Genomic DNA, 125000 nt, shown 5'->3' with positions numbered 1-125000 from the left:
CTAAAAGCTCTCGCTACAATTCAGTTATGAAATTTTTTTAAAAGAGATAGAGGAGTCTAATTAAAATAATTCTTTTTGATAAATAATTATTAGCTGAGCTGTTACTTGAAACTATTAACTAATTTGACCCGCTGAAATTATTTGTTTAAAAAAAACTATTCAAGTCGGTTATTATAAAGATAATTAGTAAAAATTATGTATTGATTTTTGGCTATTTATGAAAAATAAATAAGTCAAAAATCAAAAAGTTAATATAAATAACTTTTTGATTTGATTTAAAGCCAATTTTTCAACTCATTTCAAAGTCATTCATAAATTTTTTTTTAACGGTTTGAAAAAAAAAATAAAAATCAATTAAAAAGTTAACAAAGGAAAAGTGGCAACAACTTCAACCCTCCCAACTTATTTCTCTAATTTTGTTTTATCCATATCTTATTTTTGGTGCTTTTTTCTTAAAAAATATGCTATGCTTTCTGATTATACATTGCATATTTTGGTGTGTTCTACCCCTACATACCTTAAATTATATTCGCGTGGAATAATTTATGTTGCTACAAAAACCCTACGCCTTTCTCATTATTCCCAAAGATAGAGGTAAGGAATTAGTATCCCAAAACCCCGTCAATTCCCAATATCATTCTTTGCTTTGTTTGCTTTTTGCCTCATTCTTGTTGTAATTTTGTAAGGTTATTAATAAGTTACTCAATGTCTAATAGATAGATTATGTTGAATTAGAAGAATAAAATAATTGGACAAAATTGAAGGATACCTAATTTCATGTCGCACGAGATAATCTTGAAAACAAATGTGATTAGATCTTCTTGATTAACACGTATTTTTTAAAATGACGACCCTTAATGTTATCACTCTTGATTCTCTCTGATAATGGGATGACAGGAGAAAAGGGAATATGTACAACCTAGGGACCATAACTGCTATATATATAATAACTTGTGACTGGTATTCGGCCCATCATAGAACCCAGTCATAAAACGAGTCTCTACACATTTAAGATCCACAACCTATTGATACATTTAAGCCCAAACCCTTTAAATTTAGTTAGATCACTTTAATTAGGGCATAAAGACAGTTTTAATTAATTATAACGACATATAAATATTTACATATAAGCCCAACGTTGGACTTTGGTCCAACAATTTGTTTTATTAAAATTGTTATGTATTTGATCGATTGTTACTTTATTATAAATATCGAATAACATTTTTATCAGAATTATTATATTTTTTTCAAAAAAAATTTATATTGTTACTCTTTTATTTTTGTCGGTCTCTTGACTTTATAACTAAAATAGGATCCAATTGTTTCTATAATTCTTGTCCAATCTTTTATAGTCTATCACTTTTAAATGTATCGATAAAATTTAATAAATTTTTATTAGTTTCTAAATAGTTATGTCAATGGTTGATATGGGAATGGTACATATTCTTGAAGGAAGAAAATTGAATTTGGGATGATTAGGCATATAGGGAGAGGCTTCTAGGCTAGTATGGGAGAATGTATACTACTTGTATCCCACTACTTTTCATCCTTATCAAATGTCCTTCATTTTTGTCGTTTTAGGTTACTTGCCCATTTGTTTGTTTCTTTACATTTCTTGCATCTTATTGGGAATAACATGGTTATAGTCTTGTAAATGGAGTAAGTGGGGTGGAAACATAGAAAAGTGGTGAACTAATGTACCTTTTATTCTAGATGAGTTAATATATAAGAATTTAACACTCAATTTTGGGTTTTAGTAATGGGTTTTGGATTTGGATGATGTAATTACTTAAATGAATAGTGCTTCTTTATTGTAGTAGGGTTAGATATAAATTCTTCGTATAAATAAGATAGTGTAAAATTATAAGGGTGATGAGATCATCAAAGTCATAAAAACTAAGATGAATAAGTTAAAAGTTCAAGCAAGAAAGAATCCAACAACATGCAAAAGTGAGGAAGTGTTGTGCTCGAACGAGCGTATACAATGCTCAAGCGAGCAAGCATGTGTTTAGGTGAACAATACTAATTTATTGTGCTTGCGAGAGGAGAATGCATGAGCTCAGAAAAAAATATTGAGAAAGTTAAACGCTCAACCGAGCAATTATATGTGATGCGTATTTTATATGCTATCATGCGTGATGATTTTGTGATTTTGGGAAACCTTTTTTTCAAAAAATTTTGGGGTTATAAGAATACCCTTTATATGTAGGTAAATGTGTTGAAAATCAATATAGCTCCATTATAATTATATTAATTCTTTTGAGCTTCAAAAAGGGTAAAAATAATGCCCACAAATGCTTATGTGTGTTTATTTGTCATTGTTATTTGTGTTGTTTTTAATCTACGTGAGTATAATAACAAATTAATTGAGATTTAAAGAATAATAAAATGAGGTAAAATTAAAACCAACTTAAATCCAAAAGAGGGCAGAGGCAAAATTACAAGATAATGAAATCAATCGTGAGGAAATGACAGTTATAAATGAGTACAAACAGATTAGAAAAAAAAGAAGTCTTAGTAAATAACATTGATTTATGAAGTTAATAAATAATATTGATTTATAAAGTTAATAAATCACTCTTATCTAATAAGATGATAGGGGAGAGTTTTATAATTCAATTTATCTTTTTTAATTTTATTTATTTTATTATTATTTTTTTTGTTTTTTTGTGGTGATTTATAAATCATCGTTATTAATAACGAATAATTATTAGAAAAATGAGTAAAAATAGAGTAGAAAAATAGCGTGAGACGTAGGCGTGAATTAGAGAGTGAGCGAAAATGGAGTGGGGCTAGGATTTTATTAACAAATGCTAACCCATTTAATTTTGTTTTTTAAGGTCTGTTGGAATCATGAAGTCGAGTCAAAATCGCAATTTCAACGATTTTATGCAATTTTATGGATTCTATGTGTATTTGTAATTACGATTTTACGATCCATTGTGATTTTAATATTCGCAAATTCTTGCAAGATGGTCTCGTTGAGAGATTATTTTTAATTGGACCGGTCTATTATATATATTTTTTTAAATATTATAAGTAGATATCATGAATGATGTAAGTAGACATTTAAGATATTAGGCATTAAGGACACGATAAGTAAGCATTAAGGATAATGTAAATAAACATTAAAAATACGATAAGTAGACATTAATCTTTAACAGATTAGACGTTAAATACGTCTTTTTAGAAGGTCTCTCAAGAAACTAGCTATTTAATATTAGATAGAAGTATGAATTGTTTATTGCCGCTCCAACCTAGACCCCACCACTAAGCAGTGATGTTATAATTTACGGATATTTCATGATATACCACTGAGTTTCTTCGAAATTCACCATATACCACACAAAATGTTTTAATTCACCATATACCATTGAGTTTTCGTCCGTTAGCACAAAATACCATTAATGGCAACTGCCGTTAGTGTGCCGTTTGTGGTAAATTATTAATTCACCATATACCATTAATTTTATTTTTTTTGCGTCAAATACCATTTTTTGCGTCAAATCTGACGATAGTTGCCATTAATGGTAAATGACGCAAAAAATGGTATTTGACGCAAAAAAATAAAATTAATGGTATATGGTGAATTAATAATTTACCACAAACGGCACACTAACGGCAGTTGCCATTAATGGTATTTTGTGCTAACGGACGAAAACTCAATGGTATATGGTGAATTAAAACATTTTTTGTGGTATATGGTGAATTTCGAAGAAACTCAGTGGTATATCATGAAATATCCGTATAATTTATTATGGTATGTATATGAAATAACAAAGAACATTTCAACTGTCAAATTACCCTAAGCCCATAATCTTTTAAATTTAATTGGGTATTATTGTGGATCAAACAAGAGAACTAATATCAAAACACGAGTCTAATTAATACTTTTTCCGTTTTGAAATACTCGCTACAAACGATTTTTGACACTATATATTATACAAGCTTATTTTATACATTACGGCTAATATGTAAGAAAAAATATAGTCAAGTGCAATCTTATTTGAATCATCTAATCACATACTTTTATAATACTAAGTTTTATAACTTTTAGATGTGAATAATTTGATATATGAATGATCAAAATAACACATTAGATTACGTAAAAAGTCAAATATAGCAAGTATATTGAAACGGAGAAAATAGAATAGCATAAACCTCTCATTAGTTGAAAAAATGAAATAGATAAGATAATATATTAAAAAAGCACAAAATAAAACAAAAAAACCAACTTATTTCGAAAAATAAGCATCTAATTTCCAAACCTAAGGTTTGGTGCTATTCGCAGTTACTAACTGCGAACATGTGCTTAATTTTTTAAAAACGCAAACAAGCTGTTCGTAGTTAGTAACTGCGAACAAGCCTGTTAACTTGCTTGACCCTGTTCGCAGTTAGTAACTGCGAACACTATCAGCAGCTGCAGCCCAAATTTAAAACCCTAAATTATTAAAACTCGACATTCCCCTTTCAAAAACCACTCTTGGAATACCTCTGTATTTGTAATCGTTGATAATAAATTTATGTTGAATTTTAGGCATCATTCTCCCTAATTATTGAGTCGTTTTTGTTTGATGTATTTGCAATAGAGACATCATCATAAGTTTTTACAAATGTATGTTCCAGGTAGGATGAATCATCGCCAAAAGTTCGAGCGTTCGTAAGTAAAAGCTTGGAGATTATGATAAACTAAATAAACATATATATATATATATATATATATATATATATATATATATATATATATATATATATATATATATATATATATATATATACACACACACACACACACACACACACACATATATATATATATATATATACACATATATATGTATATGTATATATATATATATATATATATATATATATATATATATATATATATATATATATATATATATATATATATATATATATATATATGTATATGTATATGTATATGTATATATATATATATATATATATATATATATATATATATATATATATATATATATATATATATATATATATATAGATATATATATATATATATATATATATGTATATATGTATATACATATATTGGGTTGCAGCAGGTTTAATTGATCCTGGTAGAATCCTAGACCGGTCCCTGTGTGTTTGCGCGTTCGGCGCACACAATTCCACCGTGATCCATATGCAACATCTGGTGGAGGTTGTTGCGGAGGAGCAGCTTCACCACGACCAACACTTCTGTAAGGTTGGCCGATCAGAATATGCTCCCAGTCTTAACTTCGAAAACACCTCTTCTATAGTCAAATGCGATTATCTCATGAAAGTTTGCCTTCTCGATGTTTCTATTGATAATTTTGGTGGCATGCGATGTGTACATGTGTCCTCCAAGTAACCATGCACTAGCACGTTTGCGTCTTTGAACGAAATAATCGTTTACCCGATAGAAGGTGAATTCAACTAGTGTTGTCAAAGGTAAGAAACGTACACCCTTCATCACATAGTTGAAAACTTCAGCGAAGTTCGTGTTAGTAATGCCATACCTTTGGCCTCCATCATGACACAACAACCACTTAGACATCTCACTCACGTCATCAATCCAGAAAACTGTCTCTTGTTTTGCAGTCCCAATTGCCTTCAAGCCACTCATTAACTTAGCTTGTTGTCTTTGCTCAGCAGTTCTACCGAACAACTTCTTCAGCTGAACATTACCCATAGCACGATTAAGGACATGTTCTCTTCGTCTGATCTGATTGGATCTGATCTGAATTTACTAAGGTCTGATCTGATCTGATCTGATCTGGTCTGATTCAGTCTGATCTGATTTGAATCTTTCTGATCTGATCTGATCTGGTCTGATCTGATCTGGTCTGTTCTGATCTGGTCTGATCTGGTCTGGTCTGATCTGATCTGGTCTGTTCTGATCTGGTCTGATCTGGTCTGGTCTGATCTGAAACTTTCTGATCTGATCTGAATAGTTATAATGATTATTATTATTATTATTATTATTATTATTATTATTATTATTATTATTATTATTATTATCATAATAATAATATAATAATAATAATAATAATAATAATAATAATAATAATAATAATATAATAATAATAATAATAATAATAATAATAATAATAATAATAATAATAATAATAATAATAATAATAATAATAATAATAACAATAATAATAATAATAATAACAATAATAATAATAATAATGGTATGGTTTGATCTGATCTGCTCTGGTCTGATCTGCTCTGGTCTGATCTGGTCTGATCTGGTCTGATCTGGTCTGAAACTTTCTGATCTGATCTGAATAGTTCTGATCTGATCTGATCTGATCTGGTCTGATCTGATCTGATCTGGTCTGATCTGATCTGATCTGATCTCAATAAGAATAAGTAATAAGTCAAAAAAATAAGTTGAAGAGAACACCTTCTAAAGTTGTTAAGCAAGTGACGTAAGAAAAACCTATGATGGGCATAAGGTGGTTGCCACTCCGGCTCTTCCATGGTTGCTAAAATACCCGCGTGTCTATCAAAAATAACGCATAAACCCATCCTTTGTGTGACATACTAGAAATACAAGCCATGAACCACGACTATGCACCTATACACTTCTTCTCAACCAAGGCAAAAGCTAATGGAAAGATTCCTTTATCACCATCTTGGGCAATAGCAGTCAATAAGGTATGACAATACTTACCATACAAGTGTGTGTCGTCAATGGCGATAATAGGTTTACAATGATTGAAGCCCTCAATGCAAGAAAAGCCCAAAAGACACGTTGGAAGGTTCTAATATTAGGTCGCACATATACATCTGCGTCATTGTTTTCCTTAAAAAACCACTCAACTACTAAGCCCGGGTTAGAATGTTGCAAAGCTTTTAAAAAGTGTGGAAGGAGAGAGTAAGAACCTTCCCAAGTTCCATATATGAACAACAACGCTTGTTGCTTAGCACAACACGGTCGCTTATAGTTCACTTCTATACCAAAACGATTTTTAACCATCTGCCTAACGACAGATACCTTAATTCATGGATCTTTGGCAACACAGTCTCTAATCACATTGTTAATGACAGAAGATGTCAAGTGAATGTGTCCATCAGAGACAATGTCACTACCCAAAACACAAGACCCATGCTTGCCATTGTACGTAACAATACGCCATGAAGATGAATATGAATCGAGCGTAGCCGTAAGTCTCCACGAACAGCCCCACTTACACTTCAAGGTATGGACGATTTGGTTTGAAGTCTCCGTTCTATACTCCACATTTCTACGAATATGATACACTCTTATAGCTTCCAACAAAGTTTCCTTACTATCGAACATCATACCATTCTCCAACTCCTCTTCTTCGGTGTAAGTGGTATCATAAGCCCAAGTCTTCCAGGAGTTGTCCTCCTCATACTCATCTAGGGGTGGACATAGGGCATAGGGTGTAGGAGCAACAACTGTAGGAATGTTGCCTAAGGTCATATCATTTGCTAGGGCATCCTCATCGACATCCACATCATCCTCAAAAGGATCATCAACGAGCTCATTACTCTCATTACCATCATCCCAAGGTCTCATCTCATCACTTGCTCCAAACTTAACCACTACATCACTTGAAACTTAATTCGGAGGGGGTTAGGAAGGAGTACAAGATGGGGAAAGAATAAAAGGATTTTGAGTTTCTTGAGTTGATATGGGCATAGGCGTAGGATAGGGATTAGAAGCACCTACATTCCCTAAGGGTACTTCTTCTACGTATAACTCCAAAGAGGGTATTTGGGTAGACTTTGAATGCTCCCACATAGCATCTATAGCCTCATCATCCTCAACCGGAAAGGCTAGCAATTCTCCACTCATGTCATATTTAAAGCTTATATTTATGGTACTTCTAGTGGGGTCCAATCCAATCTTAGAACATATAAAATGTTTAAAGTGATTCAAATCCATGTTCCAGTTGGATGTAAACAACGTACGTCTACCCCAACATAATGAACTTTGCCACTACTTTCTCGAATAGATTCATTCCAAAAACATACTATAGTGACACGAAATGATGTCATTTTTACATGAATACAAGCAAAATCAACATCACCATCAACTTCATGCCAATACAATTACATTATATTCATTTGATTATAATCTTTTTGATATATAAAGTAATAAAGTACATAATGTAACTAAGTTCATACATATATAATGTACATAAAATTCAACTAATATATCAAATAATAACAACATCAAAATTTCTAAAAATATATAATGTACATAAAATTCAAATAATAAATCAATTAATAAGCTCATAAATAATATTTCTAATAACAACATTAAAATTTCTAATAATATATAATGTGCATAATATTCAACTAATTCAATATGCTCATCAACAACAATACTTCAAAAAACAACAAAATAAAGCTATTAAAACAATTAAACATTATCTTGATCAATTGTGGATGAATAAAAAGAGTGTAGATTTTAGAACTAGTGACCTACATTTGAGTAAATAAAACAAACTTCATTAAAACCCTAAAAAACGATAAATATAGTAAAAAAAACGCATAAAAGTGTACCTTTGCGCAAATTAGAGTATCCTAGACTAAATTTGAAGTATCAAATTGAGAGAGAAATGTAAGAATTGATGGATTGAAGGTAGTCCAAGAGTGATTTTTAAAAGGGAATGTCGAGTTCCCCAAGTTAGGGTTTTAAATTTGGGGGAATGTCGAGTGCACAAAACCTCAGGTTTAGAATTTAGACGCTTACTTTTGAAAATAAGTTAATTTTTGTCTTATTTATAATTTAGCTTATCCATTTCAAATTTTCTCCTTAGTTGCCATGACTTGAGCACCATGGAAAATGGATAACTCAAGTTGAGCATTATTTCATTTGCTAGTTTGGAGTAGACTCCAGTCTACAGAACAAATCTAATGTTCTCCGTATGCTAAATATAGCACAAATCATACGCCTAGATCTTGCTCGACAAGCATAATCTGATGTTGAGTTCATACGAAATCAGGTAGAGGGGATGAAACAATAAAAAATTCTTAAATAGATATCAGTTTCGTTAACTAAACAATATGCTTATTTGGTTTTTCTATGCATGAAATAAAAAGGGACTTAAAAATCGTTAAACAAAGTTCGAAAAATATACATTGAATTTATAAGAGACAATTTACTCAACTCGAAGGGCTTGGCAGAGTGTATAGAGACAAAACAAAGAGGCCCATTACCCTGTTACAGTTAGGAGAAGGAAATATAGCAGTATTGTGTCTCGCGCCTGTAGCACCAAACATCTGCGGTAAACACACGAGAAACACGAGTACTCCTATATTTCCTCCACTTAAATGCAACAGACGAATGGGCCAAACAATCAGTACATCATTATCAACATAACGATGAAATGTGTCACATATAGATGGGCTTTAGAAGACTATGAATCATCAAGGAGGCAGCCGAATTCTCAGCCTCCTTGATTCTTGATTTCTCATCCCCCAACATCCAGAGCTTCACATCTACTGTTTCAATCTCGACAGAGCATATGAACTTCTTGTCATGAGCTAGCCCCACTTCTTTTTCAACCCTGCAAGTAGATGCTAATAGTTATACAACACAAAAAGAATAAAACCAATTAGCTCAAAAACTAATCAAGATTCTAATTTTCAAGTACCCAAATGTGGAGAATTACAAAACTGAAATATGGTGTTTGTTAAAACACAATTTTTCTCGAGCACACAAAGCAAAGAAAACAAGAGTTGAAAAGGGACACAATAAATATGTGATTGAATAAAATTGTTTGGGAAATTGTAGTAATTTTGGAGGTTCCAATTTTGAATGCCTTGATTTTATCCACCATCGCTTAACCCCTCCATTACAACTCCAAAGATTCAAACTTACGCTTCCATACACCCACAACCTCACCTCAAAAATCAATAACTTTAAGCTTTGATACAAATTATAATAAAATTGAAGGGTAAGTTAAGGCTTCAAGCGACAAACATCAATCAACTACAAGTCTACAACAACAAAAGCAAGTCTACATTAGTAATTTAGTTACCATTCCTCAACCAAGAAAACTTCTCATTAGTGTGTATTAATATATTATATCAACAAGTTTAGACCATAAACACTTGTTTACCAAGTATTACCTCTCTAATCCCCACAAATTGGGGTACTCAACTAGCTTTAAAAGCTCTCATATAAGCTAACCTCAAGCCATCTTGGAGGCAACACACATTCTTTTATCACACTTAAGCCTGTTATAGGCCCCACCAAAGATAAGGGTTTTCAAGAAAACCCACTTCAACTTTGTCAAAACACATGAACTCAGACAAGCATTTAATTTGCTTGTCCGAGCAGTGCCTTTAGAACAAGCACCTCAAACCATATCTGCTTGTTCGAGCACATGTTTTTCTTGTTCAATCCCATATGTCGTTCGTTCGAGCCCATATGTTGCTTGTTTGATTCTAGGTTTCTCGTTTGACAACTAAGCTTTCACGTTCAACCTCTTCTACTACCATGAAATAATTAGGCTTAATTCTTATAATTGAACTTGTTCAAATATTATATAAAAGCATATTTAGGACTGCCTTTCTTTTATAAATTAATACAAGACCACAGTGCAAAAACAAGGCCACATCACGGTATCGTAAAGGTTTATGAGTTTGATGCGACCAAAATATTTGCCATATTGACTGCGAAATCAACCGCATTGTCCGCAATATCCGTTTTGCGAGTATTTTTTCTATGTAAAAAACATAAGAAATCTCACTCACGAAAAGAACGTTTTGGCTTTATAGGACAGAATGACATAGGACGATTTTACAAGGGTCTTCAATTCCTTAAATGAGCTACCACAAGCTCTAATTTTTGGCTTACATGTCTTAGTTAAAAAAAAAAGGAAAAAAAGGTTTAATATCTTTTTCGGTCTACATGCCGAAAAATAGGCGAATAAGTACTTGCTTCGATCAGATTTTCGAAACAGTTATCCCATAGGAATAATTGCGACGTCTGTTTTTTGAAAAAAAATCATTATGATGGGTAAAAACGACGTTAAAGTGCTAAAACACAAGGGCACAATTGTTAATTAGGAAAGTCAAAGGTGATTAGAATTGGTCAACAAAAGTCAAAGGTGATTAGTAATGGTCAACGGTCATTTAAGCTAGTCAAAGGTCATGTGGGTTGGTTAACGGTCACTTGGCTTGAATAGTAGTCACTTTGATACTTTCGAGGCTGTAATTCGCAAAAAAAAAAAAGAAAATCAATATTGTAATTCGCAAAAGCCCTAAACTTGAAGATTGTAATCGCAATTGATTTAAAAAAAAATTAAAAATCTAGCACTACAAACTCCAAAGTCCAATCAAAGAGATCAAGACATACCTGTACGTTGGCTTAGGCCATTTCTTTTTGCAACATAGCTCATGTAACTTTTGCTTAGCAGCTTCTATCTCATTCTTGTCATCAACTCTATATATAATATCCTTGTGGTTGATAGCAGATTTGTTAAGCTTCTCTAGTGCCTCCTTAGAGGCGTTAAGCTTGGCTATATCTTTCTGATCAGACATTCCAGTTGCGATGAGCTTTCCATCCATATAAATACTACAAATGTTCTTGTCAACCTTCCTGCATTGCCTAAATTCAACTTTTTTTCCTTGCTTTTGGCATAACTCATAAAGCATTGTCACAGGTTGCAGCGGCAAAGTCTCAAGAGTAACAATTGGCTCCAGAAAACTTCTAATAATCTGAAATATACAGCAAGAATAAAATAAAAATATAGAAATACAGCCATCAGCATCAATCAAATAAAATTCAATGGAAGATTAAAATGTTGTCAACGAACCTGCCAAAGAAACTTTAAATTAAAATCACAGTCAACATAAATAGCTGCTACAACAGATTCTACAATGTCGGCCAAAACCTTTGGAGCTTTTACTGCGCCACCATAAACAGCAGCAATTTCGTCTTCTGCTTGCACAGTAAGTGCAAATTCTCTAACCTTCAAATACACGAGTGAAACCTAAATATCATGATATTATTTATATTTGTTGACGTTGTTGAATGAGTTCCTACAGCACATTGTGTTTTCAACTGTGGTCAATCATCACATTCTAGCGTAACCAAGAAGTCTACAACCTATTTCCTAATATTTAATCACTAATTCTTAAATGAGATGGTATCATGGTGAGAGCATTTTTATTGTCTGACCTAATGTACATTTATCGTCTAAAATTAATCACTTACAGCATCAAAGTGATCACTAATTATTTTAAAATGATCACTTATAACCTTAAATTGATTACTTACAGTCTTAAAATGAACAATTAGATAAATAAGTTAATTAATATGGGGTGAGACGGTCTCATCAAAAGCGAGCTGTTATTTAATTTGTTTCAACAGAAGATTACACAGGGAAAAACAATGCCAAAGGTGGTGTGATCTATGTTAGCTAATTCAGAAACAAATATATCTCCAGCAGTCCAGCACTATTTGATAAAAACTATACTTGTTTTTGACCCATGATTATGTGAGATTTAATTTTATTAAAAGCATTGGATTATCAATTATGTCCAACAGTTACTAGCTAATACTTATCTTTTACGATAGACTTTGACATCAGATATCAATGCATCATTTGTTCTTATCATTATATGTAATTTTAACAGCTTTTATCAAGAAATCTATATTAGCAAACTAAGGAGGTTTCTCATCAAACTTTCTATCCATCCACCCAAATAGTTAAAACTACCGGTGTCTAAACATCTTAACAGGTACTTTCTCTGGCCTAAATGTTTATTCCATGCTCCACCTCAAATGCTCTTACAAATTCAAGTCAAATGCAGCAAACATATGCGCCAGACAAAGACAAAAGCTCTCAAAAATTTGACAGTAAGAAACCTAATAGGGACACACTAAGCATAATGTTTGTTTAATAATTGTGTGTGCAAACCTTCAAATTTCACTTAATATTTGATAATCCTCTAAGCTCAAACTTCACACAGTGGACAGAGTCATGTCAAAAAAGAGGTCCAGTACTTCATATAGTATTTGGAATTTTAAACAAATACCCCCTCTTTCCCATTGCTACACTGTAATTTTAAGGACAGAACTTATGAGGAGCATCATAGCAATCTCAGTGGGAAGGTTTTACACCTAGAATTATAGCTCAATCTCTTTTTTCAGCCACTATAACAAGAATTTCTTAATAACCTTTTCACTAAAAAATATATCAATATTTTATACAACTAACATACCGCAATTTCTGAATAAAATAGAAAAGCTGTCAGTTTGAAGTTTTACAAGAGAAACATAAAAGTATTTGAAATAAACTAATAAGCAAATATCCATGTCAGATTTCTAGAAATTTAGTAGATGTTATAAGTTCACCCTAAATAAGCTAGCTTCCTCAAAAATCTAGCTTAGTTATGTACTTATGTATATTATAATTTATACATCACACAAAGAATGATTTAAACCTAAATGCCAATTTAGCATTCATATTGGAATTGGTTTGATACACTAGTCATAACGGAAGGCAATATTCTTTTTGCAACTTCAACGATCCTTAGCCTTTAAACTACATGCAATCATGGCCGTTCCTAAGATTTGATGGACCCTCGGCAAAACGAAAGAATGCACCTAAATTCAGTTAGAGTCGTATAAATGACAAATTGTTAAAAGATGGACGGAGAAAAAATGGAAATTAAATTGGTCGGCACATTTTTTATTACGGAAACTTCATAGAAGCTTGGTGAGCTATGTTCAATACCAGGACGACAATGACACACACATATATAGCACATGTAAGACAATTTTTACAAAAATAATCCTAATATCTTATTTATATACTCAAATGAAGTACCTCATGTATAAATATTGCACATTTGCACTCAACAAAATAATTTGCTATAAAAGTAATATATAGGACGAAGAATTGTTTATTTTTTATTTGTAATTCTACTAAATGCTTATAATTTATATATGTTTTTAACATGCATATTAGCATACTCATATCCCTTTTTAAAAAAAATTTAATGTCATGTGTCAATGTCTACATTTATTTTTTTACCCAAATCTATGCAAATTAAAAAAAAAAAAATTTACTTCTATATTATATTCATTCTATCCCTATGAGTACAACAAGCTTTTCCATTTTAGCTCGTCTTGTATGAGAACGCCTCACCCTGAGATGGGTCATATAATTAGCACATTTTTATAAATGATCACTTTAAAATTGTAAGTGATCACTTTAACACACAAAATGTAAATGGGCCAGTCTAATAAGAATAATCTCACCATGAGACCAACGCATTTAAGAATTTGTATTTATATTTTGGTTCATCTAAATTTTGAACCATTTTTATTTTAGATGTTGCCCACATTCTTTAAATTTCATCCATAAGCTCATTCTCTCATGTCAATTACATACTAGTAGTATAAAAACATTCTTTTTATCTCACTTAATTTGAACCAAATTTTAATATAGGATTGTCCCATTTAATTTGTACAATTTCCTCTTTTAATAAAATTATCTACATTCTTTGATCTCACCCACAAAATCATTTCACTCTTTTAATCTATCTACTCATTTGTTGACCCCTCAAAAATACCAATTGGAAATACAATTATTATTTAAATCTCTATGAGAAAGTACAAATCAAATGAAATGAAGGGATAAAAATTTTCATTATTTCACTCTTCATCCTATACGTCTCATGCTTTAGCTGGTAATCCTTTCATTAGTAAGAATTATAACAAAGCCCATATGTCTCATACAAGAGGAGTTGTTTTATATTAGATAAGAATTAAGATTACTAAAAATGGGCCTCTCATGATTCAGCCAATTTTGAATTTCAAAAAAAAAAAAAAATCCTCTCTTTCTTCTCATTCAGGATGTTTCGTCTTAGTGATCTAGTTTCCCGTTTCCATTGTCGTGACCGATTCTCTATCCAATAAAATAGGAATATTTTTTTTCTATATCTATATAAGGGCTTTTAATAAAAAATCAGCAATTTTATTGATAGTGACCTACGTGCTACCAATCCACAAATTCCAATTTTCTCCTTCCTTTTTTTGAGTCTCTTGCAGAGAATTACTCAACGAAACAACGAATTAAGATCCTCCATTCCAAAACGAAATTCTAAATTTATACTTTTGCAATTTCTTGTACTAATCGATTAACTATATTAAAATGGAAAATTTCCTTATAAAAAAAGTGGAAATTTAAGATATTAATGAATATAAAAGTGGGATTTTTAATAATAGTATAAAGGTAGGATTTTTTTATTTTCCTAAATATATTTTTTAAAAGTAAAAGGTGGGTAATCAAAAAAAACAGAGGAAATAAATTCCAAACTAATACTAAAAAGAAAGACAAAAATTTATTTTAAAAAAACAAAAAACTACAAACTGGAAAAGATAAAAAGCGCACCAAATTTACAGAATATAAAAATAATTAGGATTTTGCAATGAAATCAATTATATTATATACTACATATATCAAAACAAATCGTTCACATTAACAGAAAATAATACCTTAGCATCAAGAGCAAGAGCATTATGACGAACATAACGATAAAGACCATGACGAACAGCAACACGAGCGAGTTTTTCTGTACTGATATTCGCGGCACGAAGAAGAGACAGAATACCTTGATCAACATCCGGATACCCCAAAAACACGAAGTTCGCAAAAGCAAGTCCTAAAACGGCGTCGCCTACGAATTCAAGTCGTTGATACGACACTGAATCAATGCACGATGGATGTGTCAATGCATCTTCTAGAAGCTTCTTGTTGTTAAATGTGTACCCTAGTATATCTTCCACTGCTGAAACGCAGGTATCCGTGTCGTTTGGAGATGGAACATAGTTTTGCGAGATTGTTAGAGCGCCGTTGTCGGTTGAGATCGACATTGAAGTAATGGATTTTTGGAGAATAATTTTCTTCTTCGATTTTTCGAATATGTTGATGAAGATTGGAGAGCAAATGTGATATTGGATTTGGACGAGAGAAAAAGAACTACTTCTATTAGGGTTTGGTGATAAAGAATTTGGGGTTTTGTACGGGTATTATTATTCATTGTGACCGTTAATGAAATTATGATTTTGCCCCTAGATTTAAAATTTGCTTAAAAATTAGAATCGATTTATTATGACTAACGAAAGAGACTATAAATCGAATCGGATACGTACTTAAATCGATCTGAATGGATGTTTTTCTTTTAAAGAATAGGAGGAGCCCCACAGAACGTGTGAGTGGACCACGGAGGAGTCGCACAAAACGTGCGACTGGACCACGGTTCAATCGCACGTTTTGTGCAACTCCTCCAGGGTCCAGTCGCACGTTTTGTGCGACTCCTCTGTGGTCCGGTCACACGTTTTGTGCGATTCCTCCGTAGTTCATTCGCACGTTTTGTTGCGACTTCTACTTTTTTTTGATTATTTACATTATTATTATTATGTAAATTATATAAATAGTTTTTTATTTATTTAGTAATTTATATTGTTATTATTTAATATACGTTGTGGTAAATTATTTATATTATTATTATTTTGTAATTTATTATTATTATTATTATTATTATTATTATTATTATTATTATTATTATTATTATTTTTACTGTTATTATTATTATTATTATTATTAATATTATTATTATTATTATTATTATTATTATTATTATTATTATTATTATTATTATTATTATTATTAGTATTGTTATTATTATTATCATAATTAATTTAAATAATTTATTATTTATATTATTATTAATTCTTATTATTAATTTAAATAATTTATAAATATATTATTATTATTATTATTATTATTATTATTATTATTATTATTATTATTTTCTTATTATTTAATATTAATTTGTTTTATTTTGTATAGTTATTATTTTAATATTAATTATTGAAGTAAATTATATGTTTTATTTAATATTAATTTGTATTATTATTATTTTAATATTAATTATTAAAGTAAATTATAATTTTTATTTATTATTGAATATTTTTAGGGAAATTATCAATGGTGCCCTTGTACTATTGAAAAATTACAATGGTACCCAACTGCATTTCAGTGGTACCCCCTAATTATATGCTAATTACAACCGTGACACTATTAATCAATTTTCCGTTAAGTTGCCGTTAAATCTCGAATGACTTAACCATGGTTAGGTTCTTCTTCTTCCTCCCTTTTTCCTGCTCTCCTTCCATGGCAGCTTAGTATGGAATCTAAGAGACGGATACTCCATTCTTCAAACCTTTAAGATGAGCTTCCAGTATTAAACCCCCAATTATCTCACCCAAAAACTTCATAGTTCAAGAAAAAATTAAGAAAAAGCTTCCAAATTACAAGACAAGACAACTCCAGCATAAATTGAAAAATTCAATAATCTAACTGGGTATATTATAACATCAAGACAATTTGACAAAAGGACAATACCAGCATTCTTAACTTTAACAGCAACAATTTGAACTCTGAAATCAACACAATCAATTCTTCATTACAAAAATGTACGAATTGAGAGTAAAATCAAACAAAATGCAACATTGATTCCTAAAACAAACCTTGATGAAACTAATTTCGAACGAGTAAAGAGAGATGAAGAAGAAGAAGAGAGAGAACATGAGGCTCTTAAGTGGTAATTGGAGACCGCCATCGTTGATTAACAAGAAAAAATGTGGAACTCGAATCAAAAATGTGAAAAAATACAGATTAAAAGAGAGACAAAGAATTTACCCAAAAATGGCATGAACTAAATTAGGTTTCATGTTTTACAATTTCACATTTTTTTTGAGGAATTAGCAACCCCAATTTACACAACCCCAACCTTAATTGTGATAAATATTTTCTTTTTTATACACAAATGGAGTCTGCGATCAGGTTGAATTTGTAATTGAGGCATTGTTCTGTTTGTTTTTTTTTTTAATTTTTTTTTGGAAATATTATTATTGTGGTTTTACTGTTTAGTGTTGTTGTTTGAGTGGAATTAGTCCCGAATTTATTGCTGATTATTGGGTGTGTTTCTATATGCAGCAGCATGAAGCTAATTTCCAGAAATTTAATGCCGAGAAAGAGCTTGTACTGGAATTAGGATTACACTGAATTAGAAGGAATTGTGGGGTTTTGTAAGTGTATTTCTAATGCAAAGATTCAAAGACTAATTCCATACTAACCATGGAAGAAGAGCTGCCATGGAAGAAGAGCAGTCATGAAAGAGAAAAGGGAAGAAGAAGAAGAAGAAACTAACCATGGTTAGGTTTTAACGACAACTTAACGGAAAATTGATTAATAGTGTCACGGTTGTAATTAGCATATACTTGGGGGTACCACTGAAATGCAGTGGGGTACCATTGTAATTTTTCAATAGTACAAGGGTACCATTGATAATAACCCATATTTTTATTATTAATGTTTGTATGTATAAATTTTTAATAACCTAATGTATGGTTTATTTCATATTTTAAATTTACAGGACTTTGAAAACTTAGGAGATAATGTAGATTACTCTGATAGATTTGTTACGGATAGGAAATTTGATTCCGTAGATAAATTACATAGTTGGGCCGATGAGATAGTAATAACAATTGATTTTCAATTTACACGTGCTTCTTATAAACATAAAGAAGGACGTTCTAGAGTTAGTTTGTATTTAAGATGTTACCGCTATGGTAATATTATGGGTGATTTGCATAACCTAGATAATGTTTCCGACTTGGTTCTAAAAGTAGAACATGTTGGTGTAAATTTATGATTGTAGCAAGTAGTCGCAAAACCAGGAGAAAGACCTTGGATGGTGAGGGTGTGTCATGGGGAAAAAGTTAGACATAACCACCGATTTTTAGTGTACAGAGATGGTCATGTAAGGACAAATAGGTTGAATGTAGATATTCGGCAGCACATACGACAGCTTAGTGCAACCGGCAGGCAACCTGCCTTTATCATGACTTCAATTAGAAAAAATTTTCCTAATTTTTTTACTAGTATGAACCAAATATTCAATGTTAGACAGTCAATTAGAAGAAAAGAGATGGAGGGTAGGACTCCCCTTCAACACTGTTTTTATATGGCCACAGAGCATAATTACGTGGTTTGGATAGACTTGGATAGTGAAGGGGAATTAAGCAGATTTTTAGTTGCAAATCCTACCTCAATCCAAATGATACGTACGTGGATAGATATAACGTACAAAACAAACAAAAAAAAGTGGCCACTGTGTGAAGTAATCGGAATGACGCCAACCAATCACAACTTCTTGGTGTGTTCTGTTTGATGTGAGATGAGGCGGTTGTGTCATATTCATGGGTGTTACAGGGATTGAGAGATATTTTTGGCACAGCTCAGACTCTTAGCGTCATTGTCACCAACGAAGTAGTACGACACGCAAACGCCGATGACAAAGAGTACTTTCAACCGTTAGTCGATGAAGTCTTAAAAGCTGATCCGGTTGTTGTACGACGCTTGTCTCAGGTACTTAAACATGAATCACACACCCTGATGGAGCCGATATACCTGAGTCTTACGCAAGTCCACCTAGAAAGGGAAGACCAACCACTAGCAAAACCCTTAGAAGAAATAAAAGCGCATTTGAATATAGTAGATCATCTTCTCGTGGTCTAGGGTCTAGATCTTCATCCCGCGGGAGATCCAGTGGTAGATCTAGTGGACGAGAAACACAATCCTCAGTTGGAATTAATTTTAGTTTTGACTTATCCGGTACATGACTTTCCTTGTCGTTATTTAAATTAGTTTGTTACTGCTTAATCTTACTAACCTTATTTTCAATAATTGCAGATGATCTAGTAGGTCGTGATTTTTCACTGTTTTCTTAGCCCAATCACATCCCGCACATTCTCCCTCCTTACTTGTTTTATTGGATTGATGTTATAGATGATGGTAACTGTGGTTTTAGAGCTATTGCCGTCACAGAGTTGGGAGGCGAGGAGGCATGGCCTCTTTTAAGACGTGCAATGCACATGGAAATGCAAATGAACAGAGAGTAATACCTACGTGTGTATCTATCGGAGCAGGCGTTAGACAATGCTATATTCAAAATTGGTTCACACAGCAATGGACCTGCTCCTTATATTCACTAGATGGAAGCGTCGATGGCATTGTACTCTGTAGCAACATTTCGTTGCTTATTATGGTTCTGCTGACGGTTATCCGATGTACAACTGTTTGGTTCTTCCGTTAAGGAAAGCAGCGGGTGTGCATGGTGTAAATAAAGTTATATATATATGTTGGGTGAATATAAATTATTTTGTTCAACTATTAATGAACGAGAATTCATCTCCACTGCCGCCAGTCCAGCAATCATGGAGAGAAGCAGTTGACAATTCTTCCAGACATATAGAAATACATTTTAGTAGCAGGATTTTGCTTTGGAATAGACTATACGGGCCACGACCACCACAACGTAATAACACCGCTGAAGATGCTGTAAATTTAGATAGTCCATAGTGTAATTATTGTATACATCATTATTTAGTTTAACTACACATGTAGATGGGATTCAATTTGTAGATAGTCCATAGTGATACTATTGTGTACATCATTATTTAGTTTAACTACACATGTAGATGGGATTCAATACGTGGATGGAATTCATTATGTATAGAATTGATGTAAATTAATAAAAGCATTGATGTAAATTAATTTAACTATAATGTAAAAAGCATTGATATAAATAAATATGAGCATTGATGTAAATTAGTTTTCAATTACAAAGACCAACAGTCTATGAAGGGTCATGCTCCTTAAAAGCTTGCCATTCGGCAAATAAATCTTTAATATCACAAACGTATACATCTAAAGCATGTATTTCCCGGGGGGTCATTTCCGCAAATCGAGGCAGTCTCACCAATGGAGCGACTCGACTCAGCCATTCATTTAGAAACTGTATAAAAAAAAGAAGAAAAAGGGTGTGAATAAGATATTAAACAACATCTAAATAACACAAATACATAATAGAAAACAAATAAATTAAAAAACTAACGTATTCCGCTCTGCTTTCAGCTGGACCAAAACCGGCACTCGCTCCTTCACTGGGGAGGTCGTATGGGTGGGAGGACACTCTGAATCAGTCAACGTAACTAGGTTCAGCCTCTGATGGAACAAATACCCGACGAAGTGTCTGATCACCAAGGCGTCCACAATAGGGGAACCTACTTCATGCCTCCGTGTAAATAGGCGGAGAAGCAAAGGTCACAAAATAGGTACAGTGTGCCGGTCATACAGCTTGGGTTGGTCTGATAGGAGGGGGGAATAGCCTGCATAAAGCCGACTTGTCGCATTGTCCTCTCCGGCAAATACACCTCGACGATATTAAAGCAAGTGATACCCCCGATGTAGGTGGTGCATGGTTGCTCATTTAGCAATGCCCTTGGAGAATTCATGTACGGAGTCCATTCCACCTGCATACAAGCAAAATTAACATATACAAATAATCTACAAATTAAAATAACATGAATAACAAAGTGTGATGTGAATGTGATGTACAATACCTGAGTTTCCGTCATAGAGTCCAATATACTCCTGCAGCCCCTCAGCCTGTTGATGTCACGACCTGGCTTGGGCGTGGACCACATCTCCGCCCTAGTCTTATTAGGCATATCTGCTTGACGAGGATGAGGGCGAAAGGACGGAAAGTACTCGTAAATCTATGTCTGAAGCAATGTCAGGCAACCAACAATGGTCTTGCAACAAACCCTAGACGCCATTCCCAGTTGCCAATACATGTAGGCCAGCGTCACCGCACCCCAAGCGATCTCATCCTGATCAATGTTGACGGTTAGTATCGGGTGAGGTCGCATACCGGTTCAGGTCTTATCCGCCAGCAGTGTAGAGCCGACAATAGCCATGTAATAGGCTGTCGACTGGGTCTCCATAGCCTGGGACAGGTGGCACAACTGCATAACTTTAGCAACGTTGATGCCACCGCTGGCGAATATACCTTTCTGTCGTAGCTCTGACATGGGCTCCCCAAACAGACCAACAATAGCGCCCTTCCATTCCCCCTCAGTAGGTTCAGCCGACAGTGAACCTTCAATACCTATGCCCAATATGCGTTGCACGTCATGCAACATAATCGTCATCTCTCCCCATGGCATGTGGAAGGTGTTCGTATCCGGCTACCACCTCTCCACGAAGGCCGATATCAAAGCACAGTTAATGTGTTGGTGCATAATGTAGGGTAGCCAGCCGAGGGGAGTGGCAGGTAGAACATCATAAAGCGCATCAGACATATCCTGCAGTCAGATGATCGTCTCCAACGGCTTCTTTCTACTACGGCACTCCAGAACCGGAGGCGTACTCTCAGAGCCGTCAAAAATAACTTTAGCTATGTGACCGCCATAGTTGGGTATCAGGCGCTTATCTGTGGGCCCCCCGGGCTGGGGCGATGTGACCAACCAGTCCGTTCCAGCAGACTGTGAGCGCCTGCTCCCCCGTGACGGCTCATCATCAACGTGACTACGTCTGGCATGCTCAGAACTACGGGCGGCATGTGTGAATTTACCGTCGACTCTGCGGACAACAGTCCAATCCACTGGGCGACCAACAGCGCCTTGCTAGTCAACATCATCATCATCATCATCACTAGAAATCCCTCAACTACTCTGGACGCTAGCCTTGTCATCAAACTGAGAGCGCACATGGTGCAGCGTACTTGACCGTTCGGCCTCACTGTGTCTGGCAGCCTCTTACTGCCTAGCTCTCCTAGCAGAACCCGTTATCCCCCTCTCATGAGGGTCTCCTCTGAGTAGGGTACGCCTAGAACTATTCTCGCTCAACAAGTGTCTAAAAAAACCCTTTCCTTTCTCTTGACTAACAGCCATTTACTACTATTTTGATAATTTAATTAACTATTAATAATAAATAAAAATAATCAAATGTTACGTTAAATTAACCACATGAACAAAAGACAATAATTAATTAACATATTAAACTACTCATTATCAACAAATATAATTTAACAACAACAATGTTTAACTAATCATTATCAACAAATATAATTTAACAAAATTTTAATTATAATTATTATTGTAATAATTTTTCTAAATTAACAATAATCATAATAATAACAATAATAATAAAAATAACAATAATAATAATCATAACAATAATATCAAAAACAATAATAATAATCATAACACTCATAACAAAAACAATATTTAAAAATAAAATTAAAGAAAAATTTACTACCAATAACAATAATAACTACAACATCACCAACAAAAATAATAAAAATAATATTTAAAGGAAAAATAAAAAGTTAATAATAATAATAATAATAATAATAATAATAATAATAATAATAATAATAAACGCAATAATAATAATAATAATAATAATAATAATAATAATAATAATAATAATAATAATAATATTTAAAAAAATAAATTAAAAAGAATATTTAAAAGAAAAATAAAATTTGATAATAATAATAATAATAATAATAATAATAATAATAATAATAATAATAATAATAATAATAATAATAATAATAATAATAATAAAAATAATAATAATAATAATAATATCAATATTTAAAGAAAAATTAAAAACAATAACAATAATAATAATAACATCAACAATAATAATAAAAATAATAATAATAAAAAAAAAAATAATAATAATAATAATAATAATAAGTTTATTAATTTTTTTTAAAAAAAAGGAAAAAAAATTTGGGTGAGTCGCACGAAACCCGTGACTCGGCCGCGGGTTTCGTGCGACTGACCCGCAGCCGAGTCGCGTGCGACTCACTTTTTTTTAAAAAAAAAATAATACGATTCGAATAAAAATTACCTCGATTATTTGTTCGCGGATTGAATTCCTTAGGTTTTGCTCCAAAAATTTTATGTTGTAATTTTGTGTTTTAAGTGTGATAAAGGTGTTATTTAGTGAGGTTAGAGTATATGTAAGAAATTTTAAGTCTAGGGGCAAAATCGTAATTTCATTAGGGGGTGGCGATAAAATGAAAAGGGCGAACATGTTTATATGATTACACCATGGGCCGAGGAACCAAATCTTACGTAACAATGACAGAATTAATCGAAGTAAAAATAGCCGTTTAGTTTTTATAATATTAATTTTTTTTAAAATAAAAGGTCTCTAAATTAACAGCTACTAGTATAGTACCCATGTTATGCACGGTATCTGTTACTTTATATTTCTATAAAGTTTTTTATAATTATATATTTCTTGTTAGCAATTTAAATTTGTTGAGTTTTAGCCCCTTCTACCAATCAATTATTAGCATCGACAATTAAGATATAACTAGTCTCTTGAAAGACCGTTTCTTTGACAGACATATCTCAAGCCCAACTTATTAAAGATTAATGTTTACTTACCATATTTTTAATGACTACTTACATTATTCTTAATGCTTACTTACCTATCCTTAATGACTACTTTCAATATTGTGAATGTCTACTTACATCATTCTTAATGCCTACTTACAATATTTTAAAAAATATGTAATGGGCCGGGCCAATTAGAGAAAGTCTCTCAAAAAGACCGTCTCTCACAAGAATTTGTGATAAAGATTAAATATACTTCACCCGCATGGTTTAGCACACTTTTTATTGATTTCTATAAAACTACCTATTTTTGTCAAAGAATTACTAACTATTTAGATTCAGTGTATACGCAGATGTACTTGTAGGTAAAAAACAAATTCTGAACCAAAATTTACCCTTTTGAAAGATAGGTAAGTTTAATTGAAACTTCATACTTCCACTGTAAGCATTTTTAACTAAGCTGAATGATTTCAAAAGCAATCAAACGAAAAATAAAATTCAACACCTATTTATCAAACCCATATAAAGACCCCTATTATACGTTCCCCAAATTTAAAGTCAAAAATAAAAAATTCGAATTTCATTTAATCATAAAAGTCTAAAATTCACGACATCTCTTATCAATTTGAAAACCCAAAAAATCTTAATTTCACAAACTGTAAATTGTAAACCATATTTTTAAAAATTCGAAACTAAAACCCCAAATATATTAATTTTTAGACCTAAATTGACTCAAAAAAATTATAATGACACATATACCTTGAAGAAGTTTAAATTTATTTGTATTCTACATGGTAAATCTCTAATTTGTCTTCAAAAACACCCAAAATATATCAAAGAAATAATCATTGTAAGGTTTTTTCAAAAAATAAAGAGAAAGATACATTAATGGAAAATAGAAATAAAAATAAAGAGGGATGCACATATGAGAGAAAGCTTATAGTATTTGATATAGTAATTATCATTTTTGAAAGATACTATCATCCTACCAATTCATGAAAAAGCCAAGTATGTAAATAGCTTTAATCAAAAGCTTTAAAATTAGCCTATTTTATCCTTATGGGATATGCAAATATGCGTTCTCAAATTTATTTTGCGACATACATGTGGCATCTCTTTATTATTTTTCATTTTTTATTCTCAATACGACACATGCATAGTGGTTGTTGTATTAGGTAATTATATTACTATGATTCTCGTAAAAGATCATCAAACACCTTGGAATAAAGAGTTTATATTCTTGTAGATAACCTGTGCATTGCACAAATATTTAAATATATATTAACATCTAAATAAAACATTATCTTTAGTTTTTTATTTAAATTTTTACAATAAAAATTCAAGAGTAGTTCATTATTGATTAACCTGTAATCATTTTTTAAAAATACACCTAAAATTATAAAGATATATAATGTTGTAATTATACCATTTTCGAAAACTTTACTAAAACAACTAGTTATAGGGACTTAATTGTCACAAATGATCTTTAATATGGTAATAATTATTTTTGTTTAATTTTATATAATTCTAATTGTAAAATCAATGCCACATAAGCAGAACACCTATAATATTTTGCCATTTGGCAAGAGTGCTATTAAACATAACATTTTTCATTTAGCAACTCTTTTATTTAATTGTATGATTTTATATAATTTCAGTTGTAAAGTTAATGCTACATAAGTAGAACACCTATAATACTTTGCCATTTGGCAAGAGTGATATTAAACATGACATTTGTCAATTAGCAACTCTTTTATTTAATTGTATGATGATTAGCAACTGTTGGGATAGATCATCTCTCAATAAAACGACCTAAATACAAGGATTTTATATTCCTACAATGGAGTATTTGTTTGTTGGCTGTTGATTTGTTTGACCAATTGAAAATGTTGGTTGTTTTTATTAGCTTTTAAACTAACTGAAAATGTCAACTATTTATGGAAATGTTTGGTAGATTTAAGTATTGGCTTAGTTCGATGTTAATAACAATGAACAAAGTTAGGACAATTTTAAAAGTCAATAAAAGTCTTGGGGTTGGAGGGGGGATTGCTATTCGATATTAGTAACAGTGAACAGAAGTTTCATAGACTTTTGCTACCGTTGTGACCGCTCCAACCTCCAACTAGTCATTACTTGTACTCTATTACTAACAGTGAACAAGTATTCTATAAAAATTTATCTAAATGCTTACTTACGATACATCCAAAGTCTCATTCTCCTCTTTAGTATTCTATCAAAATATATATTGATTGCAAGTTTATTAAGGTATATAACTATAATTTCTTTATTTATATGAATTAATCATATTTTTTATTTAATTTAATTATTTAATATAACTCTAACTCTATATACCCATAATATGTAGTAGTATTAGTTGGATTATTTAATTCTATATTATCATCTGTCGCATCACACCTTAATTATTGGGTGTTGCTCAACACTATATATATTACCATCTGTCGCATCACACCTTAATTGTTGGGTGTTGCTCAACACAATTTGTAATCGCACTATTTATTATTATTATCAAAGTTGTCGCTCACTAAAACACAAGACTCTTGCTTCTCTTTGTATGTTTTCTAGCTCTTAGTTTTCTAGCTCTACCATGCATATGAATATGAATTTTTCCTAGCTTTAAGTTTTCAGTTTCATCTCCTTTATCACTTGACCTCTAAGAGTCATCCTCTATGTGTTCAATTAGTGGAGGAACTTGGTCATAGGGTTTAGGAGCAACAATTATAGTATTACCTACAATAATGTCATTGGCAGAAACATCCATATTCACAGGCACATCATCCTCGGAAGTAGCTTTTCTAACATCAATACTATCATTACCTGACTCCCGATTAGCTTCATCATTTGTTGCTCCTATGTTAAGTTCTACGTCACATACAAGTTCCATCTTAAGTGGTTCAATTGGAATATGATGATGATGGAATAAAGGGATTTTGACTTTTTTGGGTTAAATGGCATAGGCGTAGAAGAAGGAATATAGGAAGTTACATTCATATTTTGTTGTGTTTCTAAAGTGTACAAAGGTTCTCTTTTCACATACAACTCTAAAGAAGGAATAAACGTAGACTTGAATGTTCCGACATAGCCTCTAATGCCTCATCATCATCAATGAGATATTCTAAGATTTTTCCATCTGTCGTTCTATATTTAAAACTCAAGTTTACTATTCTAGTTGTAGAGTCAATACCAATTCGTAAGCATATATGAAGTTTCAATTCATTCAATTTCATGATCAAATTGCATACAAATAGTTTACATTTACTAGTTACCGCCAACATACTCAACATCTTTATTACTTGTTTAAAATACTATATTTCAAAAACATAACGTAGTCATACCAAAAGATAGAATTTTCTACAAATAAACACATCACATCTAAGTCATTGTTAAATGTATGACATAAGCAAAATATAATAGGTACAACTACATATATTATCACCATTAAGTTCAAATTAAAAAAAGTAATTAATGGCTAAAAATAAATTATATTATTCAAATTTGTTATCAACAACTAATATTCAACATTTAAAATAAGCGAAGCACAAAAATCTGTAGATAAGTATCTTTTATCAAACAAGGATGAACAAGTGAGCTTTAGTTTGAAATTTCGTGGCCAACATTAAAAGGAACAAATACATTACAAATAAACACTAAAATGAACATAAAAACACAAAAATGAATGTAAATTTTACCTTTGATCAACTCAAGGTTGTTCCAAAATATTTTAGTATAACTAAATTGTAGGGAATTAATTTATTGGAGTTTTTTTTTGAAGAAAAAAATCTTTTTTGATGTGAATTAGTGTTATCAAATACAATGAAATTAGAAGAACTTTAGTTACAACAAAACACATAAGTGTTCGTCAAACAATGTAACTCCTTAATCATTATTAGTTACAGTAAACAAGAAGTTAAAATTTTATTTGATTAACACTCCATTATTCACTATTACCAATAATAGGACACTTCAAAAAAAATTGAGTTACCTTTATTCCCTCATGATAACAATGAACTATGTCAGAATGCATGATCACTTATTTTGAGAATAACTTTTTCTATACAGTTATTTTGGAAATTTTTAATAAAAAAAGGTTTTTTTTTTATTTTTTTTTTTTATTTATTTTTTTTTTATAATAAATTTTTAACTAGGCTGATATTCCATATAAGAAATCCAACTTACATGAAAAAGGCTCAAGGAAACCGAATAGAAAAGATGAAAGCTTTAATTGGTTATCAACTAGATCATTTTTTGCACCATCTATCTAAATGGCAATTATCAACCAAATCTAGGAACCCATATCAACTTTTAGCTAAATCAACAAGGTAAAATGTAGTTCATAAATACACTACTACAATTTTTTTTAACCATGATATAAGATGAAGTTTATTATTAAGCTATGATCTCTTCTATGGGTTTGGACTCTAACTTAGCTTTCTCTAGCTCCTCTTGCTTCTGCTTTTGCTCCTTAGCGAGTTTCTTAAGGCGTGCAAGTTCGAGGTCCTTGCTCATCTTCCTCCTATACATCTCCGTGAAGGCGATGGGCTCTTCTAGGATCGGATTCTCTCCTTCTCGTATTGCTAATGGATATACTATTGCCTCTGGTGCCGGATTCTGAAATGTTGCTATTGACAATCTGCTGTAGTTTGAGTTCACCACAGCCTGGTGATCTGCATTCTTGAATCGCCCGTTGCTCAAAAACTTCCATCCCCAATGTTGGAAACAAAGTAAATAACATAGTTATTATAGGGTGAAATATGTCAAAACAAACTAACTCAACCAAAAAGTTAAAGCTAATAGTTGAAATCACCTCTCTCGCAACAACACATGAGTTACTCGTACCTGACACTAACTGATTCACTTGAAATTAGGGGCGAATGAGATGAACTTGTGACCTTTTATCATATTGGCTTCTAATACCACTGTCTCATGATTCACTAATCTTACGTATTGCGAATTAGAAAAAGGAATCATGGTCAGTTTTGGGTTATTTTAGGGTCATTTTAAGGGATTGCGAATTCAAAAAGCAAACTAACTGGCAAATTATGTTACACTGTCTAATACTATCTCAAAAGACCAACTCAGCTAAAAGGTTAAGCATATCAATTAGAAAACAAGAATCTCTTTGTTATCACTAATACGGGTAAAGTTGCATAAATCCAATCTCAAACGGCACCTAAGTTGGACGTACTTGTAAGCTTAGTAGGTTCAACCTATTTTCTAGCAAGTATGGCTATTTTGTTTAGTATCCTAAGACAAAAAAAACAGATTGGATGGACTTACATGGCCATGATCCCCAAGGTTAACAACAAAGGCACCAGGGATAGGCTGGACTGTGATCCAAGTCTTACCACCATCGCGAGTCGCTTGCAACCCACCAACCTGATCTTGGAGGAGCAGGGTGATGGTACCAGGGTCAGTGTGACGTTTAAGGCCAAGGGTGAGGTCGGGTTGTGGGCATTTAGGGTAGTAATTCACCACCATTTTCTGGTCCATATCAACACAGGCTTTGGTGAGTGCCTCAGTATCAAGACCCATTGCCTCAGACAAAACCCCAAGGAGCTTGCAAGCCAAGGCCATTAACTTGTCACTGTACTGTTCTGCTACCTTAATCCATCCTTCTGGCTTATCAGGCCATCTTGAATAATCCCTGTTCTTAATTGGGTATGAAAAGTAAGTTACTATCTCCCTCCAGTCTTGTACAGCTTCTCCCTGTAATATATACAACCAATATATGTTACGTTAATTAGGTGTCTCATTTATGAGATCACAAAGATCATCCCAACTCTCAAGTCTCAAGTCACCCAAGATCTATAATCATATCGTCAACGGCAAATTTGGTTATTGGTATTGAAACTGTGGTAATAAAAATTAGAATAAATTTTCATAATATGCATATAATAAAAAAGTTTTTTTTCACAATGCTCCATTAATTTTGTGAAGAAAATAAACTTATTGAAGGAGAACATGCATATGACCATACAACTTGTCAAAAGATATTCCTATCACAATCACACTAACTTTTCATTACTATTTTCACTATTTAATACTAACGGACCGTAAAAGTAAAATTTCTTTCAAATTTCTAATTCATCCCATACAACCAATCAGAGACAAGTTTCAAACTTTGTAACAGTTTCAAATCCAGAATATAGTTCCTTATAGGTGTGTACAAGGATAAAAAATATTCAACCACTAACTCAATTATCTTCATATCTATCTATAATCTATAATCTTCTATATAACTACTAATGAAGAAACAGGACTAACACGTGTCAGACTTTAAAAGAAAAATTTTCCGCTCATTTTTATGCTGATGTGGCAGCTGAATTTGTAGTGAAAATCATCTCCTAATATAGTACAATTAAGTGTGCAGAAGAAGATTTGGTAATCAATATTATTTCTGTATTATTTACCTTAGTAAAATAGAATAACTTTTTGATATAGCAAAAATAAAATGTGACTAAATTTGTAAACCGGTTTTATTTTCTAATATTATTTCGAAAATAAAAGCGAATAATATCTTGAAATAACAAAATTATTTACAAGCTGTAGAATAATTATATTTTCATAATTACTCTAACATGCAAATTCTGTAATTGCTACTTATCTACTTCATATTCTTATTTTCTTTAAAAAGTAGTTTTATTATAAATAGTAATTTCACCTATAAATAAATATATTTTTAAAAAAATTATACTAACATTAATATTTTTTCAAGATCTTAAAATGAGACCAAATTTGTAATATTTTTAACTTTTTTAAACACAGTTCAAAACATCATTCAATTATTTAAAAAAAAAAACAAAATTTAGCTTTATTATAAAACAAATTTATTTGAATTTATTAAAAAATAAAATAAAATTTATTATAGTAATTAAAAAAATAAATATAAGATCTCACTTCTATAATCTATAGAAACTACTAATGAAGAAACAAAATTGATATATAACCTTCTTTTGAATTTTTAATGTAAATGATCATTAAAACAAATATTATACAAGTATAAAAATAACTCAAAAACTTTTTTTCACTCGTCTCTGTGCGTAGCACGGGTATGTATCTAGTCTTATTATAACACAATCACCACAAAAATGAACAATTTGACAAAAGTAATACTCCCTTACTTTCAAGGTCGATATAATTTTTTAACACTATTCATTCATCAAATTAATATTATTTTTATCAATATAAAAATATATTTTATATTAAGAAATAAATTAGCAAATCAAATAGAATACAAAACGCAAAGGAGACGATACACTGTCAAAAAAAATACCTGAAGATGGCTAGAAACAATAAAACCACCTTTCTTCCCACCAGACATATCAAACCTAAGCTTCTCCTCAGGCGAAAGAGCAAAGAATTCTCTAGCCAAACGCGTCATATCATCAATAAGATTATCATCAACCCCATGATCAATCACTTGAAAAATCCCCCATTGTTCACAAGCATCCACTATTTTCCTACAAATTTCACTTCTTTTTTCTCCATTTTCATCGATTCCTTCAATAGAAATGATTGGTATTTCACTACTAAACTCATTATAAGCAACCTTTGGCCTTTCATCTTCATCACGAACAAAGGTTGGATTCAGAGTAGTTTCCCCTTCTAATGCTGTAAGTGTTGTGGGCTTTTCGGCCATTTTTGTGGGTTTTTGATGGAGATTTGAAATGGGTTTTTGGGTTTGTTTGAATTTTGATGGGTAGTTAAATATAAGGAAGATTGCCGAGAAAAGGGCAGCTAACAACTAAGTATGGATTCCCACGTTGATGGTAATACCACACAGTCCTTTTCTCGTGTTGTACCGCCAACTACTAGTTCTACTTTCTTATAATTTGCTATACTTAGAATTTTACAATTTTTTGTTCTTTTTTTTAAATATATTTTTTATATTTTTCTTTGTTTTGAGATCATGTATCAGCTCGTTGCTTCGAGATCATCTAATAGTTTGTTGGTTTGAGACCATTTATATTGAGCGGTTTTGTTGTGAACTTCGTTTCAATTGAATAGCCCATCTTATACAAATTTGTGTTTTTTTCGTATATACTTTTTGAGTTTTGAAAATATAAGCTTATTGTTTTGAGACCATCTATTATGATTTTATAATTAAATATATTTCGATCAAATAGTCAAACTAATACAAATTTTAGGATATAAACTTTTTGTTTTGAGACTATCTCAATGAGAGACGACAACAGTCTTTCACAAGTAGTTGTTTCATTAAAAACCAATATGTTAATTAATTTATTTATATCTTAAAATTATACATACTCTAAGGTGTAAGTCCATACAAGATTAACCCAAACTTTATTAAAGTGAAAGGATATTTGAGGAAAAACGAAGTAATTTTATAAGGTTGCCTAGTTGGTTGTTTTTGCTCCTTTCTTTAAACCTACCTACCTACCTACCTACTTCATGATATTTAAGTCAACTTCTAATCTGTTTGATTTTAGATCCTAAATTTAATATATATATATATATATATATATATATATATATATATATATATATATATATATATATATATATATATATATATATATATATATATATATATATATATATATATATATATAAACAAACATATAAATAGACCTTTTTAAAATTTTTGATATTATATATAAAATTAAAAAAATAAAACTAATAATTTTGTTAATTCATAAATTAATTGGTCTTCACAAACATTAGAAATAATCAAGATACTTTTATTAAGTATTTTGGGACAAACTGCAATCACGTGTCGACGATGATAAAGCTAATGAAAAAAAAATTATAACTGAAATAAATATATATTATAAGATATAAAAACAAATAAAAATTGTAAACAATATTTTTGAACTAATATTCCAGTAAATTATGTTATTAAACTAAGTAATTATTATAGCAGAGTCATCTCTCTTGCCTCATCTTTTTTTATTCTATTATTATTCAATTACTATGTTATTTGAAAAATATATAGCTCCTATATAAAATTTTCAATTTCTATGTTATTTGAAAAATATACAATCAATTACTCACAATAACCATTATCATACCCTAGAAAAATCTAAATTCTCTTTAACTAACCAGTCATTTAAAAATATTTTGCTCAAAAAAATCCTTAAGAAGTTCAATTTTAATATTCAAATCAATTATACCATTTGTTTTCTAAGTTTGGTAAATTTTAATAAATGTGTAACTCATGTTAATTTTAATTTTAACCTTATTTATATCATTCGAAGCAAGAAATATTTCTAGTTGATGAGTTTTATAAAATTATTCAAATTATTTAGTTTATAAAAACAATAAACTTACGGTATATAATAAACTAGTATAAAACCCCATGCATTGCACGAAGTTTATAGTGTGTGTCATAATTATTAAAAACAATAAACTGTCTATATGAAAATTATTAAAAACTACCTAATTTATAGCACCTTTTACAAAAGCCTACCTAATCTAATTTTTTTTTTTTGCAAAAAACTACCTTAAATGACATAAACGTTTGCAAAAGACTACCACATGACGGAAACCATTAGTTGACCGTCAAATGAGGCATTGACTTTGCATGTGAAAGACATGTGACATAGAATAAACTCAATAAAGTAACAATTTCATTTGTTCTAACCTACAAAAAATTAAATTGACAAAAGGAGGGCATTATTTTTCTAAACTAAAAATAAAATCATCCATGAACAAACCCAAAATTAAAATCAACCTATCATTAATTGCTTTAGGATTATTCACAATTGAAGACCGGCCATAACAAACTATATATACTCCATTAATTACGGCGTCGTCTTAGCTTTGAAGGAGGAGCAATGGGACCCGCAGTGGTTCGAAAATCCCGAATTCCTTCTATGATGAACTTAGCTTTGAAGGAGGAGCAAATATCACATCGTTGTCTATGATAAACTTTATCATCACAACTAATAATACTTCTTCCATTAGCAGAAGAAGAAGAAGCAGCATCATGGCTAAATCTCCTTAAACCTCCATAATTCAAATCATAATAAATATTTTTTGAATTTAAACTCAAAGAATTTTCCCAATCTCTCTCTTCCACTTCCAACATTTCCGTATAATCAGAATCCCTTCTATGAAGCACCACATTAGAACAATTTCACCAGTAGAATTATTTCTTATTGAAGAGAAAATGAATTTATTGGTTGGGATTGCGATTTGATGATGATTTTGATCATTGTGTTTCAGATAGATTGTAATTTGATAAGATAATTCATAAAAATTAGGGTTGATTGCAATTGAGATTGTACCCCAATCTGTTTCTGTTAAGCCATTCAAGAATTTCACTCAGAAAAGAGTAGACAAATACATTTGCCAATCAAACAAGAAAATATCTTAATTTAATTTGGGGAATAATTAGGGTTTTTAGGGGTTGAAAGGGAAAGAGGAAGAATTAGGGTTCTTGTGATTTCAAGGGGAAAGAGGAAATAATTGGGAAAAATTGTGTTTTCAGACAGAAGAAATCAATGCCTTAAGTAAATCACGTGAGACACGTGCTGGTCAACTAACGGTTTTCGTCATCTGGTAGTCTTTTGCAAACGTTTGTATCATTTAAGGTAGTTCTTTGAAAAAAAAATTAGATTAGGTAGTTTTTTGCAGAAGTTTCTATAGATTAGGTAGTTTTTAATAATTTTTCATATATATAATACATATAATAATACAAATAATAATAATAATAATAATAATAATAATAATAATAATAATAATAATAATAATAATAATAATAATAATAATAATAATAATAATAAAAAACTAAAATGAAGTAATAATTGTTAAGATATGGTGATATAAAATTATTTATTTGCACAATAAAATTAAGGAAAAATTAAAAGAAACTACCTAATCTATAACTCTATTTGCAAAAAAACTACCTAATGTGTTATATTTCTCTACAAATGACTACCGCTTAACGGAAAATGTTAATTAACCGCTAAGTTTGAGGGTTTGACCAATTTGAGAAATTAAGTTGTCTATGTGGCAGTATCTCATTGGTCCTCGTTTTTTAAATAATTAAAATTAAAACACATAATTTAACTAAATAAAAAAAAGATATTTAACGTCATTTTTACCCAACATAATTTAACAAAACGGATATCGTTATTCCCTTATGGGATAACTCTTTCGAAAATTCGGTTAAAACAAGTACTTATTCGCCAATTTAATTTTTCGAAGCAGCATATTACCCATAAGGGTGTTCCGACCGAATTTTCAAAAGAGTTATCCCATAAGGTTAATTGCAACGTCTGTTTTTTGAAAAAAAAAATCGTTATGATATGTAAGATTGACGTCAAATATCTTTTTCGGTTTACGTATAGGAAAATAAGCGAATAAGTACTTGTTTCGACCGGATTTTCGAAAGAGTTACCCCATAAGGATATTACGACATCCGTTTTTAAAAAAAATCGTTATGATAGGTAAAAATGACGTCAAATATCTTTTATTTTTATTTTGTTAATTTATGTGTTTTAATTTAAATTATTTAAAAATATGAGGACTAATGAGATACTACCACATAAACAACTTAACCTATCAAATTGGTCAAACCCTCAAACTTAACGGTCAACTAACGTTGTCCGTTAGGTGGTAGTCATTTGCAGAGAAATATATGAGATTAGATAGATTAGGTAGTTTCTTATAATTTTTTCTAAAATTAAATATTTTATATATGACCTTAAACATGAGTAATGAAATTGTATAATAAACTTAAATTATTAGTTTATTTTGATTTGAAATGGTAAATTACTCAATTTAATTTCTAAAAATGACAGATTGCTTATTTTTATTTAACACGTAACCCAAAATCAACAAAAAAAATTTTAATTTAGGGGGCCTTCGTGTGGATGACATGTGAAATTCTCCAATTTTTTTTATTAAATTGTATGATAGGATTTAAACTAATTAATTATTGCATATACCCATAGTTGCTTATATTTACTAATTTACTTTTAAAGACTGTGTATATTTATATAATGACATGATTTAGTATATAATGTGATTAAGTATACATTACTTTCCAATTGAAAACATCCTACTTTGTATCTTCTTATTAGAATTAATTAATTAATTACTAACATACTATTTTTAAAGCAACAAATTTGTAAATCAATAATTTATACAAACACATATTAAACTAATCTACATATGAAAATAAAATTTAAAGTAAATGTTTTTTTAAAATAAAATAATTTTCTACATAATCAATATCTTGTATTGCACAATATGAATAAATAGAATATTTCATGACTAAATAATTACCATATAACATTATAATCCTCTATAATGTATTTTAATAACATTATAAAATCCTACTATAATATTGTAATTTTTAAAATAAATTTCTAGATTCGAAATTAATACAATCAAACTTACTTTTTATTATTATACAGTAAAATTAATAGAATGTATGATACTAAAACTTAAAAAATTATTATGTATTATTTTATAGTTTTTGTATTAGTATCATGGAGTATTAAGAAATGGAATTATCCAAAACCTTAACGGCTAGTTTTTATTAGAGGTGATCTCATACAACGGTCAAATTCTCCACTTTAAAACCTCTCCTTCTATGCTTTCTATCATACTCCTTTGTTTATCCAATCTTTTCCGCTCCTTCTCTCCGATTTTCGTTTTTTTGTTGAAATCAATTAGTAATCTCAATATTCATAAACCCTAACCCTCAAATTTCTTGATTTCTTTCTCATCAATGGAGACTCCTATGGCTGCTTTAACCAACAGCAACACCAAATCAACAAGTAAATCGAGTTTAATTCTTCTTTTATACTGAATTTCTTGTTTGGATTTACCATTCCTTGCTAATTAATTGAATTTGATTATTTTTCAGGAAAAATGGAAGATTCTGATTTGTCCTTATCTAAATCAAGACAAAGAACAGCAAAACAAGATCGATCAGTATTAGTCGACATAACAAATGATTCTCCAATTGTTGGACTTGCGAGTGGAAATTTGATTGAAACCCCAATTTCATATGTTTCAAAACAGAAGATTCATTTTTGCAAGAAAACTCCTGGTTCAGGCGAAGATTTGCTTCGAGGACAAGTCAAGAACTTACTGCAAAAGGTTGAAGAAGAAGCTGAGATTTCTAAGTTCTGTATTCAAAACTGTGGCCGGGGTCGCCATGGATTTAAAGCTATCTTTAATTCTCCGGCAAGTCTTGTTGCTCCAACTCCGGTTAATACACCACAAATTCTGAATTTCTCCTCTGTTGATGAGTTTGAATCATTAAGTCCTGTTTCTGAAACTCCGATTGAAGATCAACTAATTTTTCCCCAGGTTTGTTCTTTACTTCTTGTTCTTGATGTTTGATTTAAGCTTCTATGGTTATTGTTAAATCTCTTGTAAAGTTTGCCTCTATTACCCATACTCAACTACGTGTGATCGTCCGATTTGGCTACTTTCTAAAAAAATACAATATTTTTTTAGTCGTTGAGGGTACTTAAGATACGAACAAGTTTGTTATTGATTTGGTTATTGGCATCTATAAAGAAAGCAAGACCACATTGCACCACATCTCGGGACTGCTTTGTAAAGATTTTTCAAAATAAATGAATCGGTTGTTAAAAACCGTTTTTGGTCATATTAAGAGATATCTTGTGCTTTCGATTGATAGTTAGGAGCTTTGATAAGCACATTAATTCCGATTTGTTATTGTGATTACGACTGTTACTGCATTTTTAGGCTATGATGGTATTTTTTATGGATTTATTTATAATTGGTTTTGTGTTAATTATATATTGATTGTTTCATGTGAAATTGTTTTCTTACAATGGTATATGTAATTATCTTAAAATTCTATGGTTCCTTGTGGATTTGGATACTTATATTAGGTGATGAGTGGAGTAATTGATGAGAAGAAACAATCAGAATCTGAAGATATAATATCAAGGTCATTATTTCTAGATTTCTCTGAAAAATCAGACTCCTCATCAGATTCATCAGCTGTGGTGACTACCCAAGAAACCCAAGAAAAGACAGTGCCTTTGGATGATGATGATTCTTCAATATGGTCTATTCAAGTGAATGCAAGCATCCGAGACGACGACGAGGGTGAAGATGAAGTGAATCAAGATGATGAAGATGGTGAGTTTTATGACGATGATGAAGAAGAAATGGAGGATCATAGTTTGTGTATTGATGAATTGTGTGAAGAAATAAGCAATTTAACCATGGATTTTGAGAAGAAAGGAACAAAATTGATGGGGAAACATATAAGATTTGTGTATCATAGTGATGATGAATTTGTTGAGGATTATGAAGAAGTTTTGCATTTAAAGGGATTGCCAACTCCAACAGGAAAACATGTTCGTTTTCAAGATGAAGATGAAGATGAAGATCAAAGAAATTGAATGGTTTGGACTAAGCAAGTTTGAGTTTTTTTATTGTACTTTTGGTTGTATCAAATTTGAGGTTTCTCAAGAAGATTTGTTGTTGATTGATTTAATCAATCAATCCATATTAGATTTTGTTGGAAACATTTTGATTTGAATGCTAGTTTTCGAGTTGGTCTCTTTCCGATGGACAATTTGATGTCATTCATTATTATGATACATAGCCAAATTATTGTTCTCGTCATTATACTTTCAACCGATAGTTTGGAGTCATATGATACATAGCATATGATTAGGAGTCATATAAATCTAAACTCTAACTTAGACCAAGTTTAGGAGTCATATGCATGTCACCTTATTAAATCACATATTCTTATGAGAAGACCGTCTCTTTCACTCTTTGATAGATCTTTTCTAATTGAACCGACTCATTATATATTTTTTAAAAAACTATAAGTCAGCATTAAGAATGAGAAGACATTTAAGATATTAAAAGTAGGCATTAAGAATACGGTAAGTAAGCAATATTCTTATGAGAAGACGGTCTCTTTCACTCTTTGACAGATCTTTTCTAATTGAACCGACTCATTAAATATTTTTTAAAAAACTATAAGTCAGCATTAAGAATGAGAAGACATTTAAGATATTAAAATTAGACATTAAGAATACGATAAGTAAACAATAAAAAATAATGTAAGTATGCATTAAAAATATGGTAAGTAGGTATTAATCTTTAATGGATATTGGGCTAGAAATACGTCTCTCAAATAGATAATCTATCAAGACACTAGCTAATTATTAATTTGGACATAATAGGTTTTCATGTTGGTCTCCTAGCGTTGGATAATTTAATGTCATTCATTATATGATACATAGCCAAACTACTATTTTTGTCCTTAAACTTTCAACTGATAGTTTTGATGTTGATCTTTTTGCATAGGATAATTTAATGTCATTATGTAATCATATAAATCTAAAATTGAACTTAAGTCAAGTTTAAGAGTCGTATGCTTGTCACCTTATTATCAATCGCTCCATAATTGGTTTTGACGTAAACATTTTGATTTGAATCCCATGGTTCTCAAGTTCGCCATAGCCAAACTACTACTTCCTTCCATTTCATCATACTCTCAACGGATAGTTTTCAAATTGGTCTTTTTGCATAGGATAATTTAATATTATTATATATTATAATAATACAAATCTAAACTTTAACTTAGGTCGAATTTAAGAGTTATTTGTGATCCATATTGTGATTGGTTTTGTTGGAAGTTGTTTGATTTGGATGCTTAGCTACCGATCATAAAGTTGTTCTTATTTAGCTTGGGATAATTTAATATCTTAAAACATTAAATTAAGTCAAATTTAAGAGTCCAATGCATATTACGTTAATATTGTAAAAATAAAACGAATAAATATAATATATATTGTACATGTGAGAGAACTATATTAAGCTACCTTAATGATCAAGGTGAATATATGAGACTAAAGTCTTATTTTTATCTTTCAACAATAGCAATTTTATAATGAAGAAAATATATTATTAAACAAACCAAACATCTTGATTAGTTTTCTTATACATTAGCCACAATATCACATTTTATTTTTTTTTAATTTTCAATTTTTTATTTTGCAGATTCCAATTCAAATTTAAAACTCACATAACATCAATTTTAGATTATAAAAAGGTAGACATTTATTATATGTCAAATAAATATTTAGCATACGTTAACTAGAATTTTAGGATACTTCAAGTATGGGAGAGACAATCTTATCCTTATAAATGTAATTATAGTATATGTAGGAGCCGAACCTACATATTCTACGCAATTTTATAGTGATCTACCAATTGAGCTAAGACTTGAGATGCCAATTAACTAAGTTCTATAGAAAAAACATGATTAATAATTTGCAAATGCAGTAATAAAATATATATTGGGACCTTAACCCCTATTTCAAGGTATACTAAACTCTTCCTTAAGGTTCACTAAACACCAACTTGGTATAATTTAAACCCCAATTTGACAGTGTAAAATTCTACTGAACACATTAAAAAATTATAATCCCTAATTCATATATACATGATCACTACTTGAGGTATCACAAACTTGAACTTAAGGTACTTTAAATCCCTAGGCCCTAATTGACACTTCCTAAACTCTACTTGAGTTACATTAAATCCTACTTGATGTCTCATAAATAATAAACAAGTTGAGGTATTCTAAATACCTATTTGATATATCCTAAATGCCTACTAATGTATAATAGATGCATACTTGACATACTTTTAGTCCTTACTTGACGTATCCTAAATAACTACTTGAAATATCCTAAAACACTACCGAATAAGTGTGCGGTTACACATTAGTTACCAATTTGTATAATTCATTTCTTTTTTCTTTTCTAAAATTTGGAGCGGCTCAATGAGAGACATTGAGACTAGCTCTCACTGAAAATGGAATTGAAATTAGAATGGAAAATAGTTGGAGGATATGTCAACTTGGTTTGAAGGGATATAAGATATTGTTAAAAAGTGAAGGTCAAAGATGGTTACTCTTTTTGATTGTAAATATTAAATTTTGCGACTATAATTTATATTTTAATAAGCTATAAATAATTCTAATCATAATGTAAATAATTGCTAATAGACCAATGGAGTAACAAGGATCAAGGAAAATGCACATATATGATTGACCAGGGATTTATTGCCCTTATCAACTTCAACTAAAAGACTGCATATATACATTGTGTAAATAATCACAAGTTCAGGGAGTCTGAAATCTAGCAAAGTTAGATTCCAGCAAAAAATGTCGTGAAAAATTAGATTAAAACCAAGGATGCCAAGTTGGGTCCATCATGCACAAATTTCGCGGGCTCAATGCAGCTTCAACGAGCTCTGCCACGCCCCTTTGAACAGATTGAGGGGGTTCCATCGCGTTCTCATCCTACAATGCATCAGAACAATACAATGTTTACTCCAAGAACGGAAGAACACCAAAAGGAATCGACAATATAACAAATTCTGAGGAAACCAAGTGGCTGGTACCACTACTCGTATGCTATAAGAAGACATCTATACAAGTACAAAGATGCGAGCATGAGAGAAGAATAGAGAATCTGAAAATCCATACAAAAAGGAGAATACCCTATTCTATAATTTTCCCAAATAAGCTGACATGAGAAGAATATATGTGCTTATTCTAAATAAGCCAATCAGATAACAAAATAATTTTTCCCAGTCATGAAAAGAATAAAAGAGGGAAAATATTTACCAGATGATTTAAAAATTTATAAGCACAAGAATTTCGGAAAAACCCACACGGAGAAAACATAAATAATGAAATAATGGAACATGCCTACATAAAACATCAGTTTCCGAAGAAATGTGACACGTATAAAACGATATCAATTTTAATGTTTATTCACTAAGATCGATCTTATTGGCATTGATCAAAAACTCAAGCACAACACCAATATAACTATATCATTCTAACATTAGCTCGTTGAAAAAGGAATAGAAGACAAACTGTCTTTTTACCTCGTCAGATAAACTCTGGGGAGCTATTCCATTGATCCGGCCAATCGCATGCTCAACGTTACTTGTCACCTTGTGCTTGAAATCTGCAGGGCTTAGACCACCTCCAGGAACGGGCGCCATAGGCATTCCAAGTGGTCTTCTCCAAGACCATGACAACAGCTCGTCACGGAAAAACATAGCTAGGTGATGCCATAGATGCTTGTTTTGCTGCATATTTTGTATAATTCAGAGTAAAGAAATTAATGCTAATTTTTCAATTCATTTAAAATCAATGTGAAGGTGTATACTTTGAATTGCATACTTTTCTCTAGTTTTTATCTTGCAATAGCAGATATAAATCATATAAACTGTCGTGGCTTTTCTATTTTTCAACTAAATGGACAACACAACTCTCCACCGTAATTGTTTTTATTCTTTTTGGAAAAAAAAGTTATATATAATAACCAAAAAAGCAAATAAAGTCTAAGGGGAATCCCCGGGAGTGACAAAAGACCCAAAACTCCTCAAAGCCAAGAATAATTCACCTAGGCTCAATAACAAACGGTACAAAAATCATTATCTATCCCCTGTAATTAACTTGTATGTTAAGAAGTTTGGTGGGCCCTCATTTTCAATTGAGAGTTGTAATATACTTATATCTAGAAATGAAAACTGAGAATTCTCACCTTAGGAGTTGTAACAGCTTGTGCTGCAGCACACATAGCAGAGATAATGAGCCCTTCTACTCCAAAGTGGGAAAAGAAAGCCTGCATATTTCTGGTGAGACGGAACGGAACAGGCTCACCAAATTCAACCATTCCATTAGCATCATATGCTGGGTGGAAATCAGTCTGAAATATTTTGCCGGTGTTCTTCGCAAAGAGAATTTTGTTCGGGGACCTTCCTCCAATCTGCAGCATGTATGAAATAAAACACGAAAGAGCCAACTGGGTGGCAAATTGCTTCTTAAAAGCCCACATGTGGTTGCCGTTAAGCAGTGTCTTGTAAATGAACTGTGAAAGTATGTTGTCTGGCACATGGTTCCTAGTTACTTCATTATAAGCTTGGAGACGGAGATCAACAAGAGCCTCTGGTGAAATTTGACCAGCCATAGCTGGGTTAAGCTGCTCCTTGAAAAGGGAAATCGGAAGATCAGCCTCACGATTATTTCTAGCGCAATGGTTCTCATAAACCTCGAGCAATGTACTATACATCAAATCATCTTCTACCATGCGAACCTGATCCACAGCAAGTAATAGTGAACTTGGTGTAAATGATGAAAAGATCAAATTTCAGGAACCATTCATTCACAAGTCAATGCCAAAGTTTGTCCCAATAAGCAAGAGTATTCAAGGGGCAGAGCATTAGCAACTTGCAAGTAAGTGCTATCTCGTGGTTCCAGCATGCATTAATACTTCTACAAAAAGAAAAGTAACAAATCAGTAATGACGAACACCTGAGACCAAACAGGAATTATTATTGGGGTATGAATGCATATATGCCGCCTCCTAGACTCCTTGTGCTTATCGAACATGCGATTCATCACACGGAATAGTTGAAGCATACGTTCATCACTCCTAGCATTCGGTGTTAGTGATGTTTGGACAATAAAATGATGATGTGAACCATCTGAGCCGATTAGTGTCAAGCGACGGTAACTACTACCATGTCTTCGCACAATTGGAATGTCAGGACCAGCCCGATCCAACTTTACTGTATGATCAGGTGCAATCTCCTAAGGAATGAAACAAGTCTCAGCAGAAAAATTAAGGAAAAAACTAGAAATACCAAAAGGTTCAAAAAAAATTATCATTTGAATCACTTTGAGCAGGCTTGCACTCAATACAAAAAAGATGTTAATCAACCTAATCTTTCTCTCTGATGGAAATTTCTTTATACCTGATCAGTAAAGTACTGTCCTGGGACCTCAACATCAACAACATGAAACTCGCGTAAAACCCTGCTTTCCTCTTCCAGTTTCAGCACAGCTGGAAATCTGTCCTCAACATTACTTTGTAGGACATTTTTCCAATGTTTCAATCGCTCAGTGAGTTCAGAAAGTGTTCCCGGGAAGGTAGAAGCATTGTCTGGATCAAGATCACGTTCAAAGTCTTGCTTATACTCGCGCACGAAATCAACATGCTTGTTCACAGCATCAGCTGAAAAGCATGCCCTACAGACACCGGAAAGCTCCTTCCTAAGTGACTGGGGAACCTCAGCAGTAGTAGCAGTTGGATATTTGTAACACCGATGAAGCAATGCATTAACTACTGCTAGAAGTCTCTCCCCTGGCAAAGTGACAAACCTTGACCCAATCTCTGTGAGCAATATCTGTAATACATACCAAATATCAAAGAAAAAACAATTTCACATACCAAATGTCCTCACAACAGGGAAGAACATGTGAACTAAAATTAAACCACAAACAGCAAAACAGTTGCTACATACAATATATATATAAGATGACGTGTATGTATTCTAAAATCAGCCTACAAAGATGTCAGGTTAATGATTTAAAGACTGCAGATTTCCCATGAAAAAATAAACATAAAAACATCAAATAATTCACCTCAAGTTCACTGGCAAGATTAGTATGCTTGCTCCTAAGAGCCTCCATAATATCCTTTGCAGCATCAAAAGCACTGGCAGCAGAAGCCATAAAACTCAAAGCACCACTACGCCTTAATGCATTCTGACCATTACTAATGTTTGAGGAACTTTGCTGGTGTGGCTCACTATTGGATGATGCACAACCATCTCCAGCAACAGACCTTTCTGAATCTTGACCACTTATCATTCCACCATCATGGGAGGTGATAGAACTACCTGGTTGAGACACCTGATGAACCTGATTTTCTGGAGCACCATGACTCTGCATTCTAGCAGCCCCATCATTCACGCCAAGTGAAACAGCACCAGAAGCGGAAGGATTCTGCTGCATTCTTTGCTGCGCCATAGCTAATCTCCCGATTTCTGATTTATTAGCCGCATCACGACGTTCGAGTAAATATGTGCGCAACCAATAGTATAAAGCCTGAAATTATGGCAAAATAGTTACACAACTATGCAGGACTCATAACAATATCTTCCTTTCCCTTCCAAAATTTCTCTTCTACTTTGTGTCTCGAGCTGCCAAGGGAGCCGGGGATTTTACATCTGAATGGAACATAGAAACTAACCTGTGGATATACTGTAGCAATTTTCAAAAGGACAAGCTTGCAATGCGGGGCTTCTGTTCGTTGTAAGGAAAGGAGCAATTGAGGAATCCAGGAGAGCCACACCCAATGGGGTATTTGATCCAAATATTTGTCAAATGCTTTTCCAGCAGGTTCATTAGGGGTATCAAAGCTGAGAAGGTAAAGAACACGAGCAAGATAGCTTCTTGAATTGGGTATACCCAATTTAATACCTTGAAGAAAACAACTTACAGCATACTCCAACCAAATTTCATCCTGTGTTTCCTTGTAAGCCTGAAAAATGGGTATATATTTGCAGTGAGCTCAGATATAACGGACCAACATCATAACGTTATAAGCCAGATCTAAGATACCTACCATGTCACAATAAGTTCCCCAGCTAATCCACCCTTTTGGCAGGTTTTTGAAAACACTGATGGCATTGGAATACTCTCGATTTGCAGCTTCACAATCATTTAACTTCAGTAAGAAGTCTCCTCTTAGGCGAAAAATTTCTGCTTTATGCTTAACAGGAAAGTATTCAAGATTGGTGCTATTGATCAAACTTAAACCGCTGGTCAGTTCTCCCTTCATTTCAAAATAGGCTTTTGCTTGTTCTCTAATTTTAACAAAGGCCTCCTGCAAAATAGATAAAAGTAGTAAAATCCCTGCATCTCACCATCACTTCTAGACCCATGAAAAGAACTAGATGTAGGAGTGACAAATGATTTTGGCAGGCTAGCAACAATATACATAACAAACACCAAAGATAAAGTCAACATCAATAATAGTCTAAATGCATGCAAAGACAAAAAAAAAAGAAAAATCACATACCTGCACCTCCATTGTAGAGTGACCATACATTTTTTCTAGTATGGTTACACACACATCATAAAGACCTTGTTTGCGAGCAATATGACCAAGCCTATTGACATTCCATGCTTTGTCACGGTAGCCAAGGTGATGAAGTTGAGGATTAGTCGAGCCAAAATCCTTAAAAGCATCGATGACGCCATTGTATATTTCATTTCTCCATTGCAGCAAATCATACCAAACTGTCATGTTATCCCATTCATTTGGTGTCCTCAATCTCCAGGTCTCCAGAATATCCTTTAGATCTGAATAAATTCCTCCATGCCCAGCTGTGTTCCCAGCATGCTTGTTTCCATTTGCAATATCGACAAGAATTCTTGCTGATTCCTGAACTTCGACTAGCTGCTGAAATTGCTGCAGAAGAGGTATCCTAGCATGCACAGACATTTCAGGCAATTGCCACCACTGTTCTAGAGCAAGATCCACACCTTTCCCAACAATGTTTTCTGCATCTCCAACACCATTAACATTTCTATCATGAAGTGCAAAGTAGGCCTGAATTATTCTGAGCTTTGGAGTTTCTTCTACTTGGGCTTTGGGTATTACATGATCCTTCATATAACCCCAATCAGGGACTTTCCAAAGGCTATCAAGTAAAATGTCATAATTTTCAACGGACTTGCCAAAATCTGACAGGGCATCCCATTGACTTAGTTGGCCAGCACAATAAAGCCATTGCTCCTCCCAAAGACACATCTCAGCCTTGGGAACAGTGTTATTATAAGTGCCTTGAGTTGCCTTCACCATAGCCTGATAGAACAGACTTTGAGCACGCTGCCAGTAGCCATGTTGCACAAGTGAGAGACCAGCTCTAGTTTCTGCTGTAACTGACCGCTTCTTCCACAGCCCACACCTCATGTCCTCTTCATTGAGCAAACGATAAAGCTCAGCAAGACACTCAGAGCACTTAGTATCGTTCGGAAACAACATGACATGACTCTCTAGCAAGGCCAATGCAATATGCCAAGCATTATAAGTCTTTCCAATATACTTAATGAGTTCACTAGGCATCCGAGGCTGTGGATGGCTTAGCTGAAGACCTTCCAAAAGAGCTTGCACCACATTTGGTCGATGTGCCTGTTGTTTCTTGTGACAGTCTTTTGATAAGAGACTAATCATAGGCTTTGCCAATGCAACCTGTTCATCTTTGTTTAAGCTCACCCAGACAATAGGAAATACCAATACCCACAAGTGATACGCAACATTTGCATCTGTGTGAGCAAGCTCTTTCAATGGCATAAGAAGATCAGCCACCTGCAAGAGAAGATATAATTATATTAATTTCTGCTTCAACTTCTTGAAGCTTCTGTCTACAGATTAATGACTCATTTCAAACTGAATTTCTTAAACAGAGTTGCATGCAAATCTAGTAAAAGGAACATAGAAAACTAATATCCAGCCCTGATGAGCAGTCATATAACAGGAAGCTAATAGACAGAGAGAAAAAATCATGACAGAGGGTTGTGGACACAGCTTGAGGACTTCATTGGTGCCAGAGACATGGATTAAGGCTTCACAGATGCCCAGGCAATATGTTGGCCCTTGACATTCTCCTGCTGCTGAGGTAAGTAGCAAATTTCATTTCCCTTCTGCATAGTAAAGTAGCAGTGTAATACAAATCCTATAAAAGTGTAAGTACAGAATCTCCTATTGATCAGCACAGATCTCAAGTTTCACCTATAAGCGTGCATATAAGCTAAGGGATATCAAGTATCACAACAAAGTATACCTCCGCAAAACATAATGGAGAAGGGGAAGAGGAAAGCAACCTGTAGTCTGCCCATCTTATTCAGAAAATGACCATGCTTGTGAACAAGCCCTTCAAATGTCAACGGAACAGCTTCTGGAACTTCAGAAACATCAGCAACCTGGTGCTGCATTGCAGATCCATCAGGAATAGTACTCGATGCAACAAGAGGCTGCAATCTCGCAGTGTTAGGAGCAAGTGTAATTGACTGTTCTTCTACTAACAAGGCAAGAAGAAGATCGAGTCCTTGTTTGAGCCAAAAAACATCACTAAGAGCATCCCAATCCTGAAATTGAATGATGTATTGCAGCCTAGCAAATAACGTTTTTCCAAGAGATTCATGATAAAGCATAAAGTACTTCTTCCTCGTTTCAGGGTCCTTCGCCCTCAAACCAAGCATGAACTGCCTTTCCACTTTCTGAAATACATCTTGCCTCATGGAATGAGGATATCTGCTCAAAGATGATATATTTTTTTGATAAGGAGCACATAGATGCTATTGTCAACAGATGAAATGAAGTAACCTGCTGAAAGACAATTTTTTTAGCATACCTATTTGAATCGGCACAGATCCCATAAAGAAGTTCCAAGTACTTCTTGTCCCACTCTTCAAGTTGCAATGGGGAGAAAGCTTGTTTGTCAACCTGTGAAAGTTTCTGAAGGAAAGATACAATTTCTTTGGCATTAAGAAAAGTAGTTGCTGTGCCAGCAGCAGTGGGTTTACAGTAGTCATTCTCAATCCACCCTTTTATAACATCCAAGATACAAAGTAGCACACTAGCATCAGCAACCTTTTCTGAGAGCAAAGCATGAAGAATTTGGGTGATAGATCTCTTGTACTCAGGCACAAGCATGACACTTTCACCAATAAGTTTCAGGACCGATTTTATATTTGAGATGACAGCTCCAACATCAGCACCATGACGAGAAGAGGTAACTGAATCAAGATCCAGTCTCTGACCCTGAATTAAATATAAATGGAACATGAACGCTTGAGTAGTTACAAACAAAAAGTACACAATACCAAACAATACAAGGTAATTCTAGGGCAGAGGAGGGCATAGAGAAGAACAAATACCTGTCTTGCTTGAGTACCAACCGCTGATCCCAAATCACGTGCCAGACGTTGAAGAATTCTGACCAATAAAGAGGGATCAATTAGGTCCTTCTGTACCTCCATAAGAGTCTTGGTAACAAAAAGCACGAAGCTGATAGAGTTAGCAGCAATATCATTTCCAGAAGTCTGAGGAGCAGTGACAGTTGCAATTTGCTTCTCAATCAAATCTTGGACTTTCTGGCATAAAATCTTCACATCAGATGGAGTACTAGTAGAATCCAATGGAAAAGTGAGAAAAACGATCTTCAACAAGGAACACAATGACCTTCCAGCATCTAACATTTTGTACTTGAAACATGGTTCAAGAATCTGCAGCAATTGAAAAAATATGAATAACAAAACTGATAATAATTCCAAATAACCAAAAATAAAAGGATTTACTTTTGGAAATCACACCTTTGGATGGTTCTCTTTTAAAAATCCCACTTTTTGATTATTTTTGAAAAATCCGAACTTCACTCTCAATTTTCTTTTAAAGATCTTCCATGTAACCCTTACCTTTTGTACCTGGTTTCCTTTTTAAAAAAATAGTTATGAGGTGGATCCAATGTGTTTGTGATGAAAGGGAAAAAAGCTCCATTGGAGTCGTATGCAATTTTATTTAATTTTCTTTTAATGGTGCAGTGAATAAATCATGGATGGTGGAACTTGGTTAGTTTGGGTAATTTACCAGTTTCATTAATTTTTTTTTGGACATGTTGTCATAAGCTACCTAGCAACTAGTTGGTGTCAGAACTGTTGAGAATGGGGTTTCATGAGAGGGGTCGCGGGGGGAGGGGAGGTGTGAAGGTGGAAGGAGAGAAATGTGGTGGTGGGAAGGTTAGAAAGAGAAGGTGTGAACTGTTGGCTTTTTATATTCCTTTTCTTTCTCTTTTTTCCTTTTTCTTTAATTTTAATTACCTTTTTCAGTTTTTTTGAATGAAAAAACCCAAAAGTAACCCAAAGAACAAGTTACAGGTCATTTAGATCTTTAGAAGAAGACTAAGGGTAAAGGTCAGATTTTTCAAAAATAATCACAGGGTGTGATTATTAAAAGAGAACCACCCAAAGGAGGGATTTTTTAGAGTACATTTTCCATAATAAAAAGGATGTGACATATCATACCTGAGAAATCTGGCTTATGTTATTTTTGATAAACAAATGTGCTTGTTTTTCCAAAACTTTGTTCATGATATCTAAGCCCTGAGCAAGAGTAGTGGATGGATCTTTTGATTGAGATGGCTGAATACTGCTGAGCATCTTCTCAAGGTAATTGAATTTCACATTAGCATGTGGCCATACTTCCAAGGCTTGAGAGAGAATATCTAAAGCTTGTTTGTACATCACACTCGCTTCTCTGTCTTTAGGCTCTATCACCAGGGCTACCTGGTCCATTATGAAAAACCCAGCAAGACTATAAAATGAAAACTGAAGACAAAATTTACGATAAATAAACTGCAACCATACAATTACTAATGACAACAAAACCGGCAAAACTGAAAAAGTGATAGCTCCCCGAAAAACTCAAAATTACTTTTCTTGAGCATGTACTTTCCTAATAATATTATACCAGGCAGGAACCAACTTGGTCTTAACCCCTCATCCTGTAAAAATTTGATTCTTTTTAAAAAAGACTTCATCTTAACCCTACATCATGTGGGATGGTAGCATAACAAAAAACTAGGTCTTGTCCATGTAATGTGAATCCAATAAATAATTCTAACTTCAAATTACAAATAATACATAGGCCTAATTGACTATCATAAAAAAATAACAAAGAACCGATCAAAACATATTTCTGAAGGAGCATTGAAACCATTGAGGCAAATGTGACACTAAGTGCAGTCGATATAAAAGATCCCAAAAAGGAAAATCCATTGCCAAAAACTGTAATATATGAAGGGCAAGATCAAATGTTCATATATTCTGATAATTCATTTTCAATAGTTGGACAAATTAGATCCATCCATCTTTTCCTTGGCAAGTTTTGGCTTGAATAGAAACTCTAACTACACAACAACAACAGCAGCAGCAGCAACAACAACAACAACAACATTAATAATCACAAGGAGGAGGAGGAGGAGGAGGAGGAGGATGATGATGATGATGATGATGATGATGATGATGATGATGATGATAATAATAATAATAATAATAATAATAATAATAATAATAATGATAATGATAATGATAATGATAATGATAATGATAATGATAATGATAATGATGATGATGATGATGATGATGATGATGATGATAATGATAATAATAATAATAATAATAATAATAATAATAATAATAATAATAATAATAATAATAATAATAATATATTATAGCCAATGTTTGTTTAAAGATACAACATGGCATGTATGGATAAGAGGGAGTAGTGCAGAGACAGCAGCAGGTAATTTATTATGCAAGTCTATATTTATTACGTTTCATAACCCCAATGCCATTAAGTGACTCCCACCTAAGCTCACACCAAGATGGTGTTTCTTGCATGTGGGAGGGGGTGGGTGGGTACATAACCTTACCCTTTTCGAAAAGAAAGATGTTGAGTGACAAAAATAATCACATGAAATAATATGCAAAGTCATCTTAAATAGATATACCAAAAACGAAACAAAAAAAGATCAGTTATCAGACGTGATACCCTTATAAGAAAATTAATTATCATTTCTTCCATTGCAGCATTTGGCTTGAATTCCTCATCTGCTTGAGATGCAGAACCTGGGGTCCCAATGTTAGGTATGGAGGCAGCACCTGGCGGAGAAGTTCCAAGGAAGGATTGGATCCCAGGTTCAATTTTCACACGCTTACTTGGATCCTCAGTACCTGTTGTTTCCTCTGTAGCACGTTTGGAGTCTGCAACAGCAGTACCTGAACTTAATAGATCAGAATTCTGAGTTGATGTATCAGTCCCAGTAGCAGATTTCATTTCTCTTTGCCTCTGCCTCTCCCAACCAACAACCAACCCAGCAAGTTCTATAGCTAGACGACGATTTTCAGGAGTTGTGGTATATGGCAACCCTAATCGGCTAAGAGAATTCACCATATGAGGTACAAACTGTGCTCGGCAGGCATAGAAAAGATCTGAATGCCGCACAATGAGCTGAAAGATGTGAATCAAATTAGGAATTGAATGGCCTTCTTCAACAAGAATTTTCTTAGTATAACGTATCCAAATAGGCATGCGATTATCTCCGGGAGCTAATCTTCTTGGTAATGCTGGCATCAATATATCAAGGGCTTGCTTCACCAACATTTTATGCTCTGGTTGACAAGTTCTCAAAAGAGCAACAAATACCTGATTTCAAGCATATGAAAATAAGATCAATTACCAAAGCATAGGAATATAGCACAAAAAAACTTTAGGGCCTGATAAGAATACTGATTCATGATGAAAGAATACTACAATTACCAATGGAGACAAAAATCTAAATCAAACTTGAGCATGTACTTTCACAACAATTACAATTTACAAGACGCAAAATTATGATTCATGATGAAAGAATACTACAGCAGCATCAAAAAAAAAATTGATGTCCAAACCCACAAAAAGATTTACCCATTAAAAGTACCTGAAGTATGATTTTCTCTGGGGCCTGATAAGCTTCTAAGAAATGGCAAACATTGACAAATGCCCACTGCTTACTCGCACTATCTTCACGTTTAAGATGATTCCAACCAAATTTAATGAGCTCTTTTCTATGGTGAACAAGGTCACTCTGAAGATACTTTAGAAGTAGTGTTGCGAGCTGTAAAAGTTCTATCCTCAATGGTTCATCATACTCGGCAGAGACCTTCACCAAAATTAAGAACAAGAATTTAGTCTAGAAAAATCAAATTCTTTTTAACATGATATCACAAACATAATAATGGAATAATATAAGAAAGATAACATAATAAAATTGTCACCTCTTCAGGAGGATCAAGAAGTTTATCAACAATTGTTTTAATGATACTCGGGTCAACAACCTCCCAACTTTGGTTATTCTGAAAGGCATGAGCTAACATAGGAAGAATCAGCATTTGCATAATCACCACCAAATGATCATGACTCAGTTGCTTTGACTGGAATATGTCCAAGAAGTGCATCATAAGTGTCTTTTTCAAACTCGGTGCATAACCCTCTGCTACCTGGACAAGATACAATGAGTTCGTATAAGAAGAAAAAACAGTGGACTTTAGTTTGTTTAGCTAAAGCAGGACATACTGACCAGCATGTTAGAGAATTGTATTGATTACAAGAATAGGTGGTGGTGGTTGGGGAGGGATTCCGCAAAGACATAAGACCGGATCTCAGAACATACGTACCTCAACAATATAAAATTCCTTCAGGAACGTATAATCAATGCGAGTGTGGTATAGAAATATGGAAAGTATGTCAAAAAGCACATTGACTTCAGTCTTATCATGGCGCAAGTAATTCAGGAAGCATTTCACAAGCCATTTGCTTTCTTTGACCTGAAAGATGAGTTCAACAGTTCTAATTAGGAAAAGGAAAATGATATTCATATTGCCCTAAGTACGAATAATGAGAGCCAAATGAATAAATATTGAGCACTGATAAATCAAAGGACGTGTGATGTTGTCTACTGTCATACATTCCAAACTTAATATGATTTTGGTAATATATACTGGGCTGCCCTAAGCAAAACAATTAGAGCCCTTCGTACTTCATGTCATAAATTTAATAAAAACACCTATTCTAGATATATGACTCATCAAATCATTTGCAAAAGTTGCAGATGATGATTGCAATCAAGATTCAGTCAAAAACAATCTCTTTTTACTACAAGCATAAATATGCATACATTCGACCCCCCAAGCCCCGCCTAAATGGGAGAAACTTGGCATTGGGGTAATAGCATGTTGTGTATTTCAGAAAAATTAAAGGTGCCATAATAATTTAATAATTTTCCATTGCTTATCTGCATTTTAATTTGTTTCTTTCTTTCAACTGGTAAATTATTTTAAACAAACCATGCATTATGATTCATGGCATTGCAAAAATATTGAAAGGCAAGACACGTAGCATGTAGCAAAGAGATATTAAGATCATTTGCATCACCAATAATAGAGAGCAAGCTAGACATTAGAGAGAAGATATAAAGAAATAGAGAACAAAACCAAAATCCAAAAATAAAATGAGCGAAGTATAACACCCATCCAATTAGTGATTGAGTGTTACTCACGTACTTCTCAAAACCTCAGTTCCAAACACAATGATGATAGTGAACTTATATCTATCATCAAACATGGTTATTCGAAATCAAAAAAACTTAAGATTTTTTTGCATGTTGAAAGGAATGAAATTGATTTGCTAAAGAACAATGATAATAAATTATAAATATGAAAGCATGACACCTGAATGTATTTCACCTAGTTTTTGGGAAATCAGTGTAAGATGTGGCTTATAAAGACTTGGTGTGGTGTAATGATGTGCTTGTAGCTTGAGTATTAATATGAATGAAGGGCTCAAAGGGTACTGACTTGTTAATAAACAAGCTGCCAGGAACAGAGAACGACCTGCTGAATATTGCTGCATGACAAAATCTGACCAGGAGTTGCATCTGCTACCCACTTGACAACGACCTTGTTTTGTATCTCACGTGACTGTTGAAGTTTTACTTCTCATAGATTTGTATATAAATACTCATGTACATCCATTCACAAATAATTAAGACCCTTGTAATCATCAAGTGAGGGGACTAATCAGTGAGAGAGGGCTACAAAATTAAGGTTTATTAAGAGGAACTTTGGGGTTTGCAAATTTCTCTTAGAAATCAATTGTGACTCCAATGTGATATATTAGTAAAGGGGTACGTTGGCAATTTGATATTAGTTAGTGAGTTAGTTTAGGGAACGCAAAACTAGTATAAATAAGAAAATGTAGTAGCGAAATATGGGATAATTTATGGTATTGACATTTAGTGGGTTTAATGCTAATGTTTTAGGAGCGCAAGCCTCTCGAATGCTTGTGGTGCCATCAATCTATTTTAATCTGGAATTACAAATGAATATTCATTTACATTCTCATGTCAATCACGCAATACTCACATTTCTTGACCAAAAGAATCGAAACAATAACCTCCTCATCCCCAATTGTCCCCAACAATTTCGTTGTTTTTGGGTTAGTAATTCCCAATACTGTATTTAGGATATATTAACCAACTCCCCTACTTCTCCTTCCGTCTCGTAATCCTCCTCCTTCCCTTCTTGCTACCGTTCTTCTTCATCTTCTTTCGCTATTAAAACACTCAATTCCCTCCTACTATATGGTTTCTAGATCACTTACAATCGCATTGGAAACACAACCCTTTTTCTCGTATTTCACAAACTTCCCTCGGGGTTAAACGTCTAAACCGCACCCACTTTATTTCCATCCTTGCCGGTCTTCTGGTTCTCACAAAAGCGGGAATTGAAAGTGGGTATGGTAGTTTGGTTCCATTTCTGATTTGATGAAGATTGGGTTTTAAGTGTAATTCAAATTAGGGTTAGGGTTTGTTCTAGTTATTCTGGATAATGTCTTGATGGAATTGGGCCCATATTTCCTTCTTAGCCGCGAGGTCACCCCAAATTTGTTATCCACCTTCTCAACCCAGTTCATTGTTTGTTCCAATGTAGTGGACCCCAAGACCCTCAATTCTTTTTTGATATCATCTTTTAGCCCCCTCAAGAATGCTCCAATTAAGAGGGCTTATTAAACCTTCTCAAGATGGGTAACACCACCCATAAATTCCCTCGGGTACTCCACCATCCCTATTTGCTCGACGGACAACCATTGTTCATAGAGGTCGCCCTCATCTAGTGGCCGGAAATTTCTAAGGATCAATCCCTTCAAGTCCCTCCATGTTGTCAAGGGGGTCCGCTGATTTTCCCATTGATACCACAGTGGAGCCTCTCCCTTACGACACCGCCTTTATCCTTTCATCTTCATCCAGCCGGTAAAAACTGAAGTACTTCTCAGCCCTTCATCAGCCACCCATCTGAATCGTCACCATTGAAAGTTGGTAAATCCAACATTCAAAACCTCCAATTATTACCATTTCCCCCTTTTTCTTGATTATGGAAATTGTATGACTCATTCTCTCCTTCCCTAGCCCCATTTTCACCATGCTTCTGTTTGGTTTCTTTATGACTGTCATTACCGTGCGTTATTTGTATCCCTAATCTAGAAGTTTCATTTGCCCTTCTACCAACTAGGCAAGGGTTTTATCATTATTATCTTGCTTTCTTGACATTCTTTCTTCCAAAGCCGCCACTTATTTAGAAAATAGCTCTTTCATTTTCTCAAGATCTTTTTCAATATGCTCTAGTCGCTGCTGATTTGCTGGGATTACCCCAATGGATCAGTTTGCTCTATACATCAATAATATTGTCTTCCAATAATTTAAGTGGGGTTTTATTGTGTTCTTTCTTGGGATTTTCCCCACCTCCCAACTTGTTGTATTCTTTCTCTTTGTTCTTACATTGATTTACTTTTATGTGACTTTGTTGTTCTCCACTCCCAATATTTGAGTTTTGCTCTAAGAATCAACAATAATTAAGAAAACTTAATTTTTCCTTGAATATTGAAAGACAATATATCAAAAATTAAAACCCATAATTGGTTTCTTAATTGAGGGCACTAAATGTTTGCAGCATGTTTGAATGTTTGACATAACAGTAGACAGATGGCTTTGGTCGGTGCCCCTCCTACCCGCACCCGAGGTCATCCTGGTAATACATTTTGTGCTTATTAAGGCTATGCATATCATAGCCTTTGAGAAAAAGAAATTAACAGCAAATCAGTAAGGCCAAAAACAATATTAACAATTCTTCAGAAGTGAAAAACCCTCAAGTAAATAAGACAAAGTCAAGAAAATCACATGTCAAAATAATACAAAACTCCAGAGGAGAGAAAATTATATGAATCATCATTCGACTTCGAAACTAGCAAGTCCGCCATTGCAAATTGCTAATTGCCACAAATACACCAGAGATTCAGTTGCTCAGATAAGCAACAAATGCAAGCATCCTGATTCAGAATCAGGCTCTAGAAAATTCAGCAGGCTATGATAGGCTTTTAGAATGTTGAAAGAACAAGTAAATCATACAAAATCAACAAAAAAAACAAAAAAAAAAAACAAAAACAAAAAAACAAAAACAAAAACAAAAACAAAAACAAAACGTTCAGCAAGGCATAATAAGTAGTAATTGTAGCCTCACCCAAACTAAATTGCATAAATAAATAAGATCAAGAAAGCAGTGTTGGTAAAAAACGCTAATTGGAGACAACCAAAGCCTATCCTTCTTTCATCCTCCCATAGTTAAAATTATAACAAGGAAATTAAAATGACTTCATTTAACAATTTTAAATAGCATTTCAAAATTCCAGATAAGTTCACATGGCAGACTTACTTGCACTAGGTTCAACTCCTGTTCCTTATTCAATCGAGCAATTCTGACAGGCGACTTCCAAATGAGTCCTAGGACATCAAACAGACTACGATTGCTCTGAAGCCAAGAAGGCATTAATTTGACCAGAGTTTTAACCAACTGAAGGCCTTCAAAATAAGAATCTGACAGAACCCCACAGCTAGTAGAAGGTGCAGTAGAGCCTTCAGAGAGAGGAGTGGCGAGGACTTCATCACCCAACTGAGCAGTAGGAGTAGTTGTGGATCCTGAAACCGCTGATATTTCTGATTTTGGCACAAATTCAACAAAGGCACTAGCAATGATTTTTTGAGGGGACTTTGCAAGTTCCTCTCTCAGGGGCTGTCCAGCATCAGATTTTATTATATACATGAACCTACATGAAAATACCAGAAATGATTCATTATTCACGATAAACAGCTAAAACGACATCAGTACTCAGTAAGCAAAGGTAGCATCTAACACTTACCGTCTAAAATATTTTGGCTGACTTAACCGAGATAGAAAGTACTCCACAGCGGCTGTTGGGTAACGATTCAAAAATTTTGTAAGCGGAAGACGATAAGGACTATTAATCTCACTGTAGAATTGTCCTGGTGGAAGAGCTTCTTCCAATTCAATAGTTAAAGATACAAGTTCATCGAGGAACTTTCCTGCAGCACTGGGAAGAAGGTGAAACAACTCGATAATCGCTGCGACAAACAAAGAAGGTAATATATGACCACATAGAAACACAAGAAAATCATGTGAAATTTAAAATTCAACAAACTTCCTTTCACCTGCTGCAATTTTTGGTTCTTCACCAGCCTTCCACGCTTTCTGACTCTGTGCAAGTTTTTCAGGCTCTAGCCACTTCTTTAGGTGCTCTAATAATTTACCACCTAGTGTTACATTGAACCAGGTGGAAAGAAGTTCAAGCAAGCGAGCAAGACCTTGCAGCAGAGGCATACTGAGGTTTTTGGTATATGCCAAGTTAACTAAAATTGGTCTGAGGCTAGTCTGCAAAAGTTCTTTAGGCATCCTCTGCTGCTGGATAACCTAAATAATGGATTTCATTAAGAAAAGTGAACAAAAACTGAAATGAGGAGCCAAAAATAAAATCAATATTAATAATGGCTCTAAAGGAGCTCCTCCTTTTGAGACACTTTTGTTAAGTCATTCCGCTAATCCTTTTTTTATACACCACCTAAATGCTGTAATTAAATCCATGCTTTATATAATGCAAACATTAATCGCCATAGGAACATACCAAACTCACAGGAGATGACTGTTTGCATTTTGCAAATACTCTGTACATAACGATTAAATGACACATATTGATTGTAATAGTTATCATGCAAATCAAAGTCATCTAAAACGATCTACATAGGCAAATTACACATGCTTCTTGTACTTCCTACTTGCACTTTTAAATCATATCATTTCTCCCAAAAAAAGTAGTATATTCTTTCATATTCATAGAAAGAGCTAAAATAACAAAAATGCCAAAGCCTTGATCACAAACAGATGGGATTGGTACTGGAAAGATTTCAACCCCGATGATTGCCCATTAAATTTCTTTTCCTCCATTCATTTCTATCAACTATATACTCTTGCAAGTCCAAGTTCATCATATCTCTTACGCTCGTCATTACGGTCATCTTTGGTCTCCCACTTCTTTTAAACTCCCAAAGTTACAACGTTCCACCACTCCTTATTGACGCATCTAAAGCCAGTTGTTGCACATGTCCAAACTAACATACTCAGTTTTCTGTCATTTTATCCTCAATGATTGACACTCCAAATTCTATACTAATACTAGTTTAATATTGTCTTTCTAGGTATGCATGTGCATCCACCTTAGTATACATATCTCACCTAGTCCCATATTAGTACTATAATTCAGCCTAAATGCCAGAGATTATTGTAACTCAGAAAATGTTGGTATTTGGGTACTTTAAAGAAAATAAGACATCATGATGATGTAATAGTAATACCATCGTTCGATCTCTCCCTTTAAGCAATGCACACTTATGAGGCATCTTGATTACCTTCATTGTTTGAATAATTGGTCTAGATACTCAAAAAAATCATTCAGCAAAAGTTCTTGATCACCTAATATTGACCCCCAAGTACCAAAACAAGATCCATATACTCAATTTTTCTTCAACTGATTTAAACCTCATGAATCCAACCCTTCTACATGACAACAAATATTGACTCTCCCCAACTCTAGGTTTAGGCCATCAATAGCATGTGCAAAGAACATGCATATATGTACTTCTCCTAAATAGGCTAACCAATTTCATCAAAGGTCGCCACAATTGGAAAAGGATCAAAGGAGAACCTCTATACTTCAAAAAAATAAGGATATTTAATTTCCTATTATAGCTTGTAAGGGTTCAAAATGTATCCATGCTTGCTATATTAATGATATAATTTTTTTCCTATTATACCCTCAATATTGTGGACATAAAATCCTAGTTACCACAAACCATAAACATCCCACTGAATCCCATTTCGAAAACTTTTGCCCCAAAATAAAGGTCACGAACTTACACATTATCTTTATTTAAAAAAGATGATTGTCTTTGCATGTCACACATGACACCACAATTTATCATTCATATGTAGATTGAAATACGAAAGAAAAAGGAATAACCTGTCTTAGGCCTTCCTTTGCAACAGCAACAATTTCTGAATTACGACATGTCAAAGACTTGAAGAACATAGATATGATCTTTGAACGCAGCTCAGCATGATTTGCTGTCTTGAAATCTGCCCAGGCCATTGCAGTGCAAAGTAGCTCAATGCAAGCTGTACGAAGCTTATTCAAGGATGTCGCAACTTTGGGATTCATAAATTTTACAACCCACACAGAGTCATCAGACTCTGCAATATGCAAAGCTTCTTGTAGAAAACTAACCAGTTCTTGGGTTAACTTCAGGAGAGGCGGCCTCAAAGCCAAACAGAAATTCAATGCAGTAACTGTTCCCACCTGTATGCAGTAAAGATTTGTAACATAAAACCATTCCAATAATTTAAAAAATAAAATAAAATAACATAGTAAAATACAGCTATACCTGTTGATCAACAGTTTTTACACGAAGTGGACGCACAATAAGGGGCTGAAGTAGAGGCTGATACAAAGGCTCAAGCAACTCAGATACCTCACTGCCTGTCCGACTAGCAAGCAAGGATAAACAAGACTGCACAGTCTTCCTCACGTTTACTGAAGCATTTGCATTGAACAGCTCTGATGCAAGATACTCAACAACACCATGAAAACTCTGCCTCCGAGATTCACCGTTTGCTTCATCAACATTGTTAACCACTCTAAGAACTTGCATTAACACCTGACTTGTTTCTTCCTGCTCCTTATTAGCATAAATAGGAAGCCTTTTCAATACATATATCAACCCTCTGACAATATTAACTTGAAACTGGCAGAGAGTCTCAACAGTGACCTTTCCAACCAGGGCACCAAGTCCAGCGACACCTCCCATTTGAGCTTGCCACATAACTCCATAGCACAGGTGTAATAGACGAGGCAAAAGTTGCTCAAAAATAGGGACGCGCACACTAGGAGGCGGAGAATAAACAGGATTCATCGACGGGCTAGAAACAATCATTGGTGTTGCAGGACCTCCCCTTGACAGTAACACATCATTGTGCTTCAAACTAGCTAGGAATAAAAGAGTCTCAGCAAATATGTTCAATGCAGTAAGAGCAGCCTTGGCTTGAAGCCTGTTTTCATCTGCTAACACATCCACCAAAGCATCTAAAAATATTAACGGATCCAGCTCTCTCAAATTTGTACCAGTACTACTTCTTGATCTAGAAACCATATTAGTATTTGATGATATCACAGGACCCCCACTGGTGGATGTCATAGAAGCATTAGAGGAGGAATCATCAACATGAAACATGAGGGCAAAGTGACGACAGACATTGACCACAAAATCATCCTTTGGATCAAGAAGATCTGGTTCGGCAGAGGATGAGATGACAGTCATCAAAAGACTCTTGAAAACAAACTTTTCGGCCATAAGCTGAGTCTTTGTTTTAACACCAAACTCCGCCTGACATAACAATTAACTTATTACAGCCTTCAGGAACCAATAATGAAAATATAACGCAAATGGTCTACAAGTAATAAAAAAAGACAGCACACAGCAAGACTCCCTCTCCCCCCTCTCCCAGAAAGAAAGACTACCCTCCTGGTGTCAACATACAACATAACCTACATAGATGTTCATATTGTCAATGAAAAAAAGATGTATATATTGAGCATTACTCAACAAGGAGCAAGGAAGTTTAGAATTGTAGGTTTCCAGCACTTCTAATTATCTTTCCATCCAGTACAAGAATAAAGCAGCAGATAAAAAACTATTTTTGGCAAAAATGAATGTTAATACCGGAGATTAATTAATTCATGTAAAATTACAAAACACTAAGCATTACTCATAGTACTCATGGCAACACAGAGAACAGAGTATGTGGAAACAACTTGAAAGAAAGACTCCAAAAACACAAGTGGAGAGGGAGATTAATACATGTAAAAAACGGGAAAATAAGCTAAACATAATCTATTAACTAACAATGAGCGAGATAAACAACTTTTGGGCAAGTTCACAAGCAGTGAGCGAGATTAATTAATTCATGTAAAATTACAATGAGCATTACTCATAGTACCCATGGCAACACAGAGAACAGAGTATGTGGAAACAACTTGAAAGAAAGACTCCAAAAACACAAGAGGAGAGGGAGATTAATACATGTAAAAACGGAAAAATAAGCTAAACATAATCTATTAACTAAAAATGAGTGAGATAAACAACTTTTGGGCAAGTTCACAAGCAGTGAGCACTGAAACAAAAACTAACCTTGACATCTGAAGTCTCACACCTTCGCCAAGACACATCACCAGATGATGATAGCAATTTAGACAGCTTGTCCAGTGTGAATCCCAAATCTGCAATGTTTCCTGGCAAGTTCAGCTGAGCTGCAAGGCACACTTGAAGAAACTTCAAAGCCTGTTTTCTATAGAACAATTCTACATGTCCGTTTTTCTGCATAACAGTTGTTATAGCAAGGTTTATACAACGATCTAAAGGCACCAAGAATGGGGTCCCAGGCTCAAACGTAAGAATCACACGAATCCCATGCTCGGGATTTTCCTTGCATTCCAGAGCCAATGGCTCTTTCAGAAAGCGCCTATTGCGTCCACCTAACTTCCCAAGAAGTTGTAAACATTTCCCACCCCAAGGATGAGGAGCAGGTCTCAAATGAGACCACAACGCCAAGATTACTTCAGACATGACATTTGCCATACTTGGTTCAAGAAAGTCGGGGTTTAAACTATCGATCCAAAACTCCAAAGTTCTCAAACCCAAACTAACGAGTTCATCATTAGCTTTCAAGCACAAAACCAGTGGCTTCATAAGGCGAGGAAGGAAAGGCAACAATGAACTTAAACGCGCAGGCAAAGTTAAGCATAACTCCAAAAGAAGTTCCCTCATTTCCTCTCCAGCTGGTCCCTCGAGCATGGCTAGTAACATATTCAGACAAGGTTGCAACAGAGACATCAAATCCCGCAAAATGTTTTCAAATTTTCCACCAGCAAGTGCACGAAACATTGTTCGAAGCAGCTGTAGATAGCCAATAGGCTTCTCAACTTCAGTGGTATTTTTCATGCACACCTCAATAATAACAGGCACGTGAGGCAGGAGTATACGTTCTGAATCAGAAGAGAATTTTGCAACAGCTGCAAACAATAGATGAAAGAGGTGCAACACTAACTTTGCAGCAGGGGAATCTGGTTGTTTCAGAACATCAAGTTTACTAGTAACAAGAAAATTGATCAAGACATCTGAAAATGGACGAAAAACCTTGGCTGCTTGGAGCAGAGTAGAACATATGAGAACTAGCTGGTTGTTAGAAGTCATGCATTCAAAAAGCTCCGGCAGGCAAAGTGAGAACATATCCATAAGATCTCGAGGCTCCAGAATAGCAAGAGTGTGGGAGAAGTGCCCAAGCATCTCCTTCTCATCATCAGTATCCTTAAAAATGACTAAACAATGCACACCACTTTTTAAAACACCGCACGCTTTCCAGACCTATAATAGAAAAGTCTGGAATTATTAGAAGTTAATCTCACTCAGCAATCAACACATCAACTAATAACTACATGTTAATACCTCATCTTCCCTCAATCCTTTGAAAGCAGGCAAACCATTAGGCAACATCTGTTGATGTGCCCCATGGGCAGCAGATACCTTGAAATCAGAAAGAAAATAACAGGCATTAGAAACAGGTGGAGACATTATACAGCTTCACACCATTTTCAGTAAGTCAGCCAACCTGTGCATGAGGAGTATGAACATGAGTTATAGTCCAAAATATAGTCTTCATGCCTGCACGCAAGAGCGATTCTTAATTAGACTAGTGGAACATAAATCGACCTTTCAATGACAACAACAAAAAACAAGATTACCCATTATTAAGGTCTTGACCAAATGTCGGCAATCATTGACTTCCTTGGAATGTTCAGTTGGTACCTGCAAATTTAGAACAGCCTGCAACCAAATTGAATGTTAGATCTTGATCAAAAGAAGTGAACGAATTATCGACATTTTAGCCAAAACTTAATCAAAGCTTAAAAACTAATCAAAAGAATGATAAATAAGAAAAAAAAAATTGAACAAAATTTTGACAAGATAACAACATGAGGGGGCTGAGAATGTATTGTTATCTGCAAAAAAGGTCTATTTTGACAGTAAAATCCTTGTCAAGGCAACGAGCTATGTTACTCAGACTCTTTACTATACCTCACACTCACATATCGGTGTTCGATCCTCGACACTCATACATGGGTTAGACACTCGAACACTTTATTTTGAACTAAAATCATGAATAGTTTTCACAAGATTGCCAAGCGGATACTTGAGCACAAACCCACATCTAACACATAAACCTCCCGCTGAGTAAAATAGGAGGCAAGTTCTCTGATTTCACTTTTTCCAATACAAATCAGATTTTCAAACATGGAGTAGTTTCCCTTGCAAAATCCCAGTGAATCACGAGAAATAGATATTAAAGTGTGTCTGCTTGAGCAAACAAATAATAAGAGCGATGCAGCTCATAATATTTTCTGCACATAGATTCTCATCTTACCCCAAAACAGAAGTCCCCCATTTCAGTTTTAACCTCCCACAGAACCATACTTTTTAAGCCAGGCAGATAGTAAACCAATTCCTACGAAACCTAAATGATCCAAAACACAGTATAGAATCATACATTATTCAAATAATATATCGCAGTAGGCATTAAATCACAAGTTCTTGAAAACCAATAAGGCATTCGTTTCGGGATCAAAAAAAAAAACAAAAAATTACTCAGAAACAACCTGAACTGGAAGCTCCAGTTTTGATCTCAGTGAAGCTCGATCTTTTCCTTCCTCACCCTCCTCAAGCAGCTGGCCCATCACCAAAAAAACATCCCATTTAAGAAGCCACAATAAGATGATTAATCACTTAATATAGAGGTGTTTGGCAAACGGCTGATAGTTGGTGGCTGATTTGACCAACTGCTTAATTCATGACTATTAGTTATTTCAACCAGCAATTTACCAAATACTAGCATTAGATAGTTTGACCACCCAACTCTGTATTTGTGCCAATTAAGCTATAATTTTTCAATAAACTTTTCCCCAAAGACCCTCATAACAAATTGACAAGAGCTAGGATACATAAACTCAAGAGAAGCTTGATCAATATTCCATTAGGTGACGAAACTAGTATGCAAAATGTATAGTATGAGCTTGAGAAGGTGCCAAAGTTATTGGATCCCATAATCAAGTATTGCCAACATAACAAAAAATTTTATTGTATTTTGTAACTGAAAAAGCAATTGGGCCATGGAATAAGTTCAAAGTCTAATGTTTTCAGTTTTCACTATGGCCCAACCTTACACATCAAATCTTCAAAAAAAAAGTAATAAAATCAACACTCTGCAACCTCAAATCCATCCTCTTTAGTGATTTCAGATAATTATAGGACAGCTCGGATATATAACCAAGTACTATAAAACTCATAAAAGTATTAAACCGGCTGGAAGTATTGAGGTATGCCTTCTTTCATACTTAGTGTTCTACTATAAGCTTTTCACAAAATCAGGCACTTCGTTATAATCAGAAAAAAACACCACAGAGAAGGTAAAAAGAAAGAAAGTACTCAATGTTAAATGGACTATCTAATTTCCAGGGTAATGACTACAAAAAAGTCCAAGAGAAATTTTAGCATGGAAAAGTTGTAAACACAATTAAAGAGTACAAGAGGAACATTATTTTACCATAGCACAATGTTCCTTAGATACTATGTCCAACAAGGGAGCATAATGTTTCGTAATGTCATGCTCACTATGGCCCATGATTTTGCACCACCAATTGAGTATTTTAATTTTGATTATATAAAAAAGGTAAAGCTTGACTAGGTAGGAGAAAAAAGAGTTTGAGAGAAATGTAGTCCAAGTTTTTCCTGAATATGTTTCATTGGAAATCATTAAAATGTAAAGTGGTACAAAATGAGGGGCGCGAAGGAGTATAAATTAATCTACAGTCAATCAAACCAACTCTTATGGTTCAACTTCCTACATCCGCAACGTAAAAATAAGAGAGCTTTTAAAAAGTGGTGCATGTATTAAAATATAGAGGAAATAAGAGAGAAGATGCATATAAATTCTAGCTCTTGAATGCAATAAGTAACAATTTTACGTATCAATTCCATAGATATTGTACTATGCATAAAAACTACAATTATGAACATTAAATATTATTAACCTGGGGAATGGTGTGCTTGAAGGTACTAAACTTCCCAACAAAAGAATCCAAGATCCGAACCTGAAATGACAACATAAAATTTCCAAAGGATGGTATCACCTTATACAATACGAGACATAAACTCAAAAATCACAAAATTAGTAAAAGAATTACAAAAAGAAAAATAGAAATTTAAAAACCAGGACTAAAGTGTGAATAGCTAGTTAAAATTTCAATCATGGGAGGAAGCAAAAAGGAAAAGGAAAAAAAAGGTTTAAGATATCCATTGAAGTGTTATCATCAGATTCATGAAAAGAAAAAAAGAAAAAGTTCCACAAGTTTTAATACAAACCAGTAAAATTCGTGCTTCATCCATTGATGTTTGGTCAACCCCCTTCTCATAAATTGGTTCAACCTACAAAACAAAATACGCACAAGAAAATGAATATGACGCTAGCTTGTGGTGGAATAAAATGAAACAAGACTAACGCCTACTCAAATTCCCCTCACAAAAGGTATCATACCCACCAGATTCAGCATAAGACGAGCACAAGTGGTGTGGATACTCAATGTTAGCGAAGCATCATGCATGTTGCTTGAGAACAAGTAAATGATGCGTAATAGCTGCATTCAAAAACAATATAAATATGTCGGTAAACAAGATTTCTTAAAGATATATCATGCTAGAATTCAAGTTTGAGTATGAGACATCTGAATTTATAACCATTTCATTAAAGATAGAGGAAACAAGAGAAACAAAAATCAAAGCTGAAAAAGGTAACATAACGCAGTCACTGCAAAAACCTGAAGCATGACTGCATATTTAAGAGGGACTATGAAAAAAATACAATTGTGCATTATCTTTTAAGCCTCAACGGTGCAGAAACTCCATCTATGCTCAATAATAAATAGAGGCGGAGAATGAATAAGTATATGATAATCATTAGAATCAAATTTCTTGGTTGTGGCAAGTATTAGATATGGCAGAAAAAAATACTTCAATAATCTTTGTTGCTAACTGAAAACTTTTGCCAAAACCGTTACGATGCTAAGAATGATACAAACAACAATGAACAAAACAACGTTTGACAATGTAAACTAAACAAAAGAGACACAAGGATTTAAGGAGATTCACCCAATGATGGCTACGTCCTCCGTGGTGTGTAGTTTCTGTTTATATTATATCAAAAGAGTATAAACAACACTTCTAAATGAAGAATTACAATTGAGTAAGAGATAAAAACAAAAGGCTATGTGTTTGGCTTAGAGGTTGTGTTTTTTGTGTTTGATGTGTAAGTATGAGAGCCCTATATATATTACTAGATACTAGAATATCAATAGCTCACTTGAATACATAGTTAATATTGAGTAATGAATAATATGAAATAACTACAAGAACTTGAAAGGTCGAAAACTAGCATTCCATGCATGTCAGAACATCCGCTCGACCGAAACAGGGAGCTCGCTCGGTCGAGCGGTTCGGTCGAGTGAGAATCAGCAGCATTCTGGAGCATTCTGTCTGGCCACTCGACCTACCAAAATGACTCGCTCGGTCGAGCGACCTTTCTGATCCTTTTGTCAGAATTCGATCGAGCCACCATAAATCAAGTCCCTTCTTCTTCTTCATTAATCTTCATTAACACCCATAATTCATCATGAATACTCTCCACATAATTACATCCATTTGCATTCCATAAACCAAGAGTCACACACATGATTACACACATTAACTTGTGCACTCAAGTCACACATACCATTCATAACACTAACAACTTCACACATTGACTTGTTCTGGTTCATGTAGCAAACCAATATGTTGGAAATGACGCTTTGACATTGTTGTTGTTCTATTTGGTGGTTAAACGTGTGAGGATAACCTTACAGCAAATAACTGTAAGCAAACATTAGCAAATACAGGCTAACGAATTTACAAAAACAACAACAATGTCAGAGTCATAATCTCAATCTTTTGGGGCATGACTTTTCTAATGCATTTAACTCTTTCTAAAACACAATAACATTGCTTCTTCATTTATAAACCATTGAAATACTCTTGAATACTATTATAGGGCATGACTCATAAATTAGTCTTTTATTCTTATAGGGACAAATGATTGAGGGGAATTGGGAAAGAGAAAAATTTGCAATCGTTTCCTTTAGTAGTAGTTTTTTGGGCTTTTTATTAAATTCTCTTACCACTTTCTCTTTTCAAGAACTCCCACAAAAACCTATGCAACGTGTTCCAAGGGGAAGTTAGGACTTAAGTGCCTCCCTAAAAACATAAGTTTTAACCATTCTTGACTACCATTGACTTAGTCACAACCACCACAATCCCCACCAACAAACCACATACATCCAACACCATCATCATCAACATCCTCACATCCAACACTATCACCATCACCATCACCATCACCATAGCTCACACACAGCCTTGATGAACCCACCAGCACCTCCAACCGAGCCATCTTCTCAACGAATCACACAAACAAAAGAAAAGATAAATTAAATTTGAGGTGAGGAACGGATAAGAATTAATAGGTGAGAGAGACCAAAGAATGGGTGACTGCACGGAGACTAACATTAGATGGTTGTCAAACCAAATATGTACGCATAATAGCGGATTTTTGATAGCTACCCTTTCCTATCACTTTCCTAAGTTCTTTCCCTTCCCATTTTTCCTTTCCCTTCCATCCACCAAATAGCCCCTAATAAAGTTACAATTCAATTATTCAAATTCAGAAAAGACGAATAATGCATTATCTCAAATACAAAGACCTGCGGCAAGGAGAGATCTGCTCGAACATGATGAACAATCTCTGCTAGCAAGCTATAAGCCAATGGCCTCAACGTCTCATAACACGCCCGTCCAGTACCAACAAGAACCCTACAGAAACCAACGAGACGTACTAATCATCAAAATAGACCAAAACAACTAAACATATCCAATGTAGCAATATACCTAAGTTAAGCAAACTAAGTGTTGCATCTTCATAAAAATAAAAGAAGTCACGTACCGTAAGAAACTATCAAAATACAGACAGTTAGAATTTAACAAAATAAAGATGAAAACTAATTCTCATACAGAAGAATGCTACAAAGTGCTAGAAAATTAACAATGATATAACTAAGGAGATTCATTTATATTAAAAAAAAAAAAACACAGAAAACAAAAAACTTCCAAGATCAATATTAGTACATTTGAGATTTACTCAAATAAGCTAGTCTACCTATTTTCAACAAAGTTAAAAATTTTGATCATATTTGTAGCCATGAGGCCACAAAGCAATGCAAGCCAACTAGCATTTATAGCACAACTTATCATAATTACCAAATATATTATCAGTGCACAAAAGGTACGTCCTTAACATTTCAGTATGCAAGCACTTATGTCAAAAAGTAATAGTAGAAGAGATTATTAGAAACAGAGGAACCACAACAGGTGTACAAAGAGATGGCAATGCATCATTGTAAGATAACTTTAGAACAGACATGCTCCCCCCCCCCCCCCCCCCCCCCCCCAAAAAAAACCTATTTAACAATTCGAAAATTTGCATCTACCACCGATCTTAAATAGGATTTAAAAGAATGAATCAATAGTGTAAGACAACAAAACATACCTCTCTTCAAGCAATGTGTCAATCAAAGGAAACAAACCCCTCTTAAAATCTGTTCCAAGAACATGTTTCAGAGCTACCAGTAATTCCTGCATTTATGTCAATATGAAATCACAACTAATGTGAAAAGCAAATAAAAAAACAAGGAAATGTATTATAAAAGGAAAGTAGAACACACCTTCCTAATGGAAACAGAGTCAGAACAGGTAACAAGCAAGTTGACAATACTTTTACAAATGCTCTCCTCGTGTGGCCTGATATAATCAGCAAAACTCTTCAAGAGATACGTCAAAAAAGAAACAGTCTGCAGCAGTAGGAAAAGAAATGAGCATCTCTCTAAATACTCAACAGCATATACTACACAATCGCAACTGAAAGAAGCAATCTTATACTAATATCTACTTATAAATTGTTTCTTGCATTGAATTCTTGCCAAAAGGGAATACTTATTTCCAGAATTGCTTAAATTCTTTCCTTATTTTTTTTATTTTCTGGGAACATATGGCTGATACTTTCTGCAAGCAGACAGCACAGTCAATGTTTTAATAATCAATGCACATTATAAGAAAAGCACCCACATGTGACAGAGACAAGATGTAAAACAAAAAAGGGTTCTAATAGAACAAAAGATTAACTCAAATAATGTGAGAAGCTAATAGCTATAATTGGTCCATCTATCATTACCGAAGGTGTTCCCCCTAATAAAAGGGATTGCAACCTAGGATATAAGGAGATAACATGTGATTTAACGAGCTATGGAAGAAACATCTCCCGGATGTTGCCAGAAAGCGATGACACAAAGCTTAATGATTTCGGTAAATTCAATCTCAATAGGAACAATGTGCATTTTAGTAATGCTAGAACTATCTAGCATAATATATTGTTACACATAAACAAATGAGAGATTCTAGCATAATATCTTGTTATACACAATCAAATGAGAGGCTCAATAAGATTATCATGCCAACATAGCCCATAATTTTTCCTTAGAGCGAATTCAATGAATCTCTGAACATGGAATGAAAACTCTCTCGTTACATTACGTAACACCCGTTATGTAACTTGTTTGAGAGTTGTCGCGACGTTAACTCTCATAATATAACGATGTGTGAAATTTCACGATCAAAATGCCACGTTGACCATTATGTAATGCGTAACGCCCGTTATTTCTCCTTTTAGCGATATTTCACCGTAACAACGTTATTTGTCTGCATGTTAAAATTTCATTGATACCCATTAACTTCAATTATTTCGATCGCTTAAATTATAGTAACTCATAATTTTAGTTGACAAAATATTTAATTAATTAACTAATAAGTTAATCAATTATACACTAAAAGAGCCTCAAATATTGCAACTATAATAGCTATAGGCATATTATTGCATAATAATAGTTAAACAACAAAAATGCAATTATAATTTCTAAACTCCCCTTATGAGAGATTTTGTTCAAAAATCACACCACATCGGCCGTGATTCATGTTATTAATCCATTATAGCCGTTTTTCGCGACACCGTGACCACGGTTTTTTTCCATGTCTCATAAATGAACATACTGTTATTTCTTGCATAGACTTCCTTTCACCCATCTAGGATAATGAAAGGAAATAAAGGGTTGAATGTGAGAGGTTGGTCACACGTTTAAATTATAGCCGACTTTTGTTTATGGCTGTAATACTAAAGCAAATGCAAACATGACAGGAATCAACCAAAAATCTAAAAAAGGAACAGAAAATGCAATTTCATCTCTAATTAACATTTCTAAAAAACAAAGTAATAAATTTAAATGTGTAAACAAATTTTTTTAGCTTTGAAGAGTATATTGGAAGTGGAAAATTTGAAAAATATAACAGCATATAGGAATTGATGGACGGAGAGAATATATGTGGATGATCATTCGACTTGATGTTTTTACTTGTAGATTAGTATTAAATAAGGACTGAAGGACATATACTCTTAATTTGCAACAATCTCTCACATTAACTTATTTTAATTCATGTAGACGACCCCATATATAGTTTATTATATATATCCTTAGGTGTCATTACCTCAACGAAGATTGATAGATAAATACACAATTGAGGTTGAGAGCTAGTTCTTTTTCATCGCTCAATGTATAATTCAACAAATTGACAGACTTTTATCATTGTCGATTAATAACGAATTTGGTCAAAACTTAAAATCGTGCACTTCTCATCCTCTGAAATTCCTATATCAGATCATAAATGATTCTGTAGCTGAAAAAATTGTTCTTTATCTTTGTTCTAGATTTTGACAATTAAATATTATAGTTAGTGCCAACTACAAAGGGATTTTTTCAATCCTCTTTTTTTTAGAGAGGTGTACAACTCATGGAATTCTTTATTACTCATCGACAAAATGTGGAAGTGCCCTACTTCTTCTACCTAATATATGATAACATTTTAGGTAAGTTATCAAAAAAAACCCAAAAAGTCAGATTTTCAATCATGCCACAAAATCATCATTAATTCACATAGATAATGCATACAAAACAATCTAGAGAGCCTTTTCAAGAACACCTACTAGCAATTCAAAAATGTCACCAAAAATGCCAATTCCTCAAACATTCAAATACCTCTACGCTCATCACCCCTAAGGGAAGAGTTCATGATTTTTTGTCTCCATTACAGAAATACAAGTCAAACATCAATGATTAATATCAAATTAAGGCATGGACACAGAACTGACAGAAGTCATAAAAAGTTCAAAGATACAGAAAGATCCTATCAACGCTTTGGAGCCAGCCAAAAAGTAGCATCAGTTCATCTATTATATGCATCTATCCACAAAATCATGCAAAATGTGGTGTTATTAATGCCTATTCAAAACTATTCCCATAATAAGAGATGCATAAATATTTCCCTTAAAAAGTTCACGGGACAATATACAAAATGTTACTACCACCATAATAGAATAACAAAAAAATAAAAACTAAGATAAGAAGATCCTACCTTAACTTGTGCACCCTTTAATTCAATAAACTGCGTCTTCAAATGGGGAGGCACTTTCTCGGGACCAGGAACAGAGATAGCCGCCACCATAAGTGGCAGCAACTGAGGAATATTTGTCTGAACAAGCCGGCTATAGAGTTGAAACAAAAACATGACCACCAACGGACTCTCTGTAACAATTTTAAATGACATTGTGCTCGGATTCAGTTGACCAGAACCATGATATCCTGTAGTAACACCACTAAGCCCACTACTGCTAGAAGAAGGAGTCAACTGATCAGATGTATCCATTGGCTTAATATCTTCTAAACCACCAGATGCGCAGATTTGCGGAACTGCCATTGCCGCTCCACTCTCAAAAAAATGACTCACGGTCAACCTAAAATTCTGGTATATTTTACACACAAAATCTAGAAACGGCTGTACTTCAGCCTCAAGAGTAGGCCGGAAATTCCTAAGCAAGTCAAAAATTATCCGAATACAGATCAATCCATTTTCTTCATTATCAGTAGTAAGCACTTGCATTGTAACCTTCAATAAATCCTGAACAAAAGGCCGAAGCACTTCGCTATGTGGCAAACGATTTAAAATCTCAACCACAATGTTACGAAGTTTATGTTCTGGATTATCAGTGAACTGAGGCTTCGTTATCTGAAGCAGAATCACCGAGAATGCACGAAAGTAATACTTCAAAAAATTCAAATATTCGGCTGTATGTGTTATCTCTAAACTATCCCTTACCTCCATTGCCATTTGCAATCTTGTTTGAATTGCTGTTATGAAAAAAAAAAAAAAAAAAAGTTTTAGAACTCAGCTTTCACGCAGCAACAAAGTCCATTACCCAATGCCATCAAATGGTTCCCAATTATATGAGGCTTGAGGTGTACGCAAACTTCCCTTTTTTAGTGTTAACAAAGACGTTTTTTCGAGTGGTCGTTGGAAGCAAACTATAAAAAATAAAAAAATTGAGATATAAACAATTAATCAAAATCACATAAAACCAACTCAGAATCCCATACAAAAAATCTTTTTCTTTTACACCGCATATTTTTGAACAGTAATTAACCATAAATGGAGATATAAACAAATACTACTTAGAGCAAAATTACTAAATCATCAAATAAAAAAACAAAGCAAAATAAATAAAAATTCTCATAAAAATCAACTAAAATCAAAATTAACAATAAACTTCTAATCCCGCACAGTTGATCATTTCCATTTCATCGATTTAACAGTAATTAAACATGATCAAAGATATAAACTGATACTGCTTACAGCAAAGCTAAAATAAAACAACAAAGCAAAGCGAAAAAAAAAATAAAATTCTCATAAAAAGGAACTAAAATCAAGATTAACAGTAACTAAAAGAGAGATTAAGAGATATTACGGAGGTCCGGGTCTAATAGAAGACTAGAATGTTGCTCGAAATTCTGAATTGGACTCATGGCGGGAAAATTTTAGGGTCAAAAACCCTAAAACTGCTAAAATTACACTGCTTCCTTAAAATTTAGGGTTTTTCACTCTGGAGAAAATACTTTTCGAAAACCCTTGCAACGGTACTGGGCGCGTTTGGGAAATAGAAATTGAATGGTTGGATTCAGAGAGAAAACGTAGGGAAAAGTCGAATTTTTAATGGTTTCAGAAAGAGCTTTTACTCTTAAACTACAGAGAACCTTCCATGGATTTCGACAAAGAACCAAACAAGACTTCAAGGGTTTTTGGAAATGTTTTCTTCAGTTTGTGTTGTGTTTCCCACAAACAAGATTTTGATATGTTTGATTCTCGAGTTTTTGCCCGCAATATTGCAAAACATTTTTTTTACTTCGTGTTTATGGGAAACTTATTTATTATGGTATTATATATATAAGATGAGTTTTCTTTACGGTTTACATTAAGACCAAACCGCAGTTTGAGATAGTTTTTGTCTTGCATTCTTTTTCACTAATTCTTAAACAGCTAAATCTGTTTACAGACCATCTTTTTGAGAGACATATCTCAAGTCCAACTTATTAAAAATTAATGTCTACTTATCGTATTTATAACGCCTACTTACATTTTCCTTAATGCTTACTTACTGTATCTTTAATGCCTACTTTTAATATCGTAAATGTTTACTTACATCATTTTTAATGCCTACTTACAATATTTTAAAAAATATATAACGGGCCGACCCAATCAGAGATAGTCTCTTATAGAGGCCGTCTCTCACAAGAATTTGTGATTCTTAAATGAGACAGTCTCACAGTAAGACAATCTTTATTGGGCTGGCCCAATTTACATTTTTTGTCTTAAGGTGCTCACTTATAACATTAAAGTGATTACTTATGATTTTAAAATAATTACTTTTTATAGTTTTAGAGTGATTACTTATAACCTTAAAACAATCACTTACTATCTTAAAGTAATTAATTAAAGTAATAGGCATATTATATGGGCCCGTCTCATGGTGAGACGGTCTCATACAAGACGGATAGTTCTTTTTTTACATTTTTTTAATACAGATTTTTATTCTTGTACAATAAATATTTCTGAAAGAGATAGCGACTTGATAATAATACAAAATTAATATGTATACTTAGGCAGTTTGCTTTTCCTCAATTTTTTTTAAAAATTATTGTCCGTAGCAAATTGTCATTTGAGAAAGCGATTTGATTTGAAATACAAACCAAATGGCTTTCTCAAATGGCGGTTTAGTCAAAAAAACTATTAAAAAAATGTTCTCAGCCTGTCTTACGCATACGATACCATGGAAAATTTTATGCATAATGTGTATATGTATCTCTTTCATCTTTCACCATCATATTATGCATAATTATACAAGAAGTAATTATATCAGAGAGTCGTTCTTCATCCCAAGCAAGTGAGGGCTTTCTAATTATTGCAAATCGAGCTTGCAACACCTAAATGCTCACTCCACATCCTTTCTTGCTGCTTCTTGATGTTAGGCAAATAACCTTGCTTTTGGTGTTTGTGGTTCAGTAATAGACTGAATAAAAGTAGCCCATTTAGGATAAATGCCATCAGTGAGATAGTAAGACATGCTGTATTGATTTCCATTCACCATGAAATTGACAGGTGGTGCCCTTCCTTCAAACAAATCAACTAAAAGAGGTGATCGATATAGCACGTTGAGATCATTATATGAACTTGGCATCCCAAAAAGGGCATGACATATCCATAAGTCATGATCAGCGACAGCTTCAAAGATTAATGTTGCAACACCAGCTCGACCTTGATATTGCCCTTTCCATGCTCCTGGGCAATTCTTCCACTCCCAATGCATGCAATCAACACTACCAATCATGCCAGGGAATCCTCGTCCTTCACTAAAGGCCAATAATCTCGTCAAATCCTATGGTGTTGGTTTTCTCAAATAATGTTGCCTAAATTGGTTGATTATTCCCTTTGTGAAATGAGTGAGTGCTTTTCGTGCAGTGCTTTCGCTAATTCGAAGGTACTCATCAACTTGATCAGCAGCCACCCTGTATGCTAGCATACGAAGAGCTGCAGTACACTTTTGTAAAGCACTTAGACCTTTTTTACCAGTTGTATCAATGTTGGTAGTGAACCATGGATCATTGTTGGAGACAGCTTCCATTATCCGTAAAAATACATGTTTCCTCATCCTAAGCCTACGTCGAAACAATCGAGAAGAATATGTAGGATTTTCAGCAAAATAGTCATTAAATAGTTGGGAATGACCTTTTGAATCGTCTCTTTGAATTCGACATTCTTTTTGGTTCTCACCCTTGGTTATAGTGTTGAAACAGTAGGAGGAATAGCGTATTGAAAGGCCTAATCAACCATATTATCTATTATTTCATTCTCTGCATCAAAAGATGAAGAACTTGAAATGGATTAGGAAAAATTGAACTTATAAACACTTATTTTGAAGTTATACATCCAATTGAATGTGGATGTGCATATATATAATATTATGCATGCCAAATGGTGATGAAAATGAGAAGACTAATGCATGCCAAAAGGTGATGAAAAAGAAAAAACTAATGCATGCCAAAAGGTGATGGAAATGAGAAGACTAATGTATGCCAAAAGGTGATGGAAAGGAAAAGACTAATGCATGCCAAAAGGTGATGGAAATGAGAAGACTAATGCATGCCAAAAGGTGATGGAAAGGAAAAGACTAATGCATGCCAAAAGATGATGAAAATGAGAAGATTTTAAAACATTACATAATTAAACCATCATTAAAAACAATACATAATTAAAAAATAATTAAGACATTACATAATTAAACCATCTACTAACGATTGTAATTCTGAAAGTATTGTCAAAGTTGAACCGTCATATCAGCTTCCCATGGCGGAAGAGTTTCATTTTTACTTAATGTTTGATAGATATCCCAATTCATTCAATATTCTACCATTTGAAGTTGTTTTTGTTTTCAGGCTTCTTTTTGTTTTTGAGGTTCTGTCTTCTCCTTCATTATTTCTGAATTAAGTCGAAGACTCTCTCTAAATGCACTCAAAGCTTGAATTGATTGATCTACAACCATTTTTCCGGTCATGTGAGCCTTAGCCTTCTTCACACCCTCGGGGCGAGTAGATGATCCTCCTTGAGGTTCACTTGTTGGTGTTTCAAAATCTTCTTCCGTCCTTGATCTTTTCCCACTACTTTCACTACTAACACCACCAGTTGGTTGTTGATCCAATTGTTTTCTTGATTAGTTTTTACCACTTGCTTTCACTTGTTATACTTTCCTAAAATTTTTCATTGCTCAATCAAGTTAAAGTTATCGTGTTTTCTTTGATGGATTAAATGCGCTTCTTTAAGCACATCTTCGTCTCTCGTGCCACTCTTCTTCCTCCTAAGAGCCTCGTTATAACATCCAGACCACTTCAAACATACTGGAGCAACTCTACCCCAACGACATTTAAGCATGTCGGCGGTTCTTCGTAGGATCAGATGGGGTCGTTCCATCCTCGCTGCTTCATAAGCTTCGTTTGCCACCTCACTCTTATCTTTTGATTGGTGCTCACAATTAGATTTGTACTTGTGTTCATGATTGAACATTTGAGAGCAAGATCTTCAATCAAATCCCAGCTTTTCTTTGAAGGTATGGGGGCTTCATCATTAGGATGCTATTGAGATGGTTGAACCAATTGAGTGAAGCTCGGTAGTGAACCAAATTGTGAAAGTAGATCTTGAAAAGATGGTTGGGTGTAGAGACTAGCATCAACACGATGAACAAAATTTCCTTCATCTTCACCATATTGATCATCTTGATCATTTCTTTCATTTTCATCATGATCATCATCATCATACTCCATCTCATTTTCGTCTAAACTTTCACCCCTTATCGGAGTTGAATAGTTATCAATATTAGAGTTGACATTGTGAGATTGATGATGGTGGAGAAACATAGTTTGAGAATTTTGGGTATTTTGAGGAACATAATAAGATGAATTTGGGATATTTTGAGGAATATAGTAAGAAGAATTTGGAGTATTTTGAGAAAATGGAGGATTTTGATACTGAATTTAAGCACTTTAATTGTTAGAAGATTTTTTTCTACTTTTTTTTTTACTTGGATTTCTTCCATAATTTGGGTTATTTGAATCCATATTTTTTTTTTGGGATTATTGAAATGATTATTTTGGTATTTTTTAACAAAAAAAAGTAGGAAAATAAGAAGAGAATATGTAAATATAAAATTATGTCAAAAAATATCAATATGGGTCTCATTTTATAGATCTCTAAAAAAACATGATTGTTGGTATAATTTTTTTTAAAAAAAAAATAATTAAATACGAAAATAGCTGTTAATTACAATAAACAGCTATTTTTTAGCAGCCAATCACAAGGCAGCACGTGGAACCAGGTGCAGCACGCGTGTCAGGGCTGCAGGCTGCCATTTTCCATCAGCCAATTACCAAATGACACATGGCGAAATTTTTTTTAAAAAAATGGGGTGACTATGAACAGGTCACATGTTGACCCATTTGACCAACCTTTTTCCCAACCCAGCCAATATTAGATCACAGTTAATATTATTTTTCTTCTAATTTGATCATATGACCCACAATTAAATCATCATTATTGATACTGTTAGGCTATTTCCTCCTACCCTTCATCCTCTTTATCACTTACTTTGAAAGAACCCCACTTTTACACCAAAATTAAAAACATAACCTAAGATGCTTAAGAATGCATCGGTGCGCATATGTTCTTATTTTCCAAACTCCACGTACTTGTTGTCAATTTTGTTGAAGAGTTATTGATGTATAAAGCTTGATTATTTAATTTTTGTTATTTCCCTTTTAGTACAGTAAAATGTTTGAATCTACGTTTTCTAAATGCTATGTTTTCAAGTTTTTTTAACTTTATAAATAAATGTATTTAGTCATATATTTACGTTAAAAATATTCATGTGAAGTAATATATTGAAAACTTTTTATTTCTGCTGTCCAAAATAAAATAATCCACATTAAACTAAATAATATAAATTATCTATGTGGAATGTATGGGTCATTATAATGATTGGAGTAGAAGTATTATTTTGGGCTTTCAAAAGATGATGATGTCATTCGATAGTTGTAGAGATGCCTAGTGAGATGCACAAGTATTAATTTGTTGATGGTTACTACTCTTAAGCATGTTGTAAATGTGAGTTTAATTTTATTAATTAAACATATAAAATAAAATTATATAAATTTAGTAGGTTATAAAATATTAATAAGTTTAAACCTTTACTTAACATAAACTAAATGTGAACTTTATTATCGGAAACATTTTATATTGAACATAGTAACAAGAAGATTTTGTATGTGAACTTGTTATTAATTCTAGGCGAGATGCTTTTTCCTAAAACATCATTTCCTCCCTACTACGGTGCTTGGAAATATAAATCGGAAATATGTTCTAAGATATAAAGAACAAGTGTAAAAACCTGTGCAAATGCACAGTTTTTTTTAGCATCGGCATATATAAACACATGATATTAAATAATAAAGTCAGAGTTTTTATCCAGTAGAAACACTTAATTTGACAATTATAGATGTAAATTAACTTTGTAATTTTGGATACTTTAATAATAGAGATATTGATTAAGATCAAATATCATGTCATTTTGCTTTAGCCAATAAATAAGTTTTATTTTTCAAACTTTATTTACTTAGAATTTGCCAATAAATAATTAATTTCAAGTTTTTTGACCTAATTTATGATATGATTTCAATATTTGTGTCATCAAATTAATTTAATTAGATAAAAAAATCACATGCATTATCTTGGCAATAAACAATCAAATATTTGGTTTAAAGAAAATATCTTACAAAACTAAGATATCATAATTGATTTTCTTGATTTAATAATATTTAATTACTAATTACTAATTTTGAAAAAAAATCTTGTGAGTTTATTTTGATTAATTCAGTGACCTTATCTCTAAATTGTGGGTGAAAAAACAAAAATAAATTTATGTTTAAAGCTAAGAAATTAACATTTTTATTTTTAAGACTTAGTATATAGCACTTCTTTTAGGTTAGAGTAATACTTTTTTTATGTACGTCGGAAAGTGATTACACCAATTAAATCAATATATAGTTATTGTTTTTACGACAATTTGTAGATATTTGAATATATTCATAGATATTTGAATATTTAATTATTAATTACTAATTTTGAAAAAAAAATCTTGCGAGTTGATTTTGATTGATTTATTGACCCGATCTCTAAATTGTGGGTGAAAAGCAAAAATAAATTTATATTTAAAGCTAAGAAATTAGTACATTTATTTTTAAGTCTTATCATATAGCAAAAATAAATTTACAATCGAGGATTGCAAATTCTCTATGTAAAGTGTTAGAGAAGATAAGAAATTCAGAAATCACATGTATATTCCATGTACATCTCATGTAAGAAATAACTTACATATGCCTTCTATATTTATAGAAAAGCATACAGCCATTCATGAAGTAATATGTCGCTTCATAAACCGCAACATCGATTCACGAATCAATGTCGATATTAAATCAATTCATCCCAATTATTCAGTTAATATAACCATATTAACCGTAGATAGTTATTGCATAACTAACAAAATCGAATAAAAAGAACATTGTAAAAACCAGCGTAAAAGTCACGGGCCACGACAAAAGTCGTGAGCTGCGACCAGGCCAACTTTCGAGCCGCGAGTAATGTCGCGAACCGTGACTTGTGCTTATACCAAAACAGAAACTTTTGCAATCTTGGGATATTTTCAATTAATTAATAATTTAATTAATTTATTATTTTCGATAACCATTATACGCACTAAATGACAACAAAGCATACCATGCATTGTGATTTTTCTTACCGATCCTCAATATTAGGACATGGACACAACACACCAAATTTATCTAGGACAAATAATATTGTATTTTTTTCATAATTTCGCTAATTAGACACTCAAATACGTATCCAAGTTAATTTTGAGTCAGGATATAGAGATTGCAATTATAAGAAATAGAAACTTTGTATTCGAATTTGTGCTTCTCAAAATCCTCAAGTGGAACATAGTACTTTGCTTAACTAGTCTTTCCTTATTTGTTTTGGAACAATATGATACAGATTTACTATTTTCATTACAAGAAGAAAATTAAAGAAAATTAGAAAAATTAGATATGACGATTGAATAAGATAGATACAAATTTAGACCTCTATTATCAAATTTGATAAATTATTTTATTATATTTTATATTTTATATCGTACATATTATTTAACATTTCCAATAATAAATAATAATGGACTTCTTCTGATTTTCCATTGAATTTGCATGCAAAAATGGGGAGAAAAAAAAAAAAATAAAATCCTCATTGCAACTTGTTCTCCAAGTAAAACCTTAATAAAATGGTCCATTTTTAGCGATACCTTCCATAGATGAGATGAGGTGAGATCACGACACGAGAGGACTCATAAGTTATGAATAGGAGTGTTCAATGGGTCGGATAGGGGTTGGGCAGGGCCTAAGTAAATATGAACTGGTTATGATAAGATTCTTTAAATTTCATATGGGCTTTTATCTGGGCCTGACTTAAAATTATAAGGTTTAGTTGAGCAGCTTGTTACCCAATGATAATTATTATCCCAATTGATCAATTTATGATAATTAAATTATCATTTATAATAACTAAATTGTAAAAAAATAATTCTTATTGACATTGCCATTTATAATAATTGTAATAGAGCTTATTTTTTTTATTTATAAAGGCCTGTTTTTGGCCTTTATTACGCCTTTTTCAAGCCTGTTTCATTTTAATTGCAGTAGAGCCCGTTTTATAATAATCCAAGTAAGTTTATTTAAAAAAAAAGTAATAAATTAGATTATGAATATTTTTTTCTTAATTATATTATCTAACTAAATCTTACGTCAAAATATATTAATTTTGTTTTATGATGTGATGTATTTCTTAAAATATATTATATATTCCAATTAACAAATGTACATTCGTTGTCTTATTTTTCTTATATTATTTATTTTCTTATTTCTTAAAATATATTATCTATTCCAATTATATATTCCAATTTTGTTTTATGATGTGGCTATTTCTTAAAATATATAATAAATATGTTTCGGTGATTTTTTTTATCTCGTAACTTTTTCTATCAAATTAAATGTCTTATTTAAATGTCTCTTTTTTTTGGTCATATTCACATCAGTTTTCTTATTTTCTTATTTGATAACTTTTTTTTACTTATATCATTATGAGATCTAACTATTTATACAATTACTTTTAAATTATTTTTTTCATTATGTTTTCACTTATTTGTCTCCCATATAATTCGTTTTTTCTTAAATCTAAAGCATTATCAAATGATATATTTAATTAGAATAAGAAGGATTGAATAATACGAATTGATTAACACCACAAATAATTAAATGATAATATAAGGTCAGTTGAATTAAGTTAAAATATTGCGTGAAGTCCTTCAAGCTTTGATTCGATTCAAAAATTTTGAAGTTGCACATGTAACCATGTGGCCTACATGCTCTTTGCATCACCACTCAATTGAAAACTTTCTTTTGATCTGAAATCACCCATATCCAAATTTAAAGTGATTGTTATATATTCAAATAAATTACTAAAATTGAAATTAACTCGATCTAAAACATCAAATTCGAAATCTGCTCGAATGAGCACCGCTGCTCATGTATACCCTATTTTGATAATTAATCACCCAATGAACTTCTCAATTAATGTTCTCGGCTAGCTAAGTAAAAAATCATCGATTGATCTAATGGTTTAATATTTTTCTTTCAATTTTATAACATAGATTTAATTCTCACCACCTAAATAAAATTCAATTTACTTTCCCTTTTTGCTCGTGGAAATTTTCATCCGTTAAACTTAAATTTAATTCATAGACGATTGTGATTGAAGCAAAAATTTAAGCAAGACTTTAAAAGTTTAATTGTTATGCTTATACTTACACATTATTGGTATATTCCATATATCTAATTATTTTTTCTTAATTTTATAAACTTATTTCATTTTATTTATAGAAAAAAAAATTCAGAACATATTAATTACAACAGTTTAACAAGATTTAAAGTCTAACGTGAGAAGGAATCCAAGTTCCTTCAGGATAAGGCTAGAGGATCTCCTACATCCAAAGAATCACTACAAGTAAAGGGAGAGATAATTAAAATTTCATATAGGTGGTAAAAATCGAACTCTTATTACAAAGATGAAACAAAACACCCTTAATTACTAGACTAATCCAAGATTCACAAAAAGAAGAAACAAAATTTTTTCTTATTGGTGGTGAAAGTTAAACCCATATCACAAATGTGAAAAGGAAAGTCTCTAATTTCTTTCACCCTTGTAACGAGAGTTTGATTTTCACCATTTACAGAATGTTTTTTTCCTTGTCACAAAGGTGAAAATTTGACCCTTTAGAATCATGGGTTAATCTAGTGATTGAGAATTTTTCTAGTTATCCTTATAATACGGGTGTAATTCTTACTATCTACATAAAGAAATATTTTCTTACCACTTATAGTGATTTTCTAGCCTACCCTAATTAAAAAAGTGTGAACAAACCTAACTAATTGAGGATGTATTATTGAGATAATCCAAACTTTCGTGCATGAAATACGGTTGCTGAAGAATGAAGTAATGAACCCATGCATGAACATGATGCTAATAATTGACAAAGTAATAAATACAATCATATGACTAATAATTATATTATAAACTTTTTGTTAAGTTATGTATTTGACAAAAACTAAATCTTAACGTAGTTGAGCTTTGTCTAATTTGTCCATTCTTAAAAAAAATTGTCATTATTAAATACTCAATTTAATACTGAATTAAACTTCTTATATCCAACTTTGTTGTATAAAAATTTAATTAATTATGTAGGAAATGACTTTCTACATATTGAATTTATGTTCTCAAAGCTACTATTGCACATACAAGTTACTAATTAAAAGCGATTTACTCATTTGTTTATTTAAAATTACTACTGATGATGATATGTTGTACAAAAGTTATTATTTTCAATAAAAAATAAATAATAAAGATAGAGCATATTCTACATTTCTAATTATTTAATTTGCTTATCACTAACTTGTACTTTTTTCTTAGTTTTTGTAAAAATAGATTGAAACCCTTATCACTTTGGCCTCCTAACTTCAATGAGTATTAGATATGTCTCCAAATTGAATGAAGATTGGGCATTATTAAACTTAGGTGACACGCTCTAAAAAAATTTCCCATTAAAACTACCCTCCTTCAATAATAATATATATTTGAATAACCCAAAAAGTATTACTTCATCTCGCTTTAATAACAAAAAATTCCTAAAATATTTAAATTAAATAATATTATTTCAGAGGAACAGAAAAGAATATTTTTTTAATCATGTCATGCATCAAGAAAAGAGTATCACAATTTACATGTGAAAGTATAAATAGAAGTACATTATACAACAAAAAAGGCACCCAATCACACATATGACGAGACTTTCATAAATTTCAAGTCAAAACTTCCCACAATAAATGAATACTCTATTCGCTACAAAATTGGTAATTATTCCCTTTAATTTTAAAATATTTTCACCATTTTTAATAATTTATACAAATTTTTTTAATATATATATCAATTATTAGTTTTACAATCTTTAAAAACGGTGCGAGTAAATCATACCATTACAATGAGAGGGATGTCTCCTAGATTCCCTTCCCATGTGATCCTATTCATAAATCATAACCATCCGAATTAATACTTTTCCCTTCTCACTTGTACATATAGCTATATATTGAAATCTTATACAAGTCAATTGCATTTCTTTCTTCTAGTCAAATTGTTATATTTCAAAAAACAAAAGCTCCAATGAAAAAAAATATCGAATCTCAAAAAATGCATATATTTTTCTACTTTTCTTTTCCGAGGTGAATTTAAAATATTAATATAAAATATTTAAATATTTTATTTCAACAATTTATATGTGTGTTGAACCAATTCGATTATTAATTTTATATCTTATATTAATGATGTTACACAATTCAATATTAATTAGAGTATTTTATCAATAATCAGTCACCTACTAGATTCCCCTTAATTCTTATACATATATAATATCCCACACTCATTAGCACCACCTTCAAATCCTATACCCATATTATGAAGACTCAATACCTTTGCTTCCCTCTAAATATCAAACCTACCACCACCGCCACCACCACAACTGAAATACCATCCACCACCAACAGTGGTCGAGTGTCGCCACTTACATCGTCTTCATTGCTCGATAGGTTTCGAGTGGCGGTGTTTCGATTGATCATGGTTACTACGCTTTCCAAAGTCACCAACAATAATAGGTCTTTTAGTCCTAGATCATCATCTTTTACTAGTCACTATGGTTATCATAAACGTAGTACTAGTAGTAGTAACAGTAACAATAATCAAGAAAGCGTACGTAGGCCATCCTCATGCTACTTATATGATTCTTACCACTCTGAAGCACTAGCGGATTGCATAGAGTTCATCAAGAAGAAATCTGCCTCCTCCTCACCGCCTGATCGGTTTTATCATCATGATGATGATCAAATTGCCCGTGATTCCACCGTTAGTCATGAGTTGGTTATACCTCTACCAATTATGTAGTTATTTTGCATTTATTACGCCTTTTAATCAGGATTTGATTCTCACCACCTACGTGGAGATCAATTCCGATCCGTTCTCCACTCTTACCTCTATGGAAGTAGGATTAGGTGGATGTGGATCTTTATGGAATGTATGGTTATTGATTATAAATATCTTGTTTGTGATCTTGAGTGTTGTAATTAAAGATGGATATAGATTGATTGCTAGTTGAAATTCAAAGCATAAATATTGTGGATTGTTGTTTGTTGATTTTTCTAAATTTGTTTGTTAGACTAGTTAAAAGTGTTAGACTTTTAAGCTGGTTGAATAAATCAGTTGTTAATTAAAGAGATGTTTCATAAAATTATGTTTTTGTTGTTGACTGTTTTTTAGAGTAACATGGGTTAACATGCCAAAAACCAGTTAAATTATTAGCCAACTAAGTTACTCTTTAAACTTTGGCTTGAAAATATTAGATGGAAAAGCCATTTACAAAAAAGATTTTTTTTTTTTTTTGGTTTTTTGACCAATCAATAAATCAAAAAAACATTTACCAAATACCTCTATAAGTTTTACTGAGTTCACTTTATCATATCGTAAAATGAATACAACTTGGATGGGACGAGATTTTGATAACTTTAGGGTAGAAAATGGAGAAGGATAGATTGTGAGAGGGGGTAAACCAGGGAAGAGAAGAGAGCATAAGTGGGTTTTTTGCTTAAGGAAACCCGCTGTTAAGGACAACAAATTTTAATTAAGTAAAGTCACGAAAATTTGAAACATATAAGCAAAATAATATAAAAAGATCACATAATAGCCAAAACTTGAGAGTATTTCCCAAGATAAGCAGATTTATACCAGACCTCTGCTTTGGATAAGTTCGTTATTGGTAACAGCAAACCAATACTGAAACTCAATAAAAGGCAAAGAGTTTGTTTGCTGTTACTAACACCGAACAGAGGCATAACCTGGTCAAATAGGGTCAAAGCTCTGTTCGTTGTTAGTAGCAGCGAGCAAAGCTTTGACTTTGTTTGACCAGGTCTACTTTGTTCGCTATTACTAACAACGAACATATGCTTGACTTTTTTTGGTTATTTTTGCTCAAACTAGCCGTTGTAGCTATGAAATATAGCCGTTGAGATATGCTCTATAAATACATCAACCTTGTTCTATTCTATCCATCATATTGCTTTTGAAGTTAAGTTGAGGTATGTTCTTGTAAATTATGTTTATTTTGATATGCTCTTATATAATCTTTATATTAAGTTATTTATTAATTTCAAGTTAATGTTTTTATTTAAATTTAGTTATATATGTCAAAGCATCATTCAATGGAAGAGTGTTGTCATTGTGGTCATGAAGTTGAATACGGTCGCGATTGGAGCGATTTTGATCCTGGGCGTCAATATGTTGCCTGTCCACTATTCGAAGATGAAGGTTTGGGATGCACCTACTTTAGGTGGGTTGATCCGGAGGGCACCAAATGGCAAAAATACATTATTATTAAGCTCGATAAAGAGAATGAGGAGCTTAAAAACGAGATACATAACTTGAGAAGGGAAGCAATTGAAAAGGGGTGTAAGAGTGAAGGAACCGAGAGGACATTGAAAAAGTTTAATAAGCATTCTTAAGTTGTAACGATTTTATTTCATGAATGAACGATGTATTTGTAATCATTACTAATGAAACTATGTTGAATTATCGGCATCGTTTATTTGCAATGAAGTCATCAACACAACCCATTAGAAGTCCGCGCATCATTGTTCGCGAAAAGTCTGATACAACAAAATACATAAAAATGGACATATATACAGTAAATACACATATATATGTATACACACACACACAAAAACTATGTACAAACGAGGCTTATCAACTTCAATTCATATTTAAAAATAGGATAAAAACGATAAACATATATACATATACATATATATTATAAACTATGCACAAATGTCAAAATGTCAAAATCTTACAAAAGTTCAATATACACAAATGTTCAATCCTAATCAAAGTATACACTAATCCTCATCCTCCCCCTGCACCCTCTCCAGCTGTAATGGCCTCTTACTCCTCCTACGAAAGAAGGAGGCATTCGTGTATCGCTCAAGGAGGGGAGGTGAATGATATTGGGATGATCCCGTACCCTGTGAGGTCCCGACACCATCTTGGGGGTACGTCAAGTCAACCTCCTCCAAATGAACGTCGTCATGAGGAGGAGATGGCCTCTGCACGTCCCTAGTTGTCTCTAATTTAGCTACTTCTGGAATGAAGTGTTGAAACTGGGCGCCTAAGAGTATTCCTTGTGCAATCTCATGTATGGGCTCCTTCGTGCTAGAGCTAATCATAGCTGCAACTCCTTGTGCCTGTAATCATTTGGAAGTTAATACATGTCTTTATTATGAAAGTTGTAGTGTAAATTAAACAATATAGAAGAATACTTAGAAACTGTGTCATCGTAGGTGCAGCGGGAGCATACTGTGCGGCAACGACAATAGCTCGTGGTGTCATCCATCATTGTGTGATGGAGAGGAACCACGACATGTAATCTGTTGTCATAGGTGCGCCTCCAACGTCGATTGGCTCACCTTGGGCGAGGAGCTCCAATCGCTGCTCCCATCGGGCAATGTGACGCCCATTGATCTCTATCAAGTTTTTGGGTTCCTGACCCTTACGGGAGCTGAGGTGTAGCTCAACCTCTGTGTCACAGGGCGGCGGGATTCCCTGTACCATCCTATATTGGCGCATAACGTGCTCGGGAAGATGCACTTTGATTATGTAGAAGCATATCAATGGTACGGAGGCTCTCCACGCCCCCGACATGATGCCTTAGTGCCGAGGCAACGTAGCGTATGCCTAGTAGGGTACGGGCAATGAAACTATATGTTAAGAATGAAACAATAAATTGTGCAACATGATAGTAATGATGTTAATTAGTCAAGCGGTTACCTGGTTAGGTCTAAGGAGAACCAACTGATTCCGAAAGAATCCTACACCAGATCCGGTGTGAGTCTTTGTGCGTCGTGCAAAGGTCCACCGAGATCCGTACGGATGCTCTGGTGGGGGAATGGCTGGAGGTGCAACAGCCCCACCTTGTTGACCTCTTCAGAAACCCAACTTTTCAGCCCTTTCAAATTTAAAGTTGTTTATGACAACGACTTTTTATACGTTTATCTTAGAAATTAATTACACTAATTCTTGTGAGAGACGGTCTCTTTGAGAGACCATCTCTAATAGGGCCGGCCTATTATTTATTTTTAAAAATATTGTAAGTAGGTATTAAGAATGACGTAAGTAGACATTTAATATATTGAAAGCAGACATTAAAGATATGATAAGTAAGCATTAAGGATAGTGTAAATAGGCATTAAGAATACGATAAGTAGACATTAATCATTAATGGGTTGGGCTTAAAATACGTCTCTTAAAGAGATGATCTCTCAAGAGACTAGCTGAATTAATTAAATCTAAAACTTGTTTTTTAAATTTTTGAAAAAAAATTAAAAATTTCAAAAGGTCCAATTATATTTGATATAGTTCAATATTATTTGTAAATGGGCTTACAATAATTCAATAAATCCACAATCAAATCTGTTCTCAAGCACGAAGCATAACCTTGTTAATGGGCTAACAAAGGGTTAAAACGTGTTTTAGTATTTCATTTGGTTTACGGTCAAAATAGTCTAGTCTGATTTTTTAAAAATTATGGTTTTCTTTTTGATTCCAATTTTTTTATTGCTTTTTAGAACAGGCCGCTAGTTTGAAAATCATAATATAATCAAAAGTTGTAAAATTTTTATTTTTAAAGTACTACGCTACTTGAATATATCGAAAGAAATGTAGTTTTTTAAATCATAGTATGATTGAAAACCTCCGCATGTAAATTAGCTCCAAGGTGGAGCTGAACAAAAGTATTATTGAGATATTTAAATCCAATATGAGGCATGTCTTACGATAAGATCATCTCATACAAAAATATGTGTAAAATATATCATTTTGTTCTAAAAGAAAATATGCTCAAGTTTATAACCCCTTAATTGTAATATTTTAATAGGATAAATTTTTAGACACAGAGGGAAGTATTTTTCATCATCAATATAAACGAGTTGTTTAAATACCCTTGGCAACTCGCAATTTTCAACCCTCTTATTATCTAGATTTTTTGTGACGCTAATATAAATATTTGGCCTTCTTCATCTAAAGTCTCAATTTCATTTATATTTTTTATCGAACTTCTTTTTTAATTTTTAAATAAGACAGTTTTACGGTGAGATTATCTATATATTTTTTGTCTCAATATAATCATTTATAACGTTAAAATAATCACTTATAACTTTAATATAATCACTTTTAATAGTTTTAGAGTGATTACTCATAACCTTAAAACGATTACTTATAATGTTAAAGTAATCAATTGAAGAAATAGGCTATTATATGGACCCGTCTCATGGTGAAACAGTCTCATACAAGACGAGCTGTTTTTAAAAAGCTTATTATAAATAAAAAAACATTTCATATAAGTTCGGTCCATCTAATTTCAAAAAATGCTTTATGAATTTTTAAAAATTTTGGACGAATTAACAATCCACATTCATAAAATTAATGGATAAGTAGTAACAATTAAGAATTTAACTAATAAGCCCACTTAATTTCACTACTTTCTATTTTTTTTTTCAAATAAATAAATTAATAAACCAGCAATAATAGTTTTTAAACTCCCCTAAATTTTTATGATAGGCAAAAGAAAATAAATAAATTATGCAGTTTAGGTTTTCTATAAGATGGTTATACACAAGTATCCAAGAATAATCGAACCAATGTGAGCAGTGTGTACATGAATACATTCTCATTATTTATTCGTTTCCAATATTTGTTTGATAAATGCAATAAATGACAAAATTAATAAATTATGCAGTTTTCCTCTAAGAAGGTTGCTCACAAAATTATCAATTTATTATTATTAGTTAATAGCTATAAACTTAAGTAATAATTCAAATAATAAAATTTATCAGAGCCAACTAGTAGGCCAAATTAAGTTTTTTTGTTGGGTGTGATCAAATCAATAAAAAGTTTAAATTAGTAGCTAGTAGTTAAAATTAGCAGTATTCAAAACAGACTTGAAAATTAATATTTATCCGATCTTTTATCCGTACTTGACTTGACCCGACTACAAAATAAATTTAAAATTATATAAAAATCTTTGTAGATACAAACTCAATTTTAAACGGACACAAAATCGATCCAATAACCTAAATAAAACTGAAATTATATACTCAATCATGACTTTTCACACAAAATTCTATTGGGTCCATTAAATATGTGGATATACCACAAAAGCTCATCATACTCCATGACACTAAACATATCACTTGAAATAAATAATAAATGAAATTCAGACTAATATTGGATTTTGATTACATACTTTCTCCATTTTTTTTACTTGCATTATAGTTGACTTTAACATTATTTATCAAGCAAATCGATAATCTATAAGCTAAGTTAAAACATAGTTATGTTAGATTTTATTTGAATCGTGTCAATTTAATATTTATTAATTTCTAGTTTCCATAATCTTTTCATATGCATAATTATGAGATACTAACGATTGAATTTATACATTGAAAGGTGTGAAAAAAAATTGTGCAAGTAAAAAGAACGAAGGAAGTATTACTTTTTCCATTTTATTATACTTTCAATTTGCAACTGTTAGTGACATTTTTTATACAATATGTTATTATCATTTGCAACTATTTGAGAACATAGGTAATATGTATTCGTCTCCTTGCTTAATTTGCTACATTTTCAACTTAAGCATGTCCCACTCATTTTTATCATTTATTATGACCGTAATATTTTTACTCTATATATTTTCTCATTTTTTAAATGTCGCATTATTTAATTTATTAATTTTTTTGTCTTTGTATAAAAACCAAATAAGACTAAATAAGTGCGAGAGTATTCTATTAATCTTTCCTGAATTCATTCAAATGTCAGTCTCAAAAAATTTTGCCCAAAAATTCTGACGCTTTTCAGTGAGCAGGCCAATTTCTGATCACTAAGCTGAATAGCTTAGGCCTTAGATTAATAATTTTCCAAGTATTCAGAGATTTGTGTAATTTCTTTGATATTGACACTTTCTTCATCCTTTTGCCTTTTATCATGTTATTTCATTTTCATCACTACTACTACTTATTCATTCTACATTACTACTATCTTAAATGCACAAACAAAGTTAGGATTTTGAATTAGAGGGCAAATCATCGACATTCAACTAAAATATTTACTATATAAAAATTAATTAAATTATGAAAATATTAATATCATATAAATTAAAATAAATTTAAATCATAAAATAAAATATATTAAATAAATAGAGTTGAAGCTTTCCTAATATTATAACTTTTAAAAAGCCCAAATGTTTTTTTGACTCTATTATTCACGTAGTAAGTCTCCAAAAAACTACTATTAAAATTAAGACAACAAACATATAAACACACATACCAAAAAGGATAAATGTAGAATAATGAAAGATAAAGAGTAGTAGTATTATAATATAAATTTATGGAGTGGTTTATTAAAAAAGAATATTTTAAATTAGAATTTGATCTTTAGACCTTATGTTATATATAAATGTGTTATTCAATCTATTGAGTTATAGTAATTTTTGTTATATTTTTCACTCTTTAAACTATATATCATAAATTAGGGGATCAAAGCTAAAAATATAAAAGGATCACATTTTCGACAAGGAATCCGAGAGAGTAACTTCGCTCCTGCTTAAATGTGTTATTTCCCTCCCTTTTCAAAAAAAGTGTTTCTCTCTATCTTTCTTCTTTAGGAAAACGCTTTTCTCTTATCTCTAATTTCCATATAGAGTAACTTCTTCAAAGTCACGTGCGCGAGAGGGTCTTTAACTAAGAATAATTGATTAATTTAAGGAAAACTTACCTTGAATAATTTAATATTTTACTAATTTTTCTATAATAATCTTAATTTTTGATTAATCATGAATAATTTTAACTATAAGGGGTGTTTGTTAAGAATGCACCAAGTTAACCTCTTACCTATACAACAAATCATTTTATATAAAAACTTAAAAAAAGTAAATACAAAATTAAATTATAAAAAAATCTAACAATTTTAAAAATTAAAAAGAGGAATCGAGTAAGTTTACTTTTTGATTTTTTTTGGGGCAATTAACATGCAAAAACCCGTCATTATTTATGCAACAATGTTAATGATCCTGAATTCGGATTATTCATGATTAATCAAAAGTTAGGATTACTGTAGGAAAATCAATAAAAAATTGGATTATTTTAGGTAAATTTTCCAAAATTTAATTGGAGACTCTTAATTCGTAAACTAGACCATCAATAATTAGCTTTGCCATTTATATTATTAATTGCGCGTTTATAAATATTTATTATTATTTTAGTCCTTATATTGTCTTGCCTTTTTTTGTGGAGGCTTGCTATTTATCGTGCCAATAGAATATATATGAGGGTTTTCGTCTTTTTCAATAGATTTTTTTTCAAATTGCAATCTCCTGATTTCTTTTAATAAGGATATGATCCGAATATGATAATAGATGATGAGTTATATTACGTAAATAAAAACGATACTTAAGCAAGGGAGCTAGTAACTTTTTATTTATAATATAAGTAATAAACATGTATGATGACTTGGTGAATGAGATGATGAATTTTATTTACAACTCTTTTTAAGATGTACTATATTAGATAGAAAATCGAAAATTCAAAAATATAGTAAAATAAATAAATTTCGTTCTTGGATTATATCCACGTTCCTATTTGAGTTATTTTTTAATTGTTTTACTTTTTTTATAGAAAAGTTGGACAACTTTATTCTAATCAAAGATTGTAAATATATCAAAATTGTTCTTTTATTAATATTTTATCGATCAATTTATATAGACCTCATATGAGTTCATTTGTCCTTGTTTTTTATACTTCTACTAATATTTTATCTTTAAAACAAACACACATTTTTCCCCTTGTATGAAAAAAAAACAAGGAAATAAAAATAGATTATAACTTTGGGGCGATAAGAGTATGAATAAAGAAAGTTTGATTAACAAAAAGAACTAACGAGATAATTACATTTTATAATTTAAAATAGTACTAAGTTTCTTTTTGTTTGTTCATTTTACTTTTTGCATGTATTTTAAAGCAAATTTTAAACTTTAATATCTCTGAATACGCATTATAAAAAATTATAAATATTATATATTAAATTTTTTTGCATATAAACAAATCTAATAAAATCCCACATGAATATATTTTGTCTTCAACATATATTTAAAAAATCAAATTTATATTTCTCTCTCTTAAAATGTAAAAACTCATACCAATAAGAATATTAATTTTTTTTAGTTGATAAGAATATTAATTTAGTGTCGGAGAAGTGAAATGAAGTGTTGGCAAAAATAATTAATATATAAAAAGTGGTATTATCTGTTAATAGTATCTTTTGATCAAATGTTTTGGAAAAATTTGATTTTATAATTTTAAGTCAATTTTAATCTTAGCTTTAGCGTTGAGTATGGATAGTCATTAGTGCTAGTAACCTCTCTATTTATTTGTCCTTACCGTCAAAAAAGCAAATATATTTAACTAATTATGAAAGATTATAGATTTTATAATGATATTATAGTTCATAGATAATTAAAAGATGCTTTGGTTATTATTTAATTTTATTTTAAAGAAAATATACCATTTTCTAACACTGTGAATTTAGAATTTTACTAAAATCTTTTCTAAATACTACCAATATGTCATCCACATGTTGGATAAATGGCCATTTAAAGCTTTCTCTAACAACTATATTTTCATTTATAAAGTGATTTAATTCTATTAAAATACATTTATGCTATTTGACTAAGTTTATGATGGTTGAATTAGAGTTGTTGGAATATGCCTATATATAGTTGGTGTTTCATTCTTTTGGAAACATACAATTTCTCATCTCTTTTCTATTCACTTGTGCAAGAGTGGTATTTGCTCCACACCTCAAGTAGTGAGTGTACATTGTTTTTGGTGGGTGTGTTAACCTTAGGAAAGTCCCCTCTATTTACACTTGGGATAGTCGGGAAATAACTTTCTTAATGCAATGACAAGTTTGTGTCACACCATAAATTTCCTTATCAAACACATGCTAAACAAAACTCTAAACATATTTTTCATATACACATGTTATGCGTATCATCATTACGAATATGAGTTAGTGATTGCAGTCATAAGAAGATTTTGAAAATACCTTAAATAGGTCTATATTTTCAACAATTTAAAATAGTTATTATTATTTTATGGCTTATCTAGTATATAATTTGAGATCAAGAGGGATTTCAAATATCACATTATATGGACTTCATGCTTCTAAAACATGGGTATCATTATTTGATCACGGAAAATGTAACATTTTGGTCTTTAATTAAGTTTTGATTATGAGATCAAAAGGTGATGGCAAAAGAAGGTAAGTCATAAACTTATATATTTTATAAATTATTCGAATAATATTAGATAATTTGATATTGATATATATTTTATTGTGGGTATTGATTTTGGTGGATGTCATTACATGCAATTTAGTAATTTTGATGAGTTTTCTTTTACATTTTGTTTACTAAGTGAAAATGCTTTATTTTGCAATTTAAATTATGAGTAATTGCTATTGATTCATGTTCTTGTGTGTCACTAAGTGATATGTGTCACCAAATAAGTGATTTGGATAGTATGATCATATTACATATGCATATTAAAAGTGCAAATTAAAAATGAAGTTGATTATTTCATGCCTAATTTTTGGTAGTATGATTACATTATTTTAACATAATGTTAGTATATACTATATGACTATTTGTTATAACTCCTATTTTGATTAAGTCTATGTGGGAATTATGTGTCATGAAGTTATGTGAATTTGATATAGTCATTATTTTGAAAATGAACTAGTCAAATTGTACTATTATGTGTGTTATTATGCCTCATAATTTTGTAACACATATATAGAAATTAGATGTCATTTAAAATTAGTCAAAAAGATGATAATGCTAATAATGTTTTAAATTCAATGTGATTTATTTCTTAATCATGAATTTAAAAGAGACTAATGACATTTTATTATATGACCGTTATTATGACTAATTTTATGACGGGTGTTAAATTACTTTTAAGAAGGTAATTATTTGGTCATCTATTATGAAGGTTATGATAGTTTTATTACTTGGGCCTTTTTGATGATTAATTAAATGGTGGATAATTATGAGTATTAATTAGCTCATAATGACTATATTACAACGGCTAGTTTTTATGGCTAATTAAATTGAGTTTTAATCATGCTTTTATATTCTAAGAGTTAAAAAGTTGTTTTAATTCTTAATTAATAATGAGAATTATTTCATGACCAAATAAAATTGTTAATTATTAAGTCATCTTATTGTCTTTATTGCACATTAAGTATGTTGTTGTAAATTGCAAACCTTAAAGTGGTGGTTTGTTAATTCTTAATTAGCTCTATTAATTTTTTTAATGGTGTATATGTTCATGAATATAAGTAGTAGAGACTCAATAAAATTGCATGATTATTTATCACATAAATATTGTTTAGTTTCTTCCAAACAACTAGTGTTAAAATTTTCTTATTTTAAGTGGATTGTTAAGAAAATTATTGTTATTGGAAGTTACTCATAAATTAACTTAGTGGTGTTAATTATAATACATGAGTAACCAACTTTTTTGTATGTTGTGTATGCGGGGGTTATAATTTGTAATATTTACTATTTGGGTAAATTTACATGATTTTTGAAAGTATGTCTACATACTAATTATATTGGATTAAAGGATTATTTTCACGAGTTGATAAATTACTGTGCATAAGGTACAATGGTTTATGACTAAATTAGTCTTGTAAGTGGTTTGACTCATAAAAAATAAATTCTATTAATTTTGGTGGTTAAGTGGAAAATGTGTATATTATTAGTCTTACATTGTCTAAATTAATTTATTGAGTAAAAATTCATATTTTTTTTGATATGGTTGGAGTTTACTCATTGTTATGGTTAAGAGACCTTTGAAAGAGAGTTTTATTTAAAATAATTTATTTCTTGATGTTTAAAGACTTGATAGTAGAAGTTTATAAACAATATCTTGTCATGTGAATTAAAAGCTTCAAGTTTCGTAAGGTTTTGAATATGTGGTTTAATACTTTTATAGCTTGCTTGTGTAAGAATCTTGATTAGTTAAAAATGTGGTAATTATTTAACTTTTAAAGTGATTCATAAAATTTGGAGTTGTAAACATTATAACTTGTAAACGATGTAAAAACTTTTTGAATATAAGAAGGACAGTAAAACTAGGGATTAAAATTATGAATTTTATCCCTTAGTGAGCATTATGTGATCTTCTTTAAGTATGGTTGAACTCCTTGAATGTGGGGGTATATAAATATTCTCTTGTCAAAATAATATTTATTTGAGTATTTTTGATGAAATTCTTTAAAAAGTGTTTACTAAAGGTTATTAATTATTGTGTTCTTATACCTTTTTAAGTATGTGATGTTCCTTGTATTTCCCTAAAATATTATTAATAAAAGTATTTTTAATAATAGGGAAGAAGTTTAGGAATTACTTTGGGTTTGAAGAACTTGTAAAACCTTTGGTAATTGATGTGTTTCTTTGTGATTTAGTTCATAATTTTGATTGAGTCACTTATTTGATGATATGAATTTTGTTACTATATTTGAAGAGTTGCAAGATATTCATAATAGATTGTGTGACTTATGTTGTTGTGTTGAACAAATATGAAAAGGGATAAATATGGTTATTTAAATTATACATGACTTGAAGGTGGTGCCTAATTTAAGTTTAGGTTTTAAGTGTTTAAGTTGTTTTGTAGATGCATGAGTTGTTCTTTTATAATCATGATAAGTTTAGAATATTTATGTATTTCTTATTGTTTTGAATATCTTAAGTTGTGAGGATCAAACTATATGTTACTTGAGGTAATTCTATAAATTTATTTGATGATGTTTCTTTTGAGATAAGTATGATATTGTGATATAAATTCCCGAATGAGGGAAAGTTCCTCTAGGAGAAAGTAAGAATACCATTCATTACCTTATTAAAAGTATATCAAGATAAGTGGTTCTTGATACGATTCTCTTCATGGGGGAAAAGAATACCATGATTCCTGTATGGGGAAAAAGTCCTTAAATAGGAAATGTGAATACCATACATACCTTTTTCAAAAAGGATTATCAAGATAATTGGTTCTTGATGTGTCGAGGGGGATAGTGCTAAAGCCCAAATGTGGATGAGCATGCATTTCACCTATCCCTATGGCATTGTTGGCATTGCTCTATATTTGAGGGATGAATCTTTAGGCTCTTAACGGATCTTGTAGTACTTTGTGGTGTGTTACTTGAGACGATCCACCTATGTGAGTGTGGGGGTTGGCCACCTCCTATGTGGAATTTTGGGCTAATATTTCACTAGAACGCTTATGAAAATGAAGGTAGGTGCATAGGCCATAAAAATGCATCATATAACTTAAGCGAAGTGTGTACCTCTCTAAGCAAGGCATATGGTTTGAGGGTCTCAATTCAAATCTTATAAGTTCAAAACTTAGTTCACTTGTTTGATAAAAAGTTATTGGAGTTCAAGACTTAGTTCACTCACAAGGACTTGTGAATTGTTGCCTCCTTTCGCTAAGCAAAAAGTTCAAGGCTCAGTCCACTTAGTTGTTATGTGCCAAAGCCTTCTCTTGCAAAAGTATTTCTCTTTAAATGGCATTTGTGGGGGATTGTTGGATAAATAGCCATTTAAAACTTTCTCCAACAACTATATTTTCATTCATGAAGTGTTTTAATTCTATTAAAATATATTTATGCTCTTTGACTAAGTTTATGATGGTTGAATTAGAGTTGTGGTGTTTCATCCTTTTGGAAACATACAATTTCTCATCTCTTTTTCTATTCACTTGTGCAAGAGTGGTATTTGCTCCACACCTCAAGTAGTGAATGTACATTGCTTTTGGTGGGTGTGTTAACCTTGGGAAAAGTCCCCTCTATTTTCACTTGGGATAGTCGGGAAATAACTTTCTTAATGCAACGACAAGTTCATGTCACACCATAAATTTCCTTATCAAACACATGCTAAACACAACTCTAAACACATTTTTCATATACAAATGTTATGCGTATCATCATTACTAATATGGGTTAATGATTGTAGTCATAAGAAGATTTTGAGAAGACCTTGAATAGCCCTATATTTCCAACACCACATACATGTTATTCAAGACATCCAACCATTAAATTGTAGTCATAAGATGATGTTAGGTGAATGATTTAATTATGATTTTTAGTATTTTGGTTAAGTTGATATTGCAAGTAAACATGTTGGCTGAAGTTTTGAACTCGAACATGTTGTTTTCAATTTTTATTATGTAATAAATCTAAATGTTGTTTTGATCAAAATTTAGACCCAAAAATCTTATCTCAGAAATATATTTTATGAAATATTATGATATACAATTTATGCAAGAACAAATTTGATTTAAAAGAATTTATAAAGAAATTTATCTTTAAAAAATTACTCTACTTACTTAACGATGTAATTTATGATTATCAAAGTTTGATTTCTTTCTTGAAAGATTCCAAAATAAACTAAGTTGAAGGCATTAACTATGTTTTTTTTTTTTTTTTAAATCAAAGGGAATGTTTTGTTTACAATGTTGAAAAAATTAATTATATTTTTTTAAAACCGTGGATACAAAGACTTTTACTTTATGTTTTAAAATAAATATCTTGAAAATAATTTATAGTTATTTAATTTGAGTTTATTCTATATAAAGTATTCTTTTTCACATACAAAGGCAATTTAAGCATATGTGTTTCACTAAATTAGAAGAGAGTAAAACTTTTAAATATAAGTCCTTAAACTGAAATAATGAATTATTTATACTAAACTTAATAAAAATTCATATTTAAGCAAATAGTTTGTTCATATTATTTGAAATTGTTAAAGAGATGTTATTGATTTACAAACTTTTATTTTAGTACTTTTAAGTATATAATAATAATAATAATAATAATAATAATTATTATTATTATTATTATTATTATTATTATTATTATTATTATTATTATTATTATTATTATTATTATTATTATTATTAATCAATACATGAAGTAGATCGCCAAAAAAAACACAATCATCCTAGTTGAATAAACGTCCTTAAATTTATAATTTGCTTTTCCAATCTTGTTTAATTTCATAATAAATAAGTAAGTAACATTAATAAATTTCTCAATAATGGTAGTAATAGTATTGAGAGATGATTACAATTAAGAAAAAAAGAGAGAATCCAGAGGCAATGCGGCTGCCTCAGGCTAAACTCTAAAACTTCCCTCCCATCTTGATTGACTGGTGAGGACGTGAGGTAAGCAATGAGAAAAAATGGTAAAGGTAAAGGATACTCTTAGAATTCAGCATAAGGTAGGATTTGAGTGGGGGTAATTTTTTTTTCTGAAAGATGCGGATTAATCATATCCGTTCTCCCAAGAAAGGAGTAAAGAGAGATGCACGCAGTCAAGAAATCCCCGATGCTTCCTCCGTTCCATAATACTTACTATATTTGATTCTTTACACAATTCAACGCGCTATTTTGTTCATTTATATGTTGAATTATACACATCTAAAAATTATAAAAAGTTAATATTATGAAAGTATGCGATTAGACGATTCAAACAAGATCTCACTTGACTATATTTTTACTTACACATTAACCGCAGTATATAAAATAAGCTTGAACAATAAATAGTACCCATAACCGAAATGTAGCAAGTATTTCAGAATGGAGGAAGTAGTATATGCTTCCTCTGTTCTATTATATTTGCTGTATTTGACTTTTTTACGGAATTTAAAGTGTTATTTCGATCATTTATATATTAAATTATACACATTTAAAATTTATTTTTGACAAATTTTCAAATGAGACGGTCTCAGGTTAAACCTTTTCTATCGGGTTGAACTAATGTACAAGTGATCACTTACAGTGTTAAAGTAATCATTTATATAGTCTTAGAGTGATGATTTTATAACTTACAGTGATGACATATAATTTTAAAATAATTAATTACAAAAATAAATTAATTATATCAACTTATTTTATAATTTGCATAATTTTCTTAGTTGTTTTTTGTATAAAATTATCACTTTTATCCAAATTTTTTTAGAATTTTTCACCAAGACATAGAATGATAGAAGTATACGTGACAATCAGTGTGAGACATGAAGCGTACAGAAGGGTTTTAAGACATGGGAATTTTTTTCTTGGAAAACGAACTTATCAATAATAAATTATTATTATTATTATTATTTATGTCCTTTTAAATTATACCCACCATTCTCTTAAAAGAAATTATTTGTCATTTTAGAGTGTTTAATCTGTTGTTTTCATAAAGAATTATTCGATTTATATTATAAAGTTTGGACAAAAATAACTTTGTTCATCATTATGGTCCCACATATCTTTCATTTATTTTATTTTAATATTTTTATATTTCTTATGATATCCACATGGTTCCCACCAACTTTACAAAAATATATTTTTTATTAGTAGTGGTCTTTATATTTTTTTCCACTAACTTTTTTTTTATATTCTTTTAATGTTTATGGTCCTAACTTTTCTTTCATCAAATTTATTATTCAATAAATAATATATTAACTATCTAAAAGTTTCTATTTTTTTCTTAATTTCCTTGAACATTTGTTCTTGAAAGTTGGCAAGGGTCCTAATTTGTTCTTGAAAGGATCCATTAATGATGGCTTGTATATGCTTGTGGGTTCAACCTTAATTAGTTCGGCTTGTGCGTCCACTACTTCAACCGAGCATGAAAATGAAAACGATGCTGATACTTCTTTTAGAAATGAAAGTTCGAGAATAATTCCAACATATCCCAATGAGTCCATGGGATGTATGGACTTGATTGGTAATTAAATTTCATACTCTTGTGAGCCCTTTGAGGGCATTTTTAGTGCATGTGCTATGTTTATGCACATGTGTTGTTTTTGTTTTTTTTTTTTGAGTATGATGTTGTGTAAGTTGTTATATTATGTTGGAGTGAATTAGAGAATTCTATTGACTTAGGTGAACTCAAGTCAAGGTGGAGATTGTTATGAATGGTGTGACTTGAGTGCACATTTGATGGTGCATTCATGTGGTGACTCTTAGGATGGAATCCCATAAGTATGTCATGAATGGGTGTATTAAGATGAGTCTTGATGATTGTGATTTATGATGATGATTAAAGTATGAAATGAGTTAATCAAGGGAGTTATGGGACTTAATGAAGAAGTGTAAAGGTTTAATACAAGATGCTCTACTATGCAAGTCGAGCAATACTGTCAGAAGCCTTCTGAAGTGCAGCTCGACCAGCTCGCTCGGTTGAGCGAGCTTCAGAATGGGTCGAGCGAGCAGACAGAATGTAACCAGAAACTTCCTGTAGCCCGCTCGACTAGGTCGCTCGACCGAGCGAGTCTCTGCTTTGGTCGAGTGATGTCTCTGATGCTCCTAGGATGTTGTTTTTTGACTCTTCAAGTTCTTGGGGATGTTTCATTATCATTTATTCATAGTTTTAATGTACTTAATGTTACTTAGTGATATCTCTCCTATAAATAGAGAGCTATCATTCACACATTGTAATAATCCACAAAATATACCCCAAGCCAAACACTAGCCTATATCTCTTCTCTATTGTAATTCTCCATATTTGAGAGTTCTTTGAACTTCTTTGATAATATAAGAGATACTACAAATCGGAGGACGTAGCCTAAGTTGGGTAAACTTCGTTAAATTTTGTGTCGTTTTATTGCTTTATTTTCTCCTACAAACATCGATATCATTGATAGCTTAATTTTTTTGTCACAAAACCTCATACATTCGATCTTGGCAATATTAGAGTTTGAAACACATTGTTCGAAACACATTGTTCGAACTCTAATATAGCATAGTTTTCACTGATTTTGAGCAATACTTTTTAAGTGATTTGTTTGTGTACTTTTTTATCTCTAATGTAGTTTTAGAATATAATATTACAATACATTTTATTTTGAATTATTTTTCTTGAAGTGGAAAATATTTTATCTTTTGATAAAAAATAAATAGGGCCTCTAAAATCTTCGCTTCGCCTCTACTTTTAGTTTAAATTTTAATTAAGATGATTTCCTTATATGATATTAGAAGTTATAGAGCGCCAAGTTATGAAGAAGACATATGTGCTAGTTACATTCACATTTAACCCGAAGATTTTCATGTGATAGGGTGAGATAGAGTATACAACTGTTCATCTTTTTATCATTGTTTAAAGATTTTCCCAACACTCATCTACTTGAATTTAAAGATACATTAAAATTATCCAAGCCATAAATTCTCTACCATTTATATATAAGCCTTCATAATTAATTCTCTACTCCTGTATGATTCTTGCTAACATTTATAGTTCTTTCACTTAATGTGCACGGCCGTACAAGAAAGCCCCGTATCATTTAAGCGTATATACATTTCCACCAATCTTTATTGTTTTTATTGAGATGTTCGCTCTTGTTAGAGAAATTTTGTATATTATCATTATATTTAATATATTTCGTTCATAAGAATTATGTTTAGGATTTAGGGAGAAAAAAAAAGATGACAGCTTATATCTATAAAAAAAAATGCGATCACAGAGTCACTCGATTCAAGAATGATGCACAAATAAATCATCAGAAAAAAAAAATTAAATGTGTTTATGTAAAAGAAATTGAGTTATTTTATGCTTAAAATAACATAAATATGCTTTTACTCGTAAATTAATTTCAAAACAAAATTTATTTAATAAACTTGTTTGTTAATAGTTTATATCTGTAGTTAATATTTTATAATTAAACGCTTGAACGAAAAACATACATTAAAAGTAGTTTATATACTAGGGTTGAATTACAAAGTTTGCGTGCTTTGGTAAAGTAGAGTATAGACAATTATGGTACGGTAGATACTACATACACATACATAACATCTTAAACAATTTCTTTCATCTTATATAATATTGTAACTATTATTATCAACATAAACGGATAACTCCCAATTTCTACAAAAGTTTCCAAATTATTTGATTTATTTATAACTCTATTATATCAAATTGGATAATATATAACACAAAAAAAAAATATTATAGTTAAATTTGTTTTGTATGGCTATATTATATAGAGCTGGTGACAGTCTTGTTCACTATAGTTATACTTATATTTTAAATTCGTCCATGGAATCAGTAACATATATTTTATATTTTATTATACAAAAAATCAAACAATAAATTCTAATACAATTAAATTTTTAATATTTTGTATGATCTAATTTATGGGGAAAAAAGCACACATGGAAGTATTAAAGTCTAGTAAATAATGAAATGAAGTGTAGGGTTTAGTGTTGCAATTATGTATCTGGTGGGCATGGACCACCCTGAAGCCAACTTCAACCTAAAAATTGTAGTATCAAAAAATAGGTTTTTACCAATATGAGCCTGTTCTTTAGACTGAAGCCTGCCCACTACTGCTGCCCTGAATATAGGAAATTTTGTTCTGAAATTATTCACTTTCAGATCTTATATTATCTCAATATCTCTTCATTATATGTCTTTGATATTCAAATCCACTTCATTTCACCGTGATCATCATCTTCAGTGTATTTCGTTCATAATAAAACCATGAGCAGGGTATGAGGAGAGAAGGACGGCGGCAACTCATATCTGGAAAGAAGAGCGCAGTCAAAGAATCCCTCAATTCGAGGGGAAATAAGAAAAGTTCCTGCAACAAAAAAAACTAGATGAAGTGAAAAACCACGCCTCCACAAGCCTGCATCTAAAAAAAATTAACAAAAAATATAAATAAATAATAATAATAATAATAATAATAATAAAACAAACGAGAAAAAGCTAGACAACAAGAACTCCAACAGCCAAGTGCAAGAGAATTAGTAGTCTGAAATACGAATGAGGCACCTTCTACTACTCATGCAAATCTACTTTTTCTCCCATGTTCTCCTAGGTCTCCCTCAGCTTCTTTTACCCTCTACTATAATGCTTTCCATCCTTCTCATAGGGGCTTCTCTTGCCCACTTGATTTAATATACCCAAAAACTTTTGCTAGCAGAAAGTCTTGTATAAGATGGTCTTACTGTGAGATGTTTTTTTTATTAGGGTTGAATAACCCAACTTATACAATTATTAGCATATGATCTCCTTGTTTTAAAGTCGTCTCACTGAAAAATAGTCTCTCACAAGAGCAACTCTTATTTTAAATAATCGGTAAAGGTGTACATTTGGATGTTTCACCAAGTTTGGACGCAAAATATTTCGAATTGGGTCAAATCGGATTTGTGGTTTATGCTATGCTAATCCAATTTGATTTTACTTTGTAGGTTATTTCGGGATGGATCAAGTCAAACTCAGCTTCGACTGATTGGGTCAATTTTGAACCTCTCTAATAATTAAAGAGTAATTGATAGAATATATGATAACATTTATATTAGGACCTCAACTATAAGCTTATAAATTTAGTTGAATTGATTTTTTGATATTAACTTATAATTAAGACTCTAATAAATGTTATATACTGAAGTTTAAAAATCTTAAGAATTAGTTCCTTATTCGCATTGGCTTTAATCTTTAATTTTTAAGGCTGGTAGAATATATGAAGTATAAAATGGTAAATCTGCTTGCAAAAACTCTATTTTCAACTAGTATACCAACTCGTGTAATGCAAGAAGTTTGTTAGTATATAAGTACCTATAAATATAAAAATTTAAAGAAAGATGTAATTGCATATTATAGTTACAAATTATAATATTAATACAATTATATAAAAATTTAGATAAGTTTTTATAACAACATAATTATTATTTGATTGAATAAATAATCATTGATTATATAAAGTAGCTTGTGAAATAAACAATTTTATAAAAAAAAATGTGTCGAAATTGACATGTTTACAAACTTACGGTCCACATAATTCAATAATTCACTCATTCTCAATAAAATTAAAACATTCTAACAAAATTAATAATACGTATAATGTCAAAATTCTAAATTAGATGAAATAGTTTATATTATAAAAGATATGTATTGCTAGCTATATAAAATACTTCATCCATTTCAAACTACTTGCAACATTAGGATTATTATATTATTCGTTTATCACCCTTAATTTGCAATTAGTTTTTTATGAAACCATAATTAATGTAATAAATATTTTTTAATATCACACAATCATATTTAAACCTGTAAAATCTTGGCAAAACTCTATAAAAGCGCGATGTAGAATTATTTTTTGTTCTTTTATACTATTGTATGATTTTTAGTTCTTTTAAAGTATTGTATAATCTGATCTAATAAAATCTTTTTAAAAACATACTTTTAATACTTAAAATCATAATTAATGTAATAAAATCTTTTGAATATCATGTAATCACATTTTAACCTGTAAAGATGCTCCATTATGCAAAACTCTATAAAATCGCCATGTGAAATCTTTCAGTTCTGTTATAGCATTGTATGATTGAGAATCGAATCTAAACTTAGTTAAAGTAAATATTATTTTCTCAGGCAAAAGACTTAGGTTTGATTCTCATCTAGGTGGCTTGTCCATTTTAAAACATACCTTGTACTAAAGAAACCCTTTATAGTTTCTTTCGTGAGCCAAGTTCACAATATTTTATTAGGATAGCGAACCAAGTTAGAGACTTGTGTAAGCCCTATCGTAGCTTGGGCTTTGGACTTCAAACATCTCAAGTATGGGCCATTATCCTTGGGAGTATAGGTACTTAGGGTTTTTTAGCTTAGGCCCTAATAGAGAATATTAGGATTTATCCCATTAACCAAGTAGCCTTTTTGGTTATAATGCAAAGCACAAATTATTGCATGAAATAGTATTAGTATGAGGCGCATCTTAAATATAAGTTAAAAAGCTTAACTAATACAAGTAATAGAAGTCTATAACATATGAACTTCTTATTTTGAGGTTGTCATTTTTAGCATATAAGATAAATCATATAAAAGATGTTGTAGAAGAGATTTGATTCTAGATCATAAGTACTATCGACAAGACTTATTGGCATATATCACTTGTTCATTACCATTATATATGAATTTTCGAAAATTCTTATATGAGACGGTCTCGTTGTAAAACACGTCTTATATATTGGTTAATATAGCCTAAAAATATAAATTATCAGCATATAAATTTCTAGTTTAAAGTCGTCTCAACAAGAGACAATTTCTAACCAAAAATAATTCATATATTTTTTTTTCTTTTAATGAGGGTTAATTCTGAAAATTTTAGTGTGATTAAACAATCCCACCAGGCATCCAAAAGTAAGCATTATATCACGTTAATACTTTAATATAAATTTATAAACTTTATATGTAAAGGCATATAACAAGTAATAGTATCAAAAGTATTAGTATCATGTTGATACTTTGGTATGAATATATAAATATCAAAACATATAGGCACATAAACTAAGAACAACATTTTAGTTAGCATAAATATCTTTTATTAATAAATCCACTTAAATTGTTTAGTTTCATATGCTCTTAACTTGAGAGATTCCACTTATACTTCATTATAAAATTAGTATATATCTGTGACAATTTCTTGAATAGGGGAGCAGATTACTCCTTCCGTCTCATTAAATTTATAATATTTTCTATTTTAATCCATTCTATTTAATCTCATCCATACATTTTAAGTATCTTTTAATTTTATCTATCCAATTTATTATTTTTTGTTCATTTATTATCACTTTCTTAAAAATTATCATATTTTTCTTTGATGCAAATTAAAAATGAGAATGTGTAAGGTTCACATAATTAAATAAAAATGGTAAAAGATAGCAATTCACAGCATCATCAACAAACGATGAACTCATACTTGCATAAGAATTGGATAGACACTATGATTAACTTACTACTCCTTTATCTGATCTTTTCTCTTCCTAGAATTAGTTTCTAAAACTGCAATCATTATTGTTGAAAAAGCACAAATCATTCAATTTTCCCATCAATTTTTTAATTGTTATAAATTTTTGAAACCTTTCGTGATGATTTATGATATTCGTTTTATTAAATATAGTTTTTTTTTTTTTTTTTATTGGAATTTAGGCTAAAAATTCCTGTAAGAAAGTGTTTAAAGAAATAAATTATTTGTATAGATGCTGAAAATTTTCACAAGGTGAAAGAAATGTTATAGAGCTATACTACTCCTAATATTAAGCAATAAAAATGATTTATCTTAGTGGAAATCATAAAATCATTAAATACGTGTCCGAAAATTCTATAATTTTTACAGACCTAAATATACTAAAACTAAAAATATTACTCCTATATTCTCTATTGATATTCCAACAAAGAAAATTTTACTTAAGAAGAGAAACATGTACATGATTTTTCATCGATACATAAAAAATAAAATTTATTCACCGCATTCACGTGAGATCTTATTAGTTTTGTCTCGTCGTATATAGAGTTTTATTATATTTTTTATAATTTTTTTATTAAAAATATTTATAGATATATAGCCTCAAAAACATTTATTAAAAACCACAAAAATTAATGAAAACATGAAATATTATTATTTATGGAATAAACCACAAGCTAAGAAAAGTACTTGTAGTATGTCCACCTAAACATTAAACCCTAGTAATTGAAATATCAATAAAATTCACAAAAACAAACTCAAAACTTATTGTATAACATTCATTCATTCATTTCATTTCCCAATCTCTCTCTTTCTTTCTTTCTATCTTTCTTTCTTTTATTTCATGTTAATTTATTTATGAATAGAAGTAGTAGTAGTATTAAAATGAAAACCTTTTTAATAACTTTTCACCCAAGCAATATAAATAATATCCTCTGAAACATCTACCTTTCTATAAATCTCTTTTGTCCCTTCCCTTTTTTCTACTACACTCTCTTTTTCCCTCTTCTGCCCCTTTATGTCACCTTCATCAAGTCCTTCTCTTTAAGATTATCTTTGATTCTCCCCCTTACACCCTCATTATAATTATAAATTATATTCATCCCCTCTTCATTTCTCATCTTCATCTCAAAATCTTAATAAATTAAATTATTTTTTTACTATAACTCAACCTTCAAGACGAGTTCTTTTTCTCTTTCTCTTTCTGGTAATTAAAGTTGTTTTCTAATTATTTATATTTATAATATTTTAAATTTTAATTTTTAAAAAATTAAAATTCTTCCCTAGATCATAAGTGGGTCCTTTTTTTCTCTTTCTGATCGTTAAAGTTGTTTTCGTGAGCTCGGTTTTATAATGGAATTTCAACAACAACAAGATGAAGAGATGATAAACCATGTTGGGAAAATGAGCAACAACACGAGTAACAATAACAATAATAATAATAATAATAATAATAATTATTTATGTAGACAAAGTAGCACAAGATGGACTCCAACAACAGAACAAATTAAGCTTTTAAAAGATCTTTATTATTTACAAGGAATTAGATCTCCTACTGCTGATCAAATTCAAAGCATTTGTGCTAGGTTACGTCGTTATGGAAAGATTGAAGGAAAAAATGTTTTTTATTGGTTTCAAAATCATAAGGCTAGGGAAAGACAAAAGAAGAAGCTTACTCCTACTTCTCCTAATAATAATAATAATAATCATAATAATAATAATAATAATTTCATAAGAAATAATAATAATGGAAATATTAACACTTTTCATGCTAAATATCCTTGCTCCTTCAATAATAATCCTGGTAAGTATTTTTTTAACATTTTCTCCTTTTTTTTTAATAGTTTTACTTAATTAATTTTCTCAAAAAGAATCTCTCTATCTGAGCGTTTTTCTGGAGTTGAGACGTTTTTCGGTTGAACCCTCTTATACGGGTATGGGTTGTTGTCTTTTATTCCTCTCTATCTCTAGAGTCTGATCATAGTTTGTATGAGCAATGACTTGATTTTCTTAAAAAGTTTACAAGGAAAAGAAAAAAATGTAGCTATTAAAAAAGGACCAACGAACGGTTTATATAATATAATTAATTTGTTTGATGGTTGATATATTAAGATATTTTTATTATGTAATAATGTTGCAGGGGTTTCTTGTTCAAGTTCATCAGCAGGTGTGATTTCTGGAGGTGGGCAATTGATTGGGAATTTTGGGTATGGAGCTGTGACCATGGAGAATAAATTTAGGGTAAGTATAATATCATATTAATTACTTCTTTAATTTGGCCTAAATGTTCATCAATTTGGTCACTATTTTGTTGGTATTTTTTTTAATTAAGGTAAACACCCTAAAGTTGGCATTATTTACTGTTAATTAATATGAAAATAGTTGAAAATTAAATTATTTTGAACACTTTATTTATTTTTTTTTAATTAATTATGAGTAGCTAATTTCCTAAACGCACAATATAGTACAACTTTTTTAAATCTATTGTACTTAGCTACTTAACCCTAGCTACAAGAATTTTAATCAAAGAAAAACTATATTTATTTATAATTTAAAAATTTATGCAACATCAATTAATTATATTGGTGATCAACGTATGATTTAATTTGGTAATAAAATGTTAATTATAAAATAAATGTTTATTCATATATAGCTAGCTTCTAACACTACATATATCATAACTCATTATGTGAAGTTACTTTCAATCCTTTCTACAAATTAAGTTAGCTACCACATTATTGGCCAAAATTTAGTCATAACATAAAACCTCTTCTTCTAATCAAATGGGAATTTTGTTTATTTGTTGAAATACTATTTCAATATTAAAATAATATAATTGTACTTAGTTAAAAATTATAAATATTAATAAAATTTATATTAACATGAATCAAATTAACTAAGGAAGAAGTAATTTTTACTGTCAGAGTATATAACATAAATGTTGTAAATGTTAGATAATAAGAACACACTCTTTCCTTTCATCCCAATAATATGTTTCACATGTATTTACGTCTACACATTTATATTTACATGAGGCATTTATTTTAATCGAATTAGAACATATTTTTGGGATGAATTCATTTTTTTGTACCTAAAATATAATTTCCAATCACATAAAGAGACTAATAACCCTAATTAATTTTATGAAATAAAATTAGGATTGTTCAATATCAGGAGGAGGTATTCCTATTCCAAATGGAGCAAATCAAATGAATCAATGGAGTAACTATTTCAACCCAAACACTCCAACATCTTACTCAAATTTCTTTATTGACAAGGTATCATCAAATGCTGATCATCATTATCCATACATTAACCACAAAGATCATGATCATGATCATGATCATTATGGCCCACAATCACCTGAGATTCAGACTCTTCCTCTCTTTCCCATGCACAATGATCATCATGATCATGATCTCGATCTCGATCTCGATCTCGATCACGATCACGATCACGGCTTCTACACCTATAAGCCTCAATCAGACGGCTGTAATTATACAGGAGGATATCGATGGTCATCTAATGTTAATGGTGGACATACTTCTCTTGAGCTTAGTCTTAACTCTTATGGCTTTGGATGCTATTCACCTCATTAATTAATTAATTAATTAGTTAACCTTTAGACTATTATTATTATTATTATTATTATTATTATTATTATTATTGTTCCTAATTAGTTAAGTATTTATAATTGTAAGGTAATTTAGTTGGTGATCTTATGCTAATCAATTATTGTTAATTATTATTATAATTACGGATTAGCTTTTAGTTGATTATAATTAGTGGTCTTGTTATGGGTATTTTCTTTGTAAGTTTTCCCTTTTAAACAAGACCTAATTAGCCTTAATTAAGTAGTAAATTTCTAATTATTACTACTTGTAGTTTAATCAATGTACCAGAATTAATTCTCTAATCATAATCTATGTGAGACTTTATTAGTAGTTAATCATTGTCGCATGATGTTGTGCTTAATTAATTAATATTCTTCGGTCCCTTCAATTTGTTATATCATATTTAAAAAGTCTTAATTTTTATCTTGTATTGTCATGTTGTGTTTTTATTTTGTTTTGTCTTGATTTGAATTTTTTTATGGGTCTTTCTCAAGTTAAATGACTCTTAATTGATCACATCTTTCCGTCTTTTATTTTTCTCTAGAGTCAGATCATAATTATTATGAACATAATATACAAAATATATAATGATAATATATATTGATATTTAAAAAAGCTCATTTTAATTTATTTCATGTAAAAAATTAAAAGGAATTGTTGAGTACATATTTTTATAATGTAGATGTAAAGTCGTAGTGATTTTCACACGACCTTTTTAAAATTATTTTGTGGCGTTTTTCAAATGAAAAAAATCTAATAATTTTAGGTCTTTATTTTAGTTATTTACAACCTATTTAGAGAGCAAAACAAATTTTAAAAAAGATAACAAACCATGGAATTAGCCATTAAAATTTATAAAAAACAAACAACTACTATATATTCAATCCATGTACTTGTACAAAGAGTATGTGAAATATTTTTCCCAAGTGTATACTATTTTAATTTATTACTCTATTCTTTTAAAAAAAAAACCATTTAACTTGAATATATGAAAATTTTTTTAAAATCAAATGGTGCTTTATTAAAAGGATAAAAAAAGTATATTCCGTGCATAAATGAGTCTCATCCTCATTATTCCTCAACATATAATATCAATTCTATGCAAGTTTAATTTCGTAATCAATGGCCGACCTACAAAGGGGCATTAACAAACGAGAGCTGAAAACATGCTAAAAGTTTTCAAAGAAAAGAAAAAAAAATGTAAATTAAAAGGTTTTGCCAAAAGAAATTTGCAACAATCAACTTCTGTATGAAGGAAAACTATTGTGACTCCACTATAGTTAGAAACTGAGTCCGCCTCTGTTTAAAGCAATAAGCTTGTTCAACCAAGCTAGCTGTAAGGTCAATATTACTATCATAATTATTCTGGTGCTCCAATCATCATGTTAAACTTTTAATTATATTGTCGTTTCTCAACAAAATTTAAACTTTTTGATTGGAGTTTTAATAGAAATATAAGATGTGTTATATATTCTATCAGATTTTCAATAAGCTTCCCTTAATTTCATGGATTTAAGTGTGGCTTAGTGGCGCTATCCTTATCGGGATCTGCACCACCTTTAGTTACAAATTTATCTTAACTAAAATATTAATTTGATAGTTGAAACCCATATATATATATATATATATATATATATATATATATATATATATATATATATATATATATATGTTATATATTCTACCACGCCTTTTCACGTGAAAATCATATTGAACTAGAAGTGTGGATATAACAAATACTCAACCTCTTCATATATATTTGTCGTTCAGTATTACACTTGAAATGAGAGGTAGATAAGATTCACAATCATAATAGTTAGTCATGTTGGCTTTTGATATCAAGTCAAATATCCAAGATCTAACAATCATTTGGCCAAAAGTTTAAGTTGGTGGTTGATCAAGAACCAAATAAGTTAATTACATGCTCTATACATCACTCATGCATGATGAAAACAAAAGGCAAGAGATCAGTTGTACGCTCTTTTTGGTAGATCATATTTACTAGTTAACCTCTTTATGATCACAAACAAGCTTAAAACAAGGGTATTAAGTTGCTTACATCCAACCCTTCAAACCATACTCTAAGTGTGAGTTATTTAATGACATTAGGACAATAAACTGAAGTACTTCCTCCGTTCCATTATACTTGTTACAATTGACTTTTAAGTAATTGAATATATTATTTTGTTCATTTATATGTTGTATTATACACATTTAAAAATTATACAAAGTTAAATATTCTGAAAGTATGCGATTAGACGATGCAAATAAGATCCCTCTTATACATTCATCGTAATATAAAAAATAAGCTTGAACGATGAATAGTGCTCATAATCAAAATGTAACAAGTACTCCCTGCTATTCACCCAATGTATCTCATTTGACAATTCGCCCAATGTAGTAAGGGTAAATTAGTAAACTTAACATATTCAAAATAGAAATGAGACATTAATAGTGACTTGTTCCAATAAAAAAAAACACTTAGATTGAATAGGAGGGAGTATTTCAGAAGGGAGAAAGTATAAGTTATTATCCAATAATATCACCTTAATAAAATAATTTGAACAAGAAGCATAATAGTAGGAGTATTAACAAGTGAATATGGAGAGTTAGAGAGAAGTAAGATTAGTGATTCACTGAGTGTGTCTTTTTCTGTTGGTGTATGACTGAAACAGTGGAACAAGAAGTACACATGAGGTGTAGTTAAGTCGGTTTCAGAAGCTCAAAGCCTACACATACAACAGTACAGGAACAGGACTAGCCCTACAAAATACAAACTTCTGACCCCTCAACAAATGGAAATACATTTCATCACTTACTCATTAATAAGGGGATCAATTTTTGTTGTTATATGTCTTCTTCATTCATTTAATGCAATGTAAGTCACCAAGTCATCATTATAATATACATGCATAAAATTTCAATCTGGATTTATTTATTTATATGTGGTATGCTATACTTTTTATGTTATATTATACGAGTTATATTTGAATTTTTAGACAATTTAACGTGTTATTTTGATCATTTATATATTCAATTATGCATAACTAAAATTATAAAAAGTTAATATCATGAAAATATGCGATATTCAAACAAAATAATACTTGACTATATTTTTTCTTACACATTAGTGTAATACATAGAATAAGCTTGAATAATAAAAAGTACCAATAATCCTAATGTGGTAAATATTTCAGAACGGAGAAAGTACACTAGTATGACAATCTTAAATTTTCTTTTGTAAAACCTTCTTGATTTAACCTTTTTTTGAATAAACCTTCTTGATTTAATTAGTTTGACTTAAAAATGAAAAAATTATTAATCACCAGATATCAAGCAACCAATTCAACCAAAATGTTAAACTGATGGTTGAGGTTTCGATTTGTGCAGTTGATTGGGGCGGGTCAAAATACTAACAGGTATGCTCGGGTAAAAGTTTTAAATGGGTAGAGGGGTCAAAGTCGTAATTTAAATTTGACCCGTCCCACTCGTTGAAAAATTTTCAACTAATAATCTTTTAGTTCGACTTTGTAACCAATTTGCATTAACCCGTCAAAATATATGATAATATCATTAAATATAGAAACGTCAGAATAATTTTATGGCAACTAAGCCTAATAATAATTGGACTTGGCCCGATCAGACCTTTTACATCAAAGGCCAATATTGATCTGATCCATTATCGACCCAAACCTTGACCGGTCGGGTTGACCCGCCCCATGGAACATCTTTAGTCTCAATATATGTTATATACTCCATCACATCTCCTCACACTCCCATTGGGTTAAAAGTTTAGATGTAACTTAAGTCTTCGTTATACTTGGTGCTAATAAATCCAGTTAAGGGGAGGGGTAGAACATGTAATATGGGCTTCTAATACTGTGTTAAAGAACCAACTCAACCGAAAGTTCAAGATGATGGTTGAGAAATTTCGATTGAGGCTCCAATTTATATTACATACTTTATAACTCGTCTCATAAGAGAACTTTTAAGCTAGAATTGTAGATGCAACACAAGTCTCGTTCATACTTGTTGCCAATAATTTCACTTATTAGCTTAAAAGGAGGGGTGGTTGAGAATTCAAGTCATGACCTAGAAATTTTAATACCATATATTTAAGGAACTTACTTAATTAAAAATTTAAGTTGACAGTTAAGATTCTAATAGTTAAGATTCTAATAATAACATTCTAGAAAGCAAAAATTACGTGTTTTTATTTGTTCTTCAATATTGGATTTAACCCTATGTTTGGACTCTAGTGTTGAAAATTTAATGAGAATGTTGAGGCGGATCTAAGATTCTAATTTTGTAATTATGGTGGTATGTTAAGTCACAAACACAATTGATATCTTACATATTGAATTTGATTTTTGAGTAGTTTTGCCTTTATGTGTTGTTATATTGTGTACAAATATATTACAAGTACAAGTAGTAGGTTTCTTTTGGCGGAGCCATAAAACTATATGCCTCTTTGTAAGTCACCATTGTTAGTATTCGGTTATTATTGTCTAAATTATTCCTTTCATTTCTCTCAATTTGCCTCTTTATGTTTTGGGATGGTCTACACTTTTTGTCTCATATCTTTATTATCATACCACTTTATTTTAATCTCATTTACTTATTTAAGCTCTCGTTTATTATCATCCACACAAATAATTTCTCTCTTCTTTCATTACCATATGTTTACGTTTTCTTAAAAAATTGTCTCTTTTGCAAATGATGCAAATTCAAAGGGATAATGCTAAATTCTAAAAGTTATTTAAACAAAAGATGGACATAGCAGTGATGTGAATGTTGGTAGATGTGAGAACACACAAAAATGGACATAACTAGGAACCAGGGGTTGCGAGAGAGTTTAGGGCCCTAGGGTTGAACTATTATAGACAAAGATGTGTGAAAATAAAGTGAAGTAGTTTGTACATGTGAAGAAAAAGACTATCGGTGCACCTATAAGGATGGTGAAAAGTCTTATAGTGGAGGGTAAAGGATAGCCTAAAAGAATGTAGAAGGAGCAAATAAAGATCGATTTGCGTGAGTCGCTTCATTATGAGGACCCAACAAGAGATATAAGTAGTTAGAGGTGCTGAATATGTGTCTTAGACTTTTGCGTTTCCTTTCATTTACCTCCTGTCCTAATTAACTTTTTAATTAATTTACTATATTTTTACGCTACATACTTCCATTGTTCTTTAATACTTTAACTTATTATCTTTTTTGTTTGTTTTACAATACTTGTACTCTTTTATATTTGGTAGAAAAATAACTCAATAATCTATTTTACTTGTACTTTATTTTCACTTATTACATCATTACTTTTTCACCTACCATCCAAAGGAGGATAAAATGGATAAAAATTGCAATAAAAATGACTTTTGTTGATTTTTGTGCGGTTGTGCCATTATCCAAAAATACAACTAATTCAAAACGGAGAAAATATTAATTTAATTCTAATGACTCTGTACTTGTCTAGGTTGTATTTTACAAGTATCTTCTCTTATGTGGCTTTGTCGTCACTTATCTTTCTCTCTTCTTTGTGGTTTAATTTACTACGCACATTCCTCTTTTCTCTCTTGTTAGAGGGTGTATAGATATGCTATGCCAGCTACCTAATTTCCTTCCCATGAAACCTTACTTTGTGCGAAAAATATTAGGTTGATGATTATGGCCATGATTATGTAAATTCAAAGGAGCATGATAGTATAGTAACTAGCACCTGTAAATCTTCGCAATGAAACAAGGACAGCAATACGTAAATAGTTACTTCTCTCTTTTCTTTTTTTTTGAATGGAATCTAATAATTCATTGATAAAAATATCATACGACATTTACAATATTCTACATAGAAAAAATCACGATCATTTTAAAAGAGATCTAGCACTAATATGTTTCCTCTATTACATCGTTGTTTGATACAACCTCCCTCGATGGGGTCTTTAGATCTGGTGCGACTTTGAAATAGAGATAAGTTTGATAGAATTGACTGTATTAACACAATTAACACCCGTGATGACGTCATATACCTTTTTAACATTGAATTGATAACACGACTTCAAACTCTCACCATGAAAGTTTATAAAACCAATATATGGTAGATCGAATCCAATAAATGGATGGAACAACTCTATAATATTGAAAGAATGTATTTTATTTGTATAAAAACGAAAAAAGCAAAATAAAGAGATTGAGAGCTTACTATTAAGTATCAACCATAAAGTTGATAATGGCTCCAAAATTAACAATAGAAGCTAGGTTTTTTTTCTTTTTTTTTTTTTTTTTTTGAGAGAGAGAATAAAGGAGTGAGAAAAGGTTTAAAACTTTTTCTTTGAAAGTGCTACTCTTATTATGATGTATTGTTTAATTTTCTATGATTTGGCTAAATTTCTAAATTTCGCAATTTCAATAAACTCTATCCTAGTTTATCTAATTCATAAATTTATAATTATCACAAATCGAGTAGATGATGTATACCATGGTGGTAAAAACTCTAAAAAGTAACGGTGAGTAAATCATAAATTCAACAAATAACTAAAGAAATAAATTTTAAGAATTAATTTTTGATTGAATTTTCTTTTGATAATAAATTTGTTAAGGAAAGAGTTGAGGTTCTATTGGTAATACTTGCATGTGTAACAAATGAAATACTATTATATACTTCTACTTCCTATATCTCTAAGAGATTAACATACGTTTTATATTTGTTTCTTTAATTTTGTAATATTTATTATAGTTAGTGTCTTCATCACTTTCTTTAACTCTTATTCGTATATATTTTTTTATTTTCTCTCACTCTAAATCACACCCATTAATTTAATTATCTCTATTATTTAATATTTATATTAATTATTAGTATTATGATCTATTTAAAAAAAATAGCAAATTGAGAGAAACTAAGAGACTAAGATTTGTGAGTAGCAATATATACTGTAGTCTAGGAGATAAAAGCGTGCACGTGGATTAGACAAAGCTCCTAGAAGAGACATACATCATCCTCAAAAAAGGGTGTAAAATTTGCTAGGAAGTGAACCCTAGCTAGGTTTATAGTATGAATAATTGGAAAAAAGAAAATTTAGTAATTCCTCCATCTTCAATAAATTATCACAATTTTATACATACAAAGACTATAAAATAGTAAAACTATACAAATTGCATAAAAATCTTTAAAAAGAATTAAAATGTATGAATGAAATAAATGTTCATTTCGACCATTAAAGCGATATTAGATCAGGTGTTTTGATTCGTTTCAAAACTGAATCTTGTGCCTGAATTAATTTTATATAAAATTTAAAATCTTTTTAAAGTCGGGTTAAATTATCGTATTCGGTTACTAAATCAAGTAAATATCAAATTGTCGAATGTTTTTAAATATTGATGAACAGACTAAAAAATAAAGTGTGACCATCTATTAGAAGTGAGTATTAAGAGGAGTAACCGTTTGTACAGTGTATTTTATTCTATGATGGGAGTATGATAAGATATTTGCCTGCATGAATAATATTTGTAGTAGTCTAAAAAAAGTGACCCAATTTCCTCGAAAATTTCACAGCCAATGATGAATTTGAAGAACACAAGAATTCAGCATTTTTCTTGAGCCGTTTTTTTTTTACTTATCCCTACTATTACTTCTATGTCTATATTTTGTTGAAATCTGTGAACACTCGTGGTAGTAAAATTAATTATTAAATAATAATTTTTAAAAAAAAAGAAAAAAACATAAAATAGTGTCCCATCGAATCGAACTGCCAAAGATTTCCCCAATCCGTAAAAGTAGAGAGATTTTCAAGACCATTCCCTACCCATAATTATGAGAATTTAGAACTCATTATTGGGTTTCTAAATTCTCTGTACATCTAAAGTTTCTTAAAGTTGAACCATATTTGTGAGAGAATTTAGATTGGGATCTGATTATATTGTGATTTGGGTTATTTGATTTCAAATTCTTATAATAATACTAATTAATATGCGATAATTTTATATAGAGATATGTCTTATATATGGTTTGAATTGCACATCTTATACAAATATAAAAATATAGGTTTTATGTTTGAAATCGTGTCGTCGAGAGACTGTCTCTCATAAAAATAGCTGTATAATTTCGATTCGCTCTTGCTCTTCTATTCCCCTTGAGTTTTTGTAATTAAAGGGTTTGACGTAAATATTAAGATGTAAATAATTAGTTGTTTTAGGAATAAGACATATAATTTGAATTGTGTGGATCGACGATATTAATAAGAATTAAAGAAAGCGGTAAAGATTATTTTTATAAAGAGATATAGCAAATTAAATAGAACGTATAAAATAAAAAATAAAAAAATTACAACAATTTTTTGGGACTTTTAATAGTCTACTAGATGCGCTCTCTCATTTGTTTACTGCAAATATTCTTGCCAAATTCTTTGTATAAGATTTTTTTGAAATTAAATCATACATACTAATAAAAATATTGGGACAAATAGAATTATTTTAGTGGATGATATTTGATTTACCTAATTTAGAATCCGACTTTTTTAAAATTGTAGCTAAATAAGTAAAGTATGTATATAATTTATTTTAGCAATTTTATATACATAACCTAGAATTTAATATATATGATGGAATGAAAAAGTGATATATTCGATAAATGATTTTTAAAAAATTAGTATTTAATTTTTGCTTTATAAAAGTCATGCATTCGATAAATTTGATCACGATACTATAATATTAAACGTGCATTAATTTTTGAAGTTATACTTTATATATATATATATATATATATATATATATATATATATATATATATATATATATATATATATATATATATATATATATATATATATATATATATATATATATATATATATATATATATATTATACTCATAAATTCGTATATTGCGCGAGTTTCTATACTAGTATTCTTAAAAAAAACAGAAGTAAATCCAACATCTGTCCTTTTATAATATCGTACTGTCATACATTTGATTTGTTTCTACTATTCGCGTCGGGTGGGATAGGGCCATCTCTAAACTAATACTTCCTCCGTTCCACAATATGCGCTATATTTTCTATTTTTGGCAATTTCATATTACTTGCTACATTTCCTTTTTTAGTAATAAAACAAGCATTTAAAGTTCTACCTACCCTTATTTTTATCCTACTCTATACTCTATACTCTATAATAAAATTCTATATATACTCTGTAAAATAACCTAACAACTTACTTTTCCTTTTTCTTTTTCAATTAACAATAATAAAATATTATACTCTATAAAGTAAACAATCAGCTACAGTGTAAGTCAATCACTTTTCTTAATTTGCGTGCCCATACAAATATAACGAATAAAATGGAATGGAGGAAGTGCATATATGAGGTGAATATTCTCTAAATCATATACACATACAATAAATTTGTACACAAATACATGCTAAAGTTGCCATTTTTCATTAGAGTTATTACTTCCTTTTATTTTTTAAATTTCTTCTAATCTTCCCATAATGATAATTATTAACTTGATTTGTCATTATTTTAAGTGACCATTTTCTTTTTTGACCCTTTTACTATGTTGTTCGAGTAATTCATTTTACCAGTTAATTTATCTCGTTAAAGTGACACACTTAACATATCAACGTATTATAACACTACATCATTTATTCAGTAAAGGAGCACATTAGATACTCCTAACTCAAATTCGATGAATTTCTACAATATAATCAAATTCAAATATTCAACAAATTCTAACTTTTTTAATATTCCGCTCAAAAATAGGCCAGAGTGAGAGAAATGTAACAGTTAGCACAAGGGTGGCTACCTAGGTAGGGCCCCAATCAAGAAGATTTTGTATGGATGAGTTTCCTTGATTTAGTTTGACAAAGTATAAAAACTTTATAGCAAGGAGTAACCCTAATATCATTTAGGGCACAATTGTTAAGATACAATATTATTATAGAACAAAATTTAGGTTGTAGATCCAAAGAAAATCTTGACACCTTTATAAAAGAATAAGTACGTAATGTCCTTAAACTAGCAAAGTGAAAGCGTGACTATGCATCACCCTTTTTTAAGGCCCTATTTTCATGAAAAGTTTTGTTACATAAGCTTCTTTACAGTTACTTGAATTACTTACCTTTTTAGGGTTTAGAATATTCAATTCATTATATATACTTTTGTTTTTTTTTAATGACTACACTTAATAGTATAACTATTCATCATCTAATTTTATTCCCCTTGATGTGTAAAGAAAAACATAGCTAGTCAACTAGAATCATCTATATTTTCATTGTATTAACTTTTATAACTTTTTAACTTTGAAACATAATGTGATACATAGCGTGAAAATTGAAAGCATATGTGGTTCTAGGACTATTCAAGTAGGACCCTCAGTCAATTGTTGACATGTCTTCGTGTTATCGTGTGATACTGTTGATTGAATTTTCAGAACTTACCATCGTTAAATTTTGGTCACTACTTATAATAGTTGACAAGGGGCCTTAGATTTCTAAACATAAAAAAACTAAAAAGGGTTTCATACTTTTTGCTTCGCCTCCGAATGAAAGTATAGCCATTATATATTTAAAAAAAAGGTAGGTGTGAAATTATTAAGATTGCATGGTTGGTTTTGAATTTCACCCTATTATTAAAAACAAAGAACATCATTGTGAAGTGTACAATGTACAATATTGGTGCACTAATTTGGTTTGTTTTTACATGAGTTTTGTGTACTTTGAGAGCATGTGCATGGAAAATATAGACGTAAGATGAGCCATTTTGTTCGTTTTGTCCACATGTTTAGAACTGTATATTGCTCTTTACATCTTTACTTGAATGGCTTCCTATTGTGGTTGTGTTTGCCCCACAATGCATCACTCATCACTCTTCTCCTAAGGGTTTTTCAAAATCATACTCGTCTCCGATGGTAGATTTTTCCGGTAAGTTAGAAGAGTCAGATTTATTATATGGAAAATACAAATTATTGTGAGAGACGGTCTCTCCAAGAAACGCATTAGATATATATAAGCTAAATAGCCCAATTATTTAACCCAGTTAATACAAATTAAAGAGAAAATAAGACTGTGAGTTTCTTATTTTAAGGTTGTCTTTTTGAGAGATGATCTTCCACATGAATAACTTTAAAGAAAAGCTAGAGAATCATGTTAAGGTTTTGGACTCTCAATATCTAGTTCATTAACTACTAATTAGTTCATACCTCTTTATTGTAATACATGTATATAATTATACAACATTTTTCTTTTATATAATAACCTAAAATTTTATGAGGACTCGTAACCCTTAAGTTTCCAACGATGATCCTCCCCTCCTACTCAATGTAGCTTGTAATTTTTGCTTGTATTATTCATTTACGGTCCTTTTGGTAATTGTTATTAACTGGTGGGAATGATAATAGAATGTTAGTGTAATTTTGTTAAGAATATTTCTTGATAAAATTAATGATCATACTTATCTATTTCAACAAGCTTATTTTTTTTACAACATTCATTCCAATGCATTACCATTTAAACATGTGGTATTAGGTGGTAATAGAAAATTATGAACTAAAAAACTTTTTTATGATCAAACTTTTATTACTATGATACATAGCATGAAAAATTTACACTATAAATCAGTCTCATTACCACCAATTAGTATCATTAATCAAATGGATCGTTAAGGTATTCAGATATACTTCTCAGTCTCATGAGATTTGCTGCATTGTTTAATTCTAGCTTTTTATTTTATGTGAGGTGATTTTACATCCACTCAAAATGCATCAACCGATTTAGGTTTGCAAATTTTATAGTTATTTGATTTCGAATTATAACGGACCATTAGTAAAATGAATCATTAAAACATGTGTACTTATTTATATAAAGTTGCACATGACGTTTGATATTAAGGATTAATCGAAAACAACTTCTTTGTTAGTTTTACATGAGAGCCACTTAATAGCATAGAGTAAATAAATATTGTTGTCAAGCTTCGCACTTGAGACTCCAGTTGAGGAACTTGTTAATATTAACCAAAAAACTCCAAAGTTCTGGTGAATTATGAATTTTTAAACCATACAAAATATTATTTCGTAATTTTATTTATGTTATGAATTTATATTAATAGAGGAAAACCATTTATAAGTAAATTAATAAGTCCATTTCAACAAATTATTTTTTTATTTTTTATTTTGAATTCCATGTTAGTAACAGCGAATAAACTTTGTTTTAATTTTTTTACCTTCTAATTCTATGACATTATCTTCCTTTTGTTTGATATTGTTAGTAACAGCAAACAAAGTTTTTATTCCATTTTCTTTGTTCGCTGTTAGTAACAACGAAGTAACAAACTTTGGGCTCTATCCTCGGACACAGAGACGCTTATTTTGGAAATTAAAATTTTCCAAAGCTTATTTTGGGTTTTTTTTTTTATAATAAGCTTATTTTATTGATAAATTGGACTATTGTTGAAGAAAAATTGTAGGGGAACAAGATCAAAATATCATGATCCTATGTTTTTTTTTTATCATTGTCGTTATATTTTTCCCAAAATGTTAGCCATCTATGTATTTATTTAGATTATTCAGAAGACAATCTAAAAAAAATTAGACAAATTCTTTAATAAGACCGTCTCATCATGAGACGGCTTAAAATAGACTAGCCTAAAACTAAAAGAGTTGGTTACCTTTTCAACTTCATTAAGATTTTCTCTAAAATTACAGCACTTTAATTTTTTTGGTTACTTGTATGGGCCTGTCTCACGGTGAGATGGTCACATACAAGACTTGCTGAAAAAATTATAGTAACAAAAATAGTTGATGTTTGATGCTTTGGGGCCCATAATGATCAAGAAGGCGTCTAAAAGCGTGAATTAAAATGGGATCCTCGGGAATTATCGAAAATTTGAAATGTTTAATCCAAATTATTAAAAAAAAATGAACAAAATAATACATCTTTCAACTTTAATTCAAAACTAAGCGTGAACTTCCCAAACTTGAAGTTTAGGGTTGTTCGCAGTTAGTAACTGCGAACAGGTCAAAACAGGTCAAATAGTTGTTCGCAGTTAGTAACTGCGAACAGCCCTTTGACCAGTTTTGACTGTTCGCAGTCTAACTGCGAACAGAATGCTCCACAAATATGCAGATTTGTTTTTTTGTTTTTTTTTTTTTTTTTTTTTTTTTTTCCCATTTTCCCCAATTCTCTATACCCTACATTGTCACTCGACATTCTCACTCTAAAACCATAGATTCAATCCATCAATTCTTGCATTGCTCTTTCAGTTTGGCACTTTAAAATTAGTCTGTGATACTCTAGCTTGCTCAAAGGTAAACTTGTTTGTGTTTTTTGGTATATATGTAGCTTTTTAGGGTTATAATCAAATTTGCTTATTTTTGATATATAGATGTCATGTGGGAGCATTCAAAGTCCACCCAAATTCCCTCTTT

The 125000-nt window shown here is 31.4% G+C and overlaps 7 protein-coding genes across 9 annotated transcripts; 2 read left to right on the top strand and 5 right to left on the bottom strand.

Moving 5' to 3' along the window:
- Nucleotides 1–9003: 9003 nt before the first annotated feature.
- Nucleotides 9004–16005, bottom strand: LOC130824031 (ribonuclease 3-like protein 2). Of its 3 annotated transcripts, none has more exons than XM_057688896.1 (4): nt 15506–16005; nt 11814–11990; nt 11354–11715; nt 9004–9557 (listed from the first exon to the last, which is right to left on the bottom strand). In XM_057688896.1, exons 1-4 carry the CDS (start codon nt 15881–15883, stop codon nt 9383–9385), a joined length of 1092 nt encoding a protein of 363 aa, XP_057544879.1. In that variant the 5' UTR covers nt 15884–16005; the 3' UTR covers nt 9004–9382. The 3 variants fall into 3 exon arrangements, with proteins under 3 accessions (XP_057544879.1, XP_057544880.1, XP_057544881.1); XM_057688897.1 differs by having other exon boundaries at nt 11814–11969; XM_057688898.1 differs by lacking the exon at nt 11814–11990.
- Nucleotides 16006–28499: 12494 nt separating this feature from the next.
- On the bottom strand, nt 28500–32230 carry LOC130824193 (naringenin,2-oxoglutarate 3-dioxygenase). Its single transcript, XM_057689091.1, has 3 exons — nt 31572–32230; nt 29576–30004; nt 28500–28993 (listed from the first exon to the last, which is right to left on the bottom strand). Exons 1-3 carry the CDS (start codon nt 31935–31937, stop codon nt 28685–28687), a joined length of 1104 nt encoding a protein of 367 aa, XP_057545074.1. The 5' UTR covers nt 31938–32230; the 3' UTR covers nt 28500–28684.
- Nucleotides 32231–36875: 4645 nt separating this feature from the next.
- Nucleotides 36876–38787, top strand: LOC130823919 (uncharacterized). Its single transcript, XM_057688748.1, has 3 exons — nt 36876–37050; nt 37140–37588; nt 38143–38787. The coding sequence occupies exons 1-3, from the start codon at nt 37002–37004 to the stop codon at nt 38659–38661; spliced, it is 1017 nt and encodes a 338-aa protein (XP_057544731.1). The 5' UTR covers nt 36876–37001; the 3' UTR covers nt 38662–38787.
- A 2523-nt stretch (nt 38788–41310) lies between these two features.
- On the bottom strand, nt 41311–74686 carry LOC130824020 (uncharacterized). The gene is made up of 35 exons (XM_057688883.1): nt 74247–74686; nt 72860–73632; nt 70066–70191; nt 69891–69976; nt 69049–69157; nt 66799–66894; nt 66623–66685; nt 66292–66351; nt 64861–64929; nt 63949–64030; nt 63816–63868; nt 63653–63730; nt 62339–63571; nt 60536–61534; nt 60115–60450; nt 58253–58511; nt 57943–58165; nt 57459–57849; nt 53370–53519; nt 52971–53192; nt 52634–52855; nt 51706–52359; nt 50178–50438; nt 49035–49382; nt 48509–48918; nt 47979–48408; nt 46171–47463; nt 45715–45975; nt 45340–45630; nt 44730–45194; nt 44060–44491; nt 43617–43895; nt 42847–43398; nt 42182–42388; nt 41311–41588 (listed from the first exon to the last, which is right to left on the bottom strand). The coding sequence occupies exons 1-35, from the start codon at nt 74302–74304 to the stop codon at nt 41469–41471; spliced, it is 11691 nt and encodes a 3896-aa protein (XP_057544866.1). The 5' UTR covers nt 74305–74686; the 3' UTR covers nt 41311–41468.
- A 1114-nt stretch (nt 74687–75800) lies between these two features.
- Nucleotides 75801–77231, bottom strand: LOC130823253 (uncharacterized). Its single transcript, XM_057687879.1, has 3 exons — nt 77163–77231; nt 76326–76607; nt 75801–76211 (listed from the first exon to the last, which is right to left on the bottom strand). Exons 1-3 carry the CDS (start codon nt 77229–77231, stop codon nt 75801–75803), a joined length of 762 nt encoding a protein of 253 aa, XP_057543862.1.
- A 33-nt stretch (nt 77232–77264) lies between these two features.
- Nucleotides 77265–77893, bottom strand: LOC130823251 (uncharacterized). The gene is made up of 2 exons (XM_057687878.1): nt 77598–77893; nt 77265–77538 (listed from the first exon to the last, which is right to left on the bottom strand). Exons 1-2 carry the CDS (start codon nt 77891–77893, stop codon nt 77265–77267), a joined length of 570 nt encoding a protein of 189 aa, XP_057543861.1.
- Nucleotides 77894–109334: 31441 nt separating this feature from the next.
- Nucleotides 109335–111580, top strand: LOC130823250 (protein WUSCHEL). The gene is made up of 3 exons (XM_057687877.1): nt 109335–109785; nt 110122–110222; nt 111140–111580. The coding sequence occupies exons 1-3, from the start codon at nt 109335–109337 to the stop codon at nt 111578–111580; spliced, it is 993 nt and encodes a 330-aa protein (XP_057543860.1).
- Nucleotides 111581–125000: the final 13420 nt, after the last annotated feature.

Source organism: Amaranthus tricolor, chromosome 9, assembly GCF_026212465.1.
Source record: "Amaranthus tricolor cultivar Red isolate AtriRed21 chromosome 9, ASM2621246v1, whole genome shotgun sequence".
Lineage (NCBI taxonomy): Eukaryota > Viridiplantae > Streptophyta > Magnoliopsida > Caryophyllales > Amaranthaceae > Amaranthus > Amaranthus tricolor.
This window is presented reverse-complemented; position numbering and strand designations above follow the sequence as displayed.

Excerpts from the sequence above, each read along its gene's own strand:
- LOC130824031 (XM_057688896.1), bottom strand. The coding sequence starts at position 15,883 with ATGTCGATCTCAACCGACAACGGCGCTCTAACAATCTCGCAAAACTAT. Across the intron at positions 11,716-11,813 it reads ATTTAAAGTTTCTTTGGCAG|ATTATTAGAAGTTTTCTGGA; the intron begins GTTCGTTGACAA and ends TGTATATTTCAG. Across the intron at positions 9,558-11,353 it reads TGGCCTAAGCCAACGTACAG|GGTTGAAAAAGAAGTGGGGC; the intron begins GTATGTCTTGAT and ends ATCTACTTGCAG.
- LOC130824193 (XM_057689091.1), bottom strand. The coding sequence starts at position 31,937 with ATGGCCGAAAAGCCCACAACACTTACAGCATTAGAAGGGGAAACTACT. Across the intron at positions 30,005-31,571 it reads TTGTTTCTAGCCATCTTCAG|GGAGAAGCTGTACAAGACTG; the intron begins GTATTTTTTTTG and ends TATATATTACAG. Across the intron at positions 28,994-29,575 it reads ACCTTGGGGATCATGGCCAT|TTTTTGAGCAACGGGCGATT; the intron begins GTAAGTCCATCC and ends TGGGGATGGAAG.
- LOC130823919 (XM_057688748.1), top strand. The coding sequence starts at position 37,002 with ATGGAGACTCCTATGGCTGCTTTAACCAACAGCAACACCAAATCAACA. Across the intron at positions 37,051-37,139 it reads CAGCAACACCAAATCAACAA|GAAAAATGGAAGATTCTGAT; the intron begins GTAAATCGAGTT and ends ATTATTTTTCAG. Across the intron at positions 37,589-38,142 it reads ATCAACTAATTTTTCCCCAG|GTGATGAGTGGAGTAATTGA; the intron begins GTTTGTTCTTTA and ends TACTTATATTAG.
- LOC130824020 (XM_057688883.1), bottom strand. The coding sequence starts at position 74,304 with ATGAGTCCAATTCAGAATTTCGAGCAACATTCTAGTCTTCTATTAGAC. Across the intron at positions 70,192-72,859 it reads TAAAGGGTGCACAAGTTAAG|ACTGTTTCTTTTTTGACGTA; the intron begins GTAGGATCTTCT and ends CTACTGCTGCAG. Across the intron at positions 45,631-45,714 it reads GGGGAACTTATTGTGACATG|GCTTACAAGGAAACACAGGA; the intron begins GTAGGTATCTTA and ends CCCATTTTTCAG.
- LOC130823253 (XM_057687879.1), bottom strand. The coding sequence starts at position 77,231 with ATGAATTGGGATATCTATCAAACATTAAGTAAAAATGAAACTCTTCCG. Across the intron at positions 76,608-77,162 it reads CATGGGAAGCTGATATGACG|GGTGAGAACCAAAAAGAATG; the intron begins GTTCAACTTTGA and ends ACTATAACCAAG. Across the intron at positions 76,212-76,325 it reads ACAGGGTGGCTGCTGATCAA|GATTTGACGAGATTATTGGC; the intron begins GTTGATGAGTAC and ends CCAACACCATAG.
- LOC130823251 (XM_057687878.1), bottom strand. The coding sequence starts at position 77,893 with ATGTTCAATCATGAACACAAGTACAAATCTAATTGTGAGCACCAATCA. Across the intron at positions 77,539-77,597 it reads GATAACTTTAACTTGATTGA|AAAACAATTGGATCAACAAC; the intron begins GCAATGAAAAAT and ends AAACTAATCAAG.
- LOC130823250 (XM_057687877.1), top strand. The coding sequence starts at position 109,335 with ATGGAATTTCAACAACAACAAGATGAAGAGATGATAAACCATGTTGGG. Across the intron at positions 109,786-110,121 it reads CTCCTTCAATAATAATCCTG|GGGTTTCTTGTTCAAGTTCA; the intron begins GTAAGTATTTTT and ends ATAATGTTGCAG. Across the intron at positions 110,223-111,139 it reads CCATGGAGAATAAATTTAGG|GATTGTTCAATATCAGGAGG; the intron begins GTAAGTATAATA and ends AAATAAAATTAG.